This window comes from Cygnus olor, chromosome 2 (assembly GCF_009769625.2).
Source record: "Cygnus olor isolate bCygOlo1 chromosome 2, bCygOlo1.pri.v2, whole genome shotgun sequence".
Taxonomy (NCBI): Eukaryota; Metazoa; Chordata; class Aves; order Anseriformes; family Anatidae; genus Cygnus; species Cygnus olor.
This window is the reverse complement of record NC_049170.1, coordinates 12,888,741-13,032,919: the sequence shown is the minus strand read 5'-3', so window position 1 is coordinate 13,032,919 and position 144,179 is coordinate 12,888,741. Positions and strand designations below refer to the sequence as shown.

At 37.2% G+C, this 144,179-nt stretch overlaps 4 long non-coding RNA genes across 7 annotated transcripts; 1 reads left to right on the top strand and 3 right to left on the bottom strand.

Moving 5' to 3' along the window:
• Positions 1-59,028: 59,028 nt before the first annotated feature.
• Positions 59,029-60,886, bottom strand: LOC121065812. Its single transcript, XR_005817333.1, has 2 exons — positions 59,998-60,886; positions 59,029-59,863 (listed from the first exon to the last, which is right to left on the bottom strand). It is a non-coding gene; the product is annotated as an uncharacterized LOC121065812 (long non-coding RNA).
• A 16,003-nt stretch (positions 60,887-76,889) lies between these two features.
• LOC121065810 lies at positions 76,890-112,384 on the bottom strand. 3 transcript variants are annotated; one of them, XR_005817330.1, is made up of 4 exons: positions 112,010-112,384; positions 105,817-106,010; positions 77,175-77,289; positions 76,890-77,015 (listed from the first exon to the last, which is right to left on the bottom strand). It is a non-coding gene; the product is annotated as an uncharacterized LOC121065810 (long non-coding RNA). The 3 variants fall into 3 exon arrangements; XR_005817328.1 differs by lacking the exons at positions 76,890-77,015; positions 77,175-77,289 and adding exons at positions 99,165-99,421; positions 99,807-102,299; XR_005817329.1 differs by lacking the exon at positions 77,175-77,289 and having other exon boundaries at positions 76,896-77,015.
• On the bottom strand, positions 80,298-84,259 carry LOC121065813. Its single transcript, XR_005817334.1, has 2 exons — positions 84,132-84,259; positions 80,298-82,279 (listed from the first exon to the last, which is right to left on the bottom strand). It is a non-coding gene; the product is annotated as an uncharacterized LOC121065813 (long non-coding RNA).
• Positions 107,979-116,596, top strand: LOC121065811. 2 transcript variants are annotated; one of them, XR_005817332.1, is made up of 3 exons: positions 107,979-108,223; positions 111,079-111,160; positions 116,054-116,596. It is a non-coding gene; the product is annotated as an uncharacterized LOC121065811 (long non-coding RNA). The 2 variants fall into 2 exon arrangements; XR_005817331.1 differs by lacking the exon at positions 107,979-108,223 and adding an exon at positions 110,663-111,005.
• The last annotated feature ends 27,583 nt before the right edge of the window (positions 116,597-144,179 follow it).

The window sequence follows — 144,179 nt, the reverse complement described above, 5'->3', positions numbered from 1 at the left end:
CAAATACTACCAGCAGGTTTATTCTCTCTCCTCTGGGTGATTCAGAGAACAAATGTCACATCGCCTGTTAGCTACACAGAACACAACCATCTGTGAGGTGACTTGTGTTACTTAAACGGGTGATTTTGGAAGCTATAAGCAAAATGTCTGTGTGGATTGAAACCTGTTGTGTGGTTAGCTAGAGCTGTGGTCCCAGTTTCAGTGGGTCTTACCTTGCCAGTTGCTGTCCCAGACATCATGCCACAGTGCAGTGTGGAAAAGAGGACTTCATCAGTTCAGTCCTCAAAAATGTCAAACTCTTGAGAGATTTTCATATGTAGTGTCTCTCTTTTTGCCTATGACTAAGAGCATTTATTAATACAGTAGATTTCTTCTAAATTAGTATTTTTTTTTCCTCAAGTCCCTTTATTAAGGGTGCATCCGTACTTTTAGATGCACAGTTTTGCTGGATATACAAGACAGGTCATAAACTCCATTTTAAAAAGCATATTTGGATTAAATTCTAATACCAATTTTAAAGAAAAACAATAAACTTATTAGGATATTGTTTATCCTAGATGCTTTAGAATAAAAGAAATATGTATATTTATACAACTACTGTTGTGCCTAAGTCCTTCAAAAGGCCATGGATGACAACAATGATTCTTAACAAAAGAGGGCAGGGAGAATGGTCACGGAGACGGAAAATGACCAAAAAAAGGAAACTACTTTCATTTAATTAAACCTTTCATCTCTAAAAAGTGTGAATTCAATATGTACATTATTGTTAGATCATAGTCTGTTCTAAGACAGGTTATATATTTATTTCCTATTTGCACTCTCAAAGCAAGGTGTTTAATCTGAACTAGATATTTAGGCTTCTTACATAGATAAACAGGAAGATAGGCAATCATTTAGATCACATTCTCACTTATTTTAAGAAAGAATTAGTTATTCTCAAGGGATTTGTTGCCTGTAGGGAACAATTAGCACCAAACAGATATCTAACTTCTAGGTGAGTAGGGTTAGGTAATTATAGAACTAGCTGGGAAATGTCCTTCACTGTGATTAGCTCAAAGATACAGTTTCTGTGGCATTCCAAATATCAGGAAAAATCACACAGTGCAGAATTCATTTTTTATCAGAATGAGTGGAAAAATAATACTTGTCTAGGGTAATTAAGATATAGTACAACAAGATCAAGATCCATGGGCTGAGGAAATACTGTCTCCATCAAAACAGCATTTCTCCATTTCTAGTAGACTTTGAACAATTTGATGTTTGACAGCTTTTTCTATTTTACCTTTCTGTCCTAAGGCGGGATGAAAATATGTTCAGAAATACTAGAAATTGTCATGACATGAACCACTTTATTTTAATTTATTTAAAAATTGTATGAAAAAGCCTATTTTTTTTCAAAGCTGAGAGTTTTGGAACAAAGATTGAAGAAATTAATTTCACAACTGAAAACAAAAACAAAAAAAATAGAAAATCAGTTTCATAATCCCTTTTATTTTCTTCCAAACAATATAACTATCAAATGGCTATGTGATGTTCTTAGACAGGCCTTCCTGATGACATTTTAATGCTTGCAAGCAGTATAAACACAACGTATGTATACAGCCCATGTTTATGGTCTGTTTACTTTTCAAATTTTGCATAATTTGATCTGAATATACCCCAGCTTCTTCTTCTTTTTTTTTTTCTTTTTTTTAAATTTCACTTAAACGTACATAGTACAATCGATTTCGGTAGGAGAAAAGGCAGAAATAAAACCTTTCTGCCCTGCCTCCCCTCCAATCTTTCTTTGATTGGAACTTATGAAAAAGTTCATGATAGAATAATTGTGTTTATTTAGTTTCATAAGCATTATTAACTCCATCTAAATTTTAGTGATGATGTTTATGCTGGAAAAAAATATAATGTTTGAACTCTAACAGGTTGCAAAAATGATTTTATTTTATTTTTTTTATCTTGCATTCCTGATTTATCTGGGGTTTACATCTGGATTTCTTGTTGATAACATTTATGTAGTAATTGAAACTCATCTAATTGAGCATAGTTAGTTCTAAGGATACTTCCTGTAGTTGTATTCAGTAAAACATGAACTTCTGAGCTTACTTCAGTGACTAAACTTCAGTTATTTTTGAAACTGTACAATTAATTTCCATTTTGCCAGAAATATACATATATATATGTATATGTATATATGTTATTTCAAGCTTTTCCCTGCTGGAAACTGGTCAAGCAATGATTTTCTTTGAGAATAAATCACAATAATGACATATCCTCTGAAGATTTGTAAAAAGCACAACAATTTATAGTTTCTTCCATCTAAACTCATCTCTACAATGATAATGAGCATTTGAAGGACTTAAACTTATAATGCTGAGTGGTATAACTAGATTATTACTTAAGATAACTGCTATAAAGTACACTTTGCTTGGTGCACTGTAGCTTTCTTCAAAGGTTTGTGTGAATTTAGACTCCCATAGGAGTTATTTCAGATAAATTTGTCCCCCTCCACCAAATGACTGAATGAAGCATTGCTTTACACCATAAGGACACTGACCACATAAAGGCAGATGCTGTAACAGGAATTTCCCTCGTGGGACAGTGACACCCATAATACTAAGCTGTTGCTTGGAGACAGGCCACCAGTTTTGAGTGTAACTTCTGATTCAGGTTGCAGACCCAACAGTAGATTCTCATCTCCTTCACAATTTTAGCTCTTCGTTTGTGTATTACAGATCATAGCATGGCCTTTTTACAACAGATAGAAAAGGGGGCTTTGCTGCAGAAGCAGTCAGTTCTGTGAGCTTCATGCCTGGCATTCTGTATTCAGTAGTGCTTTTGCCCAGGGATTGAAGATTACACTTTATATTTTCACCATTGGAAAATATTGATAGGAAAAATCAATCAAATTTTTGAGAAACTTCTAAAGCAAGAAATGAAATCCATGACTGAGAAATAAACCAGCTGTAATTTTCTTTTATTAGAGATCGGACTCATACAATTCTTTCAGCTGAAACCGGTGCAGCTTTGGAGGGTTGCAAATGTCACACTTTGATCTCTGTCTGAATTTCTCAGAGGAACAGGTGTCTCTTTAGAATGGGCCTACCTGTGCTTTAAATATGATATGCCTTAAAATTCAGATCTGAAATCTTGGGTTTCAAAATAATCATTATGGAGACTCATAATTTATACAGGTGTAATAGTAGTGCTTACTAAAAAGTATACTAAAAATGTTTACTATAATACATTAAAAATAAAATATTTTCCTGCTATACCATCCTCTCCTTCTTAAGTAGATGGAAAGAAAAAGAAAAAAAAAAAACACAAACAAACAAACAAACAAAAAACTTAGAAATAAGCTACTTGTTGGGTGCAGTTTTCTTTTCTTTGTGCTAACTTTCCTGCAAAACAATTGGAGCTAGTTACCATGGTAAATAAGCAAATATTGTGCTGGATTGATGTGGTGTGACTGTTCCTGTGTTCTCTTTCTTACTTTGGGTGTCTACTGGACTTACAAGAGGCAGAGCTGTCTACTCTGCAAAAATAAAAGATTAACAGATACTTATTGGAATGTGATCTGTTCAGAACTAAACACTAATAGAGGTTGAAGTTAATTATGCATTTAACGTCAGGTTAATGTCTAACCAGCTAGGGCACTGGGTGTACTCGTGTCATTTCAACAAAATATAAAAGATGACTCATCTAAGCAATGGCTTAGCCCTATCTTGGGTCTACACAAAGGTTTACTATTTTCTGCTAAGAAAGTATGAGCTGTCAAGAAAGGTAAATGTTCCATACGCCCCATACTATTGACAAGCCTTGAAATCACTTTGGTGTTTGCTAACTCATTGACAATCAGATATGATTGGCTTAAAATAAAACTCCTGACAAAAATCATTTTACTTAGGAACTACTATTCTAATACTTCTACTTGAGGCATCTCTTTAATTCATTTATAGTTCTCAAATGGTCTTTCCTTGATTAAAGTTAGCTTCTCCTGCCCCTTTTCTAAGTCTAGCCCTCACATGACTTAACTGTTGGCTTCGGATTGGTTAATCTATTTGTCTCCTCTTATGAGGTAGATACATCAAAGGAGCATGAATGTGAAATAATATTATACTTCACTTCCTATTCTTATGAACACAAATGCTGCCCTGCTCTGGGAGATAAGACTCTTGGTAGATCTCTTGGTCTTTGTTTTCAAACTCCTATTATCTCTGAGTTACTTTCTATAAGGCAAGCTTTGCATCATTCCCTATATTCTGGAGTTCTCCTTGTTGTTTACGCATGCAGGATCTAGCTGTTCTATGTTTTTTGACCTTAAATTGATTTTTGAGGTTGGTGTTTACAAAATGCAATTTGAAAGAGGCATTTCTTTCCATAAATCAAAGAACACCTTACTGTATTCCCAGCAATTATTTTTCTAATTTCTCTGTCTCTCTAAACACACTCAGAGATTCTACCTTCTCCTCAGTACCTGTTTTTTGATCTCATAGAATCATAGAATGGGTTGGGTTGGAAAGGACCATAAAGATTCTCTTGCCATAGGCAGGGAAACCTCCCACTAGACCAGGTTGCTCAAAGCCCCATCCAACCCATGCCTTAAACATTTCCAAGAGATGGGGCATCCACAGCTTCTCAGAGCAACCTGTTCCAATGCCTCACCACCCTCTGAGTAAAGAATTTCCTCCTAACATCTAATCTAAATATCCTCTCTTCTAGTTTAAAGCCATTCCCCCTTGTCCTATCACTACACTCTCTGACAGAGTCCCTCCCTAGCTTTACTGTAGATCCCCCCTTTAGGTACTGGAAGACTACTATTAGGTCTCCCTGGGGCCCTCTTTTCTCCAGGCTGAACAACCCCGGCTCCTTCAACCTCTCTTCATAGGAGAAGCGTTTCAGTCCTTTGATCATCTTCTTGGCCCTCCTCTGGACTCATTCTAATAGGTCTATATCCTTCTTGTGCTGGGGGCCTGAAGCACTCCAGGTGGGGTCTCACAACAGCAGAGCAGAGAGGGAAAATCCCCTTCCTCGCACTGCTGGACATGCTGCTTATGATGCAGCCCAGGGTACAGTTGGCTTTCTGGGCTGCAGGCACACATTGCCGGCTCATGTTCAGCTTCTCATCCACCGACACCCCCAGGTCTTTCTCCTCAGGGCTGCTCTCAATCCATTCCCCACCCAGACTGTATTTGTGCTTGGGATTGCTCAGGCCCAGGTGCAGGACCTTGCACTTGGCCTTGTTGAACCTCATGAGGTTCACACAGGCCCACATCTCAAGCCTGTCCAGGTCCCTCTGGATGGCATCCCTTCCCTGATCTAGTACGATATAACTCCCTTTCCTTTTAAATTACCTTTTTTTCCACAAGGGACGTTAGTTTATTAAACTTAGCATAAGTAACTGGATTGGCAGTGCTATAATGCCTTTTGGAGTTCAGCTGAATCTTGCTGGATCATTTTGATTCTCTGAGTTAAACCAATGAGCAAACACTGCAAATGTCTTTTTTTTTTTTTTTTGGTTTGTTTTTTGTAACAAATAACCAAAATGATACTTTGGCAATATAGATGGAGGTTTATCAGAGATTAAGATATTTGTAATAACCCTTGAGAATTCACTTTTTTTTTTTTTTTTTTTTTCTGATGTGAGTTTAGGAACTTAGCTGAGAACATTAAGTTGAAGCTAAAATACCTCAATTTTTTCTTACAAAAGCAGAGGAAACAATTATCACATGCAGAAAGCTGAATATATTTTATCTTGTGCACAAGTAATCTGGAAATTAAAGTTTTATTATGAGTCATTCTTTTCAGTTCTATATCTGACCATTTTTTCTTTCTGTATGTGTTGGTTTGTGCAAGACATGAGTCAATATTTAATATAAAACTCTGACACTGTGTTATTGGTATCAGTATTATAAATGTTTGTCTAATACATTAGGCAAACTATTGCAGGATTTGATTTCATGTCATATAAGGAGCGGAGAACAGCACTTGTTGAGACGTTGATCTTATCCTTATCAGCATTAGTTGTTTGAGCTTCTCAGATAATATGCTACATAGACGAATAATGATCACAAGTTGGATAATACTGCAAAAAAGAAGTGTTTCTTGGAAAATATAGAAAATCTTTAATACATCAGGAGAAAAGGTAGTGAGTGTTTCTGGATTGTGTTGAAATATCTCCTACAGCTTTTCTCCTCCCATCGGTACTAATATGTTTCAACCCTCCTAGGTGGTGGGAAATATTTTAAAGGGGAGTTTCTTTGTGTATTTAGCAATGTGGGAAAGCTATGAGAGGGGTGTTCCCTGAAAGCAGTGACTCATCTATTGGGTTGATTCTGTAAGAATACATGCTTTGTTTACTGTGGAACTACTGAAATAAGATACATTTTTTACTTAGGCATATAACTTTCACTATATGTACCCAAAATTAAAAATCCACAAAACTGCTTGAAATGGTATGCTTACTATTTTAAGGAAGGGCTCCCAGCTCATTTGTTGCTTCCCAAGCAGAACCCTTGTTTTTGAAGGCTTTGCATATATTGGCACATATCCCAACTCATAGTAAAATTTACAGCAGTCCTTCTCTGATAACAAAATTCTGAACATTCTTATTCTTTGTCTGTTGTTGAGAGAGATACCTCTCATTCTGACCAATTTTTTTTTATTATTTTTTTTTTTGAGCCTGTGGTGGAAACACAGGTATCTCTGGTTAGGCAGATGACAATGGATCTACAATTTTCTCTGATTTGGAGGACTGAATCTAAACAGCATATTACTTTATAACACCAAGGTTAAGTGTTTTAAGGGTAGTACTTTCTCTATTATTGAAAAGGCTCCATTTTATTTGATACGTAAGAGTTTGCCTGAAGGTGAAGTCTCTCTCTAGCTTCTAAGCTATTAAGGTTCTCCCTCACTCCAATAAATATTTAATTACTCCATACAAAAGGAAGCAAATTTTGACAAAAGAGGTTTTTTTCCTCTCCCCACTGACTATACAAGGAGTATAATCCTTTATCTTTGTCTTCTTAATTCTTCCTGAATTAGTCACCTATATAGATGGTGTGAATACTGCATGTGTTACTGAGGGCTGTGAATTCCAGCTGGTGTCCTAACATCTGAAAGGTGATGTTGTAATACTAGGTTTAAGGGCCTGCATCACATCTAGGCTATACACAGAAGGGTGTTGTCACAAGAAACTCTTCATTTAGATAAAATTACTGTGATTCATGGTAATGTGAACCAAGATATCTTAATGAAGATCAATCTACATGTTTTAGATTTTTTTGTAGGGTTTGTAGTGTGTGGGTAGAATATTAGAAGTAGTTTCACATATCTTTAGCTGTCCTAAAGGTATGTGTCAGTCAGAGGGTTTTTCTGTTTAGCTATTGGGTAAAGAACTAGGGATTTTTCTTCCCAACTTAAGACACATGCCTAAAATAAGTAGAGCAGTTTACAATATAAATTTCTGTTTTTGAGAGAATACAGACTAAAAACAAAGTAAAATTTAGATATTTAGTATAAGCTGAGGTTAAGTAAAATGAATCTTACCCTCATAATCCAGTCTTTTGGTCACAGCTCCACCATTTAACTTTGGGAATGGAAGCAATATACATTCTATAAAAAAAAAAAAATGGTTCTATAGAGGCCAACCTGAAATTATAGTGCTCACCAACCTATTAACATGAGTTCCTGGATCTTGAATATATCAAAGGAAATAGAAAGTTTTGAACAGATTTGAACAGATGAGCAAAATTGACTATGACTATGATAGTCAAAGTCTGTGAGGAAAAGTTCATAACGCTAAAAGTATGTGTTTAGGGGAAGAATGTCCCTTCGTACTTTTTAGCTCCAAGCTTCATTAAATTTAGATAAATGCTTTAACATTTACAGTGCAGTTACACATGAAATGCAAGAATGGTGAAAATATTTTAAATTCTCTCCTGATCTGAATAAGCTTTCCAGAATTATGGAGGTCCCAAGAGGAGGAACTGAACTGCACTATTCAATTCCATAATTTAATTTATTTAAAATTTCTTGGAAGAAACACACTGAAGTTATGAGACTATATCTTATTGCCCTGACAGAACAGGCTGCAAATTGACTTGATAGGGGAGCCTCTCATGTCATTCTTTTTTATACTTGAAGTGAGTTGTTGGTCTTCCATATGTTAAGCTCAAATATTATCATAGAATGGCATGGGTTGGAAGGGACCTTAAAGATCATCTAATTTCAAACCCCCTGCTATGTACAGGGATGTCACTCACTAGATCAGGTTGACCAGGGCCTCGTCCAACCTTGCCTTAAACAGCTCTAGGGATGGGGCATCCACAGCTTCTCTGGGCAACTAGTTCCTGTGCGTCATTACCCACTGAGTAAAGAACTTCCTCCTAACATCTAATTTAAATCTCCCCTCTTTTACTTTAGAACAATTCTCCTTTGTCTTATCATTATCTGCCCAAGCAAGAGGTTGCTCTCCATCTCTTTTATAAGCCCCCTTTAAGTACTGAACAGCTGCCATAAGGTCTCCCTGAAGCCTTCTCTTCTGTAGGCTGAACAGCCCCAGCTCTCTCAGCCTTTCTTCATAGGAGAAGTCCTCATCTTTGTGGTCCTCCTCTGGACCCGCTCTAACAGCTCCACAGCCTTCTTGTGCTGCAGGCCCCACACCTGGATGCCTCCAAGGAGAGGGATGTCTCCTGGAGAACTCCTGGAGAAAGAAGTTGGGCCTCACAAGGGCAGGGCAGAGGGGGACAATCACCTCCCTCCCCTGCTGGCCACTCTTCTGTTGATGCAGCCCAGGATGCAGTTGGCCTTCTGGGCTGCATGCACTCACTGCTGGCTCATGTCAAGCTTTTTGTCCACCAGAACTGTCAAGTCCTTCTCTGCAGGGCTTCTCTCAATCTGTTCATCCCTTGCTCTGTAAAGAATTCTTCACCCAGTCTGTAGCGGTGTTTCAGATTGCCCCGACCCAGGTGCAGCACCCTCCACTTAGACTTGTTGAACCTCATTAGATTCACATGGGCCCGCTTTTCAAGCTTGTCCAGGTCCCTCTGGATGGCATCCTTTCCTTCTGTTGTATCAACTGCACCACTCAGCTTGGTGTCATCTGCAAATTTGCTGAGGATGCAGCAAGTGTCTATGTTGTTAATGAGTACTATATCAGTACTATGAGTATATAATATGAGTATATTAGTGCTATTAATATGAGTACTATATTAGTACTACAATTAGTACTATATTTTTTGTAATATTAGTACTATTGTTATTCACCCTAAGTAGAGTGACACTTTTCAGGCCAAACAAGTTCTATTGTGTTATAATTAGTTTAACCTTCTCTTAAAATGGTATTTCAAGGAAAACGAGACCTAAAATTACTCATTCTGAATTGAAAGTCTAATTCAATTTCTTCCACATTTAGTTTGATAGTTCCATTGGAGATATAACTCTGCTCTTTTGATGGCCTTTATAAATAGATTGTTGTTAGCTGTCCACCCAAGACCACAGTCCAAATTTTTTCAAGCTTCTAGAAAGAAAACATAATGCAGTATTGAGAGTTCCTCCTTTTGTCTAGTGAACTTCATTGATAACTTGGTCCACATATTAAAGTCAGAGTCACATGTCTAATCCATTATCATTCTTACATCAATTCTCATCTGAAATGTCCAATTGCATAGTTCAGAGCACAAATCAACAAGAGAAATGTTGTAATCAAATGCAGAGAATGTTTACTGGAGTACACGTGTGCGCATATTTAAATACACGTATGTTAATTTTAATATTTCATTATAAACAACAACTTACCCTGTGCCTATTTATAACACTCATGAAATGTTCAGAGATTTAGCTAATAACACATTAGCACTTAGCCAGCTGGAGAAATGGTGACGGCTGCCAATTACTTAGAATTCTTCTAATAAACAATAGTTCCTCCCCCTCTTGAAATATATGGAAATGGACTATTGTTATTTTAAGTGCTGCTGTACTGAAATGGCACCTGTGCATGCTGTAATATGGAACATTGCATTCCAAGTGAGAAACAAAGCTCCATGGAACTCCGTGTCCCAACCTATTCTCTGCAGAATCGATGGATCTATTCAAGACAAAACAAGGAAAAAGAAAAATGTGACAGGGCAGCCATCTTCACTGCTTTGTGAACAAACACTAGACCACGTTTACCTATCACTTATTTTGCCTTATACCCATAGTAGCAAAAGACTGAGCATATTTGTGAAACATTGAAGACAGTCTGGAGAATGCTAGTTTTCCACTTTTTTTTTTTTTTTCAACTTCTATGCTAACAGTTTAGGCATACCTCATATTCCTGTTCACTCAACTTCTTCGATTAAATTTCCATTAAATTACTAGTTGTTGGGTTGTTTTGTTTTGTTTTTTCATTTTCGGTTTTGATTTTTTTCCCGGTTTTTCTTCTACTGTACTTCAGTAATGAGAAAAACACAATTTGTTTTTACAAATCATAAACTGACAAAATGTGGTTTTATTACTATTAAGATAATCCAGTACTTAATTTCCTGCATAAATCTCTCCTGCTCCAGTGGAATTTATGAAATAGTCAGTTTTATAGCCAGTAGAATGGCTAGTTATGGTAAAACAAAATGCTACTGCTGTGGTATATGGCTTTTTACCAAGAAAGTGGCATGCTTCTGTAATCATTTAAACTCCTAAATCTAGATCAACAATAAAACAGCACTTTAAATATATTTATTCAGGTGACTAAGTGTTTGGTTTTTTTTTTTAATTATTTACATTTTTTTTAAATTTAGTTCTTAATGAATTAGAAATATCAGCATTTCTCTTCTTTGTCACGTTGGTGGTTTTTTTGATGTTTTTTTTTGGGGGGGGGGTCTATTTTGTTTTAGTGAGGAGAACAAGCAGTTCTGAACCTTGCTATTGTATCATATAACATGGTATAAATACAAAGATTTATGATCATACTGAATTGCAAAACATCACCATGAACCAGTACATTAAGAAAGCTAAAGAAATCAATCTTATTGGTCTGTGTCCTCCTCTAACATTCAATAGGTGAACCAATATCACAACCAAAACCATTTTTTAAAATACACATAAACTTTTCCAGGCATAAATCTATTTGGACACGCTGATATTCATTTGTAAGACCAGTGCAGTGGTCCAAGAGGCTGTAAAGTCTGGTAAAAGACTCGAACAAATTACTTCTGCAATGCACAAACATGTTATGATTCAGATTGTTGTTGTTTATGTGTGTACACATAGAAATACATTCTTGTGTTACTAATGTTCTCTTAGTTTAGACTTGGGTTCTGATTTGATTAATATATATATTTGATTTATATATATATATATATATATATATATATATATTTATTTATTTATATACTTGAAATTGCTCCAAAAGAAGGTTTTGGCTCTAGCCCACTCCAGATAAAACTAATGTATCTTCTCACACCATATTTCTGAAGACTTTTCTGTGTCCAAGAAAACCCTTCTAAGTATTTTATCCATATTCAGAGGTACAATCTGCAGAGTATATGACCATTATGTTCACTGCAATTAGCATATTAAATCAGCATTTCAGCAGTGCTTTCTCCAACCTCCGTAACTAAACCAAAAAAAATGTTAAATTGTCCTGAGGCATTGTAACATGCCATTTTTCCTCAGGAGGGAAAAAAAAAAATTAAAAAAAAAAATTAAAAAGTCTGATCAAAGCCAATTAACAAGATTAGAGTTAAATGCTTTACCCCTTGTAATAAAAAAAGTCTGTTACTGTCAGTGTACAGTACAGATCCGTTTATCTGCGAGGCTTTCCCATAAATGTCACTTGCCAAAAACCACTCCTTTGAATGACCTCCAAGACAGTCTACTTAACTTGACTGTGCTCTTGCTTCTATGTTAATTAGAATATAAGTGGTAAATATTTACTAATTGCCCTCTGGGTAAAAAACTAAGAAGTCTTAGTCTGTTTTGTTAAAGTAACATTAATCTAGCAACACTTTCAGAACACAATCTAGACAGGTCTATCTTAATTAAATGTCCTCTTCCTCTACCATTTTTAGAAGCAGAAGTTTCAGAGATGTTTAGATTACATCTATATGGAGGGAACAGGCCCAGCAGGGCCTCAGATATTGCTGTACCTCCATGCTGCCTGCTCTGGTGGGAGAGTGGTTTCAGATACCCCCATTTTAGCCTGCCCACATGCACTGTATCTTCTACCAGCCCCCATCACACCAATAGTGTGTTCAAGTTCTGTTCTTCCACATTCTTCCAATGCCCTACTTACTTGTGTCAGGGCATTGTAGGGAATTGTGCAGGCCGGGGTCTGGGGAGATGTGCCTGCATGGAGGACACCCACCTGGGGTAGATAAGACACAGCCTGGCAGCCTGGGCCCCCAGGCAGGAGCCTGGCAGCTGGGGGACATCAGGGCAAGCCACAGCATTGGGCAACTTCTGGGGACAGGGATGGGATAAGCCTCCGCAGGATGTCGGCCTGCAGGTGGGCCTGGATCTGCAGGGCCCATGGTTGAACAAGGCAGAGTAGTGGGTAGATGGAAACTGGCCTTGTTGTGGAATCACAGAGACAGGGACTGAAACAGGGCTGAAATGGGGTCCCTCACCACTGGGTGAGATGGGGGGTGCTCCAGCGGTCCCAGCAGGGACAGGGAGGCCCCTCAGTGCTCTCAGCCCTAATCAGTAGAAAACCTGCCATACCACAGGCTTTTGTTTTTCATATTCTTAGAGCTTGTCTGATTTCACTCAACAAAAATTTTGCTTAAAAATAAAATGCAAGGTTGATTAAAGAACAGGATAGAAGTTAATATCTTTAATGCCAGGTTAAATCAATAAGACATTCTTATAAGGAATATAGCATTCTTTTTATTTGTAGTCTTTCTTAAAAGTTCAGGAACAAGTGACATTATTAGATGCATGAGGGAGAAGGAAAGGAAGTGTTTCTTAGTTTAAAGACAAGATCAACAACACGAAGAGATGATAGCAATACATAAAGAATAATTGGAGAATGTTGTTGAGCAAGCATTGTAACCCTATGTCAAACTTTATTATATGGAATTTCAAAACATTTAGTTTTTAACACAGATAATGGGAACGTCCATAAAAGACAAAAGATTGGATTGGAAAACTATCTAGCTATTCTTCAGGGCATACCTCAGATAACAATCTAGAGGCGTCAGGAAGCAAATTCTTCTATTTTCTAAATTCTATTGTAAATTTGTAGCACGGAACTGATTACAATCAGTTATGATGTATGTATTTATGTAAGTAGGGAGAGATCCAAGTGAATGGAAAGTTTTATATCACCTTAATGACTTAGGATATTTAACAAAATGTCTAAAGTTCTAAGCTTTCATTGTGCTTTCTTGTTTCTTATTGGATCACAACTATTTTTCTTGGATCAAGTATTAAGTTAAAAAGAAAAGAAAACAAACAAACAAGCAAACAACAACAAAGACAAGGTAGGTAGTTCCTGAACTTCATCCTACATTTACATGCAATATAGGATCAGAATAACTGTATGTTATGCTTAGGGGATTTATTTTTGTCTAAGATCAGGACTAGAAAATGTATGATGGATCCCAATAAGACATTCTGTTAAATTATTAGTATCTATGATGGAATCCAGTGTCACTGAAAAGAAAGACAAGAAAAAAGATGACAAGTCTTGTCAGGGCTTCTCTAGTGATGGGGGCTTTCTCTCTGATGAGATGAAAACATAAAGGAGATGCTAGTGAAGCCATTTTCAACATGATTCTATTAATACATTTAAATGACTGTTCAGAGAACAGAATAGTGTGCTAAACTGTACTAGATTCAAGACAAGCATTTCTGGTCTTTTCCAATCCTGCTATCTGTTAAACGATGATTGAAAATAAAAGCCATATTTAAATATCTGTATAGTTGTTCCAGTGTTTCTGGGATTTGGGAAGGTGGGAGTGGGGAAGGGGTTAGGATTTTTTCCTAGAAGCTTACAATAGCCTTCAGCCAAAACCTATATTTTATAGGCAAAAATGCATTAGAAGGGATAATTTGTCCCTTGAGACATCTACAGTTTAAGCAGACATCTGGGTGGGAGGAGAAGAAAGGAGGCACTAAAGAGGGTCAAAAAACAGGTCAGCAGCAAAGCTATGAAGAGAAGCCAAGCATCATGTCATCAACCCTAGGGCCTCTAGGCTAGAACAGCTTACTTGGGAAATTTCATTGATACCTACATACTTTTTATCAAAATCCACTCAACAGAAATGATATTTTGCTCTAATTCTCTTAGGGCAACCAGGCATGCAAAGATGCTCCTTGGCTTGGAACTGTAATATAGCGCTGCAGCTGCTTCCAGAAACACCAGGAAAGCATGTGTGTGTTGGGAAGGAGGGGTGGAGGGAGAAGGTTAGAGATCTCCTGGAGGAATATGAAAGACATAGCATGATTGCAGCTTCTTACCTCGACTGCCAGTCCAGCCTGGAATCTGCTCTTTGAGTAACCTTGCCTTCTGCCGTCCTATTGTTCACTATTCATCTCCTGCCTAGGCTTTTAAAGCTTTGGCTTGGACAGGGGTTATACAGGTGGTCATGTAATCAATAGCCAAATAAATACAAATGGGGGAACCCAGGCTGAGTTCAGATATGTTTTCATTAAATAAACTGTTGCATACCTTGTGGAAGGGAAATAGGACTTCTCTCACTATTGGACTTTCTCCATTATTTCTAACTTGTTGAAGTCAAAAACCTACAGCTGAACTTGTATGGAAAATTTCTGTTGAAATCAGCAGGAGATTTGCATATGTTTGCTATATGACCCAATCAGTGTGTAATCTACTTGTGTTCTGGTTTTAATTAGGTACAGATGGGCAACCAGTTTCCAAAATAAATAGTGATTCCAATGAAAATGTTCTTTACCTACTCAGAACAAACCTCAAACCATTTTTTAAATGTTTTATGTTTTTATTTGTGCCTTTTTGGGTTTCTATTTAGTCAAAAGTAGAAGTACCATATTTCATGTGTTGTGTACTTCCAGCTGTGACCAGAGAATGAACACGAACTCAAAAGAAAATCTGTTCCTAAATAGTTTTTCTGTTTGATTTTGTGACTCATTAAATAGTTTATCTGGCCACCTAACACGTATTCTTTAAAACTTTAGACATTAGCCTTAATCTTTTTACTCCTATAAAGTGACTGAAAATTATAGGAAAATTGTTGTATTTTCTTGAGATATTGCCCAGAATAGAAAATCTCTTTCCAAATCTTAAACTAAAGCTGATGTTGATATAGTTGCTACAAAATCAATAAGTATTTTCATTTATTATTCATTGTGGGTTTCTTATGCAATAATTTGAGGCAGGATATGGTTTATATATCAATCTTATTACATATAAGTGTTAAATGTACTTTAATTTGTATGAATAAAAAACGCACTTCTGATTATTTTTTCCTCACCACTGAAATTGCTTAAGAGAGCTATTGCGTTACTTAATGGATATGTTTCTGTAGTCTAGTTAAAATAGTTTAATTGACCAACAGCTGCAATAAAACAATTCTATTTACCTTCATCTGAGAATTTTACCTTCCCTAATGTTTACCTTCTCTCTTGCCTTGCCTGTTTTGAAGTTAACATAGTTAAAAATACTGGAAAGGGAATTATAAATTGAGCAGTAATGACAGTGAGGGTCTACATTATTCTAATCAAAATAACATAGAGTCTTTCATCTTCAAGAATCTCAAAGTAATACATGATCTTTATATATTTATGTCTTGCCAGTACTGTTCTCATCAAAGTGTGTCGATATCATTTTTGATGTCAAAAAGTGCAGTGTTTGTCTTCAAGATTTCCAAAACATTAAACACATGGGAAAGAGATGAACAAGAAGAACCAGGCATGAGGAGATGTACTTGCACCAGAAGGATCAGAACTGCATTATGAGAAATGTTGTCTGGACTGGGTGGCCTATTACAGGGTGATAGGATTATGAAAGGATTTAAAAACAAGGTGAGCACAGGGTACTCCTCTTTTTGCTATACTCTTACAGTTCATAGGAATCAATAACTAAACACCTTTCCAAATCAAAGACTTTAACTTTTTGTATTCATATCCACTAGTGGATGTGTTCACCATTTAATTGTGCTGTTCCTTTTTGAATACGTTACAGTTTTCTCCTCCATAATAATCTGTAGCAACAAGGTCCAGTGTGCAGTGTGAAAAAGTATTCCTTTGTTTTCTTTTTGTGTTTAGTTTGTGGAACCAAGTCTGGGAAAAACATACATAATACTATGCAAACACACTATAAGTGTGTTATGAACCTTTCTTTTGTACATAAACTTTCTAATCTTTAAAATATTTTAACCAAATAGAACCCAAATATGAACTAGTGATATCTCCATCAGTGTAGCTTCTCTCATGAACACTGCCAATACGGAATTCTGGCTCAGAGTACAAAACTTTAAGGTAAAACTGGGAAAAGACAAGTTATACCAGTGGTATTTGTACTCAGAGGAGTTTATTTTCTTAACAAACCACTTAAAATCATGATTTATGCGTCTGAAGTGGGCGAGATTAAGTAAGTCAGCTAATATGAGATAGTATGGCAGTGCATTGCCTTTAACAACATAATTTAGCCTTTCAGTTCACTGATGAGAAAGGCTTTGAAGATGCATTTTTCCTATAATATTGTGGAACTAATTTTTTTTTTTAAGTTAATGATGACCAGATTACTGATCACAAGCACATCCAAAACGTCTGTCTTTATTTGTCACACTTCTTAACTCCATATCCCAGTGGACATTTCTAGCAATTGTAGAAGGAAATAAAAAGACTAAACTCTGAGTTTCCTCTCTTACTAGGGATGGCAGAGTCCTTTCTTTTGTTCAGGCAATTAAATTCTGTCCCAGTGCATGGCGTTGTCAGAAAAGATTGAAAATCTGATTATTTAATCCTTTAAATTCTTTGAAATTCCCCTTCTGGTATATATCAGAAGTAACTTCACTGAAGAATTTTGAGAAGAAAATCTCATCTTCTGCAAATACATAACTTTTTTTATTGGTCAATAAAAATTAAAATAAAATAAAATAAAATAAAATAAAATAAAAAAGGCTTGATTTTTATTTAAAAAAAAAAAACAACTATTATTATAGTTTCTACATTGAAAATTATTATTAAGCAAAATCCTCAGTTCTGTATAACTCAATGAGCTGATCAGTTTCTTTGGATGTGTATGCAAGATGGTTGCAATTCCATGGCATTTTCTGTTTGTAGAAGATAGAACCCATCAAGCTGATAGAATATTCAGGAACATAAATATATACTATAATATGTGCTATAATAAATAGCACAGGCATATCTCTCAATCTTAATAAAAAGGTGGCATTGAAAAAGAAACCACTCTGTAATTAAATAAATAATTTTTGTAACTAAATATTTTTTCCATACATTGCCCTTCTTTGTTTCTCCTAATGATATCAAATATGCTAGAGAAGTCATAAATTTACTTCTCACTAAATAAGAAGAACAACTTGTAGAATGAATACATTTAGCCATACTTTTATGTTTAGAGCCCCGTTTAATACAAATTTGAGGTTTGCACAAATGACACTATCCTACAGATGTAGCTCTAACACAGTATGTGGTTTATGCTGAGCCGTTAGAGCTATTAAAGCACATTAACATTAAGTAGTGTAATAACGTGAACTGTGCTTTCTGCATTACTGAAATGTTTCTTTCCTTAATACTTTTATTCTGTATGATTTATTACCATGCAGCTGAGCTAATTTCAGTATTGCATGTCCAAACATTTTGGCCCTGTTTGGGCTAGTCATAAGTCTTTGAATAAAATTCAGTTTGATTAGACAGTTATCTTTGGCTGATCAGGTGTGTTCATCTCAACAATGAAAACACACACTATCACTGTACAAGACTGCAATCTGAACAGATTATTTCTGTTGTATTGAGTGCTTTTTGATGAATAACTCTGGAAAAATATTGGAATAGTTGAAACTGTTCACATGGGTTTTCTTGTTTTTCATTTGTTTTGTTGGTGGTGGTGGTTGTTTGTTTTTAAGAGAGGCCATGACTAATACCAAGATCATGGAGTGACAGACAAAGCTTAAACAGAAAAATTGAGCTGAAATAATTCTCCTACAGAAGCTTAGCAGAGAAGTGGCAGCATCAAAGTGAGAATTTCCCAGGTTAGAGCCTCTCTTCAACATTGCAGTTGCTGTTTTCAGTGATTTATTTGTCCCTTCTGTAGTTGAGTTTTATGTTAAAGTTGAAGAGTAGTAAACATTCTATAGAGTGTTTTGTCTTTCGTTGGGAACTTTAATATTGGTCATTCTCTCTGAAGTATAGTTGAATGTCTCAGATAAACTATTGACAGATAAGAGTACATTATACCTGACTAATGGAAAATCTTTTCTTCTGTAAAGGTCATGGTGCTTTTTTTTCATTTTTTTTTTCTGTTAAATAAAGCTTCATGTCCAGTTCTAGCAACAATGTAGCTGAGATGTTCTTACTTTATCATAAAATAATTGCATTACAAAACTGGAAAATCTTCAAGTCCTTTCTCTCTCAGAACAAGACTGCACTGAAAAGTGAGAGAACAAAATGTTTCTGAGCAAACCAACATTCAGTGCCAAACATAGAATGCCACATTAAAGATTTTTTTCTTAAAAGATAGTGACACTGTGGAGCTTCTAGTACATCCTAGGCTATCTTGGCAAACCTTTGGGTGTATATTGTGTGTTATCCATTTCAGAATCACAGAATCACAGAATTGTAGGGGTTGGAAGGGACCTCAAGAGATCATCGGGTCCAACCCCCCTGCCAAAGCAGGTTCCATAGAGCAGGTTGCCCAGGTAGGCATCCAGACGGGCCTTGAATATCTCCAGAGAAGGAGACTCCACAACCTCCCAGGGCAGCCTGTTCCAGTGCTCCATCACCCTTACCATGAAGAAGTACTTTTGCATGTTGGTGAGGAACTTCCTGTGATCCATTTTGTGGCCATTGCCCCTTGTCCTGTCCCCACACACCACTGAAAAGAGGTTGGCCAAATCCCTTTGTCTCCCACACTTAAGGTATTTATAAGCATTAATAAGATCCCCTCTCAGTCTTCTTTTCTCAAGGCTGAACAGACTCAGGTCTCTCAGCCTTTCCTTATACAGGAGATGCTCCAGAAGTGGTTTTCATTTCATTGAAACCACAAAGGCAAATAGACCTCCCTACATCAATCCCATCTCTTAGTCTGTTTTGGTTTTTCACTTAAAGACATCAATGCTAAGGACCGTGTTTTCAAGAGTGACATACCACATAATGAGGAGATATACTTTATGTACATCTTCTGTTTATCAAAAGAGAATTTCCCCTTACTTTGTAACTTATTGGATACCTAAAGAGCAAGTTCCTTGCAATACTGTCCTTTATGTTGCATTTGGTAATTCACAAAAACTCATATAAGGACTCTGATGCTCTAAACATATGACACTTTATATCATGCCTTAAAGATAAAAATAGTTAAGCATAATATTAAATGGAAAGCAAAATGTAATCCAAACAGAGTTACCAACAGTAGGTCATGACAGGCTTTTCTGAAAAAAAAGTCTACTACAACTTCACACAAAAAATGCATCAGTTCTCTACTACCCAGACTTCTGTAAATGTTTCAGGTGTGCCACACAGAAAGCTGTTCAGTGATCTAGACAATATAGAAGTTAAAGAAGAATTGTAAGGCCGGTGGGGAACTAATTAAAAAGAAGATGGCACTGGGGACTATTAGAAACATCAGACTGGAGGGTAGGTACTAGCCAAATTACTTGAGGAACAGGTTCCATTAATTATCTTTGCATAGATATTAAAAGCATCCTGGCGTTACAAAGCTGGAAGCAGTATCAATATCAGAGAGAACTGAGACTATATATGCAGAGCATGCCTGACAACCCTGAAGACTCATGCAAAATGCTAGGTCATGCACTTGGCAGAATTTTATGTTACATCCTATATGCTGAATATAAATGAGATGGAGGAGGATGGGTTAATGACAAGATGTAGCTATGAAATAGGCCAATGCAGAATATTCTCTAGGATGATGCCAGGAAGATTTTAAGGCATCTTTAGGTTGCGAGAACTGTTTCCTGACAAGGTTAGAGATAGAGAAATGTTAATGCCAATTTTAAAGGACTTTGTGAGACTTGACCTGAATTATTGTTTTGTTTGTTTGTTTGTTTTCTGTTTTGGTCACCGATATTTAAGAATAACTCCATCTCTGAAAGATGTAGTTATGGTCTTCTTATAGAATACCATTTGATCAGAAGTGAAAAACTTCTACAAACAAACTAATTAATAACACTGGACCTATCTGATTATCTATAAATAAATAAATATATAAATAAATAAAAATGTGGTGTCTTGATGGTTTTTACAGAGGATGATATGAAAATAATAGAAGAATTCAATTTGCTGGTACAACAGTAAGTGGCAATATGTATGGATATGTTCTAAGATAGAAACTAGAAGGAGGTTTGTATACATTACAGCAATTGCACATTACAACGTGTCGCTTAAGCTGCATGCAAGTAACAAGTAGTTCAAGTGCATCTTTCTGCTAGAGCTATAACATATGACCTGCAACAACCCTCTTCTAATGTAACAGCCGTTTATTATTCCAAATCCTTAATTATGCACTCCAATACAGCAGCAGAAACTAATGGATCCAGCACAGCAATGATCTCACTGTGTTTCCAGTCAAGCTCCAGATCCCTAACTGGAGCCACTTTTCTCTGGCCTATGAACAGCTTTGGAATGTCTTCCCAGAGGTTTCTGAAGTATATGAGGCAGTATTGTTATGATAATGTTACCCAGAATTAAAACCAAAAGTTACCCAGCATTAAAACGTCCTGTGGGATCTAATATAGTAAACTGAAACTATGTGAATTTTACGTGGTACTGAGCTAAGTTGCATATAGAGTTTGCTGCTCCTGCGCTATGACGTAACTGACTGCAGGGGGGGCAGAAAAAGGTTAATCAGTTTGGACTGCTGAATGAGTTCACCCTTCTGTATATTATTTACTGTATATATATTTATTATCTATGCTTTGTTGCTTCCCATTCCTTATTATGCTAACAACTAAGCTAAATGACAACTGTGGTATACAATCAAATCTGTTGTTGAAAGTATTTGGTTGAAAGCCCTTGTTCATGAAAGAGACATTCTCGGGAACACAGTGGACTATATACCTAACTTTTAAATGGCTAAATATAACCCTGACGCTGACTTATCGTCAGAGATGTTTACATTTGGAAATAGCAAAGAAAACAATATAAGGAAAAAGGAGATAGAGAAAAGTATTATTTAATCCAGTTTGCTAGCTTTTTAAAAACAATTTATATTTTTACTTTTTTTTTTCAGTATAGTCTAATTTTTAACCATTTTTTTCTTTTTTCCTGAGTGCAATGTAACTCTTCATTAAACTGTTATCCTCTAAGCTTCAGAAGAAAAAAAAAAAAAAAGAGTAATTAATATTTGAGAGCAACTTCACTTACTTTTAATAAGCAACCCAAAGTCTATGAAGATAGCAAAAACCCTTAACAAACAAACAAGAATTCATAATTTTAAAGTGTGAGCTATTCCACATAGCAATTAAAAAAAAAAAAAAAAAGCCTATGCAGACCTGGTAGATCACTGAGTATATTCCATAATTTTTCACGTTTTAAACAATTTCATTTCTCCATCCAGAGATTAATGGGTTTAACCTCCTTCATCAATTGAAAATTTTGCCCATTCTCTAAATTCATCTTACCATTTGCAGTAGTCTGGCCCGATATCCTCACCTACAGGCAATCTTCTCCACAAAGTTAATCAGAGGACATTACTTATCACAGGACCATACTTACCATGTACTGTAAGAAGGTAATGGAAACCAGGCAGCATCAACAGAAAAGCTAGACCTACTGTCCCTCCTATTATATATTTATTACACCTTGAGAGATGGAGGGATAGAAATAACACAGGATAAGGTCTCACTCAGGAGCAAGCTCTTAGAGAAAACTGGCATTTCATTAATGAGACAGGGACTCCCACTATGACTATATAGGGCAGCAAAAGCTGTGTATTCCAAATGCTACTACTCACTGTAAGGTTTTTGGCCTTGTAAATGCAATATGACACACATCCTAGACAAATATTTGGTGCCTAAAAACCAGCAGAAAGGAAACAAAAAGAAGGAAAAATACTTTTCTTAGAGTTATAAAGGTTGTCCTTTTTTTTTTTTTGTTTGTCAAATCTGGAAAATTTACCTTAAAGTAAATGTCTTTAATACCTACACAAACTACAATAAGTACAAGAGAAATGTCACTGGAGAAGGAGGAAAAGCACATTTGCCAACTATTTCATTTGCTCCCCATCCACTCTTCATAAGTGAAAAAAGCTAATGTCTTGAAAGCTTATGAGCTGAATGTCTGTATCCCATCATGAATGCTGTTATTGATTCTGCTCAGTAGCAAAGTGAGTGAACAAAAGCAAGGATTCGAATGTAAAGCAGGTGAAACAGCTTTTGACATGTACTTCACAGTTTATTTTACACTGCTTCAAAAGTAGCTGGCTCTCCAATGCCATTAGTGCTGTTTAGATGAATGGGCATTGCAATGGCAGATGGAATTCTCTGATGACAAATGCAAGGTAATGAACACAGGAAGGAATAAATTGAAATACTTACACATATTACTAGGTTGTAAATTAACTCTAAGCAATTACTCAGGGAAAAAAAATAGAGGATCACAGTGGAAATTTCTGGCCAATATACTGTAGGTGATAAAAAAGGAAGTGCAATGTTGAAATATATCAGAAATGAAAATAATTTAGATACTTTCTTATGGGTTTGTATTGTTCCTAGTAATCATGGTATTTGAGAATCTCCTACGCAATGCCATAAATATTAAGAAACATCTGTGGCATAAAATGTAGTTTCTGGTGTTTTATAATGTGCCCAGGCTTCAGGTGCTTGTGTGTGTTTACATGTGAGAAAGACAAAGGGTACTTATGCTCATGTAGGTTATATTTCTCTCACAGAATTACAATGAGCTACGGGATAAAAATATCAGACTTGTATTAATCTTCGGTCAGTATTCCATATGCTGTGATGATACCATTTAAATCTGGCATACACATAAGTTTTATTTGACTGGTACATGTTACAGAAGAAAAATAGTTCATCTGGGCAGCAAGCCTGTTGCAAGAAACAACCTGATTACCTACATTTTACCTGAAGTAATTAAATGATAGAATAACGATAGATTTAGGGCAGCCTCCACTCTCAAGAGATATTAGATCTAAAAATGCAAAAATAGAAAAATCAGTTCACTTTTATTTATAACTCAGATGACTTATTTTTTCTTGTTGTTCCTCAGCCTGAAAGGATTACTCATTTTGTGTCTGCTTATTTTTCTGAAAGTTTCCTGCCAATTGACTCTCATTGCCTTTAACGACATAACTCCCAGTGTCTGGAAGTGTAACTTACATCCACAGTAATTCTTTTAAAATTCAATGATATCAATATTCTTAATTAAAATCAGCTAGGGAAACCACAGCAGTACTATTTTACAATGGAAAATAATATTTAGGGAATTAATGATTATGAATGTTCACTGGAATTCTCTTTTTTTTTTTTTTTTTTTTTTTTTTTGACTGACTTCTCTAGGAAGCCTGTTGCAGTGTTTGACCACTGTCACAGTAACGATTTTTTTTGTTCGTTTGTTTGTTTTTTTTTTGTTTGTTTTCTAATATCTAGTCTGAACCTTCCCTGGCACAGCTTTGTGCCATTACCATACATGCTATCATTGGTTACCACGGAGAAGAAATCAGCACCTCCCTCTCCACTTCCCCTCCTCAGGAAGTTGTAGACAGCAATGAGGTTGCCTTTTAGCCTCCTTATCTCCAAGCTAGACAAAACGAGTGTCCTCAACCTCTTCTCATAGGATATGCCTTCCAGCCCTTTTACCAGTTTTGTTGCACTCTGAATGCATTCAAGTATCTTAACTTTCATTTATTTATTTATTTATTTATTTATTGTGGAGCCCAGGACTGCCCACAATATTCAAGGTGAGGCTACACCAATGCTAAATATAGTGTGAGGATAACCTCTTTTGACCAGTTGGCTATTCTTTGTTTAATGAACACCAATATGTGCTTTGCTATCTTGGCTGATAATTAAATATTGTTTGAGATAAGTGTTTTGTCTGAACTCAAAATAAAGGAAAACTTGTTCTTAGGAAATTTTGACCTGGGTATTGGTAGGTAGGCTGCTCTAAGCTGGAACAGCACCAGAATTCACCATGAAAAGGACTATTCTCCATCCAGGTTTCTTCATAAGTTAAATGTACAATATAGAGAGAAATGGATTTGATGGATCGACTATTTGGTGGATAAGGAATTGGATGGATGGCTTTATCTACAGAATTGCAGTGAACAGTTCAATCTCCAGGTAGAGATTAGTGAGGACTGGTATCTCTCAGGGTCCGTACTGGGACCAGTACTCTTTAATATCTTTATTAACAACATAGACAGTGGGATTGAGTGCACCCTCAGCAAGTTTGCTGATGACACCAAGCTGTGTGGTGCAGTTGACATGCTGGAGGGAAGGGATGCCATCCAGACGGACCTTGACAGGCTTGAGAGTTGGGCCCATATGAACCTCATGAAGTTCTACAAGGCCAAGTTCAAGGTCCTGCACCAGGGTCAGGACAACACCCCCATATCAGTATGGACTGCAGGATGAATGGATTGAGAGCAAAGAGGTGGAGAAGAACTTGGAGACATTGGTGGATGAAAAATTGGACACGACCCAGCAGTGTGCGATTGCAACCCAGAAAGCCAATTGTGTCCTGGGCTGCATCAAAAGAAGAGTGGCTAGAAGGTTGAGGGAGGTGATTCTCCCCCTCTACCCTGTTCTCATAAGACCCCACCTGGAATGCTGCCTTCAACTCTTGGGCCCCCAGCACAAGAAAGACACCGACCTGTTAGAGTAGGTCCAGGCCACGAAGACGATCAGAGAACTGGAGCACCTCTCCTATGAGGAAAAGCTGAGAGAGCTGGGGTTGTTTACACTGGAGAAGAGAAGGCTCCAGGGAGATCTTATTGAAGCCTGTCAAATCTTAAAGGAGGCTTATAAGAAAGATGGGGAGAGACTCTTTTACAAAGGCCTTAACAGGACAACGGGGTAACAGTTTTAAATTAAAAGAGGGTAGATTAGGATTAGATATTACGAAGAAATTATTTCTTGTGAGGTGGTGAGGCACTGGAACAGGTTGACCACAGAAACTATGGATGCCCCATCCCTGGGGGTGTTCAAGGCCAGGTTGGATGAGGCTTTGATCAAACACATCTAGTCAGAGTTGTCCCTGCCTATGGCAGTGGAGTTGGAACTGGATGATATTTAAGGTCTCTTCTAAGGCAAAAAAAATCTATGATTCTATGAAAATAACAAAAGATGTGAAATACACATTGGTTGTTTGTTGTGACTTTAAGGACTAAAAGGAACTAAATGTCTATAATTCATAAAGATAAGGAGCTGAAAGAAGATACAGATGGGAGTGCACAGTGCAGATATAGTGTGTATTACAGAATACAATCTTTTGTGCATTTGGGAAGGATCCAGTGACATATTTGTTGCATTTCAAGTTGACAGAGGTATCCATTTTAAGAAAGACTTGAGTTTTCTGGAGCCACCTTAAATCATCATTGTAGGAAAATAGTCTCTATGGAGATATTCTTGTTACAGCATACTCTGCCACCTCTCCCTTTTCCCCCTTACTTTAAATAACGTGATTTAGGTTTCTTTGTGTTTAATAAAAAGAAGAAAGAGAAGGTGAATTAAATAAGGATAACAATATAGATGTAGGAATGAAAGGGATATTCTGGGTTATCAAGTCCAGTTCCCTTTGTAAAATTATTTTCATAATAGTATATAAAATATGTCCATAACAGTTCTCTGATGCTAAAGCCACCTGACAAGGAATTGTCCATGCCTATTTCATTTATAACTCTTGTTCTCCAAAATAGACTGCATGTTAGGAATGGTCCTAAAAACTTTCCAGATGCTCTGGGAGTTATTTGGGAGAGTGTTAGAAGGTCTGTGACAGGGATGTAGGCAATTGTGTTCCCATGCTCTAAAGGGTGTCTTAGTATTGATTCGATCACTACTATAGGCCTAAGTAATACCTTTTTTTTTTTGTGGTGTAACCCGGGAGACAGCTAAGCACCACACAGTCATTCGCTCACAGTCATTCCTTAGTGGGATAGGAGAGAGAATCAAAGTTGGTTGAGATAACGACAGTTTAATAGGGAAAAAAATTACAAACAAACAAGCAAAAACAAACAATGAACATATCAATTGCTCAATACCAGTCAATGGATGCCCAGCAAGTCCCTGAGAAACGGCAGTCGCCCCGGAGAAATCCCCCCAGTTTTATTGCTGAGCATATCATCATGTCATGTATGGGACATCCCTTTGGCCAGTTTCATAGAATCTCAGGATCATTCAGGTTGGAAAAGACCTCTAAGATCATCTAGTGCAATCTTTAAGTTTGGGTCAGCTGTCCTCATTCTGTCCCCTCCCAGCTTCTTGTGCACCCCATCCTCCTCACTGGCAGAGCAGTATGAAAAGCAGAAAAGTCCTTGGCTCTGTGTAAGTGCTACTCAGTAACAATTAAAACATCACTGTGTTATCACCACTATTTTCATCTTAAATCTGAAACACAGCACCATACCAGCTACTATTAAGAAAAAATAACTCAATCCCAGCCAAGACTAGGACACCTTTATATGTTGATTGAACTGTCTTGGAACTACTTATTTTTGGTTCTTCTTACTGGAAAACTTTTCTAGAAGTTTGCTTCTTTACTGAATAAAAATCTTTTCTAATTTCCATTACAAATTTGTTCATAGCTAGATCATACCCTTTTGTTCTTTTTAACAATGCTATACAATAGTAAACTAGTATATATTCCGTTTTATCAAACCCATGATTTATGTAAAGTAAGAGGAAAATCACCAAGAATGCTGATAACAAGTTCAGAATGAAGTTGTTTGGCACTGAATATTTGACTAAGGCTGCTGCCAACATTTCCTGTAAATTAACTTTGTAATAGTTAATGGGATGCTTTATATCATTATGATCAAGCAGAGTACATTATTGAACCCTGTGGTTTTCGTCTGGGCTTGTGGACCCTGAAGACATAATGAAGAACGAGAAAGTTATGTTAACTATTTACTACAGAAATATACTTAGTAAATCAGTTCATGTAATAACTTCATAATAAATTATCATTCTCTTTTATTTTGAATCAATTTAGACTGAAAATTCTTGATGAAGAGCATTTGTTGGATTTAAAAGTATTTAAAAGTCATAGAACTGAGTGTCTAATTCTCAGCCTGACTGTGCATTGCTCATTTGAATATCCCAATTAACATCCGTGGGATGGTGGTGTGATTAAGTGTCACTTGGTATGTAGAATCTTGTCCAATATAACTTTGGCAACAATTTACTGACAGAAAATTTAAGGTGGTATGAAAAATGTATAAACCATCAACCTGAAAATAAACTGTCAATCTGAACTAATCATATTTTAGTCAAATAGTTTTTTCATCCTGATATATTTACAGGATGAAATCCAATCATTCATAGGCCAGCATCTGCTGAAAAATACAGCTTTTGAAAAATCTGCTGAAAATACAGCTTTTGATACATGTTCTGGCTGTTCCAACTTCTGCAATATTAAGAAAACATGAATATTTTTGCATATTCATGCACATATATACGCTCACCTTGGCCTCTGGGTTAAGCTAAGCAAATTCAGTGCATAAGTCTGAAACTTAACCAGAAGCTATTCTGTGAGTTGGAATCATGGCTCAAAAGATGCTATCCCCATAACCACAGCAAACAAATTTTCACACCTGTGAAAACAATTCCATTTGTCATTGCATGTATGTAAGTATAGATTTTATAGCCACAAAAGTTAGGAAATTTTTATGTAAGTGAAAAAAAAAGTGCATCTTCAAATTTTCTGAAATTTCTTGAATACCTTGGAAAAGCTAGATAAAGATTGAAAGCTGCAGAACTGTTACTGCATGAAAATTATCCTTTTAAGTAATTAATTTATTTAAAACTCCTAAGAACATAGAACAACATGGATGTGTCAAACATTTTAAAACATTGGCCTTTTTGAGAACTATTCCAACTGTTTAGAGGATAGTAAGTATTAATTAATTACTTAATTTGTTTTTGTATAAATGTAGACCATAAAAGTCATTAGTCATCTTACAATGTAACTTTAAGGAAATTCACGTTCTTGTGGAAGGTTTCTAAACTGTACCCTTAGAACCCAGACTGCTGACCTGTCTTCAGCACTTTGGTACAATGTAGGATTCATTTGATGAAATTTACTATTCTGAACTGATCAGCCCATGACCTTTATAGCATGTGAAGATCTAGTCTCAGTGAAGTCCAGGATACAATTCATCCCCTAACTAAATAACTGTCTAAAATAGGTCAGATGAATCACATTCCGAAAGCATTTAATTCTCTCCTTTAACTATTAAGAGAGATTTAGGTCACTGGCTGTGATGTTAACATCTGCATTGTGGAAGCTGAGAATTGTAGGTGAGAGAAAATCCAGACAATGTTTTCTGAATTAACTTACCACTATGTTCCTTTTCTTCTGGCTGGGAAAAAAAAAAAAAAAAAAAAAAGTGTTCATCCACTTGCCAGAGAACTGTTGCTCTTCGATTGCCACAAAACTCCTATTTGTCTGGCTTCCAGAGAATAAAGATTTCTTTTCTCCCCCTTACTCTAGGTCAGTTCCGATTATTGATGTATTTTATGGATATGATGAACTCAATGTTTATGATTGTAGATTTGATGAACTCAAACAGTTGAGTGATATGATAAAGGTGATCAAGATTCAAGTCCAGTGAGATATTTGCTTCTCAGGGACTCTTGACCTCCAGGGGGAAAATGTGTGCTGTACAAGAACAAAAAGATTAAAACTTTAATATGAGTGGCCAGTGAAAAAAAAACTGTTTTTCAGGGCTTCTAAGCACTAAATTCTTTGATCTTATAATGGAAAAAAAATGCACAAAACATTTAAAAACATTTTTAAATGTTTTTAAAAATCAGTATAGTCTGTTTCCACAAACACTGAAGTTCCATATTCATATAGCTATTGGCTGACATGATTACAAAACACAGTAAATATTGTTTGCCTCCTTTAATTATGTAGTTCCCACATGAGTTCTTTTACATAAAATCTTAATTCTCCACTTCATCTGCTCTGATACTCCTCTCTAGACATCTCTTTTTAAAGATGTTTATCTTAATATTTTTCAGAGACAATTTTCAGTTTCTATACTGAATATTAGTTAATCTCTTTGAAGCATAGGAGAAATTCTTCTGGGAAATTGGAGTGAGTAGAGAATAATGGTTCTCCCAACTAGACAAAGAAACATAGCCTAAATACTAAATATAGGGATCAATAGGAAAGAAAAAAAAAAAAGAAAAAAAAAAAAAAAAAAGGACCCTGGAAGAAATGTATGAACTAAAAGTTGTTGCCAATGTGGAAAATTAGTACATTAAGAAGGACTTGCCTACAGGCAAGTATATATATATATAGTATATATAGTATATATACAAGTATATATATATACAAGTATATATATATATATATCTGAAACATGATCTTTATACTATAAACACAGAAATGTGATTGTGATAACCAACCTATTTTGGATAACAAAAAGAGATATTTGAAATACTTCTCAAATATTTTGTGATTTTCTGTCTTCATCTTTCCTACCCTTGGTCCATTTCATTTTGATTCACTAAAATCCTTCTCCAACTCTTTAACCATATTTTTTGTTCCTGTCAGTTCTATTCTCTACCGCTCACTCGCTGAGGTCTTACTCATTTAATTTCTACACAAAGTGAATTTTAGGGCATCTTACAAATCCCTTAAGGTGTTTTTTATCTGTAAAAATCTGACAGACCATTAATGACAGCAATACACAGCAGGCGCCACCAGAATTAAGGAAACATTTCAAAAATGTAAATTGCAAGTTATGATATTCTAAGACTTGAAAATGAAAATTAATTAGACACATTGCAGGGGGGGGGGGGGGGGTATTTGTTTTTCTTGAAGCCATTTTCTTTTTTTATGGAACTAGAGGCTGCTTTTTTGTCTCCTTCCTCCTCACTTTGTGCAATGAGGTCAATAGATCTGATTTGTGATGTCCCTTCACAGGTAGCAATACTGGCTATGGTAGGTGGTCTGATCCAGATCATAAGCTCCAGTTTTAACATGCCTAAATGCAATTATTTTACTTCATTAAAAGTGTCCCTCACATTTCTTTGTCATAAGTACTTGGTTGTTTTTTTTTTTTTCTTTTAACTTAAATTAGATTTCAACTGTTTTATATATATATATATATATATATATATATATATAAAGCCATAGAGCACATAGGGCACATAATTACTGTAATGAAGATGCATTGCTACTCTTTGGGATATACATCAACAATTTTGTCCAATTTGTTTAGGCACTGAAATGACAGTGTACTCCTCAAGAGAAATATCTAGAGATAAGATGATCCTTGCATGTAAGATGAAAAGAAATAGGAGGGTAGCCAACTATCTATACACACACAGTCAGGGGCTTGGTAGCCTTTAAATGGAGGACTTTCTTCTGGATCCACCCGATAGTATCATACCTCTGCTGTGTATCTTATTAAAAATATTGCATTGAATTTTCTATATATTTTTTTTTCACATCTTTCATTCAAGGGTGTAAAAAATCATTGTTAATATTAAAATGTATTCTTCACATCATCCTCAGTGTGCAATTGACATTGGAGATAGTGGCCCAGAAATACACAAAGGTCTTCCTCTGTCCCTCCCTTAGGATGCCATATTTTCAGTGTAAGGTACCACTCAAGCAGGAAGAATTTCTTTGGGTTTAGCAGAACTCAGAATGGCTCTTTGAGGGTATTGTCCTTGCTGAGACTCCATTTCTGGGAGGAAACAGTTATTTGTGAGATTTATTTATTTATTTATTATGTTTCAGATTTTAGTTTTATTCAGTTTAAACATATTTTAATCTGTCTCTCTTCTCCTTCTGAAGTCCCATGGCAGAAGAACTAGAAAAGGAGGAAAGACGACGGAGATGGAGATGGGAAAATGGTGAAGAAGTGAGATAAACACTGAGAGATGAGCTTAAGATAGCAAGAGAATGTTTTCTTTCTGAATAATCATTACCTCGGCTACTTTCAGGACATATCAATGAGCCAGCCACAAAATCTTTGTTGTTTTTGCAAAACTGGTTTTGAATAAAACAAGATTTCAGTGCAATTTATCAATTTTCTCTCTTTAAAATTCACCTTGCATGTCATCTGCAAATGACTTCATTCTTCTATATAATGTTTTGGTTTGTCACTTGTTTCTAAAACTGCTCTTTTGTTTGTTTGTTTGTTTGTTTCTTACAAATATCCATGGAGCAAGTATTCTTGTATCTGCTGGTTTCCTTGTTCTCTATATCAAAGAAGGCATAAATAGTCTGTTATTGAGAGAACAAAATAAAGACATTGCTTAAGGTGTTGGTATGTTCCAGCTTATTTGTCTGAGCATACAAGAGACAGCTGCTCATAACACCTTACTAGAAAGAATTTGGATGTCACCCTTTTGGTGAAAGGTTCTGATAAAAAAATAGGAGAAGAAGTCAAGTAATGGAACAGGTTGCTCAGAGAGGTTGTGAAGTCTTCATCCTTGAAGGCGCAGAGCAATGAAGTGCCAGATGATGCCAAAGAAGGCTGTACACAAAATAGACAGATATCCCACTAACTGAATAGTGAGACTAAAGAAGCAGAGAAGTTAAAGGAACAGAGAAGCACATTAGTAATACCCTTGCCAAGACCATAGTGGGTTTATGAGGCAAGGTTTTGGTACGGGCAAGCTGCAGGGGTGACCTCTGTGGAAAGAATCCAGCAGCTGCCCCATATTAGGTAACAGCCAGTTTCAGCCAGCTTCAAAGGGACCTGCTGCTGGCCAGAGCCAAGCCAAGAAGTGATTTTCTTTGTGCCTCTGTGAGAGCAGATTTGAGAAAGGGGAAAAAAAACTGCAACACAACAGCAGCTGGGAGAGTGAGGAGTGAGGAAACAGCCCAGAAAACCTCAAGGTGAGTGCAGCAGGACAGCAGGAGGTCCTCCAGGCACACAGCAGCAGTTCCCCTGCGGCCTGTGGAGAGGCTCCTGGTGGAGCAGGCTGCAGCCCATGGGTCCCACATGGAGCAGATCTCCATGCTGCAGCCCGTGGAGGAGCCCCCGGTGGAGCAGGTGGATGTGGCCTGGAGGAGGCTGAGGCCCATGGAGAGCCCCTGCAGGAGCAGGCCCCGGGCCGGAGCTGCAGCCCATGGAGAGGAGCCCACGCAGGAGCAGGGGGTCTGGGGGGAGCTGCCGCCCGTGGGGGACCCGTGCTGGAGCAGTTTGCTCCTGGGGGATGGATGGACCCCGTGGTACGGAGCCGTGTGGGAGCAGTTCTTGAAGAGCTGCTGCCTGCGGGCAGCCGCCGCAGGCTCAGTTCTGGAAGGACGGCATCCCGTGGGAGGGACCGCATGTGGAACAGAGGCAGAGAGTGACCGTGAGGGAGTGGTGGAGGTGAAGCACTATGGACTGACTGCAGCCTCCATTCCCCTGTTCCCCTGTGCTGCTCAGGACAAAGAAGGGAGAAGAGGGTGGATGGGGGGAAGGTGTTTTTAGTTTGTTTTCTTTGTTTCTCACTTCTCTAGCTTGTTAGTAATAGGCAATAAATTTCATCATCTCCCTATACTGAGTCTGTTTTGCCCATGATGATAATTGTTGAGTGATCTCCCTGTCCTTATCTCAATCCTTGAGTCCTTTTCATTGTATTTTTCCCCCTTTCCCCTTGATTAGGGGGAATGAGAGATCAGTTGAGGTGGAGCTTGGCTGCCCGTCTGAGTAAAACTACCTCAAGAGTCCTCCAATATTTCATCTGAAGAACAGAGGGTCAGGAGATACTGCATTTTGACACATGCTGTATATGTCAAAGTTGGGTTCATTGAGGACTCAGGCAATACAATGAATTGTTCTTCTCCTGCCTATCACTTCTGAGAAAGATTCACCTTCCAGAAATACCCAGTCATACCTGATTAGGCATGGGGGAAAGAATTTAACTTACTCTGGGAGTCTGAGGGAATTTCAGACAGTGATGCTGCACCAGGGATACTACTGTCCCCTTTCAAATTCAAGCCCAGATTCTTCAAGTATTTTTCTACATTCTACTTATATTTACATGCATGAAAATATAATTGTTTTCTATTGCATGGAATGTTTTCTGTTTCACTTCTGGGTATAAATTCTAGCTCTGCTGGTGAAATCAAATCATATCTAGCTGGAATCCCCATCTTTCTGTGGTTAGCAGGCAGTGTCATTAGAGGGTAAGCCACTGGGAAGCTTAGGGTATTACCCTGCTGATACTGTAGACCTCTAACAGTAATTTACGTGCAGCACACAGTGGTCTGGCACCCACTCTTGCTTAACTGGAGTAAACCCAAAACAGCTTCTCAGAAAAAAAAAAAAAAAAAGAAAAAGAAAAAAAAAAGTTGCATAGAAAATGCAGGAGTCACACAAGCATTAGCTGTAAGAACAGAGTAGTCTTTCCTGATATTAAAAAATTTTCATGCAGCTCATTTTATGCATATATCTCAAAAGAGTATAAGGGAGATGAAAGCAATGCAGAGTGCTTGAGATGTATTTCTTGGCTTTACCAAACATGTCATTAAGTCATTTTTATGAGAAATGGGGAAACTGAGGCAGATATCAGTAAACACAGCAGGTCAATGACTTAACTAACAGACTGCAAACAATCAGAAATTAGTTTAACTATATATAGGCTATCTGCATCTAGGTACCACTTAATCCATTTACTTATATATTGTGTCTTTTTTCTCTATTTTTTTTAAATAGTTATAAAACAAAAGCTCATTATGCAGAGATTGTGGTTTTCTTTACAGTGAATACTGTTTATAAAAAAAAGTTCTTTATATCAGTGGCTACATCCTTGCATTTAATTTTTCAGTATGAAGTTGTGATAAATGTCCTTTTTTCATGCCCCAATAGTTATTATATCTAATGGTTATATCATTTAACTGTAATAGCCAAAGCTGAGCAAATAAGTCATAAATAGCCAATCATTTATTCAATTCATTATTCTTCTTGTAGTATTAATGAATTGTCAATGACATTTTCATGGACATATTAACCTATTGGAAATTAGTTATCAAAGAAATGCTGCAATTATTTCTTGGTCTATAATCTGAGAATAAGTAAGGCTGAGGTATCCTTTGCAACAATTAGAGGAGTACTTTTTCTTACGCCCTTCCCCTCCCCCCCCCCCCTTTTTTCTTTTTTTTGGCTAAGCAGTGTTTAAAGTTTTTATGCAAGAAAATGTATAATTTCACATCAAAAAGAAAAGATCAAATATTTCATCCAAAAACAAGTTCCTTATCTTACAATTAGAAGATGTTTTTCAATTTGCAATGATATGTACATATATTTAATTTTGTGTACATTTTCTACAGAAAATTAAATTCTGACAGGCTATGATCAGTGTGGTAAACACTGACTATTCAGTTGTTGCTTGGGTACATTTGACAGGCCACATGAATACTCCCTTTACATCCTCAGATAACATCTACTTTCCAAAGGGAAAACTTATGTGTATACATTTCACATGGCTTTCTTAGGGAGATTTTTTTTGTGATTCCTCTAACACGTTAATGTTTCAAAATGCTCCAAGCAAGAAGAGTCCTTTAAAGTGGTAACAAAAGCACTACAATAAAATAACCTGTTCATTGGGACAGGAGAGACAATATTATCCAACAAATTTTGTCTAGCTCTGGACTGGAAACTCCAACAAAGAGGAGAGGAGGCCACTTTCTTTTATTAAGTCCACATAACTGGCAGCACCACAGTTTATCTTCTGTCTTAGCTGGGACTTCTTAGTAAAACTGCATGTGCAGTAAATGGTATAGAATAATACAAAGAGATGAACTTTTGTCATGGAAACGTTTCTCTTCTTCCTGTCACTTCCCAGTGTTGGTAAATATACAAATTATCTTTCAGAACTAATAATTGGAACCCACAGAGTAAAAAAAGGAAGGAAAATGATCTTGTATTTGTATGAGGAAGTCTATGTACAGCACAACTGAATAACTGTGGCTGCCACGCTACAATAGTGTGTTGACTAAAAGAAGGATATAAAGAAGTGACTCTGTTATCAATGAGCATTGATCCATCCTACAAACAGATATCATCTGCTAAGCCTAATAATCTCTTACAGCATTGTTCACTGAAGAAATGAAAACAGCAGCCACACTGCTGAGTCAATATTTACAACTCAGTGAGATTTAGGTGCACCAGCAGTACAAATGTGCCATGTGTAAGCAGTTTCGGGGCTCTGCTGTTGTGCCCCAGCCAGTCCTGAGCTGCAAGCAAGCAGCCACCCTGCACTGCAGGTGCCTGGTGCCCCACAGGGGATGACAGGGTTCCAAGTGTCATACGGAGCCACGTGGTCTCAGGAACGGTTGTGAATGGGGGTAGCAGGAAATAGCTTTGTTTTAGGAAACAGAATAACTCATGTTCCTACTGTTCCGTTTGCAAGGCAGAAATATTTCTCAGCTGATGTAATGAAGTACATTTGAATGAGTTGCCCTAGCAGTTTTTTTTAACTCTTTCCAAAGCCCTTATTAATTTGATAAAATGTGGTGGAAAGTCACCTTCAAAATTGCCTAATAGTGTTTCATCTTTTGGTTAAAACTGCAATTGCTAACACATCTTATGGATTTATGGCATAATATAAACTTCTTCAATAGAATTACTGTGTAAATTTTCTCACTGTGCATGTAAGCAACACAGCTTGTACAAGTAACTCAAAAGAATTCCACAGATTTGCTTGGGCGTGAAGATTGGCAGGACCTAGCACAAACAGTGTCTTTTTGCTAAAAGGACTGAAATAACAGGAAGGTTTTGGGGGTTGTTTGGTGGTGGAGGTTTTATGGAAGAGGAAAGCCCAGATCCTCCCAGAAATGTGTCTATAAACCTTGTCTATAATATATTAAGAAGCTGCAACTTCAAAGTAAGGACAATCTTTTTTCAAAGAGACTTTGAAAGACCAAAGACCTTTTGTAATGTCAAGATTAGTTGTTGAGAAAGCTAGATGTGTACGATGACCATGCTGATTGAAGCTTGGTGGTAGCACCAGAAATTCAGCTACGGTACAGACTGAGTGTCACTAATTTTTGTGGAACTATACTGGTTTGCATAAAGCTGTTGCAACCTCACAGATGAGGAACTGGGATCTAATTAAGGCTGGGATTTTTCTATCGCGGTAAAGAGGGAAAGGGCAGAGTATGAGCCAAGCAACAGAAATGGGGTTGTGGGGAGCTGTGTGAGTTGTTGCAGCTAACCCTAGACTGGAGGTTGACAAGAATTGTTGCTTTGGGGATTTGTCATCTCATTCAAACTGATGTTTTTAGGAAGAGAATGGATTTCTGGGATGTAGGATCACTGCTTCAACTTCATGTCCAAACCTCATATGCATGAAACCTCTCTAGACCACAGGTAAAATCCTAAAGTAGTAATAAACCACTTTTCCCATTTCCTCTCTCTCCACTAAAATCCTGGCAAATCTTCTCAATGCTCTTTTGAGGCAGAAATATCAAATGTCTGCAAATATTTTTACTTACTGCTTGTGTTGCCCTGGACTGCAGAGAGGGTGGAGTTGGTGGGCAGTGCTATTTACTAGCACTGGCACTCTGCCTGTGAGAAAAGGAGTAGCAGCAGCTTTTGCTCATGTGACTTTTGCATTAATTCAGCATGACCAAAGTTTGCCCTTAGAGTAAATGTGAGGTTCCTTCTGGTAGCCACTGAGTGTCAGGACCGCAGTCTTGACTGCTGGCCCAATAGTCTCAGAAGATCCAGTTTTAAAATAAGAAATACTGATTGATTTATTTTATTTTATTTTATTTTATTTATTTAGTTTATTCATTGAGTTTGATTCATTTTGATAGTGCCTAAATAGTGTTGTCTCCTTAAACACAGTCTGAGACACTTTCTGGGGTTCGTAAAGGTGCCAACTTCAGGTATCAACGAGTAGCAGAACAATGAAGTTAAATAAATGTGGTTTTTGGTATTTAGGCCTTTTAGAAATTGAAAGTGAACGCAATTCCTTTTTACATGAGGCCATTCTCGTTTCTTTTCTTCACTGAGCTCTGAGCATCTACTAGCACCTTGGAAAGCAGTTTTTAAAATGCTTGAGGAACTGTCAACTAACTTTGAAAATTAAATTTTCTGTTTCTTGGCCAATGGCATAATTGGTGCCTTTTTTTTCTGGAAAAAAAAAAAAAATATATATATATATATATAATTTCCCATAGTACAAAGTGTATTTTATTAAAACCTTGTCTCAGGGAGACCATCACCCTATTTGTAAGTGCCCATGCTCTCTCCATGCCAAACAAAGTACATAATTTTATGAGGGATAAAAAAGTAGGGAAAATATCAAATCTGCGATCAAGTAAAAGCTCTCCAGAAAATTCAGAGATTTTAAAGGCAATAAAATAATAAAATAAAGTGTGGATTATTTTTGAAAACATATTGGGGGAAAAAAAAAAAAGGATTAATTGTTCTAAAAAAAAATGAAAAAAAAAAATGACATTTGATAACATCCACTTATGGCTATTCAGTATGTGGAGCAAGACAGTGTGCAATAAAACTCCTGACACATACAGAGACTGAACATAGGACCTTAGCACCAAATTTTTGCTCTGTGGGTCCATTCCTTCTTGACTACACTACTTACCAATACAGAAACATTTTAGCGTCATTTGAACTTTGAATTTTTGAAATCTGACAGCTCAGCATTTGGAACCAGAGCATACTAGATGGGGATAACGGGAAGATTTACTTAAAAAAAAACTCACTGAATCCAAGCAGAAACACTCGTGCAGACATCCAATGAAGAAAGATATATGTGAGCGTGTTGCCCTTAAAACTTCATAAAGGTTACTTATATTCATGTGCTATTATTTAAGGCCAAAGGAGATCTCCTTTCTAGTAATTATCGTAAGGCTATTCAAAAGCAATTTTAGTAATGCTGGCTGGAGAGTTTCTCTGAGCTGGAACTTATGAGTCTTTACATAATAATAGGTTAACATATAAGTTAGATTGTAATTTGTAAGGTTAATTTGTAAGTGAAGAAGATCTCTCTGCTGCTCAAGTTTCTGCCTCATTGTTGCCAACTGTTCCAGGAACAGTACCTCTAGCTGTAGTATTTTTAAGGATAGATTATATGAACAATATATCAGGCTGTCCATTGAGCTACCTGTCACACTGACCCACATCAAGAGAAGCTTTTAGGTGGACCCTGGGATATTGCCTGGTGCCACTGAACCTTTGCTCTGTTCCCCAAATGCCGGAAGACTGGAACAGCCTCTCTGATACAGAAGCAAAACCTTCTCTGCCAGGAGACCCACACCTAAGAAAAAAAAGCAACCTTTGATTTCAGAGGTCATAACCAGATATATGCATATACTAACTGAATAAAAGTCATACCCTCTGCTGATATCCATTATTAGTGCAGCAGGCTGTGATCTGGAAATGAAGTTAAATAGCTTGGAGTGTTCCCAAGTAGGCATGGGTCTAGTTATAAAAGAGATAGCTTTGTGTTCAGTCTGAGTGAGCAATATTATCATGGTTTTCTAGTTGTTTTCCTCATGAATATGTATAGATGTGTGTGCATGTGTGTTTTTTAATTGAAGCATAAAGCTGAAGAGAGGATACATTAACATACTAGAGTTAATATACTGTGTCCAGTGAGATATATTACTTAAGTTAATGATTATGGTCATACTAAAAGAAAAAAAAAATATTTAAAAAAAAAAGTCACATATCCTCCGGAAGAAAGAAAAGAGCACTGATTGTCATCAGGTGCTCTTAAGAGCACATCCAATGTTAAATAATGAGAGGTTGACTGTAGACTTTCTGCTTGCTGTCCTTCAAGTCCAGAAAATGGACCACCCCAAGTGCACGTACACAAATAAGGCACTACTAAGGGCACAGCATGATGGGGGAAGCTCTCACACATTTTCTGGAAAACACCATGACTGGGTGGCTCTCTGGAGAGCCTGCATGGAGCATGGGGAAGAGACAGCAGGAATTACAAGTTTGCATGTTATTGCAAGGCTACAATCCCACTGGGATCATGAAGGTGTGGTGGGATAGCTCACGACTGAGAGCTGCCGTGGATGGTTACAGGCTCTTTATGAAGGACAGGCTGGGAACATGGGAGCTGCCTGTTACGTAAGGGAGCATTGGGGACACAAAGAGCTCTGTCTGGGATCGGAGTAGCCAGCTAACAGTTTACAATCCAGAATTAGCAAACATACCAACATGGGTGTCATTGAAGTGGCTGTTTGCTACAGACCACCCGATCAAGAAGATGAGACCTTCCTCAGAAAGTGGCACAAAGTTCAACTGGAGGTCAGGTACCAGTAGTATACCCAAGCGTAAATCGTGGGGTCAATACTGTTTACCTTCAATACTGATCAGGACAGTTGATGGGATAGAGTATATACTCAGTAAACATATAGATGATACTCAGCTAAAAATGCATGATATACCAGATGGTTTTGATGCCATTTAGATGGACCTGGACAGGCTGGGGAAATGGGGAACCTCAGGAAGTTCAACAAAGGGAAATGCAGAAGTCCCAAGCTAGGAGAGATGCAAAGACATACAAAAAACAAAAATGTGTGTGTGTGTGTGTGTTGTGGTTTTAACCCGGCCGGCAGCTAAACACCACACAGCTGTTCGCTCACCCTCCCCCCTCCCTCTCTGGGATGGGGGAGAGAAACGAGAAAACTGAGGCCTGTGGGTTGAATAGAGACAGTTTATTAGGACAGAAAATATAATAATAATAATAATATGTACAAAACAAGTGATGAACAATACAATTGCTCACCACCCGCTGACTGATGCCCAGCCTATCCCCGAGCAGCCAGCCCCCCCACCCCGGCTAGCCACCCCTATATATTGTTTAGCATGACATCAGATGGTACGGAATACCCCTTTGGCCAGTTTGGGTCAGCTGTCCTGGGTCTGTCCCCTCCCAGCTCCTGCTGCACCCCTAGCCTGCTCACTAGCAGGACAGAGCGAGAAGCTGAAAAGTCCTTGGCTTAGTGTAAGCACTGCTCTGCAACAATTAAAACATCAGCATGTTATCAGCACTCTTCTCATCCTAATCCAAAACATAGCACCCTACCAGCTACTGGGAGGAAAATTAACTCTATCCTAGCTAAAACCAGGACAGTGTGTGTGTGTGTGTGCGTGCACGTGCGTGTGTGTGACTTGCGCTCCCCTTTTAAATTCTAATAGCCTTTTCTTGAGGAGGAAAAACATGAGAGACAGAAGTATTTTTAACATCAAGACAACATAGAAAAGCTTAACATTTTTAATTTAGAAGTTTTATTTAAAATAAGTTTCTTTAAAAGTTCTGCTGTAGTGAAATATTTTAAAGTATTTTTAATGAAGACATTTCAGCAGTCTCTATTACAGGGAACACTCCATCCTTTTTGAAATGATACACACAACAAAAGAAGCTATTAGATGACCTTAAAAAGACTTTTGTATTTTGTTCCAAGTCAGATTTTGAGGGCTTTGAGTTTTGTCTTGTTTATGTAAAGCTAAAAGAGATCATTTACTGTTGGTCAAAATAAATTCTTCCTTATTCTGTGAAAAACACATATCTTATTCCACCTAAAACATTCGAACATCAATAATTTAAAAATTATTTAGACTTTATGAGGGTTTTTTTTTGAAAATTAGTTTCCTGAATCTAAAATGAAAAGCTTAAAGACACTCAGAAGATAGATAAAAACTTGTTTGAAGGCATTTAAAAAAAGCAGTAGTGTCAAACAGCAAACTTGGAGCTAGGAAGGAAGGGGTACATCATTTTGCACAGCATAGCTCATGAGGCCTCAGAGAAGGAACTGGACAGTAGCCAAAGAGCAAGTAAACAGTAAATTACTCACAACTCAGCAAAACTTTGAGCGTTTTGAAAACATTTTTCATAGTTATGGCTTATGGCTATTTTTGGATTCTCATAATTCCTTAGGATACACAAGGATCTACAGGAGTGAGTTTCTACTACATGTTGCCACATTTTTTACACAGTAATTGTGTGTTATGATTCTATAATTTATCTGGATCAGGGATAGAATTGACCAGGATGTGGAGGAAAAAGACAGGAGAGAAACTTTTGTGATCCTGAGTATCCTCTAAATGCATCCCCCTGCTCTGTTTGTCTCTTTAAAACATCTCTCTGCAAACATTGGCAATGTTTTTATGGCTGTGGTTTGAGCCTGGTTTTAATCTCATGCTTATTTTTTTCATAGCAGAATCATCTGTCTGTACCAGATCACAGAGAGGGAAAAAACAAGCAAACGCATTTATAGTTATTGGATTGAATAGTGCATATCTCTGTAGCAGAGATTAACTCTTGTCTGTTAATAAGCAAATAAACATGTTCTAGAAGTCTAAAGGAAAGAGCTTTATCACAAAATGACCAAGTAACCACCACATCCCTTTCTGGAGGACCTCTGCACTGGAGTAATCCCAGAGCTCATAAAATCATAGACTCATAGAATGGTTTGGATTGGAAGGGACCATTAAAGGTCATCTAGTACAACCCCCAAGCTCCATTTGACCTTGCTATTACCATGCTCTGTTTTAAATTACCATGTATTTAAAAAGTATATTTTCTGTAGAAATATACACATGCACACTGTTTACTATCAAAACTTACATTTCCATGGATTTTTGGTGTCAAAACTTTCCATCGTCCTGGAATTCCTTAAAATCACAACAGTATTAAATAGTTAAAAAGAAAATTTTGAAACCAGAATATGGTGAAAATTAGTTAAATTGATTTAGCAAAGTAACTGTCCATAAGCTTTCTGTTTGTTTGTAAATATAGATATTTGAGTTCAGTGACTGTCAGGGCATATAGAGTTAACTGAGACCATTCTTGTTTTCCTTATTTAACATGACTGATTAGTCACCATTAATTGTTCTGTTAGTAATCTTTGTTTCATTGATTGGGTGACTCAGTGTTATCCAATCATATAATGACATCTTCAGAAAAAGGCTAGAAGGCTGCAATACTAATTAATATGAAATATTATCCAATGTGCAGTACTACAGGCTAGTACTTCACTGAAATATAATTGCATGTCCGCAGCTGTTGGATAGGACATAAAAGATGATTATTTTTACTTTTGACATACACAGCAGCTCATACATTTCTGTAGAAACTCTTATCATTTTTTTGTTGTTGTTGGCATAATGGCCTCTTCTTTATATGAAATAAAGCTTAAATTTTAGTGTTAAAGAACCCTGGGATCTTAAACTCCTTGAGTTTTGGTGTTAGCGTGGAGCATGGAGAAGCAGCAGCTATGCCGCTAATTAAAGGCATATTGATTTGTTTGGCCTAATCTAATCATAGTCTTTATAATAAATCATAAGGTGTTTTGCAATTAGGAAATCCATACTAAATACCAAAAGGACTGCTATCTTTGTAACCTTATTAACTATGGCTTAATGCAAAAGTATTGTTCATACAGATGTATTTTATGACTTTTCATTCGTGCCTCATTCAGTATTTTAGTGGGATATATTACTCTGCTAAAAGTCACTTAGAATGTGTATACCTAATATAACAGTAATGTTTTTGTTCCCTCGGGAGTTTTCAAAATTGTATTTCTATTTACATGTTTTCCTCAATTGCCCACTGCCACAAGCATTGCTTAAAATCATAGCTACTAGAACTAACATCTAATTAGACATATATCATAAACTCAAATTTATAGTCCACACATAAACGTATGGAATGCTTGTGTTTGCATGTGGGAGACACTTTAAAAAAAAAGTCTTGTATGTGTACCTCCCTCTATATACTTGTCACCTTCTAAAAATCAGCGGGTAAAAGTAGTGTCATTGCTGGGTTTGGACAGTGTGAAGCTACGTCATTGCTACTGGTATCTAATAGGTAAACTGGTGTCACTGAAACAAAAAATTGTTTGTTCTCTACCAGTGATACCTTTACCTTTCCTAAATGACTGTTTACATTGGATAATTGTATAGGGAGAGTAATGATCAATAAAAGTTTTTCAGATGCATCTATCAGAAACTTCTGTGATATAAGAACAGAACAAGAAGTTGTAATACTAGAAGTTCAATGAGTTCAGTATTTCTCTGTTGCTGCTTCTTAACTCTCATTTTGAATATGGGTTGTAATACCTGCCTACATTGGAAACAATAGCAAAAACCACTGATTTCCCCCAAATAATATTCAACCATAGAATAGAAACACATTTAGCCCATATCCTATTTGATCCTAGGGAGGAGCACAATACTGGAAGCATACAGACTGTTTTTATTGGTCTTCAGCACTCTTGAACAAGGTATGCATTTTGATCATATAGGCCCCTCTTTGTTTCCCTAAAGGGAGCTTTCAGAAGGAAGTGTATCTAATATGCTTCTTCCAGTGACGGGGTAAACTATTTTTTGGTCTTGTTTTAAGGAAATAGCTTCTTACAGTGGAGCTCTTTAATGTCTCGTGAGAAGTGCATCAAATAGGGATTTCTATCTTCATGGAATACATCTATGTGCACTAAACCGTGCATAGTTCAGAAGAGAGAAGGTAATGACTTAATAAGAGCTGTTAATTCAAATAAGGGGATTAAAAGCCAATTTAGGAGCAATTCATTAAATCAGGATTTATGTTATAGAGTAAAAATTAATTGTGGTATTGAAAAAGAATACCTGAAATTAACGTTAGGAAAGAGACCATATCCTAATTTGAATTAGTGGTTCTTAAAAAATATAGAAGAAAGATTAAATGGTTCCAGTTAAGCTTTCAGATTCACTAGTTTAATATACCTGTAGGCAAAACTTGTTGCTGAGGTAGCCTAATTCTCATTTTCACTTTGTTACTGCAACAGTATAAAAATGGTCTGATCATGGGTGCAAAATCAATTTGCTGGAGCAATATGTAAATTAGAGACAGGATGAAAATCTCTGTAATATTATTGTATTGAGATTCTGATACGCTCTACATCAGCAAGTAAAGACAGAATTAAAACTGAAACAGTGCTAATACACTCAGTAACACCATCAGTTCATTCCATTGTGCGTTAGTGCTATAACTTAGATGTATAAAGAGTAGTCTGAGTCCCTTGACAGTAGATAATATCACCATTAATATATATGGTAAAGCTGAAATTGTGCTCACTCTTTACCTCTGAATATTTTGCTCTGGTAGATTAAGTCTTACCCTTATCACTATTGTAATACAGTTTTTTTGTTGATTTAGTTACATACTCAGGGGTATACTCTCCCTTCGAAAGGAGCACATAACTTCCATTAATGGTAGTGGCAGCCATGTGTGCATATCAAGAGGGGAATGTTCCCTTCTAGAAATTATATAGGAAGTCCCTAAGAGAATAATATTTTCTACAACTGCAGCATTACCCTATCAGAGTCTAAAAAGTTAGTGTGTACAGTAATTAAGAAAGCACAACAGGCAAATTCAAATTTCAAGAGTCTGGGTTTTATTGTTACAGATGTTCTTCAGAGGAAAGTCTGCTCAGCAGTTCCTTGAGTCATAAATGTTTAATTTTTAATCTATTTTTTATCGGTTTTGTGTAATGCAAGCTCCTTGTACGCCAAAAGAATTTTACAAGTGTTTTTTATTTCTTGAAATTTTAAAGTGATAGTGGTTGTTTAAGATTTCTCTTTTAAAAAATAATTTGCCCAATAAAAGAGCAGTGTTATTTTTAATTCTAAACATAGATTTATTTGCTTTTGACTATTCTCTGAATTTGGCAGCAAACAAGTATCACGGTTCATTTACTATTGTTGTTGTGTTGTTGTGTTTTGTGTTGTTTTTTTTTTCTTGTTGTTGTTTGTTTTCAAGTGAATTCTGGGACTTGACTCCCTTAAAAAACACCTATGTGACCTTAAAAACCTGTCCCATTTGGAAACGATCCTAGGCTACTAAGTCTCATTGTGAAACCGGGCTGCAGATGCCTTGAAAATGTCTTTGGGCTGTCAAAAGAAGATGAGGGTACACAGCACCCTGAAGGATCAGATCTGGTGAAGGATCAGATCAGGCACCTCATATACACTCCTCATTTATGTTGCTATTTACAGATCGTAGACTATTTGCACAGATTGAATTTTCTCCTGTGAAAACCATACAAGTTACTCTGCCAGTGTATTGTTGGATTCACTTTGGGTTACGTCATTTATTTGCATTGAAACTATCTATTTAGTAGGCTCAGGAACTCAAAACAATAGCTGTTTCAGGAGATATTTATCTTTTGTGATTCAAACAGCTGTCTTGTCTTCTCATACTTGCATGGCCATGTGATGTAGGTTGTTAGCTAACAGGAGCTGATAAAAGGTAAGCTGTATTTGAAAGACTGGAAATATAATAGCATAATGATTGGGGGGAAAAACTCCTGGTGATTTAAACTTATTTACATTTTATCTTCTGCCATCTGCTGTAAACCAGAAATAAACTCATCCACACAGTGATGTGTGTTCCAGTCACTCAGCCTACCAGACAGGAAATTACTGTTTTTGACTTTACAGAGTTAAATATTCCTCTGGCCACTGCCTGACCCAGTATAGCTCTCTTTATGCTAAGTTTAAAAAATATATATATCTTCCTTTTAATCTATAGAGAAAGGTCATCTATTATATTTTGTACAATACAATTAGCCTCTAGTCAACAGTGCAATACAAATAATAACCTACAATTAATTAATTATTCTTTGTTGGTTTAGATGGAATGTTTTCTTGGGGCAGGGGCGCGTATTTACTTATTTCTCAAAGGTGCTATAGAAAATAATAATAGAGTCCTGAGGAAGCAGTTTAGTATTTCAGAAATGCATGAGTACCTAGTTCACTTTGCTTTCCATGAGATTTAGATAACTGACTAATTCTGGATCCAAAATGGATGGGTCTGGATCCAAATTCCATGGGTCTTTCTGTGCCCAAATACCTTTACACATCTGTGTCTATATCCCACTGGCTTTTAGCTCAACATCAGGACATACAGTTAATACAAAAACCTATTTTTTAGATTTATTCTTTTGCAGTGAAGGTGGAGGATAATCAGGCTGGTGCAGAATGTGCCTGAGATGAGAGGACCTGTGTGCAGGGGGTTGTGATGCAGAGTCAATGGCAGCACCATGTACAACCTGGGACTCTCCACGCCTGGACAGGATGCAGCCATGCTCCACACCACCTGGTGCAACAGCTCTTACAACATCAGGACATGGATTGAGCATAATTGCCCTAGACTTGTTCACAGGCAAGAGTGCCATAAAGAAAATACTGAGGCTTATCTGTGGGATAATTGTGTGTGAGTGCTCAGGGCTAAAAAACAGCATTCTTGGCTATGCAGTAGGGAGCGTGGCCAGCTGCTAGGGGCCATCCTCTCTCGCCTTGTCATACCTGCTGATGTGTACCTGGGAATTAGCCTGACAGAGGCTGAGCAGGTTCTCCACAAGACCAGGGTGGACAGGGAAGAGAGGGTTCCCATAGAGAGCACACGTGTTGGGGCAGGAACGGGAAGGAGGACTGGGAGACCGTGCCTGGTGGCACCTCTTGTGCTATGAGATGAGGTGCTGGTGTTCACAGCTTGTCCCTCTAGACCACACTGTGATTGCCATGTTGTGATGGAGAGCATGCAGTTGAACACAGAGAGAGCAAAAGTGCACCCCTCTCCTGCGTGAAATGGATTCCAGCTTCAGCGCTGCACCTAGTGCTTTCAATCAAATATATTATTGGAAACTGAGCTGTAATAACATTTTAATATTCTCCAGTTATTAAAGTTAAACAGAGAGGAATAATCCTCCTTGGTAATCCAAAGCATTCAAAAATGAGAACCCCGGTATCAGAGGATTGGCATAAAAATTAAACTATTTATACGTGATAAGTTTTCGACTTCTTTGCATTCTGATTCTTACTTGCTTTTTCACCACTTCCAGATTTCACCAACTGCCATTAAGGCCAAACACTCCTATAAAAAGGAGGAAAAAAAAAAAAAGAGGTTAATGAGTTAAAAGCCAAAATACCTTGAGATTTTTTTGGTGAAAACACAAGGGGTAGCAGAAGTGTCACACATAGTTCCCTTGGAAAAGGGTAGTCTCTCCACATGGCTGCGTAAGCTCATGCAGCTAGGGTCAGGGACATCACTCACTCACAAAGCCAGCCCATTTGCCGACGAAGGCTTCTTTGTCTTGCTGTTGTGCCTGATTTTAGAAATGTTGACAGAATAGGAATGTTTTGTTTCATTTTTTCCCTTTCATGGGAAATGATTTCTGTGGGTTTTTGTTTTGTTGTTGTTGTTTAAATAAAAGTCCAAATATTTGATATTCAGAATTGTCTGAAAACTGAATCTTCTCCCCTTTAAAGAGACCCATGAGCCTTTGTGAAACATGAAATTAAGATAAGTAATGATCCATTTTGTTCCATAACCTGAGTTTGTAATTTATAATCACTCCTATTCCAAATCCTTCAGTGTTTTATTACTTTTTGAAGAGAAAGGAAAAATGCAAGAAACATGTAATGCAGATATACTACAAGGCAGAATCTGTCACTGCAGGGAATACAAGAAGCATAAAGCACAAACTGAAACCTCTGAGGACACCCTTTTTCCTCTCTAAATCTTGGATTCTTAACTGCCTCTAAAGTAAAAATGAAAGCACTTGGGGTTGTGGTTATGGAACATTTCCCACTAAATTTCAGACATTTTTCCCTAAAAGAGTAAAAACTCCTCCCCTCACATACATACACATACACACAGATACAGTGGTGAATTTATAGTTAATCTGCTTGTTCCTTTGGTGTTCTTGAAGGATCTGTTTCCATCCATCCTGCTTCTATCCCCACATTTTTTATGTAAATCTTATTCCAAATTCTTCTTTCTGTTCAATTCTACTTGTATTCCACATCACATTTAAGCTCCTCACCTTATAATTACCCACCATAGTTTAATTCCTGCCTATCTCTTTATTTCAGTTCAACAGCCAAGCAAATGTCCATCCAGTTGTGTCTACGCTTACTACATACACAGTCTGTGCTTTCACCCCAAGTTTTGCAGTTCCTCATTGGATGGCAGAATTTGTCCTAAAATATATTAAAACATATTTAAATCACTAAACCCTTTAGTAACAAATTTTGTAATTAACTGTGAAGAATTTTTCCCTATATTTTTCCCTAGACAAAAGCTCCAACACAGATAATAGATCTCCTAGTAACACCTGAATATCTTTTATACCATTGAATGTACACAGCTGGACTCAGTGCACTCCTTTGACTGATGGTGGTGGAAATATTGACTCTGGTAGTGAAAGATGAAAATACAATATACAATAACACAATACATCCTCTCCTTTTAGAAGTGATTTTCAAGGCTAGATATTTAGTAACTGCTATAAGAGCTGTTCATAGATCAATTTTTTTTTTTGTTCCGTGTCCTTCAGAAAATGACCTTGCTGCTAAGAATGAATAAGGCAGCACATATGTTCCTTTAGACATGCTGAAATAAAAGGAATATCCTCACACATAATGCTCTTTCTTCATGCATATTTCTATATAGCACTATAGCTCACACCTGTAAATCACAAGTTTATTACCCATCTGGATCACATCCTGCACCCACTGAAAATAAGAACAAGTTTTCACTTCAACAGAATTTTCATCTGATGACCTTAGGTCCAGGTCGTAAATGGTAATTGAGTGCATAAAAATGAATACTGTGAGTTAGACACCTAGACCCCACAAATCCCACTTGCCTGGAAAATTTCTCAGTGTCTTCTGTAGGCATATGTATCGGCTCATGGCTCATTTCCAGACCAGCAAAAATGTTAGAGGAAAAAAACATCTTTTGTGTGGATGAGCTTGCATTACTTTAAAATAAATAAATAAATAAATGATTAATTATGACAGCTTATATGACCTATTTCCTGACTGAACAGCATTTCCTGTATAAAACAGTATTTTCTAGTGAATCTTCACTAAGACTTAAGAATCAAAAAATATATATATATAAAAAAAAATTGGTATTTATCTGTATTGGGCCCTGATGTCACATCATATTTACACATCAGTCTTTTGAGTAGGGTTTCCAGATTCATGTGGATGTTTTCAGACGTAGCTTTCTCACCAGTGTTGTGTATTGCTTGCTTCAAAGTTTTTGTTTTTTTGTTTTTGTACATATCCATGCAATAAAGCTGTATCACCAGAATATTTGAAATATTTCAGTTGTGACGAGGAATTAACTGAAGCCCTCCATGCCTCAAATTCTCCATAGTGGCCTGCTTATCTTCTGTGCCAGCTGTCCCTGAGGAGGGCAGAATCTTCTTTCTTTTCCTGGTCTTTCAGGTCTTCCAAACTGGGAGCAAAAGCTCTACCACTGGTTGGTATCCCTATCTCTGCTGGACAAAAGATTCACTTCACCAGTCATAAACTGGCTGAAATACTTTTCTTGGCTCAGCCTGCACTATTTGGAAAGAGTGCAGGTGTCTGGAAACACCTCCACAGGGCAGCTCCTATCCCATAGTAGCATGAATTGCTGAAGTGAAATGCCTAAAATTCTGATAAGCTTTATTCAGGCTGATCTTTGTATTCATCATGTTAAAATTTGTGTCATGTTCAGTCATTCATTACTTCAGTCACCTCTGCCTTGTACTGCTGTGTTTCTTAATGGACTAAGGTTTAGAAACAGGATGACTGTGGATACATTCATTGCACCATCAGAACTGGTAAAAAAAAAAAAAAAAAAAAAAAAAAACAGAAGCAAGTAGGTTAAGGGAAATAAAAGGACAGGAAATAAAGCATGAAGGTACAAGGTACCTGACATTACAAAATCAAGTTTCTTCACTTGGGATGTGATTCACCTAAGCGAACCTCAGGCATCCACGTTTTGCCAGTCTTACTGGAATCTCTCTTATCATAGTTGCTGAGTGAAAAACATTTTAGGGCGTGAGTCATCTGACTTAATGCAGACATCTAACTAACTTTATTATGCCATAAAAATACCTGTCACAAAGAAGGAAACTAATGTAAGTAGCTCAAACATAGATGTCTCCACTATGGAAGTGTACATATGGTCAGATGAATCCTCTCCACAGCATGAAAAATACCTGCACAGCATAGAATCAGAACTTGAATCCTTTCTTGTGTGAAAAGGATATATGCATTGTAGAATAGAGATGACTTTGGATATAACAGCTTTATTTCGTATAACTAAATCAACCAACAAACAAATATTTAAGAAAAGCATGCTTATTTGTCAAAAGCTAGAAAAAGTGTTCTGTTTTCATATAAAAATCTTTATTCTCTAGACTGAGGTTATTCCTATAAAAAATAAGAGTATTTTTTGTTTTGTTTTGTTTTGTTTTCTGCTGTGCTTGTTCCATATTTTTTTCAGGGATATATTATTACGACATTTTTCAGATGTCAGTAGAGGTTTCAGGTATTTTCAGAATTAAGTACCAAATCTCTCATGTTAATCAAGGTCTGCGCCTTCACTCCTTCAGTTGATTTAAGAAGCTTGGCAGTTAGTCTTACAAAGGACAGAGTGTCAGAAATGCTGAGCACTGCAGTGATTAAAAAGAGTGGTAGCAATTCTTAGGACATCAAATAATACAACCAGAACATTATGTGACTAATAACACTACAGCTATTTTCAAAAAGCAGGTATGTTCACATCTCTTTTGTTTTCTCTTTACTTTTGCTTTCTTAAAAAATATTAAATATTAGTGTGTGTTTTTTTTCCTACTGCTATGAATATATGCCTTCTGCCCACTGCACAGAAATACCTCACCAATGTACGAATTCATTTTAAGTGGACTTTTTATCCTGCTCTCACCCTTTCTGACAATATTTTTATTAAAATGTTTTACACATTAAAAGAACAGATAAGACAGAAAAAATGCCCTCAAAATATTGGTTTATTATCACAAACATATTTTATATACATATATACATGTTCTGCTGTTTAATATTTTTACATTGAACTATTATTAAATATTTTGTAATCATAAGCAGAGAGGTGATGATGTCTTTCCTTCATGTATCCCCCTACTCACAACTAATACTAGTAAAATCTAGAGAGACAGACTTGTCAAGAAGTAAAGTGAGAGGAAGCAGGAAAACAAGAGAGAGTAGGAGAAAATCCAGGCATTTGAATTACTTCTTGGAATTTTTTTTGGAGTGATAATAGATAATAAATTGTAACTATTGTGCACACATGCTCATAAACATACAGTATGTAATCTATTCCTTTAGAGAAAGAGTATGTGTGTGAATATATGTACACTTTCCTACATAATTTTATATAAACTGTAACAGTATCATCATATTTACAGCAATTTTTGTAATCTATGGTTGTTAACTCTGGCAGGTTTCTCAGTAAAAATTATTTATAAGCCTACAGCAAATGTAGGGCTATGTTCAATTCATTTTACCCATTACAGGTAGCTAAATAGGTTACATGAGTTCACACTGCAGTTAGTGGGGAGAGAGGGAAAGAGAGAGAGAGAGGTGTTTCCAGTAAGTGATTCATATCATCCAAAAAGACACATGAAAAATAGATGGGGTGAATTGCTTCTGTCTGTAACTTTGCTAGCTGTGGATTCACTTGAAGGTGTCTGCATTTAGGTGAGTGATTTAACACTAATGAGTCATTGAGATGATAGATATATTAATGAAAAATAAATACTTTCTTTATACAAGATTATATGTTTCTTTTAGGTAATCCTGTGTTTCACAGTTATTTTAATGTTACAGCTGCCTGTGCTTTGGGCACTATCACCATAGTAACTAACTAACTGTTAAACCAAGAGTTCAAAAGTCAAGACAGAGATTTTCCAATACCATAGTTTACAAACAATTCTGTCTTTTTAGAGCCACAGTTGAGACAGTCAGCAGTTTTCATGCTTTCCTTATTAAAAAAATAAAAAAGTAAAAAAAATAAAAGAGAGTTAAAACCTACTTTTCAAGTACAAATTTACTCAGATTACTTGCTTCCAGAATAAGAAACTTTGCTGCAGAAAAGTCTTCAAATATGGTACAGTTACACATTATTTATACTTGTAGTTCTCTGACTTTCTTGGGGTAGAAATAATTCCAGTGACTGAAGGTGACCCTCACACTTACTAACAATTTAACTGTTTTCTCTCTATAAATATTTCTGATTCGACTGTTTTTTTCCCAACTGTATTAGTTGTTTCTTAACTTTTTCAATTTAGTTGTGTTTTTTTTGAGTGTTTAGTGATTTTGGAGGTCCCAGCATACTGAGTTCATTTAGAGATTTCTCTGAGGCTTCTGATTTTCAGGAAGAGCTGAATAAATCACAAGTCATAGATTAAGTGTTGCTTGAGTGTATTCTATAGGTTGTTCGTGACTTGCTTGCAATGAGAAATGGATAATTTGGACAAATCATGCAGTGTTTTTTGGCACCTCTGTCTAGGGGTGTTTTGCTTCCTGTAGAAGCTTATGAAAGTGTAAATCTTCTGTCCCTAGGTTCTGTAGCTTGATTTGAATACATCACTCATAAGCCTTCAGGCTGGGGCTTTATATATGTGATTCATGTTTTCTACATTAATAGGATACCTATCCAGAGCTGCCACATGCTTACCTCTTTTTCCATGCAGACTTAGCATGCAAGATTGTACACCTGGCCATTAAGTACATCTGGTTTGAAACTATTTATCATGATGCTCAGAAGACTAGGTGTACACATGGCATCTTTGTTTCCAGGTGAAAAGAAATACAATTCATGTTATTTGCAGAAAATGCACTTGTAAGGGAACTGCCTACAGCTCCCTTTCTCACACATGTGATGTATGTATTTGTCACCCTGACCTTTCAGGATCCTGTTCAAATGGATCAACACAGGATGTAGCATAGGCTTTTAGCTTTGGGAGTCATCACATTAATTCTGGGCCAGCATCTGCATGACATCCACGGCACGACCACAACTAAAGTGACTTAAGGATTCCAGTGCCCCTTCCTGCAGTAACCAGCTGGGTCTGCCAGCATCCACTGCATTGGACCCTGAGGGCTCCACACTGTTTTCTTTTACTTATTCAGTTACACAGGGATGAATTAACACAGAATGAGTTTTACAGCACAGTTAAACTTTCACAATGTCTAAAGTTCATATTTTTTTATTTTTTATTTTTTATTATTTTATATTTTTTATAATTTTATAATTATATAATAATAATTATTAAAAATATATATATATTTAAAGCTAGAAAATTCTCAAACCGTTGTCTAAATGACAGGGACTCAAGCACTTGAGATGAGCAAGCAATGCAATTCAGAGAAAGATAAGGAATGTTAGTGGTTTTGAGATACTTTATCCCATTTGTTAAAAATAAATGAATGAATAGATTAATCAATACAATTTAACCTTTTTTTACTCTAACTGTGCTAAAGTTAAATGATAGATACTTCTTTATGTACACACATTTCTATTCTATTATCTGTTTAACTGGTCATCAGCAGTACTGTTATTTAATGAGAATGAATTATCAGTTGTCTTCCCTTTAAAGATGTAGCCTGCTGTTATCTTTTACCTTCTATTTGAAAACATGGATCTCATAGTTCACATTCTTCTTTTGTAAGTTATTCTTACCGTGCTGTAACAGAGAATTCAATAAACAACTTAGAGATTAATAAATTATACTAGAGTTTTCAAAAGAACCTAAAGAAGGTGGTTGTTGCTTTCTTGGGAAAACAAAGAGGACATGGCTGTCTAATTCTTCTAGTCTCTGCTGAGAGCTCAAATTCTGATTTTGTAAACAGGAAACCTTAAGAAACTTTAACAGGAAAATGTTCTGCAAGCCTGCCATTTTAACCATAGTTGAGCCTATGAGCATCTGGATTAGAATCCTGAGGTATGTAACAAGAAACCTTCAGCCAAAATTTGAATCAAACAATCTCCACAGCACTCTATACCTGACTCTGCTAAGCATGGAGGGGGACACACCATACACAGGAAAGCACCTTGTCTCTTGTTCACTGACATACATACACAGCACAGAAATCTTTCAAAGGAGCATGATGGCTGGATAAAGGTCAGCAGTCCTAAAAAGGCCACAAATACTGTTAAATCAGTTTGGCTTCAGAGAAGACACATCACCCTATCAAAATTTTAACTCAAGCAGCTCTAATTGGGTTTGCTGGCAATGTATGAGGCCAGGTTCCCAGATTTAGCAAAATTCACTGTATGTACTTGCTTAAATTTAAATCAGCAATAAGACTTGATACTATGGGGGGCTGGGTTCTTTCTTCTGGACATGTGTTTTCAGTTAGGGTTGAACTCTTCTCCTCCTTGTGCTGAAGTCCTAAAGCATCTTGCTGTGGCAGTAAATTTTGCAATCTGCTTATTAAAGGAGCATGTAGACATTCTATATGATCTGAGCACTCCTCTTATTAAAGTTGTCATTTGTTGACAAATGGGCCACAATTATAGTATTTGTAAGAACATTACATGTTCATTGTGCTGACATGCCTAATTACATAATTTTATATATATATATATATATTACTAAGCAAATCAGAGGGAATAGTAATGGTGGATTTGGATAAGCAAGTAAGAAAATCGAAGTGACTTTATTTAAATGATAATGGTAGAATGTGCATTATGAATAACTATTAGGTAATGAAATATATTTATTTGATTTTTGTGGTACAAAGCAGACCTCATACTGAGATGCAAATGGCTCAAGGCCATTTCACAACATAAAATAGCTATCCAGATTAGGGGAGGAGACCTGCAGGATTCTGGGTTGGCATCCAACCAACTCAATACAGACGTCTTTTATTTGTCTAAAGAAACAGAGCTACAATTGTTCATTTATATAATCCTCCACTTACTGTCTTGAGGTTTTTGCACTCAAACAAGAAGATATTAGGAAGTGGTTCTCATAACCAAAAGTAAAAACAAAGAAGAAAGGTCTGATGTCTGGATTTAAAAACACCTTCACACAATACATTTTTATGGGTTGTGGAGATACTGGCCTTAGACAAACTTCAGAAGCCTTTGTTTCCTGAGGATATCTCAGAAATAACACCAAACACGGAAGTCCTGCTCTAAATATTGGGGGATCAATGTGTGTAACCACATTAACTAAGACTCGGGTTCTATTCTTGGCTATGCCACTATGAATCCAGAGCTATTCCATTAATCTCAATTTCAGATGAAGGAAGAAAACAGCTTTGGAGTCTGGTACAGTATAAAACATGGACTCACTGTTGCCTTCTACAGAAGACAATATATCCTCTTGGTACACAGACATAATTTGCCATAGTGATGATGGGCGACTGCTCCAAGCAAATGTTGAGTGTAATTTGCAGAAGTTAGTTAATTTTAAGTAATATTTGTGTGTGTGTGTGTGTGTGTGTGTAATTAGTGCAAAGTACTCAGATGTCTTCTTGTTGGAAAGCCAATACAGTATCTAAAAAAATGATCTAACAGTTCCTGTGCCATCCAATTGGTGTATGAAATCAATGTTGCAAAGATTTTCTAGACAACTGCAAGAGCTATGAGCTAAATTAGGTTCAGAAAATGCACCTGAGCCAGCTTCCACAGCAGTCAGTGAGAACTTCATTAGTAAAGTTGCCAGAAATGGTACTGGGTTATATGGTCTCAAAAATTTGATGGGGACATCTGCATGAGGCTTTGTTTGTTTGTTTTTTGAAAGGATCCGTGAGAATAACAGATCTCAGATTTGCAAAAGCCTGAGCAAACAGGTGGGTTTTACATTTAGCTTTTAGTGTGGCAAGTAATCACTCTTGTTTCTTCACAGCAGCAGGAAACTGATGTAAGATTTGTCTGATCCAGCTAAATGAATATACTGTTTTATTTCTATAATAACCCATTTTATTTCTATAATAACCCATGATAACTATATTCCCTAAGAAGCCAGTTTTTTAAGTAGTTTCAGGATCATATTTCAGACATATTACTCATTTACATATTTTTAAAGTATGTTTAAAATATATTTTCTTAAATGGCTTAAAATTTGACTAGTCATTGCCTATGAAAAAAATAATAAATCAGTATGAAGTAAGGTTTTCACTTGAACAGTATGAAATTTAGATATTATAAGTATCAATATCCATGAAGCCACTACTATGTCAACAGTATATTACTATATGAAGGGTGACATTACCACTGTAGAACTAATATATTTATATATATATATATGTATATATATATGTATATATATATATATATATATGTATATATATATATATTGCTGGAAGCAGTTCAGGTATTTTTGCTCTATTTGCACAATACAAAAATAGCCTAAATACATTTTTAATGCAATCAGCTGAATTCCGTAAATCCAAATTGTGTGCTAACTGCTCATGCTGATTAGTGTGAAATATTAATTTGCACTAATCAGCCTGAGGCAAGGGAAGCATAATAAACTTGACACATACATTTCACGCTTTACTGTGTTGGAACTGTTTTACAGCACAGTCCCTGTAAACAGTGTTGGTGCTGTTATTTATGTCACAGGGTCCGTATATTCAAGGTGTGCTTGGAAAAATTTCCTTAGCTGATGCTTCAGCTAGCTCAGTGTTTTGAAAACCCTGGTCTTTCAGAACTGATGGTCTGCACCAGCTAAATGTTGTCAGAAGCATTTGTCTCTGCAATGAGCCGGAGCATCTGATTCCTGCCCTAGCAGTTTCTTGGCTAACTCATTTACATTCACATTCCCTCTGCTCTCCATGTACCAGGGTGCAATTAGGTTCCACAAGCCAATGGCTTCATGATTCCCTTTACCTGAAACACATGCATTTACAAAAATATAATGTTAGGCCTAACGAAATAGGCCAGCTACTAAGCAAACACAAAAGAGAGCACCAACATGTCAGGTTTTATATATTGTGTTTGAGGGTCACTCTTTGCACTCCCATCTCAGTCTTTTGCAAAACAGAGCTTTCAATTCCTGTTTTCATGGGTTAGCATTACCCACAATCTGATTTAGCAAGCACACCCTCCCCAGACACTATGTTATGCCATAAATCCATCATGAAATGTGATAAGCACGGTCTCCTTATCTCTAATACATGACTAAACATGTAGTACCTTAGACGCTGTGAAAGTGAGAACCTGAGCAAAGGCTGGAGGGGAAATGAAATCTATTATGTGATTTAAGACAATTATGTGCATGAGTGAGAAGGGATAATCAGTGCAGGTAAACCTGTTGCTCACCACTGCCTGGGTCATCCATGTTGTCTCTTTACTGCTGTCTGTACATAGCTCTGTCAGGTTCTCGCTGGGGTCACAACCCTGCAGAGCACAAAGGATAGACATGAATGAAAAGTGTGGTGAAAGTTACCATTTGGTTGAACTGAAAAATTGCAAAACTGAAAAATTTTTATCTTCCTTTTAATGATAAATTACCCCAGGAGACAACCATGTGTATGCTGTGTTCACTGCTGTTGTTTTTTAGTTAGTTAGTTAGTTTGTTTGTTTGGTTGGTTGGTTGTTTTAATTTCCTTTCAGAGAGGTGTTACAAGTGAGATATAAAATGTGAGTCACCTAGCTTGTCACAAAGAAGAGGGCATCCCCTGTGTTGTACCAACAGTTAACATGGAAAAGTTTGAAATTGTGGTGTGATACGTTTGCATATGATGAATGTAATCTAATAAAACAATGGAGTTATCTCATATGTTCTGCTCCCAAAGTACTCTCAAAGTACTCATGACAAGCTCATTGATCCCAAAGAAACCAGCAACTGCCATTTACACATAACCAGACATACTTTTTTTTTTAAGAGATATTATATGCTCAACAATACCAATTTGATTAGTTATTAATGCTTCGTAGAAGCATATGGAATTTTTCTTTTATAAAAACATAAAAGGTGAATTTGAAACTTGAAACAGGTTGACAGTGTCAGTTCTAATAGTAAATGGCCACATACATCAAGGGCCACATGAAAAATGTACGGCATTCATTGGTTCTCTTTAGCTTTGAACAATATCTTTAGACTTGGAACAAATTTCATTCTTAGTTTCCTTTCCCCATCTCTGAAGATTTTCTCTGTGTATACATCAAAGGAAATTAAAAAAAAAAAAAGTAATTGTAATTGTATGTGTACAGATGTTCAGTTTGGGATATATTTTTAACTTTTAATGGTCTGCAAACAGACTCCAAAACTCTCTTAAATATCTTTGATGCAACCATTTATCTATGTATTTCACTCCACTATACTGAACTATAAAGTATCTAATCAAAAAGTGAAGCCAGTGTTTTATTAGGTATGTTTAACCTGAACAAACACAACTCCATTCTTTCATTTTTCACAACTCTGTCAAGTTTTATAAATTAAATATAGTGTGGCAAAGTCATCTGCATGGATGAAGATTTAAGAATACTAGATATTGCTACTTTTATCTCTTCTCTCACAAGAACATTCCACTTAAGTCCTTGACAGCTGGATGAAAAGGAAAAGGAAAAAAGAGGGAGGGAGGAAGGAAGATTATGGCCCTTAAATGCATTTTTACCTCTGCACTGGGGAGAATTCCATTTTTGGAAAAATGTAACATTTTAGTCCTGACCACTCATAACTCATTATATATGCTCAATAACTGCATTCCTCTGTCAGAATTCATTTGTGTGATTATACCTGGAGAAACTTTAATTCTGTTTGTGGTTTCAACTTATCACATCTCTATATTCTCCCTTTTTAATTCTGACTTTTTCATCAACTAAACATTTTCTTTCTTTGCAAGTATTCCATCTCATTTTATCTTTTTCTTCCTCTTTTAATAAGAGCCAACGAGAATTCATCTGAACAGAATTTCAAGACTTAATTTTACAACAAGACTCTTCTCTAATGTTACACACATTTTTATTTACTAAATTAACATTAAGTGAGATAGAGAATATTCAGCAACTTAGAGTTTTAAGCTCTTTTATTTTTATTGCTATGGGAACAAAGCAACATATTAAGTTTTTCAGTTTGGGGTTTTAAGTTAGTGTGTTATATATAACAGTATAGGCTCTTTTGATTTATTTAAGCATTTATACTTTTTATAGTCAAGGCAAAAGGTAAACAACATAACATATGCATTTTGTTAAAATACACAATTGAACCTTTTTCCTTAAATTTATTACTATTCATAGGACTGGCTTCATTGTTTTAGGTTCTGTACAAACACTTAGGAAGAGACAGCAATTACTCAAAAGCACTTGTAATCACACTTATCTGTAGTTAATTAATTAAATTAAATCAAGAAGAAATCATTGTAAAATAATTTAGCTGAATCCACCAAGGCTTTGCACCCTTTTAGCCTCATGTGTTTAAAAAGTAATTTTGTTTCACTGATGCAGATTGTGTTTAAAAATAAGATTTAATCATACAATACAATAAGGCTCCTGCAAACCTCCACGTTTGTACATAACATACATTAGAGGAAGAACATGGGTCACTATACAGAAATGGGTGTCTAAGTCTTCAATCATTTAAACATCTTGTCTAAAGAAGGCAAGTCAAGTTCAAAGCAGAGAACAATGGAAAGAATCCCAAAACAGGAAGTATCTGTTACAGGCATTAGAGATGCAGTAGATGATCCAGGTGCAGTCACATGCTGACCAGGAAAGCATATTAGGCTTTGTTGCACAGAATAACAAATCCCCAAAGCATTCAGCTTGATATGCAGCTGCAGAGTACAAGACAAACAAAAATTATTCCAGCAATAAAAAAATACAATAGAAATCAAAGGATATAGTTCTGCTTCTAAAAATAACACTACTCATTAGACTTCACCTAACAGGCAATATGCGGTCTACTTACCATGATTTAGAGATGATGTGAATATAAACTACACCAGTGCCTGAAGGCATGCAGTGTTTGGCAGGAGGGATATAAATTTTGGTGTTTATTAGCACCAGAATTAAAGAATAAAGGACTGAGAATGTAATGAGCCAATATAATTATTTCTTAAATGTCTCCATTTTGTGGACAGATTGTTATAGAGTGCACAACAGTGACTAGGAGAAAAATAAGTTCATGTAACACAAATGAAGGAGGAAGATACAGTTTACCAGAAGGCTTCCAAGACTACTGGATCAATTGAATTTACACGTTGAAAAATGCACACACAAACCCTTTCCCCAAAAGCAGGATTAAGATCTTGCTCAACATTTTGCCTAGTTAAGAGCAGTCCCCTTTCACCAAAGAAAGTCAATCAATCAGCTTCTCACATATGGTGAAAAAATCTGTTTTGGGAAGTGGGGATCCAAAATCATAAGGGAATGAGCTGGAGGAAGGGTGATGAGAGAGTACCCTGAATCCCCACTCTGTGGTGAGGGATCCAGCAGCCACAGGGAAGTTGGTGGCTCAGGGGGATAAGCAGCTGTGGGGCTGCCAGCCAAGCACACCCCTGTATGCCAGGAGTAGGTCTAAACACACAGCCCTGCTTCATTTCCTCCTCTTGAATTCTCAGAATTCTCAAAACACTAGTGATGGCTTCATGCCATACCATCCTCTGTAAGCCAAAAATAAAAAATAATAATAAAAAAAATGCAGTACATGTGCGTTGACTGTCACCAGGGTTGCAGAAGTGGAAGGATTTTCTTCTGATGCAGTGATGAAGTCTGTCTATGTAAACATTTTCCTCCAAACTAGAGACTGGTTGGACAAAACAAACTCTAGCAAAGTAATCACAAGGCTGTTTCCAATAGATAGGGAAAATAAAACATGGAAAATATTACTGGAAACAGAAAAAAAAAATCACAAAAATTCAGCTACAGTCTAACTTCTTTCTCTGAAAAGGCAAATGAAAGCCTTTTCTGTTGGATTGACCTGATCCTCTTGTGAGAGGGGTTGAGTCAGACATAATGCAAGAGCAATGCCAGATTATTATTGTCATATGAGAAGCTGCCTTTCCCTCTGTGACTGGTCATTATGAGCTAAAATTCATCAAAAGACTGAGTGAGTTTGAAGTTTGCCACAGCTGGAATAAAAATATCACACAAGGTTTCAAAAACAGCAGCCTAAATATAGATAGATTTCTAAATAAGTATAACCTGTTTTCAAAAATGTGCTGTTCTGTCAGCTCCCACATGAGAATCAGACCAAATCTACTTCATTGCTTCAGTAGGGATTCTGTAAGCCAAGTAAAAGCAGCAGCTTTTGAAAACTTCATCTCTGCTTTGATTTCAGTAGCTTTTCCCTTTCAAGTTAAGCACTTCAAATTCAGTCTATGAATACAGTAAGTGTACATTCACAAGTAGGTACACAGGAGGAAGATCAGTTTATGAGTTATCTGTCAATAAATGTCTCCTACCACAAAGGCTTACCTGCTCTAGCCAAACTAAGTGGGGATCTGAGAGTTGTGCTTATCTCAGGCTGTGTCCCATCTCACCTTGACTAGAAAGCAGCGGGGGGAAAGATACCCAAGCACCAGATTTACCAGAGCAGTTTTGGCAGATGAAGAAGCTCTTCCTCATTTCTATAGTGATTTGCAGACATTACATTAAACAAGTTGAAAAGTAGAGAAAATGGATAACAAATGCTCATAAAGCCCAAGCAATCACCCAACTTTTTGAACTGCAGTGTAAATTTTGATTAATGCACTGAAACCAGCAGTGTTAGTTCTAACACAAGAATTGGTGCTTGTGATCTTGCAAGATGCCGTATGGCCTCAACTCTGTCTTCAGACCACATTCTGGTAGTCAGTACGCTGAACCTGGTCTTGTATTATTTGGAAAACAGGAAATGAAAAGGAAATTTCAGAGAGAGGATTTCCTCAAGGAAGGGAGATTCTGAAGGGTGTGGAAGACAGATTCTTCAAGGACTGTTTGAGCTAGTGCCAAATTCAAGAAAATAGACATATTACTTTGAACCAAGAATGAAAATTAAAGTATAATTGATGTAGACGCCATTAATTACATGATAAAAGTTGAAATAATCAAACCTATTTTAAACAAATTAAGTAATTACTGCTTATAACCCCAATGTCACTTCAAACAAGAAAAGGTACCTCATGCTTCAGCCTTAGGTTGTCTACGTATGCAGAATTAATTTCTAAATGATACACCAGATTGTCTTTACTGCATCATTAAATCCACTAGCTTTGTTGTGCACAAACACTGTATCTTTAGCTTTGAATAGAGGTTGCTGTTTTTACAACTGTGTCAGGAGTATTTTATTTCTCTAAAACATAATTTGTATTTGACTTCATTTACGAGATATAATATCAGTGGATGATGTCTTTTTAAACTAGCCAAATTTGATATTTCAACATAGTTTTGTGGTGAAGTTTCCATGCATAGAAATATAAAAGTGAGGGGTTCCCAAATCTACCTGCTTTCCCTCATCATTCAAAATAAAGCTAGGACAGAGTTTACAGAACACAGAACTAACCCTTTAAAACATTTTTTTCAGCTCTTTAATGGTATTCACATTGTTTTGCTTTAGAATTCACTAGAAACTAATCAGGGCTCACAGCCAGGACTGAATGTTTGTATATGCATAGTAAATACAGTTATTTGTAACCCAGAACTACATGTGTATTTATATTGTTTCTGCTAGGCAGAGAACAGACACAATAGCATTTAATAGTGTCCATAATTTGAGACCTGTAATTCCAGTGAAGTCAATGGGTCCTCTTTGGTGCTTAGACTAAGATATATGCTGGAATTACTTCAAACGTTAAAAGAAAGCAATCTTAATATTTTAAAAGACATCATAATTTCTATATTTAGAAAAAAATTACTCTAAGGGAAAATTATCCAGACAGAACATGCTCTTAAATACTTAAATGCAGGTTTATTTTTTGTAATTGTTGACTGACTTCTGGGGAGATACATCAATTACTAAAAATAGACCTAAAGTAAAACATGTAGGAATAAATTTGACTTTCAATAGCAGTTTCATTTCCATAAAGACAGCACCATTCAGGGAATACACTTAAAATTAGGCAATTTATTTATGATTCCTTAAGCTGCATTTGCGTACTACAGTATCAGCTGTTTGCTCCTGTTAGTCAAAACTGCATGGTAATTTAGTCTGATTTCGATGCATGAAGTGCAAAAGCCAAATTCAAGTTTTGGCACCTGGGAATTTTCCCTTCGGAGGTATTTATGTACCTTACTCTCCCTGAAATAAGTGGAATTCAGCAACTAAAAATGATCAAAAATGTGACTTCATAGCAAAAATGAATTACTTCTCTGGTGTGCTGAAAATGCACTAGTTAAGTTCATGAAAACAAACATGCACAGCAGTGGGTTTCCAGCACAAATGCAGAGGTGTAAACTCAATCAATACTTTTACCAGTTTTTAAGTTTGTTTTATTTTGTTGGGTTTTGTTTTGTTTTAATCCAGACTTAATAATTCCAAGAATCATGGAAACACATAATAATTGGGGTTGGCATGGACCTCTGAAAATCACCAACGACCTACTCCAAGCAGGATTATCTACAGCAGGTTGCTCGGGATCACATCCAGTAAGATTCAGAATATCTACAAGGGTGGAGATTGTACAACTTTTCTGTGAAACTTACTCCAGTAGTGTTTGACACCCCCATCCCTTACAGTAAAATTTTCTTCCTTTGTATAAATGGAATTTCACTGGGAAGAGTCTGGCACTCTCTTCTTTATACCCTCCCAGAAGACATTTATACATGAGGATAAGATGACCTCTACCTCTCCAACAGTCCCAACTTTTTCAGACTCTCCTTGTACAACAGATGCACACCTTTGTGGGCCTGCACCGTACTTAGTCCAATATGTCCAGGTTTCTCTTGTACAGCTGAGAACAACACTGGACCAAGTTATCCAGGTTTTTCTCATCAGTGCTGAGCAGACGAGAAGGATCGCTTCCCCTGACTTGCTGGTGATGCTCTAAATCCAGTACATAAGGCTGCCAGAGGGACCCATTATAGGCTCATGTTTAACATGGTGTCCACCAGGTCCACTAGGGTCTTTTTTACATGGGTTGCTTTCCAGTTGGTCAGCTCCCAGCCTGTCCTGGTGCATGAGGTTATTCCTTCCTAGGTGCAGGACGTTGTATTTCCCTTGGTTGAACTTCATTAGGTTCTTGTTTTCCAATGTCTAGGTCACAGACACCTAGTATATCAGCCACTCCCAGTTAGGTATGATCTTTGTATCAGTGCTGAGTGTGCTCTATCTCAACATCCTTCTCTCTGTGACCGCAATGGAACTGTAGCCCTGCAACTGCATGCAGATGTCTAATTCATCTTGTTTGTTCGTCCATTCTGTATACTGATTTTGCAGAGTGTTCCACCTCCATAATGTTCCATTCCTGGCAATTCTTTGTGTGCATGCAGGTGCATTAAATTGCTTTCTGCCCTGTTCTGTTGATTTTGAAGTCTCTCTTCTCCACAACAGCCTGTACCTTTTGTTTCCTGTCCCACTTTAGAATCATAGAATAATAGAATGGTTTGGGTTGGAAGGGACCTTAAAGGTCATCTAAGTCCAACTCCGCTGCCATGGGCAGGGACACCTCCCACTAGACGAGGTTGCTCAAAGCCCCATTCAGTCAGGCCTTGAACACCTCCAGGGATCGGGCATCCACAGCTTCTCTAGGCAACCTGTTCCAGTGCCTCACCAGCCTCATAGAATTTCTTCTGAATAGCTAATCTAAACCTACCCTTTTTATTTTAAAACCATTATGCCTTGTCCTATCACTACACTTCCTTACAAAGAGTCCCTCCCCAGCTTTTCTGTAGGCCCCCTGCTGGCCACTCTGCTTTTGATGGAGCCCAGGATACAGTTGGCTTTCTGGGCTGCAAGTGCACGTTTCTGGCTCATGTTGAGCTTTTCATCCACCAACACCCCCAGGTCCTTCTCCTCAGGGCTACTGTCAATCCATTCTCCACCCAGTCTGTATTTGTGCTTGGGATTGCTCTGACCCAGGTGTAGGACCTTGCACTTGGCCTTGTTGAACCTCATGGGCCCACCTCTCAAACCTGTTCAGATTCCTCTGGACGGCATCCCTTCCCTCCAACATGTCAACCGCACCACACAGCTTGGTGTCATCAGCAAACTTGCTGAGGGTGCACTCAATCCCACTGTCCATGTCACCAAAAAATAACGTTAAACAGCACCAGTCCCAATACTGACCCTTGAGGAACACCGCTCATTACTGATCTCCACTTGGACATTGAGCCATTGATCACTACTCTTTGAGTGCCACCATCCAGTCAATTCCCTACCCACCGAGTGGTCTATCCATCAAATCCACATCTCTCCAATTTAGAGACAAGGATATCATGGTGGACAGTGTCAAATGCTTTGCACAAGTCCAGATAGGTGATGTCAGTTGCTCTTCCCCTATCCACCAATGTTGTAACCCCACTGTAGAAGGCCACCAGATTTGTCAGGCATGATCTGCCCTTAGTGAGCCATGTTAGCTGTCACCAATCACCTCCTTATCTTCCATGTGCCTTAGCACAGTTTCCAGGAGGATCTGCTCCACGATCTTGCCAGGGACAGAGGTGAAACTAACTGACCTGTAGTTCTTCCTTTTTTTCCCTTTTTTAAAAATGGGGGTTATGTTTCCCCTCTTCCAGTCAGTGGGAACTTCACCATACTGCCAAGACTCCTCATATATGAGATGATTGTGGATTAACATCTCCCTCCCACATTTTTCCAAATTTCAAACCCTCTGCAGGTCAAGTTTAAAACTGTTCTGCAGGTCAGCCGGCCTGCTGGCAAAGATGCTCTTGCCCAATTTGATCAGGTGGATCCTATATCTTCCTAGAAGTTCTTAGTCCTTGAAGAGGGATGTGGCTTTATAAAACAAATCTCTATCACCGACACCAGCTGTGCAACCAGTTGTTGACTCTCAGGATCTACCTACAACAGATGTGCATGAATAATCTCACAGTTATGATATTGCTTAATCATAATACTGTTTTATGGAATAGGCAGTTGGGGCTGATCCCCACTCTGAAGCAGACCCTGGTGATGTGATTCTTAATACACAATTCTGGGCTGAATTCACTGTGGTTGTAACAGAAAGTTAGTCTATACAAGTAGAGATTTGCCATGTAGATCTTGATGTGCTTGTCTACTATGGAGGAAAAAACTGTTCCTGGGGATTCTTTACAGAATTAAGACAATATATATACCGAGTGGTTTCGTGAATATCTGGTGAGAATTTTTAAAAATAAAAAAATCTTGATTTGTCAAGTACTTAAGCTCCAACACAAAAATTTCATAAAGAGGTCAAAACCCAACCTGACTGTAACTTTGTCCATTTTAAAAAGAAATCCCAATCCCAAACTTTTTAAACTACTTTTAAAACTTTTTTTTAACTAGTTTAATCTCTGCTAATTATTGTGAATTTATTGTTATTATTAATATTAATATTGTTCCTAATCTGAATGTGGTTGAAATGATGAAACAGCTGTAGAACTTCAAAATACTTTCAGCCAGTATCATGTTATCAAAGTTTTTGCAAGCAGTTTCTCTTTCTCTTTGTGGCTACTCATTTATTGGGAATAAACAAGCAGCAGTAAATTCCCAAATGTCAGTGTTTCACCAGAAATAACAATTACTCAATGCCTAGTAATATGCATTTCAAAAGTGTTTGGTGTTCTTTCAATATTCATTGATTACTGTTATCAGCTCAACAAATTAAAATGCATCAATAGGTATGAGAAGATATAGGATTTGTCATACTGTTTGAAATCCTGGTTGTAGAGAAACCATTGACTTTGCCACTGACTTTAAAAGAATGTCAATTCAATGATCCTTCAAGTCAGGTGTTGAGTCTCTGTCAGTGGTCAATGAGTGATGGTTTCTTTTCCTTTAGAAAGGAAAAGAAAAAGAACAATGTTCATTTATTTTGGTTTCAGTAAGATTCTGGCTTTCACTGTTCTTTCCATAACCTTCAGATGAACTAAGTACTGATATTTGCCTGGAGTATTCCTAAGTGATCTTAGATACCACTGCTACTTCACGACATAGTGTAAAATATCTGTATCATGTATCCAATTAGTGGGGGAAGCAGCCTACCCTAAAGCAAAGAATTTAGCAAAGAATATGAAGAAATACACATTCTGCTGTATTTCTTCTGCCAGTTGACCAGTCGACCTTGGAACAGTTAGCTTGCCTTTCTAACACAGATGCTTAAGAAAATGTTTCCATCCTATGGAACCCTAGGCAATGTAAAAAGCATTCCTTTCCCGCAAAGAGGTGAAACCAATGCCTTTCAATGTTGTGCTGCAAGTCCCAAATGATCACAATACGCTGATGGGAAGGGCATTAACTGGTAACAAACACAAGTTCAAGATGCATTTTAATCACTTAAGCAAATATCCAGCAAATGAAACTGAAATAGGTTTGAGATTTTTTAAAAACCTAGACTGGGATTCATCTTTTCTGAATGTCGATGCCTCCACTGAGACATCTAATCAACTGGTCTACTCACTCTAGGAAGTCTTTACAGCCAATGTAGACTGAGTCAGGGAAGTCTAAGTCTGACTTGTCACAATTCAAAAACCCTATAAATATCCGCTTTTCTGTTTTCAAAGAAGGCTGAGGATGGCTTGCTTAAATGTGCATGTGTATATCAGAGGCGTTTGGGTTAAAATTCCATGAAATACAAGTGAATAAAGTCCAAGCTTCTTGTCTAAATTGGTCAGTTTAGCAAACAACATAAATCATCGGCTCTTCAAACAAAAGCCCCAAACGTTTGGTGCACACTGGTGCACCTTTGGTAATCACACTGGGATATGTCTCTTGCAATCAATAGACAAGTTTTGTTTAGAGAAATCTACACTGCTTAAACTTTTTTTTTTTTTTTAATGGAAAATTCCTGCCATGTCTACCATGTGTGCCTCTATATTCCATTGTAAACTAGGAATAGTGGTTGCAATTTTCTGGAATATTACGAGGTCAAAAGTGTGTAAGAAGAATTAAAACAGTATTATGGTTCTTAAGTTCTCTTAGAATCAGTAAAGTCAGGTAGCGAACATAAAATTAGAAATTAAGTGCCATTGCACATCTGGGCTTAAATAAAGGAAGAAAAAAAAATCTATTTCAGTCAAGCCTGAGTTTCAGTCCTGAAAAATGTCATATTACTCTTTCAACATAAGCCTGGAATCCTCATGGGTATTTTTGGCTAGTTCATGTATTATGTTGCTGTCTGGCTGAGTTTACATATGAACATATTGGTTTTCTCTTCTTCCTTCTCCTGCATCTCTCCCTCTCCAATATAAACAGCATGGAAGTATCAGCACTTCCATGCAGAAAAGAAACAGAAAGAAAGAGGCCTTAGGAATGGGCCAGCTCCTGGCTCATGCATAGGGAAAATCTTTTTGGTTTCTGACCAGATGCTCTAGAAACATCTACTTTTCATTTCAGGCTTTCCTGTGACAAAAACAAGCTCTTTCTGAGTCTATTAAATCATTTCAATTTGAGGTCACTGACATGTTACATTTTTCAAGTGCCCTGTATTGTCAGCCTTGTTCGTCTCGGGAGATGTTAAAAGTAAACATTTACTTTTACCTGGTGTCTCTTGTGGATACCAGTCAAATGTTTAAAAAAAGAAGTAGATTTGTGTGAGTGTGGCAACTTTTTTTTTTTTTTTTCTCTCCAGGAAATGCGGGTGTATGGTTAGATTCACTTAACTGCAGGGCATTTTAATCAAACCACATCATTGTTGTTATTTTAATGTATGTCTCACTGTGACAGTATGTAAAGGATCTAGTCAGTCTCATTTTACATGGATCTTTGAATGAGTTGTGCTTCATCTAAATTTCACCATCTAGAAACTGGGATCTAATTTAGTGCTTAAAACAACCCCTTAGTTTTCCTTTAATGAATGAAGTTTCACCAAATCGTCATCACAAGACTTTGACACCTCCAGAAGAAAAGTTAATATAAGCTTACCTTATATTCTGTTTAGGGCTATCGCCTATCTACTGACAGAAGGCAAAGAAGGTGAAGCTAAATGAAAGTCAGTAGTTACTTGGAAGCATGAGGAACGAGTCCCTCTCCCTCTTAAGTGCCTAAGGAAAGCAGGAGCTATGAAGCAACTGGAGAAAGGGTGCAATAGTAGGCATGTCTCTGGCCGTCAAACCTGGTTCCCAGAGCTGGGTAGCTGCAAAAGAGAAATATTCCAAACCTCAGATAGGCTAATACAAATAATGTTTCTTTTCTTGCTCAGGTGAAAGAGCTCCAGGGACAGGTGCTTTTCTGAAGAGTAATGTCAGAATTCTCCATGTAAATTAGTAGGTCCACGATCTATTCCTTGAACAGAACACTAGAAAGTAGACCTGTGAATTTATCTTCCACTTCCCTTAAGAGAAAATATAAAACTTAGGGTTGCATTGTTTCCCTGGAAGCAAAAATGAAAGAGTAGTGCCTTTATCCCACACCTCCCACCTGACCTCCAAAAAATCATGGTAAATCCTTGCTGCAAGGTGAAAACATACAAAGGTCATGTAAGGCTAACATCAACTTCTGTTGGTTTGGGGTGATTTTTTCATTACCTTGGGTTTGAGTCTGTATGTTTTATCATTACTATTATTTAAATTGAAAAAAAAAAAAAATTTTTTATAACACATAAGAGTAGACATGGAAAAAAAAGTCTGACAGGTGTCTATGCTGTTGAGGCACAGATGTTCCTCTCTGAAGATACACTAATACAACTATCTCTAAATAATCATGAGACTGTATAGTGAACAAAGTAAGTCTTCATTTTATTTATCTCTGGGCTGACACTCAGGTCAAGCTAAGAATTTTGCTTCCAGCTTTCCAAAACAATCCCTCTCATAGCCAAATTTGGAGAGTTCTCCAGAAAATATTCGCACTGGTTGCAACAGCAATACTTGGCTAGTGGTGAAAACTATGAGTAGATGTGTAGGAGTCTGACATCTAGAAAAGATAAACCTAAAGTCTGAATATATGCGGATATTCTGAGGGGAAGAAAGAAAAGGTCTACCGGTCTACCCTGAAATTCCAAACCGTGATGGGCTTATGGCTGCTGAGCTTCTGAGATCATGGCAGCGTATAACAAGCAATACAGCTCAGGGAGAAGTGCTGTAGACAGGAGTGGATTTCTGTTCCATCCAGGAGTGTGGATTTCAGAAATTAAAAGAGAAAGAAAGATTGCAAACCCCAGAGATACACTAACATAAACACTTAAAAATGTAAGTACCACTAGTCTTTAGCTGGGTTCAAAAAGAAATTCCAAGGGGAATTACAGCTGTACAGGCTTACTACATGCATAGACTTAATGTGAAAATCATTACAACTTTCCAAGTTTCCAGAGCAGAGTAAATTGTAGCTACCTGGAGCTCCCCTCTCTTTCCTGTCCAAGTTCATTTTGCTTCCGCAGCTTGCCTTAGAGCTTGGCAATGTATAATCCTACAATTCCACCTGTAGTTTCTTTAGCTGCTGCTGCAGAGCATCCTGTATGACATTCCCTGGCAATATCCCCAGAATTCAGCTTTATTATTCGTTCTGGCATGCCACGAGGCTTCTGCTTTTGAAGCTTCCTGCTTCAGTGGCTTCCAGACGAATAAATAATTTGGAGACAGAAGAAAGGTAAGATAAGAACAGTGATTTTCTGCTAAGAAAAATTCACCATGATTCCTGTGAAAGCATTAGTACCACAAAAGTTCTGATACTGAGATTGAACTGATGTAATTTAAGATTATTTTTCAGAGGAAAGGAACCTACAGGACAGCAGGAACTCCTTTGTTACAGGGAAGATGTTGGTATTGAGCTTTACTGTATGACTGTTATTGTAATAGCAGTTAGGTTATTTCTACATTGCACGACAGCATTCCATATAGAGATACCCCAGTGATCTGTAAAAAGGCCCTACTGAGAAACTAATTAGTCAAGGCAGAGCTCTGTGTTAATTCTACTCTGCTGCTGCTGGTATTGCACTAGATCTTTCAGAGAGACAAATAAAAGGCACAGTGAGATGAAATAACTGGCCTGAGGATATAGAGGGTGGGATTCATCTCACCTGACTTCAAACATCAACAATGTAGGCATTTAAAACCAAGTTAGTCCCTGGGGCTCCATTTATAGTCACTGGAGATAAATATGCCCTTTTAGGGTGCCAATCATCTGCTGTATTTCTGACGTCTAATTTAGGAGGCAATGAATTGCCCCCTGGATTCTATTGACTAGTTCTTCGCTGACTATCAAGAGAGCCAGAAGCCCAATGCAGATGTCTTCAGTACAGACATCTGCATTTAGTCAATATAATTCCACCTGCAAAGTCAGTGATGGAACAGGGAACGGGTCATGTTCCCTTTGTTCTCAGTCCTGTACACTATTCTCTAGATCATACCACCACCTTGTTGCCCCCTGTAGTAACAAAAAGACTCATAGTTTTTGCTTTATGATGCCTGGTGATAGTTCGATTATCATATTAATTAAAGTTTATTTAATAGACTAGTCAGTAAACAGTTGGCTGGTATCCAAAACTAACATACTAAAAAAATGAAACCTAATTTTAGTATAATTAAAATCCATTCTATGCTTTTAGTTACATTCTCACTAGTCAACATCAAAACGGATTAATAATTTAAAATTTTGATTCAACTGTGAAAACAGAGATGTAGTCATGCAGTTATAGTGTCAGGTCTTGTCAAATGGAAGGATACAACATCATGAGATATGGCCCAGTCATTAAGAGTGCAGAAGGAGATCCATTTCCACTAGATCTGAATTAGTACCAACAACTCAGCAAGTATGGGCCATGCTGTGAGAGTAAGGACTATCAGATGAATGAAAACGCATCTGTGGTATTCTAGCTTCAATTTGCTACAGAAAACACAGTGAAGAAAATTCTCTTAGAAGAAGAGAAACTTATCAAAGAAAGGATAAAGGAAGGATAACGGCAGAAAGTATAGCATCTCATCACTAATACTGGGGAGGGGGTTGGCTGAAGATTCAGGCAAATAAATCAGTTGTCTGCAAGCTAGGTGTCTGTATGTGAGCTGGGTGTCTACGTTCCCAGCAGAGCTAACTGAGACTTCAGCAGCACATAGCTGAGGGCTGGACTGATCAGACACAGATGTATCCTGTATAGGGTAAACAAGCAGCTCTACCGGCTCTGTTGACACCAGAAGGAACTTGGATGTCTACCTCAGCTGTAGACACCTACGGTATAAATTTCTGTGTTAAGGTGTTTCAATACAAAGCCTTAATTAACCCTTAATGGTATGCAGGACAGTTATATCATCTTCCTACCTCTGCCGCAGTATTGTTTGGATTAGAGTCAGACACTTACAATTAGCTATCAGTTGTTAATTTTTTTGTTCCCTGTTTTCTGGGTGTGATTTGCAAAAATTCAGAGGGCTAAAGCACATGGATGTATGACTGGAATGTAGATTCCCTCTTTAATACTATTGCCCCTGAGAAATTACAGGCTAGGTGTCTAAAGTCAGTCATCAAAAATTAGTATAGAGATCTGACAGCTTTGGCTATAATTTATCTTTTTTTTTTTTTTTTCAGTTCTCCATCTGTAAAATGGTGGTAATAATGCACCTAATTGCTAGGGCTGCTATGAATATAAATTCATGATGTTTGTGAAGAACTGACAAATTACAAAAAGAGCACCATAAAAAAAAAGAGACACATGAGGAACTTAATAACATTGTAGTCAGCTGAAGTTTTAGGTTTTGATTAATAGGATCTGGAGCCATACATTGAATAAAGGAGATATAAACAACTAATTAATAATTATCCATACAGAAAAAAATAAAAATAATAGATAACCATGTAATTAAAGTCTGTGTCAAAGCACATATGCACAAGGGGCAAATGAAGATTACAAATGAAAATACTAACATTTGTAAAGCAATGTCAGTGAATGATAGCATAAAAATCTCTAAGTATGGTGCAAATATTGTCTCACTGAAGGAGGTAGAGGTGGTAAACCAACTTACAATTACCCAGTATTATGGGAACTCACTGAAGAGACATAATGTTGTTTGACACCCTTTCTTCATCACCTCTATAACTGTGTTCAGCCACCATAACTGTTATTTTCTTAACTCTGTGTTGAACCTCGTCCCTCAGTTTGATTCATTCCCTCCTCCTTCCCCTTTTACGCTGTGGTTATAAGGATATTTCCTGTGATTGATTCCACCTTCAGCTGCTGGATGCTTCTTGCTGCCCATAAAACTGTGGCCACAGAACTATTTCAGCAACCAGCAGATCTTTGACTGGATCCAGATTTGTGTCAGAAATAACCTTTTCTCTCCACTTTTTCATTCTGTGCTACATTCAGGATTACTATAGCTCAGCCCAGCCCCTGGTCTGGTTCAACACAAGTCCCTATGAACCCTAGCATTGGCAGAGCTAGAGGAGAGATGTGGGGGGAGAAGGAACATCTCTGGGGGGAGAAGGAGCATCCAGGAGGGAGGGGGCAGATGAACAAGGGAGAAGGGCAGCTGGGTAAACTAGTGGGGACAAATAAGTCTGTGTGAAAAACACTGCAACTGGAGGTCCCTCTAATCATAGTCCATCTATAAAAAAGCCCCTGAAAAAGACAGTTGGTTCATGCAGAAAGCAGTTTGCATTTTAATCTTCTTTTCTTTCCCAAATGTGGCAGAAAAGTGCTATCCTCAGCGACAAGAATTCCCCTGAGAATGCACCTCGCCTTGCAGCTCTTGTGTACTGACTTCCCCTGGTGTGAAGGAAGGTTGAAGTGCCAGCTGTTAGAAGAAATAATTATTACAGTGCTTCCTGCTAGCACTTCAGATTTAGAGAGGAGGAGCAGAAGTTACCTGTTTCTACAATTGGTGAGTGGTTTTTTTTTTCTTTTTTCTTTTTTTTTTTTCACTTTTGCATTTTTTTTTCCATCTCCTACTCCCTTAAAGCCTTTGTCTGTAGTCAGTGAATGAGCTTTTACCCTGAGGATTCAACACGTTGCTAAGGGCTATCGTTACAGTGAGCACAATCCTGTAAGTCATATTCACAATGTCAATTCAAATGAGGTATAGACTAACCCTGTCCCATTAAAGACATGGAAATCCTCTCACAATTAAATCTAAACACACCTTCTAACATTTAGGAAGATGGGGTGACTAGAAAATGTTGAGAAATGTGTCTGTACTCCAGATTACAGAATACAAAGGCAATAACTGTAATGTGCATTGCCATTACTCACCGCCTACTTGTAGCTTACAGTTAATTGCATAGATAGGGACCATCATTTACTGCTGATGCCTATGCACAATTCATTCACACACAGCAGTCCCTTCCTTGTCCTTATGTTAATTGTCTGTCACTAGCACTGTAGCAGGTACCTCTGTGAGGGCATCTAAACATGCTGTTACCCTGCTATCCACTCTGCAGTTACAGCTTGCGGTCCCAGACAGACCGTAGCTGATCATCTCTGAAATAACAGCTATGTGTATTGGCTTTACAATGAGCTGAGACCAACTGAATTAACAAACCTGCTTCAGTTGCTTTGTATTATCCTTCCAAGACCTGATTAAAGCCTATTTGAATGATGCTGTATTTTCTCCTGTCACTGCTTCATTTCATTTTGTAAAATGTTGGCACTCAAAATAAAAATATAATTAAAATATGGCACAGAAGCAGAGAGCTTTGATCCCACCTGGCTTAGTGAAGAAGACAAAACAGGCACATTTAATCCACTGTTTGTTCAGTTACAATGTGCTAGTTTTTAGCTATGCACATTCCAGTGAGTGAATGAATATATGAGGAATGTCAAAAATTAACGTGAGTTACTATTATTGCCATACAAAGTCTGTTATAGTATGCTCCAAAAATCTCTAAACAATGAGGTCATGTCACCATAAAACATAATGCATGGCTAAATAATAATGCGAACAGAATTTTGAAATACCATATATTCATGTGGCCAGCCTGTGATTCATTAGAGCTTATACATATGCATTTGTAGAAAAAGAGATACCCCCTCTCCCATATTTCCCCCAACACACACTGATTCCCTCATCTTCTCCCTCTTCACAAATTCTCCCCCTGCTTCTACTGCCCTCTGCCTTTGCCTCTGCTTGCCTGCGTATTGCCTGGGGATTAGTTGAGGGTGTTTATTAGCCTGAGGATTTATTTGCATAGGCATGCAGTTTATATGATATGCAAGTTTTACACATGAAAGTACGGTGTTCATTTTTTGCAAAAAACACACACACGGAGACACACACACACATCGCCAGGTGCGATAAAACCCATGTTCAGCATTTTTTATCCTCAAAATGCCCTACAAATGTTAACTAACTAATCCTCAGAACACCTCTTTGAGTTAGGCATGTTTATCCCAATTTCTTAGACTGAGATGGGGAAGCAGAGAGATTAAGTGACTGTGAGAGCTCCCACTGAAATCAGGGGGGGTGAGGGGTGATGCAGAAAATAAAATACTCATCAGCTTTAATGGGACTTGAATCAGGTCTAAACTGATTTGTCTAACACCAACACAATGTCAGGATTAGAGCAAAGTTACCCGCAAATGGGAGTTTCTGGGACTAATTCTGATCCCGGCGTTGGTTTGTGCCCAGATCAGGCACAGGCAGTCCCAGCGCCTGCAGCAGCAGCAGCAGGATCCAGCTGCTGGCACAGCACCTGCATTTGCATTGCACCCTCTCCCCAGCACCTCTTTGCATCCCTTTCCCAGCAGAGCACAGGCAGACAACAACAACAACAAAAAAATGACAGCAGATGACAAGGTGGCTCTCCATCTGTGACGGGGCACCGAGTCATGCCACACATTTCAGTGGACAGCCGTGGTGAGACGCTTTGCACTCCAGTGAGAGGTCCAAGGGCTGCAGTCCCTCTTGTCTCTTTACAAACAGCCCCCACCCCGTGATGATCTCTTAGTCATGACAGCTGAACAAAATGAAGGCTATTTCTGATTTACAGCTGCAACCTGCAATGAATTATACTTGGGTGGTTTATTAATATGAAACACGTTAGCAAGAGTATACTGTATGTCTGTCACAGATGGAAAAACTAACTCTATCGATGACTGCAATCCATTCATTGTTTTATGAATCCAGCATCCTCCAGAGAGCATCACAAAATCCCACTCAGTGTCTCTGAATGTTACATTTTACATTTAGATTTTCTGGCTTAGAGAAAAGAAGTGTAAAATCACAAGCCTGCATAGCATTCCCCACTGACTGGTGCATTTATGAAGTCTTTTGTGGTGTTATTACAGTAAGCATATGAAATACGATGTTCATGAATCTAGGAATAGGGAAATAAATATGCCTGTATTTTTTAAAGGAACAAGAGGCTGATATACATGTTTTATCCCACATTTTGGAGTTGGAATATTATCTTCTTTATTCTAGCTATAAATGCACAAACCCTAAAGTCACACGGAATTAAATCTGGGGTAAGATAGGCCTTTTGAGGCTTTTGCTCAGCAGTAATTTTGAGGTCTCCCCATGGACCTTGTATATCCAGTCACATGGCTCTGGTAGATCACAGGGGTTCAGGCAAAGCTCTTGTAGTTAGGAATAAGGGCATATGGAGGTGTGTCCAGAGAGATTTAAAGTTGCCCAGGGACTGGTCAGAATGGTTGTAAAAGGTAGACCAGAAAGTAGGCCACGTGAATTGTGTCACTTTTGACCAATTTTCCCCAAGCCCTTGGGCTGCACAAACATCGGAACTGAGTCCTCTGGGTCTAACTAAAAAGAAATGTGCATTGATAGGATGGACTGAATTTCCCCACTTTAGACTGCTGGACTTATCTTTCTATAGTATTTGTCATGCATAAACCTCTATATCCGAGTGTATTCTTGGTATTATGAGACCCGGAGCAAACATGGACCAAGGGGTTTTGTCCATTCCTTTCTTTTCAGATGGCTTTTTTACACCTGAAACCAACAAAACTGCATGAGGCTGAGCTTTCAAACTGTGTCCTTTGCAAGACATTCTTCACAATTAGCTGTTTCCCATGTGACTGAAGAGTGACACATTTTTAACCAAACATCATTCACATGAAAATTTATCCCAGAACATAAACCAAACCTCACCATGAAGCTTGTGGTCCTCACAGCCTTGCACCTCCACACAATGTTCTCATGTTGAGGCCTCTTGAGACAAAACTGCTGCTGGCCTGAGCCTCAGCCCTTCTTCCTATTCCACCTGCTGGTTGAAGCTTCAAGATGCACTCAGGGTTCAAATAGGATGCATGCCTAAGCCTTAACAGCCAATGGGCATGTGGCAACCCCATAGGTTGGCACATGTATCAGCTCTGGGATCATCACCAGCATCTTACTTCACAGAGCCAGCCCAAATTCTCTAAGACCACTTCAAGGTTGAATTCTACACCAAACACCACATAATGGACATTTTCTAGGATATTTGCTCATGCAAATGCTCATCTTGAATTCTGCAAGTCCCTTTTTGCCCACAGGTATAAAGCTATTTACTTACCTCAGATGTAATAAGACTTACTTTACTATGTATGAAGAAAGATTTCTGAATAATATATAAGAAATCAAAGCATTATTATTAATAAGGAGAGATCATAAATAAAGCCCTGCTTTCATACCCTTTATCAATCCAAACTGTTACTGAAGTCAGAGCATTATTTTGTGGAAACAAGTACTGCAAACTCCTTTAGAATTCTCCCTAATTGCTGCAGAAGTTTTGCCAGAATGAAGACAATAGGGTTCAGCCTATTGCAGGAGATTCAGCCTAATACAAGAGATGTTTATACTTACTGAAGCAAAATATTCAACTTATATTAGTTAATAGGAAAACAATCAGTTAATTTGCAGGTTTTTCTGTATTCTGAAAAAAAAAATATATATATATATATATATATGTTTCTATTCAGAAACGTCTAATGTTGCATCTTCCCATGTATGAGAAGAGTGTCTCCCCTGAATACTTCTATGGTTCTTACAGTTCCAGTTTTTAAGACTTCTTAGAGACCTTTTAATTTTTGTTTGTTTGTTTGTTTGTTTTTGTTTGGCTGGTTTAGAATTTATTTATCCTTATAACTTTCCTTCAGGATTGTTTATAGATGGGGTATAAATCTCAGTCATGTGATCAAGTTATTGCAGCTCAACAATTCGATATGCATTATCTGACACATGGTGACTGTCCTTGTGCTAACTCAGCCTGTAGCAACTGCAAGGTTATGCTATTTATCTTAAACTTTCTTCATTGTAAGCTAAGTCAAGCTGAATTTGCTGTGGGCTATGGTTATGAACACAGGCAACTGTTATGGGTCATCTGACTCAGAGAAACTTGTACAAGTAGCTTGACTGTGCATCTGGGCCTACTAGAAAGCATGGAGTGATTTTCTCGAAGCTGCACAAAAAATCTGTGCCAGAATAAGGAGTCCTACTTCATGTTGAAACCAGCAGATACTTCTAAGCCACGAAATGCCATGATGAAAGTAACTGGTGATCCTGAGAGAACATTCACTCTAAGCAAAATATATTTTTCTTTTCAAAGGGGGTCAAATATGTGAGTGACCTTGTTTCCAATCACCTAACAGAATGTTGAATACAGTGACAAGAACAACCCTATATTTGCATACAATTCCTCTGAACAATATTTTCCCTTTCTAATATTTTCCTTTTTTTTTTTTTCTCCTTTTACTTACAGTTGACTGAACTAACATCTCTTATCATGGTTTGCAAAGAAAAGCTGTAAAAAATTAAATTGGAAAAGCTAAATTATTTATACAATTTCATGTGCTGGATGTTTTGGTACAGTTGAGCCTTGCCTCTTCCTAATAGCATAAGACTATTAGGAATTGTAATACTCCTCGGGGGATGTAAGATTTATCAACCCTTGCAGAATGGGATGGAAGCCAAGGCAAGAGATTAAGGGATACTAGTTAAATTAATCAACCTTCTCTCCATATATCGGCCAGGAGAATGCAGTAAGTTGTTATTCATACATTTTACACAGTAGGAGCACAATTTGACCACAACCATATGCTGAATTTAATATTAAACCTTGGATCTTTCCAAAAACAACTCCGTAAAAATGTCAATACTTTTTTTTTTTTTTAGACAGATGACTCTATTCATTTTTAAGGCATTTAAGCGCGTGCGTGCACACACACACACACAGTGTTTTTCTTTACTAGCTCTCAAAGAGACCTTCCATTTTAGCCCTAGTTCAGGACCCCATTGTGCTTGTTTATGAGACAAAGTCTAAAGCAAAGATTAATGAAGAAGATACAAGAGATATGAATATTCCTTTTTTGCCCTCTATTTTTAACTATAACAGGGTCAAGAAGAAATTTTCCCTGTTAAACTGCAAACCTTGAAATGATATATTTTGCTTTATGCACAACACTGAAGTTTAAGTTTCCTGAAATAAATACAAATTATTCTGTTTCTGTACAAATTGAAAAACAATGTTATATAAGCAGTTTTTGGAACATATTAAAACTATAGAATAGTATTTTCTCAAAACCCAGAAATTTGTTAAAGTATTATAACACCAAGACTTTGGAGATCATCAAATTAGACCATCAATCCCGTGCAGTTTGAACTAAGACCATCTTTGTGTTATGTTTAACAAACCCCACAGGAAATTAATAGAATAGAACACAACTCTACATTGCAGTCAATACCTAAGCCAGTCATTAACACATATTGCTAATGAGGTGACCGTAGCTTGCCTATGACTTGTTCTGTAAGAAGGCTTGCTAGTCCAAAGAGTCTTTATATGGTGTTGCATCCCCCCTGTTTTCAGGTTACTTTGTGTAGCCTTACAGATAGGCTCTACCCATGCTGAACACCAGTGTGCCAAACTGAGCTATGGCCATCAGGTTTTAGAGGAGAAGCATTTGGTTGCTCAGTTCACTGTCATGGCCACATTGCCAGCTTTGTGCTAAAGATGGGTGTGAACAAAAAAACAAACAACATGCCTTGTATATTCTTCTCATGAAGAGACTTTTCTTCAAAGATCATTTAAGCATGTCTACCATAAAGTATATAAACATGTCTCTTAAATTACACATGTTTAGGGCAGTGAATCATGGCAGGAAAAGAGAATTTCAAAAATTCTTCATGATAACTCTGACATCAAGGCAACCTATGAAGTCAATAAAGATAAAACATTTGACAGTTCAGATATTCAGTTATTTTAGGTAGATGAAATGAGGGAAAATTAAACATCGTTTATCCGTCAAACATGTTTCAGAACTATTTATTTTTCTATGAACTCTGACACTGGTGTACACTATAGGGCTGTAATTTTTCATGCCAATGAGCAAGATAAAGCTGTGAAATAACAAATATATGGAAAAGAATGGTTAGGGTAAAAAAGGATAAGGAAAAAATAGTAATAATAATAATAAAAAAAAAAAAGACAATGGGTGGTAGACCTCACAGAAGGTGTAGTACATACTCTCAGTCACATGAAAAAGGGCCTGCCATACCACTCAGAAATCCTCGACTGTATCTGGCTGTATATCAGCTGAGTGTGGAAGTCATCCCTCACCAATTATTGTTCTGTTCACCTTTTAATTGAAAGGGATCAATAACATGACTGTTAAATAACTAAATAAATAAAACCTTATTAACAGAACATTTCATACGACAACACAAAATCTGGGAAAGAAAAAAAACAAAAGAGTAAAACAAAAAAAAAGAAGTCATCCACTGAGAAGATAACAGTGTTTGCAATGGTAAAATAAATCAACTGAAAGTGGAATGACTTCTGTAAAATGTCAACAGAAGTGTCTGGTTCACACATTCATATAATGCATAAGCCATTCACCTGACATTGTATCCACTTGCTGTTATAGTTTACCTGAATAAGGGCCTGTAAAAATTCATTTTTCACTCTATTATGCTATCAGAAGTGTTTGTTGTAAGTGAAACCCTTTCTAAAGTTCATTTATTATAAACCAAAGACAGTAACATTGACATTAAACCAAGTAACCTTATTGCTTTCCAGTTTTTCTCTAGATGTACTTTGCATTCATCTGCATTGTCACAGACCACCTAATCTAAAAGGGGATTATACAATCCTCTCTTGAAGGTACATAAACTATGCCTGAAATAAAGCATGTGGTTCAACAGCCCACAGGCACTATATTATAGCAACAGCTATGAAAGTTAGTCATAAACATACATTTCAATATGATTCAAAAAATCACCCATTGGAATTTATTGATTTGAAGACCAATGAGGACTTTTCAGTCATTTAGCCTGACATCTTGTGTTACACACACCATAGAGTTCACAGTGTTACTTCAATATTGAAACCAATGGAGCCATTTCTCTTGTCAAGATCAAACGCAGCTGTAACATAGGAACCTGTATGCCACCCCCTGAACCGAGGCTTGTGTACCTTTCAGGACTAATGGAAGGGTGGCTGCACATTTAGTTCTCCCCTTTTTCCTCCTTTTTCTTGCTCTTCTCCCAGTAAAGTCCATGGTTGATATTTTATATAAAACTTCTGGCAATAAAGTTCTTCTTAGGACAACAATTCCATAGGAAGAGAAGGAAGCAAAACATTGGTGCTATTTTCTCAGAGTTCAGGCAGACTGAGAACACAGGGTAGTAGCAGAGTATAGATGTAGAGTTCCCATATAGGAAATGTGTGTAATGCTGTGGTCCAGCTGAATTCATAAAACTGAGCAGCATGAAAATAAATTCCCAATAACAGAGTACACACGGTTCAGACAGGAAATAGTTTGCAAGAGATCCATGCCTGGTTTTGCCAGTTGTATTCACTCTGAGCATAAATTTACTCCAGAGTAGCCCCAAAGTAAAAAAAAAAAAAAAAAAAAAAAAAAAGTGAATCTTGTTTACAAATTATTTCTTTAAAAAATAAAGCAACTATATTTGATGAATGTGTTGTGTGCTGAGAATAGTTCATTCTACTCTACATGAGCCTGTACACAATGTTCTGAATTGTGCATGGTATTCAAAAATCTTCACATGAAAAAATAAATGCATTGAATCCAAATGAAGATATATTCCAAGCCTACGTTATGCACTGGGAAACTCTGGTCAAGAGTACCAGTTTTTGTTTATCAGCACCCCACCTGGCCATCACCTGGATTCAAAGCTCTGTAACCAGATAAACATGTGCAACTAGTCCACAAAGGGAAAAGATCATACCAATCCATTCCAGCTATTTCTTTCTTCTCAGGCTAGTAAACAGGAAAAGATAATAATTGGTGAGGTCACATGAATAGTTTTCATAAAATTAAACATTTTCAAAAAATAGGCAGATATGTTTGCTGTCTTGATTTTTGACTGGATAGTTTCTATATCAAAGAAGTAATTTAGTTGCCCAAAGAGTCCAGAAAAAAAAATCTCAATAACCGAGTGTTTGAGCTTGTAACTCAGGTGTCTGGAAGAGTCTTTTTGTCTCACAATGGCCATCTTTATTTTTCACATCTTCCCAAAATAAAGGCAGTGGTGTCTATACAGTTTTGAAACTGCCAATTTTTTTACCAGCCTGATTCATGACGATCCATTCTTTGTATAATGAACTTGGCAAAATTTAGAAGTTTAAAACTGTTTTTCAAGATCACTCTTTAGCAGAACATTAACTGAAAGAGAGAAAATCATCTGTATGGATGAAATATAATACATGTCAAGGAAGAGCAATACATCTTTCTTTCCAAGAATTCTTAGGACTTCATTAATTTTCCAAGCTCATTTCTTACCGTTTATTAATCCTGTGCTGCTGAATTTCCCTTTCTTGTGCTTTTTTATGATCTCTTTTATATTCACAGGTTGGGTTTCCCTTGTGAATCATCAAAATTCACATTATTTATATTTGCCTTACCCCCTCTATTTTTGCAGATAAGTCATGTCTGGGTACTGACTGAGACTGGGGAGTAACAGCAATGTTTTCTGGGTGCATATGGTATCACTGATTGCCTGTGATCACTGACCTATAGACTGTTATCAAAAAGATCAGTGACATGAAAAGGATTGTGCTATGCTCATAAGACTATCAAGAGGAGTTAGCTATCTAATCTGCTGAGATACTTCTGTAAATCTTGTTTGTCACCTACTGCCTTCTAAAGAACCTCAATAGCTGCATAAATCCTGCCTTTGATCTACAGTTCTTCCTTCATATTGTATTACAGCAGCACCAACACAACCATGCCCGAGGCACTCTACAAATTCAGTAAAACATATCTCCCATCCTTAAGAGCTTAAAAGACCTCTTCTACATGTATGAAAAAGGGAAAAAAAAATAAAAAATAAAAAAAAAATAAAAAGAATCAGAGAAAAAGCATAAGGATGACCAGAATTATGGAATGGCATTTTTCCAAGAGGAATCACCAAATATGCACTCCTTCCTGGAAAAGGAATCAATTAAGAGTCCCCAGAGGAACATGATCTATAAAATCATGAGTTACATAGAGAGGATAAACAGAGAATGATCATTCACTGCTCAATGTTGCAGTACAATGACATGAAATCAAAGTAGCAGTTGGCAGACTGAAAGCAAACAAGAGGACTTGGTTCTCACACAAGGCGAATATAAGACACAGACTTCAAAGCTGCAAGGCACTGGGGAGATCCAAAGGTTTACCCAGCTTCACACTGACAGAAGAGAAGTCTATCAGGGGTGATTGACTACTGAGATAGTGCTTCTGCCTGAGGCAGTCCATAAACATGAAATTGCTGGAAGTAGAGAGAGAATTCTTGGCAAGTTCTGCCAAATTTGCCCTGTTCTTAAACTCATCTGGTTTTGTTCCTTGTCAGAGAAAGATCTTGGACTAAATAAACCTTTAATATGGTCCAGAAAAGACTTTGTATGTGCTTATGTTACATTAAGAAAACAACACAAGTACAGAAAGCAAATTTGGATCAATGTGCATCACAGACCAGCAGCAGAACTAGTATCAGGTCTTCCATAAGAGCTGTACACTAACAACATTTGTATTTGTTCTCGTAAATAAAAGTGACCAGAGAATGTTCTTTGGCCCTGAAGCCAAGTGGCACAATGTGGCCATTATCCATAAATTTGAACTCTTTTACCTGCTGGAACCAGAGTTATCATATCCAGACTGGTCATTGGAAATGTTCCCTGGCCAACACCAACTCTTGAGAATTATCGTAATGCAAGGAAAAGCTTGATCTCTTCTCCAACACCAGCCCCTGTCTCTAAAGAAAAAATTGAAAAATATATATATATATCTCCTTTCTCAGTCAGGCACCTTTGGAGCCCACTGGCATGGGTTTCTTTTGTTGCAGAATAAAACAAGGATCCTACTTAACAAGTGCTTAGTGTGACTCGTATTATTGGCCCGGGCCTGCTGTCTATCCTGGAACACAATGCTGATGGTAATTATTAACCAGTGTCAGCTAGTAATGATGCCCAGTTCTATCTTTCCTATCCATGGTTACTTCTATTACACAGAAGTACTCACAGAATGTATTTACATTTCAGTGTCATTTGAAATCCTGGTATATACCCAAAAGTGACAAAATGCTCTTGTAGTACCTCCCTGGGGATCCAGATGCTGAAATTAATGCCTTGCTATGGAAAGTTGTGTGTGAGTTCCCAGAGAGCTGAAGAACAGTGAAGAATGGTAATTCTGTGTCATTTATGCTGCTTTTTCCAGACTAGCTTAACTCCCTGTTATGATAGCTTCTGTTATTGAGTTGGAGAAGGGAAGATAAAGAATCCTAGCTTTTTGTTTTCCTTCTTTTCTTGAAATTCAGCATCTTTAGTGAGCTAAGAAATATGGTTATCATCTCTCTCAGTTGTATACACACTAGTGTTATTTGATATTCCTGACACCAGGAATATACTGTTTAAAAAGTGGAGCAAAACAATGGGCATTACTCCTCTCTGTCCATATTTTCTGCTTCCCAATCAAAGAAAAGTACTTGAAAAGCGTGAACATTATGTTTAAAAATAGTTCTGCTGAAATATGCCCAGAGATCAGAAGAAACTTCCATATTTGGAAGAGCCTACAGTATGTTCTGCCAAAGTATTTGGTTTTTCTTTAGGTCAAGGCAACCCCGGGCTTTGCTGCTGTTCCCATAATGTGCTATAGACGGGGTGAAAGTGCTCTCCTGTCATTTCCAGTTTACAGTACAGTTTGTGCTAGCTGGTATGGGAAATGCCTTCGCAGTCATTTCTACACCAAAAACCTCAACAACTATGAAAGCACCTTCTCCCCTGCTGTACTTGTATTTCCTGTGGGTACCCATGGAGAGCAGTCAGAATTTTGTTCTGGAAAATTGTAGGATTTTTCCCCCTTTTTTTTTCTTGTCGACCCCTCCTCCACCCATCTGTTCAAAAATATTCCCTTGATGTTATAAAAGCTTTTTCTTAGAAAACTTGGAAGGAAGTAGTGCAAAAATTACATTCATTGCATCTATTTAGATTCTATTTCTTCCCTTCATTTTGTTTTACTTCTCAAGAAGTCAATTAAATTGTTTTCTTAAAATCCAGGTTTCTATCACATATTTCATGTCAGGAACATTCCAGTTACCAGCAGTCATAGTGAGTAAAAATTATATTTATGTTAAATTGGATTCAGCCAAAAAACTGAGATTTTCTAATTTTTTGCCTACTGACACCCATTTGTGTATCTAAAGAATCAAGTGCCTATGCAATGCTTCCAAATACTGTGATGTATTACTATGTGATTAACTCAAGTATGACTTTATATTCCCCTTGACCTACTCTTTGGGTAGCTAATTACTGTACTGGTATAGTATATTGCTTTGTATTTTTTGCCTTGTTTTATATTTTCCATCTTTCCTGACTCTGCCTTTCATGCTCTACTTGACACTAGCACTCATTTTCATGTTATAAAGAAGGTTGTTGCCTAAGCTGGAGAGCCGGAGGCATTACACATCTTCAGTTTTGTTGTGTTATCTGAGTATTTAAATCTTGCTCTGTTAGCATATGGATCCCAGGCCTTCAGAAAGCAGGTTCAATCATGGTGTTACCTCTGATCTCCTTTGCTGTCGTTCTAGTAAAACAGTCTGCTCCATTAAATCAGTGACTGTCTCCTAGGCAGCCCTGGCAATAAGAATGTGCCATTTATCATCTCAGTATTTCCTGAGTATTTCGCTCAGTCTGCTTGGTAGCCCTCCCTGATCAGCCCTTCTGAACCCATGGCATAGGTATCTCAAAGTCAGGGTGAAGTGACTTCTCTTATCCTCAAAGGGTGGCTGAGTTTGTCAGTTTTATTCAGTGTACAAAACTCTATGCATTGAAAATAATAATAAATAAATAAAGTGTGCAGGGCAGTTGGCAGCAATTAATGTCCAAAAACAATTCTTCAGTGCTTCACTGTAGCTCGAGCCAGCATACTTGATAAGTTTGATTAGAAATAACAGCAAGCAGCCAAAGACTCTTAATTCTGATTCAATCACGTTTGCAATCCATTTCTCTACCACTCTTTGTCCCACCACTCCTGAGGTGCTGCCTGGGCTTGTGGGGCCTTTTGGCCAAGGCAGCTCTAATGCAAAAGAAGCTGAGGCTCTGCTCTGTACTGAAGGACTGTGATGAGCTCACATTGTATCATAAAATGCAGTATAAAGTGTTAAAGATTTGCTTTCAAGCTGGAAAAAAAAAAAATGCAGCCAGTAAATCCTACATCTGGGTTTATAGGGACTTTGTTTTGTGGGCAATATCAAAGTTAGGAAATAAAATTTGCTTCAAGGATTAAGCCTCTAACCCTTGACTCTCCTTTGGCCAATAAACCATCTGATGGATAGTGTAAACCTCCATCAAATTCTGCTTCTCAACATTGATTTCTCTAGTCCCTAGGGCAAAGAAAACCAGAAAACTTTGCATGCTGCTTGGAGCCATGTCACCAAGCAAATCAGTAAGTTCAAAATATGACTTCAGGAAGATTCATATTTTGCATGACAATTGACTAGTTGATAAGTGTTGCGGAAGCACCAGGGTCTTAATTAATGATATGGCATGTCTCCAAGACCATCTCTTCATTCAAGAGGATACTACGCAGGAAGTCAACATAACCATCACAAAACTCCTCAGCAAGCCTTCCCTTAAAATCCTAGTGAGCGCACGATATAATTTGTGAATATGCCTGGTTTGGGGAACTCAGTCATTTAGGAAAACTGGAGAGGTACTCTTTATCAGGGAGCGTAGTGATGGTACAAGGGGTAATAGCTTTAAATTAAAAGAAGGTAGATTTAGATTAGATATTAGTAAGAAATTCTTTCTGATGAGGGTTATGAGGCACTGGAATAGAGATGTGGATGCCCCATCCCCGGAAGTCTTCAAGACTAGGTTGGATGGGGCTTTAAGAAACCTGGTCTAAAGGAAGATATCCCTGCCCATGGCAGGAATTTGGAACTGGATGATCTTTAAGGTCCCTTCCAAACCAAACTATTCTATGATTCTGGGAGAAAATTGAGGCCTGTGCAGCAGTCAGTGCAAATGTTGGTCTTCACTCTATTGTTTTGTTGTTATTGTTTTATTTTATTCTATTTCTGTACTTAGAGAAAAGCCAACTGAGGTAAGGATTCGATCCTTTTTCCAAGGGGAAAAATTATAGCTGCTTGGTATAATGACTTTGTGTTAGCTCTGACTTGATGACTGACGACAATCCAAACGTAAGAAAATAAGGTAACGTCTTATCTGTCAAGAGAAATGAATTGCTTTCAAAATCTTAGGTAAACTATGTGTTTCACTTAAAAAGAAAAAAAAAAAAAAAAAAGAGATTATGGGTGAGGCTGAACTGGGATTTGGTACTATTCAAATAGTAGAATTTACACCAGCAATATCTATGGGTTTTTTTTGTGTTTTTTTTTTTTTGTGTGTGTGTGTGTTTTTTTTTTTTTTTTCTGAGACCTTTATAATTTGATTGGGGTTTTAATCTGTTAAACATTCAATTTGCACTGAATTTCAGTGGACTCTAGATATTTCTTCCTCCTTATGCTCTTCTGACAATCTCCCTTCACCTGGAAGTATGGCTTATATACAATCCTGGAGGAGACATGAAGTACATGGACAGAATGGCAAATGTTTCTGCTTCAAAGTGTGTGTGACAACACTCAAGTGTTGCAGCAGTAGTGACAAGCAAGATAATGTTGGCTCCAAAGCAGCAGTCATAGCAGCTTAGATGCACTTAGCTCAAATCTTTTCTACGGTGGACTAAATTGTCTCAACTCACCTGATTTGTGCCTTTGGCTAAGAAGGCTCATAGGAGTGTTTGTCATGGCTCATTTGATGCGTGGTAACCTGCTACTTTGAAGTCATTTGACTGAACATCTGACTCTACCTCATCACTGTCTCTTCAGCTCTCACACCTGAAAGAGTGAGCTAGGAAATTAGGGAACACCTTAAAGAGACTGAAGGTTTTCTCTTACTCCACATTCATAATTGAGCCTTCTGGTTTGTCTTGCTGGAGCTGAGGAGCAAACACTGGGCAGTTGGATGCCCTCACATCCACCAAGACTTTCAGTAGTGACTTCTTCAGATGCTCAGAGGACCAGGAAGGACTCCAGGCTGGTAAACCAGCTGCCATATTCCTTCTGGATTAAACCCACCAACAGTCTGTTTGTTCCAATGGCAAAAATGTTTGTCTGTTGTCTTTATCAGTCCTTCCACCTTTACTCTTTACATGAAGTACATTGCCAACTGCAGGCTGGCAGCTCTTTTTAGTGATCCTTAATGGGAATATTTCACAGAGTTACCCTTTGTAGTACAGGAAATATTTTAATAAACACCATCACTGACAGAGGCTGAGCCAAGGAACATAATATATGAACATAAAGAATTGCCAATTGTTATAGGTTTTGTCTAGCACTTGTGGAATTGCACTTCCCATACTTCTTTTCTTTTCTGATGTGGTATATACTCTTAGTCTTTCACATCATATTAAATGAATGTGTCCTTACTGTTGACTTGCTTTCCTTTTCCTCCCCTTCTAAGAACCGCTGGTTTTATTTTCATTTCTGGCTTACTCTAGAGCCAGCTTACATTTGATCACTACCAGTACATCAGAGGGAATGTATAGTACATACTGTGCTCTCAGTTGGGTGTGTGGGGAGCTATACATAAAACTCAGTTAACAATAATATGACTAATGAATATGCTGTACCATGGGTTTCCTGCAAAAGAGCAACTTACACAACCCAGCCTTTATCACATTGTTTTTGTTAGCCATCGCTCTTTATTTACTGTCACTGAGACTGGGAAAGATAGCTTATTTTCTCAGCGTTGTGCATATGCATCTGTGCTGGAACTGGCAGTACAACTAGTTCTTCTCCATTTTCCTGCATGTTTTATAACTTGTTTTTATTTTATAGTGCTCCAGTAAATTATTTCCCTCTATATTGAAGTGGAATGTCTGTACACATTCTACCTAGCACATTGTATTCTCCTTTTAAGAAAGCATAAAGGATTATAGTAGACCTTACACAGCTCTCATCAATATACTGAAGATCCTAGAAATGCAGGGTTCTTAGCTGACTTATTCAGAGTCAGGGGTTTAATTCCAAGGTGTCAGCTCACTATAGGCCTTGGATATGATTTCCAAACCTCTATAAAGCACACTGCTTAAGTCAGTATCACTTCTACATGCTTATGCATGGGACAGATATACTAGATGTCCAGGAAAGCTGTTGCTCCCTCCTTTGTCCTCATCAGTCCATGTGCTTTTGGAGGGTTAGAAAATGGCTGCATCACTGCTCAGCCTCTCCTTCCCCAGAATATTTTCCACTCTGTCACAAAAGCTGTACCTTTGCTGCCTAGGTGCTCATACTTTAGATTCAGGATAGAACAAATACTTTACTGACTGGATTTTATAACAATTGCTGTAGTTGGGTCCTGAGTGCTTGTTGATGTGAGAGATAAAGGAAGAGTACAAAAAGTTTGGCAGGACTACCTAGTCTTTAACACCTTCCTTTCCTCTGGGTTTGTGCCACTTCCTTCTTTAATCTCTACGCTCATTAGAAATGCAGTCATCGTAGCAAGGAAATGCTGAATTTCAAGGCAAGTAAATTGTAACCCACTCTCAGAAAAGATCTACAAGGGAAATCTCTGAGACATGATTGTCCATTTACATAGCAAATATATATCTTAGCAGAACAGTTCAAAGACAAGAGAATGGCCATTAGAGTCATTGCCATTTCAAATGAATGCCACACAGCATCTCCATTTCAGATCATTCATCCATCTAAATATTTAATTGTTTCTCCTAATTGCTCTTTATTAGCCCCTTTAGCCACTTCTCCAGTTGTACTTTACAGTGCAGAACCAAGTAATTTACAAAAACATAATTATTCATATTTCAGTAAAAGTATCTCTTTTAGACTGAAGGAATAGGGGAGTATGGTGCAAAATGTGTGGGGTTGATGTATACTCAGTTCAATGTTTCTTCTAGTGATTAAGCCAAATCTCCTTCAGAGTTTAAATATTTAAAGGAAGAATTCAGTGTTATTCTTGGAAAGCTTACTATTTACACAAAGGAGTGGACTCTACAAAAAATCAATTCTCAGGCTGTGAGAGGCAGCAGCCTCTTAGGTTTTGTGCTTCTCTGACTCAGACAGATAAAAAGGCTTCATGTCACATTTTGGCTCCTCAGTGAAATCCTTATCCTGCTTGTTTGTTCCTCTACAAAAGCTACATGAAATTCTTTTAAAGTCCTATACCCAGCCGAGGACTGATCCCTGGGCTACGGAAAAAGAAGTGACTTGCCAGTCTGCTGTACCCCTCACTACCAATGAAGCACAGATTTCTGCATGACCAGTCTGGAGCAGGTGCTACAAAATATTCATTTTTGTATCATAACAACACACCACTTTTGCATACCTCCCCCTTCCCAACATCTTCCCCCAAGATAAGATTTTTATGCATTAATAATATTGTGTACATCAATTAAGGTATTTAAAATATTTCTTATTCTCTCTCAGAATGACAGACCACCATGAGGTATTTTTGTCTAGGAAATAAAATGGAAATATCAAAACTACTAGGTACTTTTGGGAATCAAAAACAAATCTCTAAAACAAGACAATCCAATACTGTGCATTTTTAAAATGCATTCACTTGTTTTCATTTTTTTTCCTTTTTTTTTTTTCCTTTTTTTTTTTTTTTTTCCAAATACCCCAGATCTACAGAGAGGTGAAATAAACATTATATATTGTACAAATGTGAAAAAAGATACCTCAGTATTTTGGAACTGCTTAAAACAGTGGGAGACCTAGCCTGCAATCCTTATGTAGAAATTACCCAAATAAAGCTCCCACTGAAGCCAATTATTTTACTGCCATTTATACAATTGTATAAAATGAGCTACATGCTTTACAGAACAAATAAAGAAAAATCACATGGTGCCTTTATCGTCTTTCCTAGTTTGTCTTACTCTCACAATTCATTGCATAACAGTAACAAACCATAGGAGCAGAGTAGAAAAGAAACACCATAAATGGCTATAGAAAACTATAAAAACAACAGCTGGAAGGGAGCAAAAGTTCCTCTGTTGAGGTCAGATGGATACTTATTTTTAAGCATTTAACAGAATAACTTGCTTTTTGATTGACTAGCTGATAAATCAACTGGAGTTTTACCTAAGTGGATACTGAATGAGGACTTGTGAATAAACCTGTTATAAACGATTAGATCACTGCTGTGTATTATGGCATTATTTTTATCCAAAGCCTTTTACTGAAATAGCACAGCTCTCGCCTGAGCTCCCTTGCCAGACGGTGCTGTGAGGAGCTTTTTGGCACTGCTTGCTCCCCCGCTGATTCCCCAGCCCAGTGGGCATTGCAAGGACGTGGGGGAGCAGTAACCCTGCTGTGCTCCTTGCCATCCTCCCTCTCCACTCCAGAAGCTCAGCTTCTCCCCACAAGCACTGGGAGGGGAGGGGGAAGTAATTTACCAGAGTTATTATTATTACTATTATTTAGCAAAGAAATCATCTGCAATTTCATTTTTGCTTGAAATCTGACCATTCATATTCTACAAGGCTCTCCACAAAAAGAAGCTCAAAAAGGCCAATCTTAAAGGGAACTTGGCTTACAAAGATTTCTGATCCTTTCCCTTCCCTTGGTGACTCCAATATAAAACTCCACTGTAGTCGACAGGATTATATTGCATTGAAATGGAGCTATGAGTGGGAGTACAGTGAGACCATTGTACGAGACTCCCATTACTAATCATTTAATTGGAGAGTAAAAATATTTTCAGATTAGCCTTGGCATTAATAAGAAGAAAGAACAGGGATATCTCTTTCAGGCACATTAGCAGTAGAGCAGAAGGGACTTGAAAGAAATGTGATGAGGACATATGGGATGGTAGAGCAGAACCTGGAGCTGGGAAGGGAAAGGAAAGGAAAGGAAAGGAAAGGAAAGGAAAGGAAAGGAAAGGAAAGGAAAGGAAAGGAAAGGAAAGGAAAGGAAAGGAAAGGAAAGGAAAGGAAAGAAAGGAAAGGAAAGGAAAGGAAAGGAAAGGAAAGGAAAGGAAAGGAAAGGAAAGGAAAGGAAAGGACAACTGGAGCGAAACTTTACTATCATAGGTGTATTTAAGTGTGTTTATATACCACAGAAACCAAGGAAGAGTTAAAATATACAGAAATGACAGTGCACCTGACAAAAAAAAAAAAAAAAAAAAAAAAAAAAGTTCTTCTATGAGTAACCTGTCTCCTAGGTGTCTTATAAACATGATGAAAGGTAGTAAAAGAAACGGGGGGAAAAAAAGAAAAAGAAAAAAAAAAAAAGAAAAAAATAAATAAAATATTTTGATAAATGAGTAGACAATGGATTATGAAATGGGAATATTGTTGTACCCGCATAATAACCTTTCACTGGCTTGGACCGAGATTTAAGATGGTTGTGAGATTCAAAATGTTCTACATACTCTGGCTGCAGTATTTTTGTGATAATGACACATGGCAAGAAAATGTATTACTATATTCTGCTTCAGCAGCAGAAGCACTTTTCTCTCCATTCAGGTTCAGCAACTTTATGACACTGTGGAAAGAAAGAGATCATTTTTTAAATATTCTGTCATCAAAAAGGAAGCAAAGTGAAAAATGCAGAAATGCTTCTCTCCTCTACTTCAGGGCTGAAAATCCCTTCTGCAGTTGTGCTCACCTTTCCATCGAGCATTTGTGAGCCAGTGCTGGGGGAAGCTCCCCCTACTTTGATGAACTGAAAGAACAATAGAACCAAACTGGTTTTGCGTGTACACTAGGCCAGATCAGACATGTTTTCTGGGCTAGAATTTATTTTGTATAGATATTCCTAAACTGAAAATATCACCCACTAAAATGAAAATGCAACTAATACTGTAACTGTACTTTACCTTGTTGTGTAACTAAAAGTAGCATTCGGTGTGACCTGAGTTCCTGTGCAGCATAACTGATACCTTATTCATAGATATTGGGGCTCAGACCTGACTGAAACTAAAATAAAGGGAAAAAAGGAAACATGACTTCTGGTATTAAATTTTCTATTTAAGGATTGTGTGTTTCCATAAAACATTATCTGGCTGAGGACCTGGATCTAGTATAAGAAGATCTCTACTCACTGAAGCAGAACTCTAAATCAAATTTTGTGTTTTGCCAATGAAGTAAGAAATGGTATAGTTGTGGCGAAAAGGGCTTTACTGGCTATTAAAAGGGCTCAGATCTAATACCAGCTGAGTGGATAAACTGATGCAAATCATGAGCTGAAAATCACTGCACATTGCTCTAGTGGGCACACTGAAGCCCTACTCTTTTCCACGTCATATGCCATTTGCCACTCTCAAATGCAGAGATAGATGGGTATCACACAAATATATTTGTTCTTATATTCTGTGTGCAAGAGATGATGTGTTGACAACAGCGCAGTAGAAGAACAGGTCAGAGAAGATACTACACTGAGAGACATCATGGCTAAAGGTAGCATCTCTTTTCTGTCCAGCAGGCATTATTTCCTCTACATGAAAGCACAGCTGGGATAGGATATTGCTAAAGCCAAGAATTTTTTAAGATGTATTATTTTGTACTTAGCATTACAAAACTAGAAATGGATTAAGTAGAAGGGAAATAACTGAGGTACTTCCAGTGGGACTTAAGTTCACACCAAATTTACATGCATAATCTATTCTCAGATAAATTATACAATTACAAACTATCTCCCCAGTGTGTCCCACATTCTGAAACCATGGCTCTGAATGCAAACATCACAAACAGCACCCCTGTAAGCAGTACTTATTGGCACCTTCATAAATCATCTTATCAGAATCAAAAGCCTGGATAATCCCAGGGACTAAAACCCAGATTCTTAAAGGTATTTTAAGGATCTGTGTGTGTAGTGTCTTTTTATGTTTATCGCTGATTCTTACAGTCTCTGAGAAAACAGTGCCTCTGACATTTCCTTATCTCTCTGACCACATTCCCTCTGCTGCTCAGGTCTCTAACCATCCCTTACCTCTTCAGGTGGAGTCAGACAATTTCCCCATTCTCAGCCTGGGTATCAAACAGAGCCCCTGTATAGCAAATGAGATTTGCTGAAGAAGGTTTAACTTATGTCCCAACCTTGCAGTCCTGGTCCCTTTGAAACGGGATCTGTGGTAAAAGCTTTCTTTTAATTAAGAACAAAACTGTTCTTGAGAAAACATATCTATCTCCAAAGCAATACAACAGAGAGTTGATTGATATATCTTTTCTTCCATAGCTTTGCTAATTCTGACAAATCTCAACTTTTTGCTGCTTACACTCCCACATTTTCCTCTTCAGGACATACTGTTCTCAATAACAGCTTTACCAGGTAAACCAAAGCCAGCAGTCCTGTCTCTGAAAGTGAAGCAAATGCTTATTAGCACCAAAGAAGGGCAAGTACAGAGTAACCTTCCCTCTGTCACACATGCGATCCTTCACTCAGGTGTTGCATGAGACAACTCTTTTCAGTGTCCAACAGTGGACCTATCTCAATAGACTTTTTTTTTTTTTTTTTTCCTACAGATTAGTCATTTTTACTTCTTCGGTGCTCTTTTATCTTTCTTCCTTGTATTGTTTTCTATGTTTTTGAAAAAATAGGGCTTGCAACCCACTAAAAGTGAAAACAGGATTATTTCAGATTCCCTTGACCCTTCTCTCTATATGCTAGAGCTATTTCAACAAATCTATAGCGTGTGGATTTTTTTTTCCAGACCTTTTTTCACACAGCCTGATGTTAAATTATTTTAATGTTTTCATATGGAACAGTTCTTAGTTCCCTCTGTAATTTACAACTATCTAGCAACTTTTCCTTGTTGCTCACAGTATTTATAGTAAATATAATTATCCACAGATGAGATGCAGAAACTGCATAATTTTCTTAGTGGCCCTTCAGCATTTAACTATGCCAACTACATTGTGGAGATGTCTGTCTGTTGTCTCTAGGTAGACAAAAACTGTTTTCAGTCTCCACTGCTTTCATTCCAGCACAGATTATAGGCACTCCTTTGTCTTGGAAACATGATAATATAATAAAATAAAAAATAAATAAAATAAATATATATATATATATTATTTTTTTTTAAGGTGGAGGATTCAGTTTTAGAGGATTCGATACAATGCTGACATCCATTACTCTGGAGTCAGAATAGCCCTGAGAGGAAAAGAGATAAGAGATCAAAAGAGAAAAGACAAACCCAAGAATTATCACTTCCAAAGAAATGATGGAACCAACCCAGGAGGACATGTGAGGGCAGAGGGATAACATTGTTCATCACATTTTCTGTGGTATTGCCTAAGGGTAGAAGAAGAATTTTCACTAGATGTCTATAAGCAATTTAATCGCCTGTGTAGTTCTGGATATTATACACCCTAATAGTCGAAACTTCTGATTGTAGAGATTTTGAAAGATATTGTTAGGAAAAAAAAAAAAAAAAAAAAAAAAAAAAAAAAAAAAAAACATGACTGGTTTATCTCTCTGAGACATGACTGCTCAGAGCTTGACTCAGGATAAGCTGACTCTCTATTCTTTCAGGGAAACCTAATCATCATTATTTGTGTCTGCAGACAAAAACCCTGAGGAAGAAGGGAAGCTGAGGGACAACTACATGTATTTTGTGTGTATGTGCACAGGGTTAGATTTGTGATGTCAGCCAAAGAGTGAAAAGAAAAAAAAAAAAAGAAAAAAAAAGGAAAACCTTGAGGAAATGCAATGGAGCATGGCAATATAACCAGTCACCAATATAAAAGTTCTCATGATGGAAACATAAAGCAAAGCAGAAGATGTTTGGCAGTAGAGCCTGTTTCTCACCACCTTGACCTGAGGATAATCCTAGTAGGAAACAGCTTTCTCTTTAAGTTTATATAGACCTACAAGGATGTTTTGTGGGGACAGAGGGCAGTGAGTTTGTGATGTTTTGTTTTTCTAAGCTACAGAGGCTTGGGCATTTCTCATTAAACTAAAGAGTTATGTTCTGAAGCATCAGGCAAAATTCTGCAGTATGCACTTACAGCCCACATGTGCTAAGTCTGTGATGGTTATAGAAACTAATCACAAAGCAAATATTAAAAACCTGAACCCATTCACAGGTATTCACTAGAGTCCAGATCTCGCTTCCACGTCACATAAGACTTTTTTAATAGCATATAAATTATGAGATCTTCAAGACTCCATACAAAAAAGTATCTCATAAAGATATGAAAAGCTATGTTTCAGGTCTCTTGAGCAGTGGCTATAATTAAAACTGTTGAATAGTGATTATAGACTTGAACTATGAAAATAGTGAAGGAGAATCAGTGAAAATAAAGGTCTTGATTAAATTGGGACCTGATGGGGAAGAGCTCAGAGACTTTTATAAAACATAATCTGTAATAAAATTTTGAAAGTCAGAGATTGAGATTACAACAGGAGAATTAACTTCTAACTAAATTTCAGCTAACACTGATTTTTACTTATTCAAATTCCCTTTGACTTAATTTACAATATAATTTAACAATTGTCACAGAGTTTTACCAATAGTGGGTTGCAAGAAATCAGCCAAAGTTTAGACCAGGTGAACTTGTAAAAAGATTAAAGCTCTGGAATTTGGACTAGAAGTGTCAGATGATGAGTTTTTCTGATTCTGATTGTTTTTGAAGGAATTACTGTAAAGACAGGCTGTGCTTTGGCCTTTCATTTTTGGGGGTCAGGGGCAGAAACTACTAAGATATACAAAAATATAATGAAATGCTAGTGGTTTCTTTGCTAGCCAACTGCACTTATAAACTTACAAGCTTGCTACATATGCAGGCCACATATGGACAAATGATTAGGTAGCTTGCTTCTTAGTTAATGGTCTGAATTAATCAGTGACATGAAGGAGAGTGACTTGAATGAAGGACTTTCTGTGCCAAAAAGCTTTTATGTGGGGACATAGTTAGACATGGCACTGATGCAAGATTTAAAAAAAAAAAAAAAAAAACACCTAAGTGCTTCCAAGCCAAAGATCTGGTTTGTGCTGACCCTGCTTTGAACTTATAAAGGAATGAATGAATTCTGATTAGCAGACTAGTTTTCTCCTTCATCACTGAATACACAGTGGGAGAAATAACCATATTGATAGAACCATAACAATTGCACTCTTACCTGAGCATGAGAAATGAAAGAGACTCAGAAGAGGGGGATGGAAGGGACTAAAGGGTTGTCTGCCATGGGTACCCTTGCAATTCCTTCTGAAACTAGTTGATCATCTCCCCCTCACACTCAAATGCTTTGCCACCAAATTCTTCACCACCTGAAAAGGTGTATGCTATGGAAATGCTTGCAAACAAAAGAAATTAATGAAGCTGGTGAAACAGGACATGAGAGGCAGTCCTTGTAGTAGTATCTTCACAGTGCACCTTCTTACATGTTTACTATACCCCGTGTCCGGGGCACTGACTCTTGGATTATGCACCCCCACACTCCCAGTTTACTGGATAGCACTGGTAAATCACTTTTCACATTCTCTGCTTTCATTTTCTGAAAAGTTTGGGAAAAAAAAAATCATGTTTCTGGCTTTGTTTGTAAAAGGTACTCTGAGCTTGAGCTATGTGCTATATAAAGGCATTGGTATTGGTATTCTTTTTTGTTAGCAGCAGTGAGAATTATTTTCCATATAAAGAAACAACCAAAGACATGTTCGAGCTAGCTGAGAAGGCAGTTCTTTGCTCTGCTGAGCAAGAGGCAATCCAGGTGCCAAGCTTTCCCTTTAAGCCAAAAGAAGAATGAAAAACCCCAGGGACAAAGACTGACTCTTTCTTCTCTAGGGGCTCAGATCAGCATGCTATTTGTAGGTTCAGGAAACCTTGGGTCCATATCTTCCACACAAGCTGAGAGCTGCTGAAATGAGATCTAAAGATAACATAAGAAGGAGGAAAAGCAGAATAGGGAATCCCATGGTAAATTTAAATTCTCTGAAACACTTCAAGAAGAGCATTTAAATGTAGCTACCCCTCAAAGAGGGTGATGACAAGCTATGATGTGCAAGGATTTTAATGCATGACTTCAGTTTTTCAGAACTTAAATGTGAAACCACATGTGTGGTAAGCTGAGATATGTCTTCATAACTTGCAGACTGAGCAATTGCAGTCTTGAGGCTGGGAAAGGAGGAGCCCTGATGAAAGGTTCAGATGTTGGAGCTTCCACATGATCTTTGCAGATTCCCTGTTCAGGACCCAAGGAAATCTCAAATAGAGAAAAGTTTTCTTTTCCCCAAGTACATCTGCCTTCACAGAGGCAAATGCATAAATCTGTCTGGATTCAGCCTAGCCAGTCTGGGAAGCAGATCACAATGACCTTGCAGTCAACTCTTTCTCTCAGCAAAGTCAAACTGGCTTCAGGACAACAGCAACAAGCTATTGCAAATGTGACCATAGAAGATAGAATGTTTTTCTTACTACCTCCACAACATAAGAATGCAGTCTTTCCAGGTTAGGTTAAAACAGAATTACAGCCTAACTCAACCATTGCATGTCAAGGTGACAAAGTAGACAAAGTGAACACGATATGGTGACATCCTAACAACAGTCATCGCATCCAATGATAATAACATCTCAAGGAGAAAGAGCAGTAGTCAGGGAACTACAAAAAAAAATCATGCTTCCACAAATTCCTCACCCTTGATTATGACCATACAATAAAATGCAGACTATGGCAAGGACAACCTTGACCATCACCTAACACCCAGTTACCAGCTGTATACAAAAAAATCAGATCTGACATATCATTATATCCATTGGCATGTTAAGACAAACATCCATGGAGACAATTTAATAGATTAATGACTAAAGTTGTCAGCAAAATATGATTATTACTCCTCCAAAATATAATTAATACTCCTCTATTTGGCCCAAAATTAAATCCGATGGCTTCTTTCTTGGCCCCTGAAAAAGAAAAAAGGAAAAAAAAAAAAAAAAGACATCAGGAAGATGGCTTTAAGATCAAATGTAATGGAATACGAGACAGGCCATAAAATTCATGGATTCATGGTAAAATGGACACTGTCACTACTGTAAACCAGACATACCACTCAGGCATGGGGTGATAAAAATGTATAGTTGAGGCACAGAATTTCAAATGTAATTAATTTTGATTGATTAAATTACTTGATGTCACCATATGTTTTTATTTACTTCTAAGGCATTCTTGCCCTCAAGACCAGAAAATGAATACAAAGTGTCAAGGCACAAGTATGAGATAAGGTGCAAGTCCCAAAGCAGGAGGAAAAAGCTGTATTTGAAAAAAAAAAAAAAATAGAGTTGTACTGACCCATTCATTAGCTTCAGAGTTCAGCTATTCTGCCTTGTTGTATGCTGTTTGTTCATGAGAGCTGATGAATCATTGAAAGAGGAGCTCATATGCCTGTGATAACATGCTACAAGGAAAAAGTCTGAAAAGTTTATTCAAATTATCTCAATATTCAGTCAAAAGACTGTATGTTGATTTGAAAGATCTCAGTAAGAATCTAAGGCCACTGACAAAACAGGAAATATTGAAGGAAAAAATCCATTTAAATACTAACATCAGCAGAAAATCACTAGGAGCTGCTTGTTAAGCTTAATGTCATTTTAAACTTCAGATTCTTTCAGTTGATACCCAGCAGGAGTAAAATTTCTATGTACTTGTGGAGATATTGGTGTTTAAACAGATGTCAGAAGCCTTTTAGGTATAAATGGAAATTGAGTTACAGATTATGGTGGCTTAGGGATTTGAGTGGTGTATAATATCAAAAACTGTATCTGAGAAAGAATGTAGTGTTGAAAATAATGATCTTCAAATTCCAGTATATGGAAAATGTTAAGTTTTTTAAAACTAGGTTTTTTGAGTTATATTATTAACAAAGTAGAAAACTACTAAAACGAAAAAGAGAATCAAATATTTAATTTGGTATTCTCCATTTCATCCTCCTATGTGCTTTTTCCTTCCAGACTTTTTATTTCTTTGCATTCTTTTTTAACTTATACTCTCCAGAGTGCCTAATGCAATTCCTATATAAACTCAACCTCAAAATCTGATCCACAAACATAACAGATAAAACCTAAGCTCCACCAGCTACAAAAGGAAAGTTATATATCCCCCCAAAAGCCTAGCTACCTGCTGGTGTCCAAGCTCATTGGGAAATGAGCCCAATGGGTTGTCCAGAGTTTAATAATTTGGGGCCTTTTCCTGTCAGGGACCTAGGACTTAATTTCTATATCACAATTCCTTACTGGTAGTGGAAGTCAGGAAAGACTGTACATTAGGTTAGAAAATGGAGCACAGGGATTATGCAGTGGACTGCTCTGAGGAGAATGAATGCATCTGAGAAAATCTCCATAAAGAATGCTGTGCTATATCTTGAAACATTCTTTGAAAAATTAACATGGAACTACCAGTATTTCGGAAAGAAATACCTCAAGCAAGTAAAAATTACTAGAGGCCCACTCTTTCCAGTATATACCTGCATCCATAAAGTTCACTTCAGAAGATTTTTAACATGCTATTTTACTCTACATGTAAGTTTTGCAGATCAGTGACATAAGACTTCTGTATATGATCAGCAGCTGAGAGGTAAGAAATTGCTCTTGTATCTACAGATTACTTTAACATACCTCTCTGGAAGGCAGAAAACTCATCCTGATTCCTGTTTGCACTATTTGCTATTTAGAGCTTCAACCTGAATTTATAGTTACACCTTAATTAAATCTATTTTCCATTCCCAGACCTAGTTAAATATAAATATAAACCTACCAAACAAATACATAATCAATCTTTTCCTCAACTTAATCTAAAAAGCCTAAAATGCCAGTAAGTATTTGAGCTTCTCTTGAGCACTTCTGTCAAACTGGCAAGGAAACCAAGGCATTCTCTGGAGTTGAAATAAAACTTAGTGGTCCAACTGTGTGCTCTCAGATGGTACCATCTTCAACAGGTCATCTTCAGAGAAGTGATCTTTTTGTTCATTCTAAAGGTGCTAATTCAGAGCATGTCTGAATAGAAAAGTATTCGTTATTACCCTTCTTTTTTGACTAGGTCTTGGGTTATATCAGTCTGTGCTTTAGAAATCTGTGACAAAGGATTGAATAGGTGATAAACACTGCAGCTTTTTCCATAAATAAGGTTATTTCCCTCGCATGGGTACTTTTGGATCTATTTTTGCTATTTATCTATTTTTGTCTTGGGTTTGATGCGTGCATGGTTCCTGTGACTTCAGAGAGAACGCCGCATGTGTGTCAAAGCTGAATACAGCTTTTTGTTCCATGGGCCACATCATTTTTACAGAGTTCTGATTGTTCCCAGTTCTGAGACTTCTGTCTTTTGAATTGTTTCCTAATGCATGCCATTAATCTGGCATGATTCAGGTAAACCATCTAAATGAAGAGTTTTCATTTTTATGCACAATATTCCACTTCCAACGTAAAACTACACATAAAAGCAGACATACTGTGTCAGACAAAAGTACACCAATCCCAATTCTCTGCTGGCGGTCAAAAACAGATATCCAGGCAATTGTACAGTCCTAGAAGTACAGGATGTTGTCTCTCCCAGAATACATTCTGGGCCATCATCTGAGCACAGATCAGGGATTTCTTTGCCTTCAGTAGTCTCAAAGGAATTTCTCAAACCACTAGCCCATCCACGTACTCTTGTAGCTAATGGAAACATTTAGCATCCACATCATTCTGTTGCCAGGAATTTCACGGCTTAGCTGTATCTGTATGAAGAATCATTTTCCCTGATTTGAAGGTCATGCACGCTGGTTTATGTCCATGCCTCCTAGTTCTTTGAGAATAAAAAGTAAACAACAGATCTTTGTTTGTCCTGTCCATTATATACCATAGGCCTTTATTTTATCCACCTAAATCATCTGCTTTGCAGACTGAAGAGTCCTAGCCTACATAGCCACTCCTCACAGGGAAACCATTTTATACCTATGATGATCTTTTTTGCCCTTTCTGAAATTCTCCCACAGCTTTTTTATTACCCTGTATATTATCTTCCAGACAAAAATGCACCCTGGATTTACACAGTGGCATGCCGAAATAGTTGAGGTTAGTCTAAATCCTGGTTCACTGTGTTGCTGGGGGTGGGTCTGTGTCGAAATCAGTCAGAATCGGTCAGAACATTCCACTTACTGTTGAGTACTGTATCCTTGTACAAAGTCTGGCCTGACATGTGACTTCACTCAAGTCACATCTGCTTTAACATCATAAGAATCCTGACCCAGCAAGGTATACATGCATATTTATACAAATACATGAACAGAGTAGGAGGCAATGAAATTTTGATAACATCTTTATACTTTTCAAATTGGCAGGCCCACAAGGCTCATACAAATCATAGAATTGGAGGATGGTAGAATAATTAAGGTTGGAAAGGACATCAGGAGTTCTTCAGTCCAACTTCCTGCTCAAGTCAGGGTCAACTGTGAGTTCAGACCAGGTTGTTCTGGGCTTTGCCCCTTTAGGTGCTGAAAGTTTGCACTGGGTTACCTTCATCACACCTGACTGTCATCAAGGGTAAAAAAGATTTTCCTCACATCCAGAACTTCTCCCTCTCTTTTTTTTCTTTTTTTTCTTTTTTTTTTTCTTTTTTTTTTTTTTTTCAGTTTATGCGTATTGGCTTTCTTGTTCTCACCATACACTGCTGCACAGATCCAACTCTTCTTCTCAAAGGCCTCCCCTAGATGCTGGAGAGCTAGTGTTAGGCCCTTGCAGAGCTCATTTTTTCCCTAAAGGTCCTGTCTCCAGGCTGACCAGGTCCATCTCTCTCAGCCTCTCTGCACACAGCAATTGCTTCAGCCCTGATTACTGCAATGGCCTCTGCTGAACCTGTTCTAGTTTCTCAGTGTCTTTCCTGGGAAACCAAAACTGGACAAGGTACCTAGATGTGGTCCAACACATGCAGAACAGAGGGAGAGGATGTCTTCCCTCCTTCCTCTGGCTGTGTGCTGTTCATACATCTTGGGATGCTGCTATCCCACATTGCTGCCAGGACTCATTGCTGGCTCCTGCCCAGCTTGCTGCTACCCAGGCTCCATGGCCCTTCTCACAGAGCTGTTCCCCAACCACTAAGGCCCAAGCCTATGTCACCTATGTCCTTCCTGGCTGCAGGACTAGGCACTGGTGCTGGCTGAATTTCACATAGTTCCTGCCTGCCCATTCCTCTGGCTTGTTCAGATCCCTCTGGATGGCAGCCCTGCTCTCAGGCGTATTGACTTTCTCTCCCTCCCCGTCCTCTAGTTTGGTATTGTCTGAAAACTTGATCAGAGTTGCCTCCTTACGACATTGATAAAGACATCTTTTTAAAAATTGGATAACAGTGTAGAGAAGCAGGCCTGTTGTCAGCTTCTCAGTTCACTATGGTACATTTGTTATTTTGAATATTTTTGTGAAGTAAGCTGTAAATCAATTGTTTCCATGTATTCTAATGCACCAGTTTATGTCTTCATTTACCTGTGAAGTTAATACTGTAGAAAAGACCTAAACATAGTGGTTTGGGTTCTCAATTGTGTTTTTTTATTATTATTATTTCTTTATTTTTTATTTTATTTTTTTAATAGCAATAATGCTTGCAATGCCTGTTTTCAGAATAATATACTATCCCCACAATCCTGAATGCAGGTCACTGTCTTTGTGCTTTGCATCTGAGAACCACACATATAGTCTTCTCACTTTTTCTGATCCTCTCCCCGGTGACATTGAAAACAAACAACTTCCTCAGAGCACAGAGCTCGAGCCACAGTAAAAGCCTACAGCCCCATGCCTACAGCCCCATGTACGATTACTGCTTTCCTCACGGAAAATAAAGTTGCTTGTGAGCTGCACTGATTATAGACTAAAATCAAGTAATTATATTGTGAAATAACTATCTTTTATATGTAGAATGGAAAAATGAGACATGCAATGGGTGGTTGAAGGGAAAGTAAAATGTTTTACAAGACGAGTGATAATGAGAAAGGAATCCTGCCATCCCACTCTTTGCAGCATCAGCCCTTAGCAATTACAGGACTTGTTCAATAGAATTTCATCAGGAAGGAATGTGTCTGTCTATTATAAACACAGTAGCCATAGCAATGTGGATCTACTTTGAGTTATTCTACAAATTGAAAGAAAGAAAGAAAGAAAGAAAGAAAGAAAGAAAGAAAGAAAGAAAGAAAGAAGAGGATTGTGACCCTAAATCTGTTCTCGGTAATACACATTCAACCCTCTTGACATTATGTAACTGAGAAAAGATTTTAGTCCAATTAATGTATTTTTTTTTTCTTTCAAATGTCCTCAGTGTCTACAATAGCACTAGTGCTCTCTCCAAGTTCGTCATTTTCTGTCAACTAATGATGAACCAGGCAAAGGGCTCTCAGCTACTTCTCAAGCACTCAACAGGTCATTAAATGCCAGGAAATGCCTGTTCTACCAGTCATTAATACTGAAATAGCAGTTTCTGTTAATAATAGATGAATATTCTCCTTCCAAAAGAAGATTGGTCTTTTTGCCACTAATGTACCAGATTGTACTAGACTTTTCCTTAATCTCATGCAATAGCTTATAGTCACAGAACAATAGAATAATTTATGTCAGTACAGACCTCTGAAGGTCACCTGGTCCAACCCATAATCAAAATGGTGATAGTTTAAAAGTTATCTTGGTTTTCTCAAGCTCATATCCTGTTGTCTTTTTAATATCTTCGAAGAAGGACATCCCAAAACATCTGTGATCAACCTGTTTCCATTGCTTAATCACTCTCACTATGACTTTCTTTTCCCTGTTTCTGGTCACAATTTCCCTTCCTTCAATGTGTGACCATTGCCCCTTGTCCTTTTTCTATACACCTCTGAGAACAGTAAGGCTCTGTCTTGTGTATAACCACACATCAGGACAGTTAAAGATAGCAATTAGAGCTTTTCCTTCTTTAGGCTGCACAAACCACACTTCCTCAGACCCTCTGCACAAGCACTCCATCCCCCTGACCACTGTGGTGTCCCTCTGCTGAACCCATTCCAACACATCACCCTGCTCCCAGTGTGGCCTTCTAAGAGTTGTATAGAGGACAAAAAACTCTTCCCTTGACCTGCTGGCTACTCTTTTGCTAAAACAGTCCAAAGTGCTGTTAGCCCTCATGGCGGCAGGGGCACAGTGTTAATTCTTGTCCAGCCAGATATTTACCAGGACACCCAGGCCCTTTTTGCAGAACCACAACCCAAACAGTCAGCTCCCAGTCTGGACTATTGCACAGGGTTGTTTCATCCCAGGTTAAGGCATTCACACTGATCTTTGTTGGACTTTGTGAATTTTGTATTTACCTGTTTCTCCAGCTGGTTGAGATCTCTTTTCTGTACTATTAACTCTTCTCCCTCTTTCGGTGCCACTTGAAAACTTGCATTTTGTCCCATCATTGAAGTCCCCAGTAAAGATTTTGAAGAGTATTACATGCTGAAGGAAAGATACCATAGTTTTCCTGTCCAGTCTTCTCCTCCCCCAATTGCCCACTCATAATCTGTCCAGGAGAACAAAAAAAAAAAGAAAAATAGCAGCAAAACCCACAAGAACCCCCTGGTTCACATGTGTGTATCACTAGGTAGACTGTGCTATCACAACAACATGCATAAATGAGGAAGTTTAATTTATCTAGCTCAGCTGAAAGAGGCCATCCTCAACTCAACTCTAAATAGGGTGGAATTTACCTTTGGACAAGTTGATTGCTTCTTTTTTTTTTTTTCTTTTTACTATGTTTTTGCACATTGTTCATAACAGTGGAACATGTTTTCTGTTTTGGAACATGTCGGTGAAACTATAAAGCCAGGAATAACAATAGGAGAAGGAAAGCAGCTCAGCCAAAAAGCAAGTTATCCTTAAAAGGAGGTTAGATTCATAAATACAGACCATGTGTTAAGTGGTGAAACAAATTTAATGCTTACTGAATAGTGTCACAGATATAAAAATAGAACATGTTGCCTCACGCTTAATGGACTATAACAGATTTAGAAGAAAGTTACTAGACACTTGAGTTAGTTGAAAAGAGCTGTGTGACATAGAACACATTCACATTGCCCTGTGTTAGTAAACAATAAGCAAAAATAGTCTGTTTTTAATAAAAAGCAGCAAAGTCAAATGTGTTTTTAATATCAGGATCATGATGAACTCAGTATATTCGATCTTCTCCTCCAAGACTGAATAACATCCTACGTGGCAGACAGGAGAATTGGTACTTTCCTAGAAAGAACAATCCCACCCCATGCATGCATTACTGACCTCAGCTCTGGAGCTTCTCTGCAAGCTGTAAGAGCACTGTCAGCATCTTACTCCACTTTGCTTAGCTAGAGTGGGTTATTTGATGACGCTTGTTATGTAGTCTCTTGGTCTTAGCCAAGATGTGTATCCTTTGCTGACTGATGTCAGTGTTGTTGTTTTGCATCAAATTCTTTTCTCTTTAACTGATATAAACTCTGACTAAAAGTCAGCTGTTTTTCAGGTTAAAATGGGAAGAAACTCACACCCACTGACTTAATTTGAGAGGTATGTACAGGATAGGGAGAAGTAAAATTTATATCTGCCACTCAGCTTTTCCTACCACACTCAAGAATTTCTTTACAGAATGAGTCCAAACTGTATCTAATCCACTTCCTTTTCCAAAAAGATATCTAGGGAAAATCCCTACCAAAAAAAAAAAAACGCTGCCTTTACAAACCCTCGTGTAGGGTAGTGTAGGAAAGATGATTATATTACAATGGTGGGAAGCATAACAATCCACTGATAGCCCTCAGAGGCTATTGTAATGTGCATAAATATTGAGGTTACCTAAAATTTGGCCAGGATTTCTTCTGTTCAGAATCTCTGTAATGAATACTGGGTGGCTTTAATCTGGAAACCTTGTTTTGTGGGGAAAATGCAAAATGCCATTCTGTAACAGAATAAATATTTACAGCTTGTGCCCTATACTAAAAGTTAGAGGGAGAAATCTGCAGTGAACTGTTAAAAATAAAAATAAAACTTAAAAAAAAAAAGCCTTCTGTTTAAGTAAACCTTCTGTTTTTAAGTATAGAAGTACAAATTTAGAAGAATATCCAGCAATCGATTCTGGGTATTTATTCTGTGTTAGGGACTCCATAGCTTTTCCTAAGTGTTCACAAAATAGTTCTTCAAGCAAGCTGTTATTTAGCATGTGCTTCAGTGTGTTGCTTGGTGTGAGTGATCATTTACTGTTTCTTAATGAAAAGCAGGATACAACATAAAATGTGAATAGTGTCAAGAATGAGACATATTAAAGCCTCATGCTCTGGTTTAGACTTCTCTGATACTAGTATCACACTGTGACAACTAGCACCGGTGCAAATAGGAGGAAAATTAATCTTGCCTTTTGTCCTAGGATTTTAAAGGATGGTGAAGGAACATGTGCTTGAGAAGCTATGACAACTTGCAGTGTCTTTGGTCAAAGGAAACAGGACTTGGTAAAACCAATGGTGTCCCATATTTGCTGTTTTAATTCTATTCATTGTCAGTGAAATCTACTTCATTTCCCTTTTGAAATGGGATTGTAAATCCTGAACGCGTCTTTCCAAGGCTCAAAGCAGCTCTGAATCTTCAGCTGAGCTATTTTCTTCAAGAAACACTAATACAACTTGTAACCATTCATCCTGGTTCTGTGCCAGCTTACTTGGCAAATGCATGGATTTAGGTGGTTCCTTTCATCCAATTTGAAGTTTTGCCAAGGTTGGTTATTTTTATTATTAACCTTCTGTCATGCCTGCTGTACAACAGTCCAGAAACCTCTTGAGTCTTTAGCAAAAGCAGTGTGGGAGACTCTCTGGCAAAGGAATAATAAGGACTCAAAACCAATGGAATTTGAATGATTATGAAGAATAATAAAACACTAAGTGACCAGATTGCTTTTAAAATTTCCTGAAGACCCTGCTGCATCCAGCAGTGAGAATTTAGTGCTTGCTGACAAAGAAAGTATTTTGTTATTGTCAGGATGTTTCTGTGGCCATGCAGAGATGAACTTGGTTTTCACAGTAAGATGGTAGATACTATTCCCTACCCTAGTTCCAAATATCTTTTTGGCTTATGTCTAGTTACTTCTCATGTAAATCTCCCCTGCTGAAAGGCACATGAATAGGTCCCACTTTTGGTCTAAAATCCCACGATTTGTTCATGACAAATTATTTAGTTTGGAGTTACATGAGGAGTATTTTTTAACAAAGAAATTGACAAAATATTTTGGATAAACTATGATTCCTTTGAGGAAAATGAGGCCAACCAATCTTTTGTAACAAAGTTTTATGAGGATGCATGTTAGGAACTTCCTAGCCAAGCGCAGTTCTTTATGGGTAGCCAACATCCAGTTCAGAATTTGATTTATAACCTCAAGCATTCTTCATGCAAAAAAAAAATCAGATGGGCCTGCCCTAGAATTGCTTATCCTATATCCTACCTTTTGCAAACAGGCAATTCTGCTTGGCTTTAAAATCTTGAAGTCAATAGAAATATGTACTTGAGAAGCTTGGGTTGCATACAACACAGTAATCTGACCAGGACTTTCCCTCTTAATGGTCAGGATTTATGCTTTATTAGAAAAAATCAGTATAGGATGATTCAGCTTCCCAAAGCTGAAGAGCTACCTTTACCTTCAGGAATTCGAAGTCCAAATCTTGCTAATTCATGGAAATAGTTTGGGGAGTTGTATAAAAAGGGAGCATTTAAGGAGGTATTAGTCAACGCCAAGTTAAGCATCTTATTTTTTAAATTCTCTCTCCTTTTAATTTTACATCAAGCAAAGTGATGGATTAGACCTGGTGGATTAGACCTTTTCTATCTTAGGTTACATTTAAACAAGAACAATAAAATTTATAGGAAACAGCTTAATAACAACAATGTTAACCAAAAGAGGCTCTCAAAATTGACAAATGTAAGGAGTTAAAGGGAATTAATATAGGCACCCACTGCTCTCAGTCCTTTGTGTTTTTTTCTTAATATTTCTCTACCACCCCTCACCCCAAAAACAAACAAACAAACAAACAAACAGTCCTTATGGGCGAAAGTTTCCTCACATACATATTTCTCACTCTCATATTCACTGTAAGATTCGGTCAACCCTTGTCACACCACTAGGAGAATGCATTAACTGACACGACAGCAGATTATGGCCATTAATAAAATTCACTGCACAACCAACCTTCCAATAAGAATGTGCCCTGTGGTGACAGGGAAACTGTCAGTAGTAAGTAAAAAGGAACAGCAAATCTGCAAAATAAAACTAATATTCATCTAACCTATGTAGCCAGCAGTAATGACCTAACCAAAATGATTTAACTGAATAATACAATGTTTAATTTTTCTCAGTGAGAAAAGGAAAGCACAAAGGCAGACATGCTAAGGATTTAATTTTAGAATGCTTGCTCAAGGGAACATGATTGTTTATTATTGCTATTTATTCTTTACTCCTAGTATTACCTATGGGACTAGTAATTTACCCTTTAACACTTTCACCAAATCAAGCATCAAGCTATTTCATTTGGAGAAGGAAAAAAGGTGGTGGTGGAGGAGGAGGCAGCAAACAAAGGTAGGGTAGAAATATAGAGCTCCGTATTTTTCTGTTTGTTTATGAAGACCATGGTCCTTTCATTCTATGTACACAGCCAGAACAGATATTTCACTTTCTATCAGACAAATTGAAATGGAAAGATGGAACCTATGTGACAACATTAGTTTCTGTCAAGGAGCATTTAATGTACATCAGGCTACAAAAAGTTTTAAGGGGAGATTTGAAAGAAATAAGGAGGTTTTAAAAGAAACACAAAGGTTTATTGGCCATGCAGCACTTATTGCATTAGCACTGGAAAGCCTGGACTGCTGAAGCTTGAGAAACCCAAATAAAATCAATGGGACCATTTGTATGAATTAAGCTTACATTATGTGGCACAGATACTGTACACAGCTGTATGTTCTTCATGGAGTTATTTAAGTAATCTGCTTCTGTGGTATAAAGTGACACAAATTCTGCCTAACGTTTGTGGAATAAGAGAGACCTGATCAACAGTAAAAGGGAGAAAATCTCAGTGACCATGATCATATAATATTAGAGTGCACAATGGTAGAAAAGGAGGAAACGGAAAAAAAAATGGGAACAAAACATTGTGTTAGATTCTGATTTTCAGCCATAAAAGTCAACAGTGTTTTGCCATTGACCTTCACAAGCATTAAATCAGGCTGAAAGATGATTCTGTGATTCTATGACTGAAGGATGAGGAAGGATGGGGGAGGGGAAAGTGGGCCTCTTTCTCAGAATAATGTAATTCTGTGCATGTTTATTTTGGCCTTTATAGTACCTGAGTCAGTAATAGTGAAAGGCCGTAGGTGAAACAGTGATACTCTACCAAATCTCTGTCTTCACTGATCTCCAGCTATATGCAGAAAGCTTCTTTGTGCAGAAGGTGCTAACCTGCTACTGCTGCCCAAAATGGGGAAGAGACTGAGCAAGGTCTTCTCAGAAACTGTAAATATCACTCTTCGATGTGTATAAAGAATGCCTTTCTTTACCTTATTTTGCTCTTCATGATCAATTTTAGAAGTGGGTAATACCGAAATTTTTGGAAAGCAGAAGACTCCAGAGAGACAGATGTAACAGTAAGAAAAACTGCAGATAAGCCTGTGAGTCACATTTTCTGTTGATCTAAATCGCTGTCTTCCCAGTTGTCTTCATCAGAGACACCATGATTTATACAGGTTGAGGATTTTGTCTTGTGTTTCCAGGAATTAAAACACAGTGGATGATTCAAAATTTCACAATAGTTCTTATGTTGTAGTTCTATTTTATTTTCTTGGGAGGAGGAGTATGGCTTTATGTATGTATTGATATATGGTTATCATTAATCGTCTTTTGGTACATGATGCATCTCTTATTAATAGATGAACTTCCCAGCTGTAAATGTCAAGATAAATTGATTGGCCAGCTGGTACTTTGGAGATACAGTATTTCTCTAAAGTATGCAAAGCTTGAAGTGGGGGAGGGGGAAAGGAAAATATTTTTGTTTTAACCAAGATTCATTGTTGCCCAGTACAAAAAGGACTGATAACAGAATTAATCTGATTAATTAATCTAGGTTAAGGAAAAAAAAAAAAAAAAACATTTTCCTTTAATTGTAGATTCTGACTTACAAAACATTTCCTCTCCTCCTCCCCCCAACACACAGAGAGTAGATGTACCTTTGGTTTACTTTCCCATATTTTATAAAAAAATGCATTAGCTGAAACAGTAACAGGCAGGCTGCCATCTGCTGGCTGCTGCTCTGCGAAATAATCTCATTAGCTGAGGCAATTGCATTAACCTGAGAGAAGTGTGCTGTATGTTGACATTGATTCAGACATTTCAGAGGTTACTATTGCAAATCAAAGTACATTTGGAAAAACAGAACAATAAATCAAAATGATCAAAATCTAATCTGGATACAGTCTTTAGGATATGCCTCTATTCACACTGCAATTCAAAGGCAGACTTACGGTAGTCTCAGCAATCCTGATCAAAGAACTTTGGTTTGCCTGCTGGAAAACAGAGGACTGAACCTGACACCATGTGCCCCTAGCAGGAGTCCTCAAAACTGTTTCTTCTTCTTTAGAAGCTCAAAGGAGAAGTGATGGGGGAAGGAGAGAGGCTGGATTTCTGAAATTCTTTCTTTGTGAATCAGCAGATAGTGCTTCTGGAGATGGGAATGTTTCCTCTTGGACTGACTCCATCTCCTTTTTTGGTCCGCAAACCCTTGAGGTTAATGGTTGGGGTTGGGGAACTTGGAGCACATGGCAGTGCTTTGAATATGAAAAGAGGAATTTACGCAATATGAGTGCATTAGTCATTTGCAGTTCACTAATTATCTGTTTTATGTTAATGCTAATGCTCCATGTAAGTAAAGTAAATTAACACCATAACATAAGAGAAGCAATTAATGGAATATATAACATTTGTAGCTATAATAAAGCTGATTTCATTCCATACACACAGAAAGTGCCTATTTAGGTCTCTAAAATAAATGAGGAGCTTGCTGAGACCTTGCTGCTCTAAGTAACACCAAGGACAGACTCACATGACATAATATTGTTGCCATGGTAACAGGGATGTGCACCAGTGGAATCATGCTCGTATATCATTAATTTAGTGCTCTGCTAAACACAAAATAATACCTCTCCTAATTATATTGTGCCTTAGATTCTTAAGAATGTAATGTCACTATAACCTAGAGCCAACAGTGTGAAATGTGAGGTGCAATGGCTATCCAAACCCACAAGTCCCAGAACATAGAGCTTGTGGTACAATTTCATGGCGAGGAAATAAATAAATAAATAAATAAATAAGGAAAGAAAGAAAGAAAAAAAAAAAAAAAAAGAAAGAAAAAAAAATTAATACACATCCATAAGTCTCCCACATCCACCAGTCTCCCCTAATTGTCCTAAATATGCCACTGAGGAAGCTAATTGGACATGTGCCATTTGGCAACACCTTTACAGTCTTCCTGAGGCTCTGTGATATCAGCCACTTCCCAAAGCTCGGAGGCTCAGCTTGATTTAGAACCGCATCTGGTGCTTTTGGGAAGCACACTTGATATCAGCAATCACACTGCACACACGCAACTTCCCGAATATCACATCCATACCCAGAGTACTCATATCAGCAGCCAAAAAATGGGGGGAAAAGCTGAGTAAAAGCTATAAGTAAATTTACTGATGAGAAAACACTGCTGTTGATGAATCTACAGGATGATTTGAAGTGTTAGTAATATTATTAAGTCACCCTAGGAGAAATTGCCCTGGAGACTAATATAAAGAAAGGCTATTTTTTATGACATTGAGTGTTTCATTCAGGTGATGCATAGATTCCAGAGGATCTGCTAGATCCACAGGCTGCTCCCAATCCTGACTTCTGTCACTCAGTCTCATTCAGTCAGGTACTTCAGTGCGTGCAGTGGAAACACACCACATGGTCTTGCTGGAAGCAAAAGCACAACTTATCTCTATTAACGCTCCCCTGTGAAAACACCTTCTGGATTTGGAGTCATGTTGTTTCTATACCTTGATAGTCAAGCACATCACACTGCTTTTTTCTATGCAGGTTTGCATGATCTGCTTGTTTATTTTAAATCTTGGCCTCTTACTTGCAGAAGGCCAGCAGAATTGGGCAGAATGACAGGCTAAGTTTATAACTAGTTTATTTGGATGGAAGGGAAATATCTGAGAACCTGAAACTTCCCAATATTTTTTCCTAACTCTGGGGTATGGATGACCCATTTTGCAGGACAGCAGTCAGATGTATCTCTCCTTGTAGGCACCTTCTGATATTCTGATATAACATAGATGCATTTATGTTTTGTTTGATTTTCTTCTACTAGGAAGGGTGGGTTTGGAGGACTTTTCCCTGCCCTTAATTTCAACTTGCCCCCCTTAATTTAAATAAGTTTATTCTTTTTTAAAAGATAGTGAAATCTTGTTTTATTACAGTATTCTTTTCTAATCTGAATTCAGTGCCAAGCCTGAGTTCACTGCATGGATCTCCTGAGGTGTAGACATAATTACCAGTGCATTTCTTACATATATTCAAGTTCTATTTTTAGCACATTTAGCACTTTAGCATTTTAGCACATTTAAAACTCCCAGGGTTTTGTTGTTGTTGCTGATTTTTTTTTTTCCTGAAAAGACAAAGTAATTTGTATACAGTTTTTCTACTTATCATTCCGGTGGCATTTTTTCTTCAAACGATGACTACGGTCCCACCAAGACTCGGTGCGTGTGCCCGTTTCCCAGGGCGCGCCGCCGATTGCGAGGAACACACTGACACCCAGCGGCGCGCCCGGGAACGCGCCTCGGCCCCCGCGCACGCCGCCGGGTCCGCAGCCCCTATTAGCGCTGCTGCCCGGGTGTTTCATCCCTTGCTGCTGTGCCTTTTTCCTATATGGAAAAAAATAATAATAATAAATAAATAAATAAATAAATAAATAAATAAATCGCAGACAAGCTGAAGAAAGCCAGTAGGCAAAGTCTGGGACGGTCTGTTGCTGTTATCATCTCTAGGCAACTGAAAGCATCACTTCTACAGTTGTCTGTTTAGAAATATGTTCTCTGAGACGCAGACTTGTGTCATTCGCAGCGCTATAAATAAGAACTATATGCATGAATGGATACGAGACTATCTCTAGACCTCTAAACGAAAATCCTCTGCTGGCAAATGTTATATAAAATTTAATGCAGCGTACTCTTGCTTTAGATGCTTCCTTCCATTGTATATAGGTTAGAAACAGCATGTGACAGAGCAAAGTAACATGTTCTGCTCTTATCCTCTTCTAAATTTGATTATACTAGCTTTTATATTATTGAGGCTTAGCAGGCACCTGATTTATAATCTGATATTAAAAGGGAAATTACTCCTGCCCTTAGTCTTAAGTAGCACTTACTTTTAGCCTCTGCTTCTTCCAGACAGGAGCCTTCTGACAGATCTGGGATTTCAAGATGGATTTGCCTAAAATAACCTCTGATTTAATAAATCAGCAACAGGAATAATCAGCAGCAGGAATAGGACACATACTGTACTTTGGACCAGACCTTCCAATATTTGTCTAGTTCCACTGCAGTCAATAGAGATATGTGGTGCTTGTGTCTAAGCATCTGGTTGTGTATTTCTTAAGTTGGATCCTGGCTAATTTTGGCAAGAGTTGCAATGTTCAGTGTCAGTAATGTCCCCTAAACACCCTAAAATCCCTTTAAAATGCTCAGCCAGGCTGTAAGATTGTTTGTGCTAAACCTCTCATAAAATATTCTCTGGAGCCACTTTTGTCTTCTTTAAAGCCCTTGTACACTTTCAGGATGGCACAGAGAAGTGTTGTTATAGCAGATCATCTGCCCTTTATCTGTCTATGCTGGACATATCCTGAACAGCAGAGTGCTGGGTGCTCTGTGTCTTCTGGAGTCTGCTGGGTGCAATTCCTGTGCAGCAGGAAAGAAATTCAATCACTGAGAAATATATTGCAAATAGAAGAAAGCAGAATTTTATAATCAGTTTTTCATATGTTAGAAGTGCTTCATAAGGTAGAGTTTAATAATTACTGTTTATTGCAATTGTTTAGGCAAATGTGACAGTACTAGGTACTTAGCAACAGATCAGCCACAGCATGGAGAGGCTGAACATATATTTTTCCTGGAAGTGGGAGGTTAGACAAAATTACAGAAGACAAAGGGCCAACTGCCATAAATTTGCAAATCTTCAAATTGTGCCATCATGCATAAGCTTTGCCGTGGTGTGTGCCACATTCTTCTCATTCTTTCAGTACCCAGCAAGACCCTTCAACAGTGACTTTTATCCTGGAGTCTAAAGTAATTTCTGGATCTTATGTACCAAAGCACTAAATTCAAAAGACATGATGACATGAACAGTGGTTTTCATTGTTCCTTGTAACATCACGATCATGCAGGGGTTGTACTAGGTTAAGTCAGTCTATGTATCCCTGAGCATTTGCTTGATGGGCAAAAACTGAGTTATCCTTTACCATTTCCATTTCTATTCAGAGAACCCTCAGAATGCAGTGTGAATGCCTGGAAGAAAGACTCACCAAGCAAGCTTTGTAACAGACACTGGAGGACATCATCATCAAATTGCAAATACTGCTGTCAATAGAAAGAAAGGAAGCTCTATTTTTCAAATCACATACCCTCTACAAATTACTGCCTCAGCTGTAATTAGGAACATGCCCTTAACTATAAATAAAACACACAATAGGAAAAAAAAGAAAAAAAAGAATTTCACTCTGACTTTTGACAGGGACACTTTGTGAGATCCCAATTAGGATTCTTTGTACTTAAACCAAAAAAATGAATCAGATCCATGCTGTTGAATACTGACTCACTGTAACAAATTAGCCACTGGGACATGAAGGTTTCCTATTGTAACCTGCTGGATATCACCATCATATTTTGCATTGCTCCATATGAAAATTATCTGCCTCTTTTCACACCCTAGCACAGATTTTTTTTTTTTCCTTTCACTCTCCCTTAGCCCTTCTACATACACAGAACACCTGTTAATTGTCATTAAAATTGAATATCACTAACTCAGGACAGATCATGTCTGTCTGCTCTGTTTTGAAACATGACAGTGCTGCATGAATGACTCTCAAAGACTGCTGTTCACAAATATTCTTTTTAAGCCTGTTCCAGCATCCTGTAATATCAGTGGAAGTCCTTCCTTTGATTTCAGTGGGAGTTGGATGATATCTTTAATTCAAAAATTACGAAAGCAGCTGGAATTTGAGACAAACCCTCAGATTGAAATCTACAGATGTGTGGGATAACTTAAAACTACAGCATCTGAGGAAGGGTAACACAGGATTTTATTGTGTAGCATTTCCCCTAGGAACTTATAGTGAATTATTGAAATAAGACGTGGTTTTGAACAGCTTTACATTCAACATTTCATATTCTGAACGTTTCCAGGTCTCAAATAAAATAATATGACATTAAGCACACATGATGTCTTTTACTGGAGGGTCCTACAATGTTTTAGAAACAATAATTAAGCTTGCAAGGTATTTAAGTGCTGCTACAGATGGTCACTGAGGCACAAAGAAAGACATTTCCAAGGTCACTCAGCAAATCAGCGACAGCAACAGAGCCAAACCCCAGGAGCCTCCCTTGCCCCACTGTTCAAAATACTGCAACCAAATGCAGGACCAGCATGTGCCTCTGCTCCGTGATCTCACTATTCCATGCATTTTTATTCCTTTTCCTGAAGGTTTTTTGTGAGTATTGGGTGTTTGGTTATACACAGTGGACAGGCTATTATGCTGATGTAAATTGGCTGGGTTTGATTGACTTCTGTGCACTGTATCGTGTGCAAGAGCAGCATTTGCATTTAGCTTTGATATAGAATGATGTGAAATATGACAGTTTGATGCAGTTGGCTGCAGTCATCCTCAGGCCCTGCAGGTCTAATTTAAAAGACATTGTCGCTGACTTCATTGGAGCTATGACAGTTGAAACCAGCTGAGGACCTGACCCAGAAATTTCATAACACCTTTGAAAACAGAGAAGAAGCTATAAGTTCATGTAACAGGAATGACTGGTAGATCATAAATCATATTTGGGCACTTTTTACATTCAATAAGCTGTTTATTGAACTGAAGTCAAGGATTTGGTATGCAAATACACAGGATTGCTTCTTTATTCAGATGTAAATACATAAACACAAACTAAGAATTAGGAGTAAATGACTCTTTGGTACTACATGTTTCTATTTGCCCAGTGAAGGAACTCTGGAACCATTTTCACAATCCCCTGCTATGAGGCAATTCTCATCACCCATAACAAATGTTTATTTTAAAACTTTAGACTCTTAGAAGGGGAATAAGCAGAGTCTGAGAGCTGACGATCTTTCCACTGACCACAAAATAGGTCAGTAGTGGAGCAGGGTTTAGACTTCAGCATTCCTCAAATCCCCTTCCCGTATTCACCCTTCTAGAGCTGAGTCTCCTAATTTTGGAGTTGACTTTTAGTGACATACCGTCAAAACAAGTCATCGTTTTTTTCAGGGCGAGATAATGGGACTGGAATTTACAACTACCAGAACCTTTGCCATGCTTGATCATCAACATAAAACTCTGTCTGACTCCTATAGCCAGATTTCCTCAAACTTGGAACTTTTCCACTAAGTGTAATTGCACAGCCCAGTAAGTCACCATTTCCTAGGTCAACTCATCTGAGACACTGACTAAACCCTCATTCACCTTCCATTTACAAAGAAGAAAGGGAATGTCTTTCTGAATTTATTATAATCATTACTCAGACATATATGCTTGCCTTTAAACTCAAACCAAAAACATTTAAAAATCGCTTTTAAAAAGAGAAAGACTATCAAAAAATTATGGCCTTTCACATTAATTTAGAAGCTATAAAAATACATATTTTTTCTGACTTATGACCAATATACAATATTTGGCCATGTTCTGAAGGGCAAGAGAGACTGTCTGGACAGTAACCAAAATGTTATCTCATTCTCTGACTACTTTCAAATATTAATTAGGGTAAACCTAAGCTTGTAAAATGGAATAATCATTTTAGCACTTTTATCATAACTTATAACAGGAGTATTGCATGCTAATGAACAAGAAATATCATCACTGCTATAAAGTACCTGAGGACAACTACAGTAACTTGGAACTGACTCATTTCAATGAAGATGCATAAGACAGACGAGAAAGAAAACAGAAGGCATGTGATGGTTATGTAAAAAAAAAAAAAAAAAGTTCCTTTCTTGAAGATTTCCTTCTTGAAGATTTATATTCTATTAAAGTCATCATTATGTTCTTAACACCTCATTCAGAGAAAACAGGGTGATTTATTCCACTCTGAAGCCCCTTGACCTTGTTATGCTAGGAAATTGTTTCATGTTAGAAAACCCATAAACATCTTTTAACTAATTTGCTGCTAAGTGCATCTGGGTTTCTAGTGTAGACATCTGTAAGGTAGTAAACTCCAGTTAAAACTGGGAGTACATGTAGGGTTAACCATGAAGCCATTGTTCACTGGAACAGGACTATATTTATGCTTATTACCATTTTACTTGAAATATATTGCCACATTTGTAGACATGGTATGTTTTCCCAGGAAATGTATGTTTTCTGAAACCAAGTGCCCCTTTTAATTCTCCCTTTTCATTAAGGTTGTTGATTCTAGATGCTGTGGGAAAGGAATTCTTGCAGCAATTTTAGCAAGTGCCAGCTCTCATGTAAACATTTATCCTCCTACAAGGGTTGACACTATTTTTTTACAAACATTTCCATCTCTTTTATTTTCTTTGGTGCTAAGTTATTCAGTCCCATTTGATCTTTCCCATTTTCCCTAATGCTGCAGTCACTTTTTATTATTTTTTTTATTTTTTTAATTTTTTTTGTAGCCACCAGTTCATTTGATTTGTGGGGTCAATGCTGTTAATATTTGGGGTACCATTCCTGGACTTAGAATTCACAAAATATAAGCAGAACTAAGCTTAATTTATTGTCTCTGCAACAGGATTTCACTCATTCTCAAAGGGCACAATCTGCTAAAGTGCCAGAGATACATTAACAAACTCTATCTGAAGGCTTAATCTCTAAGAATTTCAGTTTAAAAAAAAAAAAAAAAAAAAAAAGAGTTAATCTATTTGCATAATTGAAGTACGATCTCTGGTTAAATCTCAGGTACTGAATGGGCAGGCTGAGCAAGGATCCTGCATATGCTTAGGAATATATTAGTGTGGTAGGAATGAAAGGTTTGAAGACATTTTCTTTCTTGTAAGAAGTAAGTCCTTCTGTAGAATTACTATTCCTTTAAAAGTCAAATATTTTTTGCTAAGTTCTCAAGTTAAACTGCTGAGTCGGGTCTATTTGGCAGATACAAATGACTTTTCAAAACCAAGAAAAATTGAGAAAAATCATGAACGCAGAGAACTGATGGAAGGTTTTAAATAATAATTGGTCTAGGTATAATGTCAGGTCTACACTTGTTTGCTTGAAGGTTAGTCAAACAAAGAAGTAATAAATGATGATTAGTCCATAACTATAACGTGAATCATGACCAACTGTGTGTTTGAAGAACCTCACTATGTACTACTTTATACTGGGCATTTTTCACTATGTCATGATAAATGTGGTGCTTATTTGCCTTCCCTGCTGCCTTTGATCTATATTGACTTCACTTCACTGGAAGTAAATTTGCATCTGGCACATGGATAATAATGAATGGTCATCAAACTTTAATTATCACCTGAACCTTAATCATCATCTGTTTATAATAAACACTTTTGGACAAAGCTGTGCCTATAGTCCAGGATGTGCCAATATTTCAAGTCTGAAGACCTGCCTTGGATTAACAAGTGGTTATGTCTACTGTGCAGTCTATCACTGTGCCAAGTGAGTGGTAAGCCATTTTAAAGTAAGGCTGAGCAGAAAAAAAAAAAAAAAAAAAAAAGGGGGAGGAGAGGAGAGGAGAGGAGAGGAGAGGAGAGGAGAGGAGAGGAGAGGAGAGGAGAGGAGAGGAGAAATGGTATTTCAGTATTTAGTAAAGAGAGAGAGAGAGAGGAAGAGACCATGATGTCGTTTAAAAGTGATTCATGAGCTCCTGGAGGTCTTTGCCTATTGTTCAAAAGCCTAGAAGAAAATTCCAGGCATTAAGGCAAGAAAATGTTTAGAAGTGTTTTACTGCTGTAGGCAAAAGTTATGAATGACCAGCTTGTAAATGGTGTAATTTATGTACTTAATCCTAGTGAAGAAATAACAGAAAATGAAGACTTCCCAAAGATGTGTGACAAAAAGACCATTTAGTACAGGAGCAGACTCATCCTCAAAAGCTAGGATTTATGTCCTCTAATTGTCAATATCCATACTGTTTACATCCAAGATAGTTGTTTATATTTAGTCAGATGAATCTGATCCAAGGTACTGAATGCATGTAAACCAAGTTTGTGAGGCCTAGGAAAGCAGAGCATCCAGTCAAATGCCCAGAGGCAAGGGGAACCTTGCCAGGGCTGGAGCCGTATAGACTGCCCATTTGAAATGTCTCACTGATGATAAGAGATTAAAATATTTCATCTGTTAATTAAAGTGAATAGGAAGTGGCTAATCCCTCTGCGCTTCTTTGCAGATCCAAACCTACCTCTCCTTCCACCATTAAATGCTTATAGTTTTTTTAATCTATGTGCCATCTTCCTTTAATTTTTTTTTTGTTTGTTTTGTTTTAATCCATAGAGTCTATATTTTTTGATCCAGTCATATCCTGGAAAATATGTGATTCACGATCAATTTATTTCATAATACTTCTGTGAGATATTCTGAAATATTTCCATGAGGTATTCAGTTTAGGCTCTGCATTTCTTCCTTTTTCAAAAGAGCTTAAGAAAATCTATCCTGCTGCACCACAAATCCCCATGATCTCAGTTGTACCGCAAGACTCATGATCATGGGTCAGGTTATATCAGCCGTAATCACCTCTCCGGGATAGGAACAAATGAAGGTTCAGCCCTTTCTAGTTTGCCACCCACCCAGCTCCTGGGTGGGGAGGAACAAGAGGAGGTGTGGGAGCAAGGGCTCCTCTCCAACTCTGCACCCGCCTCTAGTCTCAACCCTTGAGTTCTATAAAAATGAGCACTTCACATTTCTATTCTAAGCTCCTCTGAGAAACACAAACACTTTTAATGTCAATGCTTTAAGGAAAAAACATTTCTTCACATAGGAATGTCAGTCTCACTTGCAGCCCTTTCCCAGGGAACCACCAAATGTAGGTGTTTCACATAACACAGAAGAAACATCATAATTCCTGTCAGACACATCTAGAGTCATGACAGACAAAGATTATGAACCATTGGCATGAAGCTTATTGAATCTTTCAGAATTTATTAGCATTCACTACTGTAAATGAGGATATTCTTGGGTATTATATAAGCATCCAGCTACCTCTTCATCTCTGTAAGTCTTCATCCTTAACAGCATCCTTTGCAAGAAGTTTTAATATTTACCTGCTCTATTTGACAATATATTTCTTTTTATCTATTTTGAATTTAGCACCTTCTAATTTCATAAAAGTCCCCATATTCTTGTGTTATGAGACAGGGAGAACAGATGCTCCTGATCTACCTCTTCTATACTGTTTATTATTTTGCATATTTTTATCACATTCACTTATTCTTCTTTTTTTCTCCCAGTGTTTTCAATTTCTCTTATATGAGTTTTTGCACTGCTCTATTCATTGTATACCTGAAGATGAAAAATGAAATAATTTTAAAATAGTTAAATCTGATAAAATGGCTGAAGCTTACAAAAAAAAAAAAAAAAAGATAAAGTTAAAAATTAAAAAAAAAAAACTCCTTAGCGAGACCAAGGACAGAAAATATTAGTGAAAAAATATGTTATTTGAGAAAGGCCCCAGTAAAGAAAATGAGTAGATTAAACATTAATATTATTTTTATTACATATATACATATAAATATAAACATACAAAACCTCTTACACACACAGCCCTAAATATTTAAAGGTATATAAGCACATACAATACATTTGACTTAGATGGGGGAATTATGAGTCCTAGGTCAACAAAATAGTTAAGTCAGAATTGTGACTACAAATATTTGCCAGTTCATGATATATCTCAAAGTGTTCCGGCAAGTGAAATTGATTTGCTATATTATTTAAGTAGAATGGACATTAATATGATAGAATTCTATTTAAAATAAAATGTTTGTGGTATTACAGAGCAAACAACATGGTGCCTATAAGCCTGTTCTGTTACCAAGGAAATTAAAGATGGGTCTTACACCAGCTGCTGAAAACCAGCCTTGCAAATATACACAAATAAGTAACTTCACTCAAACGCATATATTTTGGCCATGTTAGTTTCCTCATCTTTAGTCGGGGTCCCTGCTTCATTTGATTTAGTACAATCATTTCCCCCCTAAATCACAGCCTGAGACACTTTTCTGAGCTGAAGCAGATAAATATTCTAGTTTTCTACAAGAAATGCCATATATTTATCTATTTTCCTACTCTGGAGTTGTTCTTTTACATTATAAATGCTAGTGAATGCACTGTATTTGAACAGTAAAACTGTAATTCAGTCCAAAATCCCAGTTTCTGTACAAGCCATGGATTAATACATAGTTTACAGTGATAGCACAATCCTTGGCAGCATTAATGCCTTAATTCACCAGTGTCTTCCAACCTGTCTATATTTCGTCTATATTTGACCAACACATAAATGAATAAATCATAAATAAAAAGAAAGAAAGAAAAGACATAACAAGTATTTGCCAAAACTTTTTGTGAACATGCCCACTTCAAAAAAAAAAAAAAAAAAATAGATAAAAGGAAAACCAGCAGTGAATGACATAATCTCATGTGATTTAATCTCAGCTTCAATTACCACTCAGCAAAACACTTGGTGTCAGAGCATCCGCTGCGTTACACCAAGTTCTTAATTGCTGAAGCAGAATTAAGCTGGGGAACTGCAGTGAGTGCCCAGGCTGGCACTGATCGTGACATCTCCATGCAGCCCTGGGAGAGCTCAGGAGGAACAAAGCTCCTGTAAAGAAGAAAAGGGAAGACTATGTTTTCATTTACTTACTGTCTTGTCTAAACCAAAGGACAGGTCAATGGATTCTGCTCACTTCTGAGTCGTTTGAGCATTGTCCTCTTGACCAGGGCATGAATATTCTTGTACTCTGCTGAAGTCAGGACATCCTTTTCCAGAGAAGGAAAAAATCTTTTATCTCCCATTCTCCTGCTTTTGGCTGGGATGGAGCTAATTTTCTTCCCAGTAGCTGGTATGGCACTGTGTTTTGGATTTAGGATAAGGATAATGCTGATAGCACACTGATGTTTTAGTTGTTGCAGAGCAGTGTTCACACAAGCCAAGGTCTTTTCAGCTTCTTGTGCTGCCCTGCCAGCGAAGGTGCTGGGGGTGCACCAGGAGCTGTGAGGGGACACAGCCAGGACAGCTGGCCCAGACCAGCCAAAGGGATGTCCCATACCATGTGGGGTCATGCTGAACAATAAAACTGGGGGAGTTGGCCAGGGCGTAGGGGGAGCAGCCACAGCTCAGGAAGAGGCTGGGCATCAGTCAGTGGGTGGTGAGCAATTGCATTGTGCATCACTTGTTTTGTATATTCTTTTATCACCGTTATTATTATTGTTGTTATTGTTATTATTATTATTGTTTTTGTTGTTATTATTTTCCCTTCCTTTTCCGTCCTATTAAACTGTATTCATCTCAACCCATGAGGTTTTGCTCTTTTTGTTTTTTCCTGATTCTCTCCCCCAGTGAACAGCTGTGTGGTACTTAGCTGCCTGCCAGGTTAAACCCCAACTGTTTCTCTGTTCACTAGCACCAGAATCAGCATGGTTTGGTTAGTCAGAAGCATCTGTCCACTGTCTGTCCAGGCAATAATGCTATACAACAGCTTTAACTGGAAAAAGATGTGATCTTTTCAAGCCCAATGACAGTGAAGATAAGGCCAATTTCTTAAAGCTGCTAGTGAAGAATGATGCAAAACTGGTAATGTTCTGCATTGCGACGACATTTCTTTGACAGATAAAGCTCATTTTCCAAAATATGGTGTAATGTATACTGAGCCCCTGTCCAGGATTATACAAGATCTAAAAAATAATAGTGCTAAATGGAAAAAAATGTTAGTGCTGTATGAATTCTGAAGATTTCCTATTGACACCTGGAGATTTTCCTTTCCATTACAGAAGAGAAAGTAAAAAAACTGGCAATTTTTAGGAGTCAAACAGATGCACAAATTTAATTCTCCATTTAAAAAAAATTCTCCATTTAAAATTCTCCATAAAATTCTCCATAAAAATTCTCCATTTAAAAAACTGAAGATAGTTTAATTTTGCTTTTAAAATGTAACAACATGATATAATTACATTTTTGAAAGTTCATATTTCTTCAAATGGAAAATACACTAAAAGTGATTACTTTAGCAATTTCAATTTTAGTTTAAAAAAAAAGTTGAAAATTTCAAGTTCAGCTGTGGAGATGATAATGTTGATTTATCCATTAAAGAGCAAATGGATGAATTATGGAAATCCAATTCAATGTTTCAACTTTGATGGGTATGAATTCTAGAATCTACAGGTCTAGCCTATATTTATATTTACCTTATTCACTGTTCTTATATGGCCAAATATTTCTATATATATATATGGCCAAATATTTCTATTTGTGCAAGGAAAGCAGGTGTTTGGCTGTGCATAAGGAAACAGTGTATGCATATCCTTCCAAGATCAATTTTCACATGAAGTCAATGCACTTTAGTATCAGAGGAGTTGAAGATTGATACATCCTTGCTTGCAGATTTGGGGACTGCACATTCAAGGTATGTTCAGCTCCGCTAGAAAGGAGCTTGCCAGCTGCAACAACATGGCAGAAAGACCCTTATTGTGCATATATGATATAATGAAGAAAGCTTGAATCTAAAAAACCAGTATTTGTGTAGCCATTTCAGAGCAATTTTTCACACGGAGGATCTGCAGCAAAATTAACTCAGCAAGAAGCTAATTCTAGCTTGACTCACCCACTCCCGTCCACAGATGCTCAGCAGAAGGATTATCTGAAGGTCTTCTGGAAGTTCAGAATCTGATCCAAAGCCCATTAAACCATCAGTCCTTCGGGCCCCTAAATGAGAGTGAATCATCCACCCTGCAACATTTTCACACTTACACATTTGCTCAATTGATATTAACTGATCAAGACAAGTAGCCAAATATTTATCACACATTGCTCTACCCAGCCTTGATGCCTAGTTCAATAATATGTTTGTGCTGTATAACAAAAACACTAAAGCCTGAGAAGTTATTTGAATTCAGGTTTCTGGTAACTCTTAGCTAAAACATTTGGCAACTATTATTATAGAACCTGACAAGACGTCACTCTTGACAATGAAGAGAGAAAACCTGGGGTTCTACACAAGGACCTGTTTAAAACAATGACAACAAACATTGAAACCACACATTTAAGAGGTTGCAACAAAGACTGACTTGGTAACTAAAAGAACTTTCTCAATTCAACAAATGATATCACTTCGAGCTTCAGTGTCAGCTATTAAAATTCCTCAGAGGGACATTTTTAATAGGGAATTTTAGTGCTTTTAGTAAGTGGCAAGGCTGGCTACACAGGAGACTAAAGTACAAGACCAGCACAAGCTGTATCAGAGCTGGCCCCTCTCAAGCCCTGCTCTCTCTTGACCAGGGCAGACAGATGACCATTAGAGATGAGAGCCTCCATGCCTATCCCGCTCTTGGTCTCTCTGTCTGCTGACATTGCCAGAGGGTCGTTTTCAGATAGAGACAAGGCTGCATCACTAATGCATAAACATGTCAAAACTAGACTGTTTAAAACTCTTTTATTACACTGAAGCTTGCAGCAGTGATCTGGAATGAGTGATGAGTCTGGGTTTCGGGTTTGAGGATGGCCAAGTTTTCATTAATTTACATCATTTTTGGCCTTGACCATTCACTGTTATGTTTTTTAAGTTGTTTTTTTTTTTTTTGCTGGCACAGTTCTGATTGGTCCCCATCCAACTACCCATCTCAAAATGTGTTTACCTCATACTTTTCAAGAGAGGTTTTATTAGCATTGTCTAGTAGTGAGAGAGGAAAGCTCAAAGAGCCCAATTTAGTTTTTAGTCAGAGAATGCCATGCCGCTGATGTGTTAAAAACAACCATAGTAAGTCCTTGGAACAAAAACAGAGGAAAATAAGAAATAAAGGTGATAAAAATAAGAAATCAAAGAGGAGATTCTTCCTCAATTAATAGAATACAGGACTCACTACTAATCTAAATCCAGTTCAAATACCTCTGTGTTCTAGACATATTTATTCTACATATACAACATTTTTTCACTATTAGCTGTTCTGTCATGTCTTTATAGAAATCTTTTTTGTCAGAGACCTATCTTACTCCATGTCCTATACAAAATACTTGCCCATTCTAGGTGCTGAACAGATAACGAAGTCATCTATTATGGTTTCTGGTTCACTCTGTCGTAGAGTTACTCAGTTTATTTAGCAGAAAAATGTCTTGTGGACATAGATGCCAGATTCTTGCAGCCCTTCCTGACTGCCTGTATTTTTGACAATGAAGTGCACAAACCACATTCCTGTTGGTGCCTCTGTATGCTGCCTATAGCCTGCACATGCTATCTACCTAGGCAAATAATTATGCAGACACTTCAATATACAGTATCCAACAAAGATACCTGTTCATGTCCCCAAGCTGGATGGCAGTGCTCACCAGTCAGTTCAGAGTTTAGGGTCCTATTCTGTCAATCTTTTTCAAAGGTATTTTTACAGTGATGTGTTCCTAATGCTTTCCCACAGTCCTCGTCTGGACCCTATTTTTTATGGAAATTTTGTCTTGTCACAGAACAGATCCTTTTTTTTTTCCAGAGTCCTTAAAAAATGTCTATGCTGTGTTATAAAACCCAGAAAGGAAGCCCAGCTATGGAAGAAAATGGGAAAAAAGGATCCCAGAAACCCTATAAAATACTACCCCTTCATTGGCACATGTAGTTTGATGTTTAACATCAAAACAAAACCGAAAGGACTCATTTTCACTTGTGAATGTCAAATTTATATATTAGGCTATATAGAAATAGTATGTGGAAAAAAATAATAATAAAAAATAATGATAGTTAAATTTTTGGATTAAAAAAAAAATAATAATATTTTTTTTTTAAAAGGCTGATATGCAGGAGCTTCCCAAAAGAAAGAAAATCTAATTTTCATTTTGTTCTAATCTCAAAGCTTACAATTAAATCTCAAGAGATTTCTATCTGGTATAAAAGTCTCCCCAGTGTCTTACTACAGGATCATATGTTGATGGTTTTTTACTGGCTATAAGAATTAAAAATAGCTGACAAATTCAAACAGCTTCATAACAAAAACATTTTATATCACTGCAGGTTGAGAACATGATTAAAGAAAGCAAGTAAATGTATTTAGAATTTCAATTGATGTTCAGGAAAAAAAAAAAAAAAACATTTAAGTATGTGCTTAGCTTTCAGCAGGACAAAGAATGAGCTTTAAGTTAAATTTGGTTAATATGCTTTCCTGAACACAGATAATTTTCTGCATCAGGTTGTTAATGAGCAAATGGTAAGTGATACATTTTTTCCTTGCTACAAGTACAAATGTATCATGATAATTTCAGACCAGCAAGTAATAAAACTATATTGTGAGAAATACCTTACTAAGAAAATCTACTATGAAATGTTATATAAAAATAACAGATTGTTCTGCATTCGATATCTCCAAATGATCTCATTTAAATGTAAATTTTAACTAAGTTATGCTTCCCTTGGTGGTATTACTGTTTAAACTAATTGCTGGCTGTTAGAACTCAAAATCATGTGTGTATGCAGCTGTGAATAATGAATTTCTATCATCTTGCTAAAGAGCACAGGTTTTTCTCTCTTGATATCTCTTTGTCTTCATGGTATCTATCAGAACTAGTTTTTACACAAAATGAAATTAAAGAACCATCTAAGAAACATTTAAAATAGATTTTGGAAGAGCTTAGGTGAATCTCTTCTGAGGGAAACATCGGTAAACTTGCAAAATTTGTCTTAAAAGTCACGTTAAGATCATTTACTTAGCAGAAATGAACTCTAACAAATATTTGCTGTCTTGTTTTTATTTTTTTTTTCTTGGAGATAATCAGTTTATTTTTGGCATAATTTACAACACAGGGAGCAGAGTCAACTTCACAGATTGCGGACAAGTGGTATCTCATGATGGCGGGAATTTCACAGATTTGTGGTGGGGGAATACCTCATGTTCACGGCCCTGGTCAGATCAGTCCTTAGGTCTGTTCGTGCCTTTCAGGTGCGACCACGTGCAAAGACCAAGATTTGCCCCAGACAAACACAAGTGTAAGTCCATTTCCTTTTGTGGCTTTTGCAGAACTGTTCATAGTCAGACAAGTGTACAGTCATTCAGCATCAGATCCAGGTTTGCCTGTTCACTGCATACCAATGCATGAGATTAACTGGATGCCCAGTGTACTGTGAAAGGAGAGAGTGCGAATACACATGGTGCAAAACGTGTCCTCTAGGCAGTCTGAGTGATGGGGAAGGAAGAGATGGGGCTAAACATGTTGCAGAATTTATTCTCTCTCTCTCTCTCTTTTTGTTTTGTTTTGTTTTGTTTTGTTTTGTTCCCATAGTACAGTGATCTCTTTCCAAAAGAGAACAGCATCTATTACCAGGAAGTATAGTTGACTGCATGGGATGTATGTTCATAGTAAGTGTAGACCCACTTTTGGGATCCCAGGTATAACCCTTCAGCCATTCTTATCCTGTATACCAAAACCACACTGCTGTTCAGGCTGACCTTGGAAGCTCTGCCAAACATCTGGACATGAGTTTGGTTCCCCTTTTTCTGCCTTCTAGTCCTTCCCTTTATAATGTGTATCTGAAACCTACCTTGATCTTCCACTGATCTGGGTTTACAAAATATGCCAGCACTCTTCTTGGCTCTTCTTCTCTCTTCTGGTTATAGGTAAAAACATTAGGAAAGAGAAGTTATTGGTCCATCACTAATTTCTAAAAGGATTTTAATGTTGTGCGTTAGAAAGAAAAAAAGAGTTACAACCAGTTGATATGATATTGGAATGACATATGACACAGGCAGTGAGTGGCCATGATGTAATCTCTTTTAAATTTTTTGATTTAACAATATGGGCAACCTTGGAGATTTTTGATCTGCATTCCAATAGTATATTTGCAAAATTCAGAAAACATTTCTTAATAGAATTGTTGTAAGTGTAAAATTCAACCTTGTAAGATTTATGGTGTCCGTTTTCTGACCCCCTCCCCCCCCACAAAAAAAAAAAAAAAAAAAAGAAAAAAAAAAGAGAGAGAGAGAAGAAAGAAAGAAAGAAAGAGAGAAAGAAAGAAAGAAAGAAAGAAAGAAAGAAAGAAAGAGAGAAAGAAAGAGAAAGAAAGAGAGAAAGAGAGAAAGAGAGAAAGAGAGAGAGAGAAAGAGAGAAAGAAAGAGAGAAAGAGAGAGAGAGAGAGAGAAAGAGAGAAAGAGAGAGAGAGAAAGAAAGATAGAAAGAAAGAGAGAAAGAAAGAGAGAAAGAAAGAGAGAGAGAGAAAGAGAGAAACAGAGAAAGAGAGAAAGAGAGAAAGAGAGAGAGAGAAAGAGAAAGAGAGAAAGAGAGAAAGAAAAAGAAAAAAGAAAGAAAGAAAGAAAGAAAGAAAGAAAGAAAGAAAGAAAGAAAGAAAGAAAGAAAGAAAGAGAAAGAGAAAGAAAGAAAGAGAGAGAAAGAAAGAAGAAAGGAAGGAAGGAAGGAAGGAGAAAGAAAAATGTAAATTCTGACTATTTGTGAGAAGAATACCACTTTGCAAAAAACTTGTCATTTGAAAAAGCAGACGAATGAACTGGAACCCAATGTACAATTTGCATGTATTATTTAAAAGCCAGACTACTTAAAAACACAGCCTTCCTTTACAAAACTCCTGCCAGCAAAGCTGAAATATTTTACTTTGTCCAGTTTCCATTTTTCTGCCAAGGCTACAAAATAAATTAATTCATTCCTCATGCTGCCACTTTGCTTTAAATTAAGTTTCCAAATACTCATTTCACTTAAAATACAAGCTGATGATGATAAGTTTAGCTCAGAGGTGGAAGCTTTAATGATATAGGAAACTAGTAACTGAGCAGAATCTTTCAACCTGGATTACTGTTTCAAACCCGATCAAACCGTAACCTCTTACAGGCTGGTTATGACATTCATTGACACCCTGCACCTCATTCCTTGAACAGGAAACCACTTTGTAACTGGCACTTACTGGCAGACATGCTGGCAATCTAAGCAGAACAAGTTAAGATTTAAGAGGTTTGGAAACTGAATCTTTTCCAAGTGTCGAAATGCGCAGAAGGTCCCGCTGCTGCTCAGACGACGGGCTCGGCTCCCAGGCTGGAGTCACTGGGAGTCCTTCCACTTCCCACATGAGCTTGGGTTCACATGTAAAAGCTGAACTTCAGCTTCTCGCAGCAGTTGGTCTGGGAATGTTAACAAAAGTAATGTCATTTCTTTATTGCTGCGGTTCGTTACCTGGCTGTAAGTGTGTTTAAGACTCCTTCACATAGTGCTAGGAAACTGCTAACGTAGTAAAGACAGGGACCCTCCCTCAAATGGTATAAGTTTTATGGTTGCCAAACATATATAGATAGCTTGATTATGCTTCAGTAGTTACCAGGTCACCATATAGCAAACTTACAGAACTGCACACTTTTTTATATGTCAGTGTTTCCCCACTTGTAAAGAAAAAAAAAGAAAAAAAAAAAAAGTAATATTCTGCAGCAGTACTTGGAAAATGTAGATTTCTCAGAGTTAACACTGGAACATGAACTGTGATTATTGCAATCAATAAAGTTAAATTTGATTTAAAGAATAAGTCTGCTCAAAACAAATGAGAACACTTCAGTAATGCTACATTTCTCTGTTTTCAAGTCTTCTAAAACTAATGGAAATGACATGAAAATATATAAGAAATATATAATAAGAGCTTGGAAATGAATCAGGAAACATAAAACTACGGTTCTGACCACAGCATTATATTTTCCACATTGCATAATGTTGTTGCTGCATAACTTAAATTACTCTTATAAAATCAGGGTTAAGGCAGCTTATATTGAAATCTTGTTAATGTTAACTTAAACGATTCCTATTGACTTCAGCGGCTTGAGACAGACCTAAAAGAGATTTTATTTTATTTATTATTGTTCTTATCATTGTCACTTTGCAGTATTGTCTCCATTGGACCACATTTATCAGGACAGTCAGTAATTGTTATATTTTAGAATTAGAAAAGAGTGCAGAAAATCTGTTGAATAACATTATACAGGACCTGCAGTGGGGAAACTGTAAACCTCAGCCCTCCTTTTGAAGAGTTGCTTGAACACCCTCCATAAATTGTAGCTGAATATCTTTTATGTTTGTTTTCGTGGATTGCCTGTGCAGCTATGGAACATTAGTTAAATTGAACCAATATAGATATATTATTTTGTATTATTGAAGGCAATTTTCTTTAATTAGCATAATAAGAGGAAAATTACATATCTTACTAAGGGCCACTTGTGTCATTTCCCCGTACACAGAGGTCTTTCCAGCTGATTGTTTTCAATGAACCTAGAAAGCACTATGAACAAAACAGCTCAAGTGTAGCAATCTTACTTCCAGCATTATTCATTTCATACATGACATATTTTCAAACATGGTTTCTGAGACCCAGACCACATGAAAAGATTTCTTTTGACTCTTTCAAAAAGTTTGTGGTCTGTTTGCTTGCAGTCATCATGGAAAGACTTATTCAACAACTGCATGTTTTTGGTGTTTTTTATTTCCTTTTCCTTCTTGTGAGTGAAGATGAAAGAAGAACCTAATTACTGTAGGATTAAACTTCTTTATATGAAGGACATTTTGCTGTGACTTTGAACATTAATATCACTAGAAAACACAGAGACAATAATTCTCATTTACCATACAGGTTCAAATGATGCAATGTGCTGAATTAAAGAATGTAAAACTATAATTATATACATACGGCTTGTCAGAAAGTAAAAGGAATGTCATAACAGCTGCTAATTAACTTTTACAGGCATGAGCAAAGTTGGTTATGTATTTTGAATTAGGAGAAGGTGAAAAACATTATTTCATCTGAGCTGTGAAAAATAGTCATATGGGCACTTTTCCCCAGATAAACCTGTATCTGAAACTTGGCATGTCATTAATGATTAGTGGTCATGTTCTTTGATGCACTGTAACAGACCTGTTTGTCAAATAATGTAGGGTGAGTAGCAGTTACAGAATCATAGCTCTGAACTTTTTAAAAAATTTGTTGTCATATATTCACTTTAAAAGTAAATCTAAGGATCTGTCAATAAAAATTAATGTTGGCAGTATGGTCTTTCATTTATTATGAATTTTTTTTTTGGTTTTCAAGAAAAAAAAAAAGATTTTTATTAAATATGAGAAAGGGAGAGATTTAAAGGAAAAAAAAATACCACTAATTTTTTTTAAAAAACAGAAGTTGTAAAGTTTTGTGTGAATACTTTCAGCTTATCAAAAACATATTACAAATAACTTTTTTTTTTCCATATGCATAGTTCCTTTCTTTCTGTGTAGTTGAAAGTAAATTAAATTTCTCAAACGGCTACAGCAGAAAACAAAGGAACTTCTGACTTGCACATTTTTAACACGTATCCACAGTTGAGCAGCCATGACTCACAACCTTACCATAGCAGAAAATGAGGACATCCACACTAGGAAAAGTAGCTATGTAACTCCATATTTGGCTAAAAGTTCTCATGTAGATAAGCCTTAATTACTTGTCAAGAGCCAGACTGATACTTTTTCCATAGTGAGCAACACCGAGCTTCACCAGAAATCTTAACAAGACTCTGGAGCAATGCTGACCAAAACCAAAAATATAAAAATGTCTCTTGCAATATGAATTCAATCAAAATCCATATGTACCAGTCTGCTTTCTTTTTGAGGAATCTAAATTTAAAGAAAACTGAAAGTCCTGTCTGTGTCAAAAGACATTGTCCTGTGCTTCAGGGCAAAATCCTGATTTTTATTTTAAAATGACCCTCTTATAAAAATCCAGACTATCATTAATATATATATACATATATATATTTCTATCATTTATATATATATATATATTTTTTTTCTTTTTTGATCCAGCCAAACTTCCGATTCAAGATTTTTTGCAGTTGAGGTTTTTTTTTCTATTCAAAAAAAATTTTCAAATTCTGTTTAGATTTTGGATCCTCCCTGCCTTCACATGAAGGAGATCACTCATTGAGATTGTGATCACCTAATTCTCCACATTACAAGCATTACAAGCATTACAATCAGTTCTCTTCGTGGCATAAGAACATGCAGGATTCATCATAGCTTTGCCCTGTAACAAAATATTCGTGACATAAAGCCCAGCATATGTGTCAACCATATTGCTTATGTGCCCGTAATTCTGAGATATGATGTTTACATTGAAGTTCATAGGCCTTTGAGCCAAACCTTTCTGTTATTCATTACCTGGCTTTCCATTCTGTTCAGTACATGTGCAAGATTTTAGCAATCAAAGTGACATGTTATTTGCTTTTTATAATAACCAATATCAACATCCCCCTCCAAGTTGCATCCTTCCCAAGTAAGACTTGCAAGGAACAAATAAACACTACTTAAACTAGCATTTATTTTGCAATAACCACAGGCAAGGGCACAGGGAGTTTGAATGAAGCCATTTTTCTATACTTGTGCAAAGTCAGTGCCCATGCTTTTCTGAGCAAATCAAACCCAAAATGCTTTTGCCTAGGATTTTTAAATGTGAATTACCCACAGAAAGCTTCTCTGGCTTTGATTCTCCTTTGGATTACCTGCAATTGCTTGCAAGTACTTAGATGCAAATAAGCACCAATTTCCTTTCAAGATCAAAGATTTATTAGATGTCAGATTTTATCTCTGACAATCAGAACACTGTATGCATAAGCCTATTGCTGTAGGTTCTTACATTCAGATTCCCATGTTCATTGTGTTAAACAGAAAGTAGGTTGTTGCCACATAGTAAGTGAATGACCATAACAGTATAAGAAATCTATAATTCTCTCTTGAGGGTTCAACAAGGGAAGTAGGGAAAAAGATTGGATTAATTCTCCTGAAACAGTGTGGTTGGTCATTATTCTTTATGTGGATCAATATGAATTGAGTCTGGGCTATTCTAAAATGTACTGTTACTTTCCAGAAGTCAGTGAGCTATTTTGGTGGTGTACTCAAACCATAATAGTTACATTTGTCAGATTATCCATTATACCTCATATCTCCATAAAAATTCTCAGTGCTCAGATGTGCTGTTGAAATCATCTTAAGTACTTTTGCTTGGAGGTGAGATGATATAGTTAGACCTATTTTGGGTGATATTTTAATGATTACAGAATCAACCATTCTTAAAAAAAATAAAATGCTGAGGAAAATTTGGTCATAATTATCCTTAATCATTTTGGCTATTTTAAAAATTCTTTTACCATCTAATCTGAGAACAATAGAATATGGCAGGATCAGACATTCAAATATCAGATGCTTCTTTACTATTACTATCAAAGGTTTTTCTCTTCTAATTACGAAGCTTGCTTTCTTAGCACCAGAATACTCAGTGCTCATACATATATACTCAGGATGCATCCAGCTGTATTCCCAGCTGTCCTTTGGGAATAGGTTTCACAGTGGTTTAGATGTCTACCAATCAGATCCTGTAAAGGGCTGAACAACTTCTGTAACTGTCAAGTTCTGTTTTTTTAAGGACTAGATTTTTTTTTTTCGGGTGTAAGCTCTTACTGAAGTAAGAAGGAAGACTTCAGTGGATCTATGATAATTTAAACCAGCTAATATTTTGCCCCTGCTTTCAAAATTTCGGAAGTTGAGATCTTTCAGCACCACGTTACAGGTTGGAGCCATGAGGAATAAAAGTTAAAAATCCCCTTATGACCTCTATCATAAGGACTATGTGCTGAGAATGTATATTCAAGAAAGTGTTTAGAACTGCATAATGTATGCTGTGCAAACGCCCTTCCTCATTTTGACATTGACACTGATTGTCTCAACCCATTGCAGAATGTTTTCTGCTTATAGCTAACTTCATTTTCATTTATCTTCACTGAATCTAATGATAGCAGGTAAAATGTGCAGTCATTTGGACCAAAGCAGTGTGCTTATATGCATTCCCAGTAAATGGTGTCAGGGAATGAAACAAGGATGTCCAGAAACAAAGGAGAACTGCAAGAAAGATATAGAGGGCACAAAAAAGTCAGCTTTTTGAAGGGAATGTGCAAGATTATTGCAATAACCTTTATATGAAAATAAAGCATTTGACCTTTATCTTCACTGCAGCATTTAAAGGGTAGGTGAAGTGTTTTGTTTTGTTTTGTGGTTTTTCTTTTATTGTATTCAAAAGACAAGAAATAAAATGTGTAAAAAAGCACTTATTTTCAGTGCTAACTGTATCAAGAAAGTAAAACCTATTTTCTCATACAATGTTTAGTAGGCACTGCTGCTCAGTAGATGTCAGTCAAAAGGAGTGAAAAGAGTTGTGAACAGTGACTAAAAATCTCTTCTTCTCTCATTTGTTCAGAATTCAGCCTCTTTTCTCTTGAGATGTCATAATTTCATTGTATCTCCAGTTACCATAGAGTCTTTCAGGATGGACAAGAGATGAATGCACATAAAAGAAGAACAAATGACTAAACGAATGAAAGAAAAAAATGACTTTTTTTCTTTTTTCAAGATCAGTATTAAATGATATCTTTGTTCCTGCAAAAATAAATGCAATGGATTAAATTAAAGCAATGCTGACATTGTGACATGAAAATACAAGGTCATTATTCATTTATTATACCCTACTGAGTCATAGAAGTTACGGAAACGTGCACAATCTCACAGCATATTACCTAAGGTCCTTGATCCTGCTAACATGCACTTTAAAAACGGAAGTCATTCCATGTAACCATAATAGAAAAACTGACATGCTCAGACTTAAGCAGCTGCATAAACTTTTGTGGGATGGAAACCCAGACACATGGCAGCTAATATGAACACAGAAATTAATCTGAATTTCCGTATATTAGCCATGCAGAAATAAATATTAAGTTTACTTCTACTGGAAATGGCAGCTTAATTTCCCTTTATGGATATCATCACACAACAGGAATACAAGGAGATTAAAGTAATATATTAAATTGGCTAATGCAAACCCTTTAAATCATAGAAATTCTATGCTGCATAGAAATAATGCTGCCTAAAGGTAATGTAACACACTTCCTCAAGGTATTTGCATTGAATCAACAGGCAGTGCAAACATACAGTATCCCTGTGAACCAGGTCAGTTAGTTAAGTGACTAAATGTGGATTTGGGATTAGGATTTTCAAACAAACCTGAAGGAGTTAGACCATTCCTCTTCCATGCTCTCTCTAAGTGACTAAATGAATTAAATGCCCAATTTTTATTGTTTTTCCTTTGACTTATCAAAAATCCCAGCCTAGTGCTGAAATCCTGGTCCCACTGAAGTCATCTACAAGCCACCCATTTGATTTCAAAAATGCCAGGATTGCGTCTGGGCCACCTAACTTTCCCCACTCCAGAATGAGCATTCTCTAGATGAGAACTGTTTCCGCTCCCATTAATGATTTTATTTAGAGCCAGATCAAGCCATAGGACATTAGCTTGACTTCAATCCAGCTTAAGGTGAATGACCTTTAAGGGGAACGATCACATGGTGACAGTAAGACCTGAATAAAACAACACCAATAAAAAGCACAAATTTCTGCACAGGGTTTTTATTATGCTTCCAATGGGCAGAAGCCAGCATTGCTGATCTGTGCTGCCACCCTGTGTCACGCAGCACTCTGCCTGCCTTGTGATTGCAGTTGCTAATGGAGTATTTTCCATGCAGCTCAAAATCACTTACAGTATCATCTCCTTTTCCCTTTCTTTGGTATTGAACTTCTCCCACAGCAAACATCCCACACTAAATTTCCATTCAGTCAGCGGGATTTATATTCCAGATGGAAGTATTTGACATCAGTTTGGTTCAAAACACACGTGTGCATTAATAGTTAAATAAATAAACAAATAAATAAAAAGCTTTCATCGTATCAAAGTCAAACTGATATTTATTTACCGCTAGGGACAGACATTGTCGCATGATAATTGTCAAATAGGTTGTGCCCTGATTTAATAGGAAAACCACAATTGAAAATGATGGATAATGTTTTCATTATGTTTATTACAAGGCATTGCTTAATCATACTTATAGTTCATGATGAGGAAATATTTTAATTGGATTTCACTGGGCCAGTCTGGGGACAAAAACTGTCCTTTCATTTTCATGTGAAGTCCTTCAGGCAAAAAGATTCTGATCTTTAATCATGGCCTTTAAATACAATTACAACTAATAAACACATAATTTACATATATATAAAAATTTTACTGTAAATTATAACTTTTAATTCATTACAGATGTGCAAGAGCTTGAATGGACATGGGAAAACCTACCTGACTGCTGTCTTATAGGACAGTCAGTGTTTCTCTCTGTTGAAAAGCTGAAGGGTGCAAAGGGCAGAAACATATATTCCTTTCAATCACAATGTTCCACTTCTTCAAGAAAATATTGTATATAGAGAAGCCTATAATCTCTCTGTTAAAATCAGCCACCAGCTGAACCCCATGGTGCCTTCTCCATTGGCAGATAGGAATACTTTTAATTAAAGTATGATTTTTGCACTCAGCAATATTCACTGGCCATTGAGTGCCTATACTTTGCTTGCATCTGAAGCTGAGAGCTCTGTGATCACTTCTAGTTTGTCCTTCACTTCAGATCTGCAATGGCCAAAGCAGGCAGCTTTGCAGAGCCTCTGCAGCTTTGCCTCTGACTCTTCAGGTTGTTTGTTCAAAGCTCTGTCATTTTCCCTCTGAATTGCCTCTTTCCCAGACTGCAGAACAGGCCATTTCTCGTGGGTCCTCTCTGCTTTAGAGAAATACCTACTAGATACCTATATTGCACTAAATGTCACAAAACTATGTTTACAGGTTGTTGAGTGGTATACAAAACAAAGCACACAGAAAATATGAGATTGTTAACAATTGTTTATTAGATAATTGTTAATTGATGAGTACTGTCTTTGATTGCTATTATTTTTCCAGCATTCTTCAGTGCTGAGAATGGACAGTACTCAGGAAACTCATATTCCTAGTAAACCTCAGGCCACTCAGTGCTGTGATTTTATTTACTGCATGCCATTTAAAGCCTTGAGGGTGTACAGGACTCCCATCTCTTCATGGGCTTTTGTGTGCTATTCTTCACAGCCATTGCTCAGTTTTTCACAAATATTCCTTAATTCTAGGAGTATCTGCACCAAGCAGTGGAGTGTTGGACAAGCTAGTCACAAAACCAGGACTGTTATAAATGCATCAGTGTCATGTTGCATCTATTCCTAGGGAGAGGCTTTTGCTATGGTATGAGAATCACACTTTCTGTAACTCAGACAAGTGTCTCTGAATGGTAACGTACCTTGCTGTTCTGCTGTACCAAATTACCTGAAGCTAGAGATTCCTATTTGGAACGTGGTGTAGTCTTGTACCACACAACCATGGGCTTATCTTCACTATGCTGGGAAAAGGTAGGTATTGCTCTTTGTATTTATGAAAAAAGACTACCCATTTTTGCTCCTATCTTGAAATGCCTGCAGCCTGATTTTTCAGGATTGTCAGCATTTTTATGGCATTTTAAAGCACAGTTCCTTTTGGCTCCGTTTGCAAACCCACCAGATTTTGCTTTAAATTTCAAGTTAAAATGATCTCACCTCAAAGCTGTTATGCCATGGCTAGTTTTGTGGAAAGGTAAACAAGAAAAACCCAGCCTCAACCATATATTATGAATTTTGCGTGGTTTCAGTGGAAATCCACGTCTCAGCCCAGAACCTTTAAAAAGCAAGTTATAAATTGCACATGCAATAACTGCACTTGGTTTTCAGAGAAGACAGTGAATAATGCTGGAGGCATTTTATCATTTTGCAGTAGTGTCAAATTTTAGCTTTCTAATGTAATCCTACCTAGCTAATGAGATATAAATGCACAGCTTTTCCCACTGCCAACTGTGTCAACAGCAAGCTCCTTTTGGCCAGCAGCACGATCAATAAGGCGATGCGAGTGGTAAAAGGAAGGAAGCTCAAACCAGCAGTGTGACCAACGAGAAAGCAAGGGTTAAGCTGAGGCTTTGCCATAAGACAGGGCGATAACATCAGTTTTAAATGAGACAAGGGTAGATGCAGTACTGTAATACAGGACAAAATCCTGCTTCTGTGAGGCTTTATGATAAAACAGGGAGCATTCGCCCTCTAGAGGATTAGCGACCAACAGCAGCAATTGCTCTTTCAAAGTCACAAATCCTTTGTTGCAGCTTGCGAATGGTGCGAAATGGTTCACGTTACTGACATTCCCTTCCTCCTCCTGGCTTCGGTCCTGCTGTGCTCCCAAGACTGTGGAGAAGTCAGAGAGGAGGCGGCTCAGTAGTAGGTGCTTTCCCAGAAGCTGTCACAGAAAAAAAACTACTATAGGTCTAACCACTGAAGCTATCTGGAAAATGATTCAGACATTTCTGGAGCTATAAACTTGCAAATTGTGACTTTCCTGGAACAAAGCAGAGCAGATGTCACTTTTTAACACAGTTGCTTGAATAACAATTCTGCCAGTCTCCTCAGTTCCATTTAAAGATGATGTTATCACCCTTTCCCCTGGCATTGCCTCAAATTACCTCTCGTTCTCTTGTCCCTTCCCTGGCCAGAGTTAACATCCTTAGCATAAGTTTAAGCATCACTGGTCACTGCTGCCCATGGCCCAGGGAAGGTTCTCCTCCAATGGGCACAGCAGGTTCTGGGTGGAGAAGTTTTTCCTCGTGTGGTACCACAGAAGGGCTGCTTTGCTGCCAGAAATGCATCCTCAGTGTCCTTCCCACAGGTGGCACAAGCCTCCATCTGCTTCCTGTTGCATTCTACAATATTCCTTCTACCTCCTCCTCAGTCTCAGAAGGCCTGGAAGATAGGGGAGTTTATGACCCTTTCACTAATTCAACGTCTTCCATCGTGCAGACCTAAAATTCTCCACTGCCAATATCAGTTCCCTAAAGACTGCGCCACTCATACCTTCATACCTGTGAAGAAAGCAAAATTTGCCACCTGAGGGGCAGTCAACCAGAATTTCCCAATTTTATCCCAGCATGCACTGTGTATCATAAAACTTAAGTCTGGTCAGGCAGGACAAAGCTTTTTTTTTTTTTTTCGGATAGTTCCAAAATCAATAATCTGAAACAGTATTCCCAAGATCCAGAAGCGAGGCTAAACTGATCATTTAAGAGAAAACACTTAAAAATGTATGGCATGTAATGGCACTTTGGAACTAGTTACTATTTTTATTTTTGAAATATGGGCAAATTCAACTAAGGTTCCCAAAGGCCTAAATTTTAAGGCTGAGTTGAATTTTAATTGCTTACTAACAACATTATGTAATTCTCTTATTAATCTTCTCTCAAAACAAGCTTACCCATGAGATATACTCCAAAGCCAGTTTGTGTAAAATTGATATTTTTGAAAATGAAAATATATTTGATTTCCTAGCTGGAGTTAACCTCTTCTATACTGAACGATGTATTATGCAGTGTTAGAAAATATGACTGTCCAGTTCTGCAAATAGATACAGCCCTTCTTGTGATTACATCAAGCCTAGAGGAGCACTTCTGTATGTCAGGGTTTGACATTGCCTCATCTGAGTCCAATCGTACCCTAAGACATATTTAAGAGTTGAATAAGTCAAAGTTATTATCATGTTCACTTTTATGCTCAGCTGTTGCTGTAGAATATAGTCTTCTGCCACTCATGTGCTGCCCAGCTGCAGTTTTTTTATTAGGTATTCATTTTGTAAGGTTTCAGACATGTTAAGTACAGGAAGGTGAAATATATAGTACGGCTGAAATGAAAAATATTATACATATTTTACTGACACTAAGTATTGGAGCTCACCTGAGGGTTCAAGGATTCAATGTTCATAGCTACACATTTTCAATTAAAGTCTTCTATTTCCTTTTTAATTCCCTTTTGTCAAAGCCTCACAACTGCATGCAGGATTTTTTTTCTATTTTTTATTTTATTTTATTGTGACTACATACCTTGCAGTTACAGTGCAGTCCAGTTCTGGGTACCATTTCTCCTGATAAAATGACAGGAAAAAACAGCATGCAAAACCTTGCTGTGCTGATCCTATTTGCAGTGGTCCTTGATTTGATCAGCAGTTTTCACATCCCCTTCATTTTCTGCTTGTTTGTGAAAGATATGAAGTGACAGTTTATCCTCAGTATAGGGGACAACCTGAACTCTTGATGAAGCTCTAGGAGGGGTTTCTGCTAAACAGTATCCAAGATTTTTAGTGGGAGGTGTCCCTGCCCATGGCGGGGGGCGAGGGGGGGGGGGGGAGGGGTGGAATTAGATGATCTTTAAGGTCCTTTTCAACCCTAACCATTCTATCTATCATTCTGTTATCCAAACAGATAAAAAGCTGTGACATATACATTCCACATACATATGGACACAAGCCAGAGTGAAGTAGAATTTTTTGTTTGTTTTCAAAAATGTGGGAGATTGAAAATAACATGTTAATTTCATGAGTTCTTCTTACATAGGTTGCTATGATTTTGGTCAAAATAAGCAAACACAGTCTTCAGAGAATTTGCTGGTCCAGTGAAAGATTCACTCCTGAGTTAGCTTTCATGCTCCCAAGAAAAGTAACTTTAAAAAATTTGTCAAAATATACAAAACCACACAGGTAACTGAGAAGTCTTTGTTCAAACTATACTTATTTGTTTGGAAAATCCATTTATGCAAAATAGATACTTGTGAAATTGTCTTGTTTTGAAATTCATCATGTAGGGTTAAGATAAAGACATATTTGAATTTCAAATACATACAAATAGATTTGTGTATCTGTAAAAAGTGTCCCAATCCTACAGGAACTTCAGAGGAAGTTTCACTCATGTATGTCAGGGAGGGGTTCATTACATAGGTGCTGTGTGATTATGACAATAAATGAATCTTTTTCCTGAGTCCCATTGACTAATTAATGGAATTCCATTAACTTATCTGTAAAATAATAATAGCAATTTTAATTCTTTGTCCAAGTGCAAAAGTGAGACCTGGTGACTGAAGTAGAGATTATAGTGATCTACAAGTCACCCTTAATCTTAGCAAGGCCAGAGTTTCTTTTGTAAGTCAGTGGCACAGTTAAAAGATTCCTGGAGTTGTGGTATAGAGTCTTCAGTTTTAGTAACTACTAAAGCCATCAAAAATAATAACTTGGTTCTTTCTCATATTATTGGTGCAGGCTGCCATCCAACACTTCTGTAGTAGGTTGCCTTCAATTATTAAGCAGTAAGAGGTGGCAGGTCTTTATCAGGAACAGAGATGAAAGAGAATACTTTGCTTTACTACAAGATGGGAAAGACATGTCGTTGAACATAATGAACTGTATACTATATGGAGTACATCATAATGGGCTCTTTATTTGGGTTACATGTGGAAGATGAAACAAATATGTTCATACATTCCAGAGACATCTTTTCAAAACTTCAAACCACCTCATTTCATTCACTTTGGATAATATTTTACATCTGACAAAGCATAGGATCATTTAGCAGATTAGGTCACATTGCCTATTTGAAGCTTTTATGGATTATTCAAAGGAGAGAGTCTTACATGTCCTGATAAATGTAAGTAAAAGTAAAACATGCATGATAAAAACCCTGGCTCAGTTCTGCAACCTCACTTAGGTAAATCTGCCAGTAACACTTAGCAGAAAGCCACTGCTACAGGAATGAAAGCGACTCGTACCCTTGCCAAAATGCAAGGATTGCACAAGCTGCAGCTGTCCTTAGGTAAGTATGCTCTTCTGCCTTTCTGTGAGTACAGTGGTGGTAACAGTACTTGTGCACCTCCCTTTCCAGATGGCTATTTGTACAGCTATGGATAAGTTGAAAGCACCATAAAAAACAAAATCTATAGGGCAATTCTTCAGTGATGTGTGCTTCAAAAAATACTATTTACTTCAGTATGATTGACTACACCATATGTAAGTTAGAAGATATTTTTCGCCCATGAGACTTAAAAGATTAACTGAAAACAAGCTTATTGAGCAAATCGGGAAAAAAAATGCACCATCTTCAACATTTCTGAAGTGTTTTGACTCTGAATCTTCATAAAAATTACACATTTTAAAGTTTTACTTCAATAGCACAAGATGATAGCACAAAATACAGATATTTAATAAGTCTTACAATTGTGTCTCATGTCTAGAATGTGATTATAAGAGTTGGCCAACTGCAGCATGATGTAGACATTAACAGTGGAAGATACAGATGGTTTCTGTTTAGCACTTGTTTATAATAATGAAGTGTAAGTGAAGTTGCATTTTGTGCTGCATGCTAAACAGCTGCATAAGAGCCAGTATGAAATCTAAAACCAAGTATGATTTAAATTATAACATTGCTTTGCTTTTCTC